The sequence below is a fragment of the Oncorhynchus mykiss genome, chromosome 31 (genome assembly GCF_013265735.2).
Source record: "Oncorhynchus mykiss isolate Arlee chromosome 31, USDA_OmykA_1.1, whole genome shotgun sequence".
In the NCBI taxonomy this organism is placed as follows: Eukaryota; Metazoa; Chordata; class Actinopteri; order Salmoniformes; family Salmonidae; genus Oncorhynchus; species Oncorhynchus mykiss.
Window position 1 is genome coordinate 25,192,656 of NC_050571.1, and position 120,306 is coordinate 25,312,961.

A 120,306-nucleotide genomic window follows, 5' to 3' on the forward strand; every position below is an offset into this window, starting at 1 on the left:
TTTATCACCCAACATCAGTGCCCGACCTCACTAATGCTGTTGTGGCTGAATGGAAGTAAGTCCCTGCAGCAATGTTCCAACATCTAGTGGAAAGGCTGCCATATAACATCCTCTTCTTTCATGACATGTTCAACTTTTGGTCATGTAGTGTATCTCTAGCTTAGACAGATTTTGATGGGCATTTTATTATTAGGCCAATTAGATTGTCGGGGTGCAGAAATTGTAGGCTAAGAGTTAAACATATGAGAGATTGATTTAGTGAAGATATTGCCAACGTCTTATGACAATCAAACCGTCAAATGTCCTGCTTCCATAACTCTCCCCTTGTGGTCAGGCTGAGGGCCACCAGAGGGAGCTGCTGGTCCTGGGTAGAGAGACAGGTCCTGGTAATACAGGGGCCTGCCACTGTGGCCCTGTAGGCCGAGGGACCTGGAGACCCAGCAGCATGGGAGGAGAGTCTGCAGGTAGAGCTGGCTGGCGACCGTACAGGATGCAGTCTGCCTGTCCTCAGAACCAACAGCTACAGGTAGACAACAAACGGCACCACAAAGGTGACTTACTCACCTGTATGACATACGGTGCCTTCAGGAAGTATTCACATTCCACATTTTGTTGTGTTACAGCCTGAAATGAAAATGGATTAAATTTAGACTGTTTTGCCACTGGCCTACACAATGTCAACGTGGAATTATGTTTAGACATTTTTACTAATTGATAAAAAATGAAAAGCTGAAATGTCTTGAGTCAATAAGTATTCAACCCCTTTGTTATGGCAAGCCTAAAATAAGTTCAGGAGTAAACATTTGCTTACCAAGTCGCATGAGATGTTGCATGGACTCACTGAGTGCAATAATAGTCTTTAACATGATTTTTTTTATGACTACCTCATCTCTGTACCACACACACATTAAATTCATTATCTGTAAGGTCCTTCAGATGAGCAGTGAATTTCAAACAGAGTCAACCACAAATACCAGGGAGGTTTTCCAATGCCTCGCAAAGAACCGCACCTATTGGTAGATGGGTAAAAATTAAGAAAGCATACATTGAATATCCCTTTGAGCATGGTGAAGTTATTAATTAACCTTCGGATGATTTGTCAATCCACCCAGTCACTACAAAGATACAGGCGTCCTTGCTAACTCAGTTACCGGAGAGGAAGGAAACGCTCAGGGTGACTTTAAAACAGGTACAGAGGTGAATGGCTGTGATAGGAGAAAACTGAGGATGGATCAACAACATTGTACTTACTCCACAATATTAAGCTAAATGACTGAGTGAAAAGAAGGAAACCTGTACAGAATAAAAATATTCCAAAACATGCATCCTGTTTGCAAAAAGGCAAGTAAAACTGCTAAAAATGGTGCAAAGAACTGAACCTTTATGTCCTGAATACAAAGTTATGTTTGGGGCAAATACAACACATCACCAACACAACATATTTTTAAGATGTTTGTTACAACATGTTTGTCATCGGCAAGGACTAGGGAGTTTTTTTAGGATAGAAAGAAACCGAATGGAGTTAAGGACAGGAAAATCAGATGAAAAATTGGTTCAGTCTGCTTTCCAACAGACACTGGAGACAAATTCACCTTTCAACAGGACAATAACCTGATAAAATAATTCCACTCTGAAACATTAACTGTATGAAATTGATTAGAATCATAATCTGATGATGTGTGTAGTTTTAGTCGGAATTAGGTTAAACAATATCTGTATAGTGGAAAAACAGACTGACTGAGCAAGGCGTAGCTTAGGATTTGAACTTGTGTGTGTGTGCCTAGTAAAATATCAAACAACAATTCAAACTGTGTTTGGACCGACCTGGCTAGGCCTCAGAGACTTGGGAGAGGACAGGGAGTACTTCTCAAGGTTTCCTTAATCTCGGGGGAATGGAACTGTCGGCTAGGTAGTGATACACAGTGGTGAGAACTGTGGAGAAGGATATGTGTATGTATGTGCGTAGGATACCTACTGTTGTGTGTGTATGTACAGTGCATTGCGAAAGTATTCGGCCCCCTTGAACTTTGCGACCTTTTGCCACATTTCAGGATTCAAACATAAAGATATAAAACTGTATTTTTTTGTGAAGAATCAACAACAAGTGGGACACAATCATGAAGTGGAACGACATTTATTGGATATTTCAAACTTTTTTAACAAATCAAAAACTGAAAAATTGGGCGTGCAAAATTATTCAGCCCCTTTACTTTCAGTGCAGCAAACTCGCTCCAGAAGTTCAGTGAGGATCTATGAATGATCCAATGTTGACCTAAATGACTAATGATGATAAATACAATCCACCTGTGTGTAATCAAGTCTCCGTATAAATGCACCTGCACTGTGATAGTCTCAGAGGTCCGTCAAAAGCGCAGAGAGCATCATGAAGAACAAGGAACACACCAGGCAGGTCCGAGATACTGTTGTGAAGAAGTTTAAAGCCGGATTTGGATACAAAAAGATTTCCCAAGCTTTAAACATCCCAAGGAGCACTGTGCAAGCGATAATATTGAAATGGAAGGAGTATCAGACCACTGCAAATCTACCAAGACCTGGCCGTCCCTCTAAACTTTCAGCTCATACAAGGAGAAGACTGATCAGAGATGCAGCCAAGAGGCCCATGATCACTCTGGATGAACTGCAGAGATCTACAGCTGAGGTGGGAGACTCTGTCCATAGGACAACAATCAGTCGTATATTGCACAAATCTGGCCTTTATGGAAGAGTGGCAAGAAAGCCATTTCTTAAAGATATCCATAAAAAGTGTCATTTAAAGTTTGCCACAAGCCACCTGGGAGACACACCAAACATGTGAAAGAATGTGCTCTGGTCAGATGAAAACAAAATTGAACTTTTTGGCAACAATGTAAAACGTTATGTTTGGCGTAAAAGCAACACAGCTGAACACACCATCCCCACTGTCAAACATGGTGGTGGCAGCATCATGGTTTGGGCCTGCTTTTCTTCAGCAGGGACAGGGAAGATGGTTAGAATTGATGGGAAGATGGATGGAGCCAAATACAGGACCATTCTGGAAGAAAACCTGATGGAGTCTGCAAAAGACCTGAGACTGGGACAGAGATTTGTCTTCCAACAAGACAATGATCCAAAACATAAAGCAAAATCTACAATGGAATGGTTCAAAAATAAACATATCCAGGTGTTAGAATGGCCAAGTCAAAGTCCAGACCTGAATCCAATCGAGAATCTGTGGAAAGAACTGAAAACTGCTGTTCACAAATGCTCTCCATCCAACCTCACTGAGGTCGAGCTATTTTGCAAGGAGGAATGGGACAACATTTCAGTCTCTCGATGTGCAAAACTGATAGAGACATACCCCAAGCGACTTACAGCTGTAATCGCAGCAAAAGGTGGCGCTACAAAGTATTAACTTAAGGGGGCTGAATAATTTTGCACGCCCAATTTTTCAGTTTTTGATTTGTTAAAAAAGTTTGAAATATCCAATAAATGTCGTTCCACTTCATGATTGTGTCCCACTTGTTGTTGATTCTTCACAAAAAAAATAGTTTTATATCTTTATGTTTGAAGCCAGAAATGTGGCAAAAGGTCGCAAAGTTCAAGGGGGCCGAATACTTTCGCAAGGCACTGTATGTGCGTAGGATACCTACTGTTTGTGTGTATGTATGTGCGTAGGATACCTACTGTTTGTGTGGAAGTATGTGCGTAGGATATCTACTGTTTGTGTGGAAGTATGTGCGTAGGATACCTACTGTTAGTGTGGAAGTATGTGCGTAGGATACCTACTGTTTGTGTGTATGTATGTGCGTAGGATACCTACTGTTTGTGTGTATGTATGTGGGTAGCTATAAATTGGATGTCTTTGTATTCTTGACTTTAGAACGTTCTCTGAATAAACTGTACTATCTTTTTGCATAAGCTGAGTCTTTGACTAATTATTATTAAACTCGTGGTCTTACAGATCTCGGGGATTGGTAAGAGTTATCATTGGAATTAAATTCTCTTGACATATTTCTGTTTTAGGTTATGTTGCTTACCAAGACGACATTGAATGTTCCCTAGTGGCCTAGTTAGTTTTGACTTAAATCGACTTAAAAATCTATTGCAAACTTGATCATTGCTGGACAGCCATACTCAACCAACTTGACAGAGCTTGCAAAATAGACTGTTTGAGGATGGGCATGGGCTAATTGAGTGACTGTCAGTGACTGACATTACAAGAGAAAAACTGCTGATGCACACAGCGAAATGTCTTAACTGCACCTTGTGAAATCTACTATTCAAACTCAACAGTAAGTTTAGACACCAACTGGGGGAATTCATCCGAGGGCCCATCCCTGTCCTAGATCCTAATTTAAGAACATTTATTTTAAATCACTGAAATAATGATGCATTTCATTGCTATTGCATACATTAAGTTAACTAAACCTAGTGAATCCAAAAATCTGTATCTGCAAATGTTCTCTCCCTCTTTCCTCTGTAACATTGGCTGAGCTTGTGGCATGTGGCAGGGTCTACAGTCAATCACGGACTACAGGAAGAAATCCAGCCCAGTCACGGACCAGGATGTCTTGCTCCCAGGCAGACTAAATAACTTTTTTGCCCGCTTTGAGGACAATACAGTGCCACTGACACGGCCTGCAACGAAAACATGCGGTCTCTCCTTCACTGCAGCCGAGGTGAGTAAGACATTTAAACGTGTTAACCCTCGCAAGGCTGCAGGCCCAGACGGCATCCCCAGCCGCGCCCTCAGAGCATGCGCAGACCAGCTGGCCGGTGTGTTTACGGACATATTCAATCAATCCCTATACCAGTCTGCTGTTCCCACATGCTTCAAGAGGGCCACCATTGTTCCTGTTCCCAAGAAAGCTAAGGTAACTGAGCTAAACGACTACCGCCCCGTAGCACTCACATCCGTCATCATGAAGTGCTTTGAGAGACTAGTCAAGGACCATATCACCTCCACCCTACCTGACACCCTAGACCCACTCCAATTTGCTTACCGCCCAAATAGGTCCACAGACGATGCAATCTCAACCACACTGCCCTAACTCATCTGGACAAGAGGAATACCTATGTGAGAATGCTGTTCATCGACTACAGCTCGGCATTCAACACCATAGTACCCTCCAAGCTCGTCATCAAGCTCGAGACCCTGGGACCCCGCCCTGTGCAACTGGGTACTGGACTTCCTGACGGGCCGCCCCCAGGTGGTGAGGGTAGGCAACAACATCTCCTCCCCGCTGATCCTCAACACTGGGGCCCCACAAGGGTGCGTTCTGAGCCCTCTCCTGTACTCCCTGTTCACCCACGACTGCGTGGCCACGCACGCCTCCAACTCAATCATCAAGTTTGCGGACGACACAACAGTGGTAGGCTTGATTACCAACAACGACGAGACGGCCTACAGGGAGGAGGTGAGGGCCCTCGGAGTGTGGTGTCAGGAAAATAACCTCACACTCAACGTCAACAAAACTAAGGAGATGATTGTGGACTTCAGGAAACAGCAGAGGGAACACCCCCCTATCCACATCGATGGAACAGTAGTGGAGAGGGTAGCAAGTTAAGTTCCTCGGCATATACATCACAGACAAACTGAATTGGTCCACTCACACAGACAGCATCGTGAAGAAGGCGCAGCAGCGCCTCTTCAACCTCAGGAGGCTGAAGAAATTTGGCTTGTCACCAAAAGCACTCACAAACTTCTACAGATGCACAATCGAGAGCATCCTGGCGGGCTGTATCACCGCCTGGTATGGCAACTGCACCGCCCTCAACCGTAAGGCTCTCCAGAGGGTAGTGAGGTCTGCACAACGCATCACCGGGGGCAAACTACCTGCCCTCCAGGACACCTACACCACCCGATGTCACAGGAAGGCCATAAAGATCATCAAGGACATCAACCACCCGAGCCACTGCCTGTTCACCCCGCTATCATCCAGAAGGCGAGGTCAGCACAGGTGCATCAAAGCTGGGACCAAGAGACTGAAAAACAGCTTCTATCTCAAGGCCATCAGACTGTTAAACAGCCACCACTAACACTGAGTGGCTGCTGCCAACACACTGACACTGACTCAACTCCAGCCACTTGAATAATGGGAATTGATGTAAATATATCACTAGCCACTTCAAACAATGCTACAATGCAATCTCATATGCATACGTATATACTGTACTCTATATCATCGACTGTATCCTTATGTAATACATGTATCACTAGCCACTTTAACTATGCCACTTTGTTTACATACTCATCTCATATGTATATACTGTACTCGATACCATCTACTGTATCTTGCCTATGCTGCTCTGTACCATCACTCATTCATATTATTTATCCCGTTACACTGTGTACAAGACAGTAGTTTTGGAATTGTTAGTTAGATTACTTGTTATTACTGCATTGTCGGAACTAGAAGCACAAGCATTTCGCTACACTCGCATTAACATCTGCTAACCATGTGTATGTGACAAATAAAATTTGATTTGATTAGCTAAAGGACATCCTGTGTGTGGGATGACCTCATGAGACAGGGTATCCAAGCAACAGTGACAAAAAAGGAAAATATTTGAATTTATGGCATTTTATTTTGAATAGAAAACACTAAAGAAATAAAATGAAATATTTCATAAACACTTTCTGCACTATATTGTATCTTTGACATTTTACTTGGCAGAGGAAATGATAAATACCCATACTGACAATCATAGCACCACTCAAAGTGTTGTGTAATGTAGACGTATTACCCAAACCCAACTATTTATGAGTCCACCAATGATATATTGAAGGAAAGACAAGTATGAATACGGCAGAATTCGATTAAACTGGAAAACAAAGGCTAGTTGAAAAATAGGCAGTGTGCATTATGAGTAGCAAATAAACCAGTGACAATGTGATGGAAGGGTCTGCAAGACTCACCTAACGTACAGCTTCTATTGCATAATTTTATCTTCAAATAACTAAAACTATTTGGGACATTAAATGAAAAATACTGAATCACTAAAGTAAAATTATATATATATATATATATATATATATATATATATATATGCATCGTAAAAAAAACATTCCAACCTGAATGTCAATGCATCATCTGGTAAATAATGCTGCCAGAGATTGTGGTGGAGCAGTGGAATGAGAGTTCAGCAGAGGTCCACTGTCCATAACACAGGTATGTTCAGGCAGAGTCCTGCTACCTGTAGTACAGCTAGGCTTCCAGGCTGATCATAGACGTAAAAAAGAAAAAAGGGGGTGAACCGTAGGCCCAGTAGAACCCAGGATAGGAGGGTGTTGACCAGCATAGACCAGAAGATGACAAATAGCCTGACAAATAGTACTGACATCAGCAACCCGTTAGCTGCCTGCCCTGCCACAATGGCCCACACCACCCCTGAGTAATCCTCCAGGAAACCCTGTTCTCCCCCCCATGCTGGAGAGGTGGGAAACCCAGTTGATGGCCACTCCAAACACATGCAGGTACAGGGGTAGTCGCTGGCTCTTCAGCAACCGCTCTGTGTAGACAGCTACTAGCCCTGAGATGAAATAGTAGACCAGCACAAGGCCTCAGGCTATGATGTGAAGGCTGGGACTCACCTGGTCCTCAGCCTAGGGACAGGGAGATGTGCAGGGCAGACAGGTACCCAGTCAGGAGCAGAGTGGCCAGGAAGACTCCCCTTCATCCACCACCTGCTGCAACAGGAACCCAGACCCCATGTTCTGGATCACACTCATTCTCAGTACGGTAAGTCACTAACACTCCTGAATAACTAGTATATGTCTGAATATACAAATATCCTGACCTTAAGTCTTAACATCTAAATTAGCAACAAATCCCATAATTTTGGCCAAATCTATTCAAGGTATGTTTGTATTTTAAGATGGTAAAAAAGGTATTTCTGCTCAGAAAACAAAAAAAAGGCCTAGATGGCTGCACCAGGCAACGTTACTAAGGCAAGCAGTCAAACACCCCTGCAATGTAACCTTACACTCAAGGCACATAACCTTATCCACTTTATAATCTGATCAGCAGAGAATAAAATATATTTTCCCAGGGCACTGACAGATTTACCCTTTAACATTTGCACAAAACCCAAAGCAAACTCACTCTTTCACACCAAAATCCAGTTAAAACCAAATATAATTTTTTACAGTATACAAAGGAGAGGTTTGAGCCTCTGACAAAGAGACATGGTGATTGTGCCACACACCTCAGGCAGTTAGAAGATGAAGCCTAGGCCTGGTTCTTCCCATTACTTGGGTCCTTTTCTAAACAAACTCATATAGTCTTTCAGGGTGCTTTCGATGTTGGGAACCTGATAGTTCTGTGCAGCGTAGATGCCTGTGAATGTTCCCAGTAGCACTCCTATGAGAGCTGAGGAGCGGAGCTTGGCCACCATATAGCCAGCCAGGAAGCCCTTCAGGAAGGGAGATGCCAGCACAGAGCCCCCCTGAGGAAGAACAGGAAACAGTCAGGACAGGATGCACACAAAATACAAAAATATGCCTTGATATTACAACTCTTTAATGATAAATAATTAATAGTTGATCCTTTATGATTTTTCAGGACTGAGTATGTCTGCTGTTCTGTTTCATAAGGTGAAATTTCATCTACTTTTTAACTTTGGATAATAACATACCTGCGGGATTCCTTCTGCAAATTCACTCTGCACACGTTTCTGGATGTCTTCCAGCTGATTCTTGAGCTGGTTGAGATCCTTCATCTGTTTGAAAGGATCCTAGAACACATACAAATAAGTTATACTTTCAATTAATACAATGAGCATAGGTAACACTGACTGGCACCACACTGCCTTTTACACCAGCATCAACAAAACACCAAATTATGGAATTTATCGTGGAAGAATTGTGTCGCATTGCTCCAGTTAAAGACACATGTAGAATCTATGCCAAGGCGCAGTCAAGCTGTTCTGGCGACTCATGGTGGCTCAACGCCCTATTAAAGACACTTTGTTTGTGTACCTGTATTGTATTTATTTTTCTACACACCCGAATACCAACAAACTAGCCTGTCCGGTTTTGAGTTAAAGCATGTTGCTGTAGGAAGAGCTCGATCATGCTGTTCTAATATATATATATAGAAAATAATACGATTGAGGCAAAAATCACTTCTCACCTTGTCATCCGCCATTTTTGCTCGATTGAATGTTCTGTGATCTACTCGTATGCCTGGAGTGGAAAGCAACATCAGAGCAATTTATCTTGCCTGGAACATTATTTGCTTTTGCCTAAAGTTGTACTGATTGCAAGTCAGTTGAGCTATTTTACCTCTTGCTCATCAAGTTGGATATGGACAGGGTACACTGATCCTAGATCTGTGCTTTATGGAAACGTCTACCTCTTCCAGCTTTCACGTGTCTAAAACGTATTTTCTGATTGGCCTTTTTTTGTTCATTCCTTCACTGGATTGGTTGACAACCATAACAACACAGCGCCATGTTTGCTGCAAGACTAGGACAAATCGAGTGCTTTGAGGCCCTTAGATTAAAAACGAAGTAGCCCAGTTTAAGGCAAAATATAGAGAAATATACTTATTCTAGGCAATGTGAGCGATGCAGTTCAGTTTCAGCGTCGCTTGAAGCCATCTCAGATCTAGTTTGAGAGTTCTTCAGGGCAACAGAGGTAAGGGTTCAACAAGGAGGCTTCTCATTGGATAATTCGCCAAATCAGTATTAGGATACACGAATTATCAGAGAATGTCATGGGAGGGAGAGTAATTAGAAAGTTGTATCCGCTGTGTTGTTGTTTTCCGTACTTTATTTGCAACTTTTGTATGTTTGCATTTAACTCTACTTCACGGTCGTTTCCCGGGAATGTCCATAGTCACATTTTTCCCCACGTGCACTGCAGTGGCGGTCGGTGCCTTAAATTGAGGGAGCACGATTCTTATTTTTTTATGAGCATGGCTTTATTTATATTACAGCATATTGGATGACTGTCAATCATATTCCATTCACCCAGTTCAATGTGACATCAGTTTAGGCTACTACATGATACAAACATTTTCCGTATATCCATCATGACGTTGCTACAACCAAGCCTATCAATGGAAGTTCACAACATAAGTACACACAGGTCGAGAGAAATGTACTAATTGAGGGTGTAATTCACAGGAGGCTGGTGGAACCTTAATTTGCGAGGGCAGGCACATAGTAATGGCTGGAATTGAATTAAATGGTTCCATGTGTTTGATACCATTCCATTTACTCCATTCAAGGCATTATGAGCTGACCTGCCCTCAGCAGCCTCCTGTGGTGTAATCATTAGTCCAACAGTTGTAAACGAGAGTTTCTAATGGACAAATTCAGGTATGTTTAGTTCCGTTTGCTTCCGTTTTCAACAGTATCGGCAGAATGAAGACCCCATGAGTACACGTAAACACTGTTCACTTTCATAGCAGCCACGTTGTATTCATTCTCGCATCTACGCACCGTCCTCATGTTTTCCCTTCGCTTGTGGACTTCTATGCACAACACATCATCTGTATGTGACCAGCCGAAAAAACCTTTCCTAACCAAACCATATCATAATGGCTACACAGTCTACATCGTTGTCACCATATTAAAGTAATATCATAATCAACATAGCTAATAGAACTAGTGTTAAGTGTTAAGTGTTAATAAACCCGCAACAATCATGCAGTAACGTCAGTAAGAAGTTTAGCAGTTACACCGGCCGGCCCCGATGGCAATAAATTAGTCAAACCAAAAGCTTACCTTGACTTGGAAGAGTTCCCGTTTTGTGTTGGATAGCCATAGCCAGCTAGCTAACATAGGATTGAGCTGGTGTTTGAGTAGGCTAAACTAGCTAGCTGCATTCGCTAGCTAAGAAAGTGAAAAGAATGATGAAATATCTCTCTCTTTCTCTTGCTTCTCCTTCATTTTTGAAGAAATTGGTTCAAAGCTGTTCAACTATTGTCTTTCTCTCTCTCTGAGTGAACTACTCACCACGTTTTATGCACTAGGTGGACAATGTGTCAGTTCATGCTGCAAGAGCTCTGATAGGTTGGAAGATGTCCTACAGAAGTTGTTATAATTACTGTATAACTTTTATAGAAGGTGGTGAGAACCATGACCCTCCTAGGTTTTGTATTGTCAATGTACTCAGAGGAGGATGGAAGCTATCTGTCCTCCAGTTACACCATGGTGTTACCCTACAGAGTACTGTTGAGGCTACTGTAGACCTTCATTGCGAAACAGTGTGTTTTAATCAATTATTTGGTGACGTGAATATATTTAGTATAGTTTTATTTAAAAAGGATAACTTTGTTTAATGTTTTACTATTTTAATGAAATTCACTGAGGAGGATGTTCCTCCCCTTCCTCGTCTGAGGAGCCTCCACTGGTGCACTGTCAGGCAGGTAGTCTGCTGTTGTCTTCTGTCAGCTCTTCCTTGTTTCAATGTTGCCAATAGTTGCGATTGAGTTTGCACAGCTGCTAGGGCCTTTTATTTCTTGTTTTGAAGGCCATACATTTATCTACATTGCCATAACATAATTGTGATATATTTTTTTATTTAACCTTTATTTAACTAGGCAAGTCAGTTAAGAACAAATTCCTATTTACATTGATGGCCTAGGAACAGTGGGTTAACTGCCTTGTTCAGGGGCAGAACAACAGATTTTTTTGTCAGCTCGGGGATTCGATCTAGCAACCTAGGGTTACTGGCCCAACGCTCCAACCACTAGGCCACCTGCCTAATGGTAGCCTACATGTTATACTTTCCTTATCATGATGGTGCTCGATGTATTAATAAACAATGTACATAGCTCCTGTAGCCCTAATACCTATCCCCTTGTCATTATTTGTTCTGTTTCACATGGACACAAAATAAATGAATCAGTGTTACTGAACCTCCCCAGGCTCTCCTCGGTTCCCTTTAGCCATGGAGACCATAGAGGTGTATGAGGAGACTGATCGGAGGATGACGGAGGAGGTGGAGAGCTGCTACACCCTGATGGAGGTCACCTCTCCCAAGAAGAGGAAGAAGAACAAGGCTCAGCAGGGGGAGATCATGGAGAAACCCAAGAAACCCAGGTAGTCTACCTACTGCTCCCAGACAATCAAACACCAACGCCTCCTATCAATGCAGATGGGTCGTATTTAATATCCACCCCGAAAACACTTTTCCACTGGCGACAATGCTCAAGGTCCTTGAATATCTTTGGAATCAGTGATGACATAAAACTGAGGGACACACATTGTACAAGTAAAAAATAGCCTTCTTTGTTTTTATTGATCTATACAATATATTAAATATGTTTTTTTCACTGTCTAGCATTCAAAATAATAGAAGCACTACATGGCCAAAAGTATCTAAGTGGAAGCCTGCACGTCAAACATCTAATTCCAAAATCATGGGCATTAATATGGAGTTGGTCCCTCCCTTTGCTGCTATAACAGCCTCCACTCTTCTGGGAAAACGTTGCACTAGATGTTGGAACATTGCTGCAGGGATTTGCTTTCATTCAACAGAATCATCTAGAATGTCATTGTATGCTGTAGCGTTAAGATTTCCCTTCACTGGAGCTAAGGGGCCTAGCCCGAACAATGAAAAACAGCCCCAGACCATTCTTTTTCCTCTACCAAACTTTACAGTTGGCACTATGCATTGGGGCAGGTAGCGTTCTCCTGACATCCGCCAAAACTATGCACTCAGCAGTCCCATTCTGTGAGCTTGTGAGGCCTCACACTTTGCGGCTGAGCCGTTGTTGCTCCTAGGTGTTTCCACTTCACAATACCAGCACTTACAGTTGACCGGAGCAGCTCTAGCAGGGCCCGAAATTTGACATTCTGACTAGTTGGAAGGCTGGCATCCTATGACGGTGCCACGTTGAAAGCCACTGAGCTCTTCAGTACGGGGCATTCTACTTCCAATGTATGTCTATGGAGATTGCATGGATGTGTGCTCAATTTATACACATGTCAGCAATGGGTGTGGCTGAAATAGCAGAATCCACTCATTTGAAGGGATTCCACATACCTTTGGCCATGTAGTGTATCTCTAAATCCCCAAGACATGTTACTACACCTCTACACCAATGGGACAAGCCAATTTGCCCCCAGTATTTTCTACAATGCATACAAAGAGATGTGTTTCAGTATAAAGGACTTACATATGTTTTCTTATTAAATAACAGTTCAATTAAACAGGACATGTATTATTTGTCATGTGTTTGTCATTGTAAAGGTTTTTAAACGTGGTGCCAAAGTTGAGTGAAGGCATTTACCACCGCAATTCAAGAATTACCCAGATGACATACTATTTTCACACTGACTTGAGTGCACTTCATTTGGATTGCCTGGATAGGCGGAGAAAGCTAAACCAAGTGACCCAATCTTTGTGTTGAGTTGACTGCTGTATGAGTCAAGATGACATATATTCATCACGTTTTGATCTCTCAACTCCAGATCAGCCTACCTGCTGTACTACTTTGATGTGCATCAGACCATGCAGCAGGAGTTCCCCAGCCTGCCCCAGTCTGAGATCAACAAGAGGATCAGTGTGAGCTGGAAGAGGCTCAATGTGGCAGACAAGGGCTACTACCTGGAGAAGGCCAAGCTGGAGAAGGAAGGGACGGACACGGTACGGTTACCTCATATTTCCACCAGTGTGTCTGTTATCTAAGATCATGTGGTCAGGAGAAACTCCTAGCCCTAGTCATAATGATTACACTATTCCATCTCTCTGTATCCTCCATAGTCATCTATGGGCCCTTCCCAGGAGCTCCCAGGCTTCCGTAGGATCCTCCCCAGGGCAAACTACGTCCTCCTGCCCAAGGGGGCCATGTCAGACGACAGGACAGGCTCCCAGCTGGAGGTGTGTATGGAGGGGCTGGACTCTCCCGTGGGGGAAGGGGTGATGCCCTCCCTGTCCCTTGGTTCCCCCCAGTACCCTCCCTTGGTGCTGGGCTGCGAGGTGGAGCTGTCGCAGCAGTGCATCGCCATCGAGGGCCTGACAGACGAAAAGGCTGTGACCCTGACACACTCCGGGGCCCTGCAGGGGGTCCTCTCCTCATCGTATCACTCCTCTTCCTCAGTCTCTGCCGCCCACGAATCCCACAATGCACCTCACCTGGCGTCAGCCGGTCTGCTGCTCAAGGAGGAGGAGCCCAGGGTGGTGGGCGGGGGCTATAGTGTCATTGGAATGGCGACTGACGGGAGGCGTGTGGGCGGGACGTCGGTGCAGCACGTGAAAACAGAGCTGGTCACCATCATACCCAATCAGGTTAGTTAGCAACGACACAGGGAGTTGGCTTACCTTACTGCTGATCATTCAACAGTCTAGGGTTACTATTCATTTGCCTTCTCTGTTTGTTGAATGCAGTAATGGTAGATAAAACGCTTGTTTCCCCAGGATCTGATGGAGCACAGGACGTTGCCAGGAGCCAGCTCTGTAGCCTCTGTTGTCATGGTACCTGTAGGAGCTAGGGTGATACAGGACACTAATCCCTCATACAAACTGGTAAAACTACTCAGACTGATTTTCTTCCACTGCATCAATTTACCGTTATCCAATTTTCTTTGATTAGATCATCAAGCAATATATTACAGTAGTGTATTATATACTCACATGTCATTTGACCAGACAGACATTCTCTGTAACTAGCAGATTCTTACTAAAGCATCTTTGTCGCTAGTCGAATAAATACACCAGAAGAGGCCGGGGCAGCTGTCAGACAGCGGGCTGCTCCTTTGTCTACGTGACCCGTCACAAACCACCCTTCTGTCCTGATTGTGGCAACCACCTGGGGGGCAAGTGGGTGCCCGCTGTAAGTCTACACATTCCCTGGCTTAAACATCTCTTCCATCATAATATGAATGTTGAAGTAAAGATGACATTTTATTGGTTGGAAAATACACTTAACAGTTTATTGGTTGAGTCGTACACTTCACAGTTCCGAGGTATGACAAACTTTCCACGTTTTACGTCTCAGGCGGTAAAGACTCCAGGTGCTGCTGCTTCATTCAAGACTTATGCCCAGAAACCACCCAAAAACCCTGGGTACCCCCCTAAGACTGGTGTGCCTCCCTCTGATGATCAGAACAGTAAGGTGTCTGGATGGAGGAAGGGAGGGAGAGGACCGCGGGAGCCCAGAGGACAAGGGCAGCAGCGTGCAGTTACACCAGGACCACCACTAGAGGGAGGTAGAGACAACAGCCAGGGAGTCATACAGCCTGCTCCAGCGATGTCAGGGACACAGACAACTACTATGATGTGAGCATCTAGTTTTTTTATTTTTATTTTACCATTATTTAACTAGGCAAGTCAGTTAAGAACAAGTTCTTATTTTCAATGACGGCCTAGGAACAGTGGGTTAACTGCCTGTTCAGGGGCAGAACGACAGATTTGATTTAATTTAGCCCTTCTTTTATGGTTTATAATTTAATGGTCACATTAAGAAACCATTTTTCAATCAAGCCCTGTCTTTGAGCAGAGCTTTGGTTGGAACACCTGTGACTGGTGCCAGGGTCAAAGTACAGGAAAGGAGCAGTGTGGTTGGTCAAAAGCGACCTGTGAGAGCCATCCTCCCAGCCCCATTCAACACAGGTGGGCACTGCTGTGGACAGATACAAAAACCTTATTTCAGGTCAGTCTGTTAAGATGAATGCTGTCTGGGGTGTAAACACACATTTGTCTGTCTGAAACTAGGCCGGGCCTTAGTCCAGTGGATTACTGTCCCTCCTCATAAAGGCAAAGTTGAGGAGACCAACTGCAGCAAATCAACCACAGGTATGATATACACATGTACCTATATAATATGTTTTAATGATAAAATGGTTACCCAAGCCAAGCTAAAGGTACTCGTTTTCAAAGTGGTTACTTTGATCTAAGGGAAGTGACACTAGTTGTTTCTGAGGTAACCAAACGTGTTTGATGTGGTGATTGTGTTTGGACCACAGAGCTCAGTGAGATGATCGCAGGTTTGAAGCCTAACACTCTGAAACAGCTCGGCCAGATCGTGACAACAACACCTCTGGAACAGGTACGCACAAACTCACAGTGACACACACACACTGCTGAACCATGCTGATTATGTGTTTGTCTCCAGGTTTCTCAGTGTTGTTTTGTCCTATAGACTCTCCCTACTCCTGTGGACAGAAGCCAGTATATTGTAACTGATAAAGTAGGGAAGATCCTATCAGTGGTTCCTCTCAAACAGAACTCTACCTCCACACTGGTTAGTGGCACCTTTTTAACTACATTTTGGGGAGCATACGCCATCCACACACATCCTCTAGCAGGCTCAGTGTAGTCTGTATAACTGTATGTCGTGTGTGTGTGTGTGTGTGTGTGTGTGTGTGTGTGTGTGTGTGTGTGTGTGTGTGTGTGTGTGTGTGTGTGTGTGTGTGTGTGTGTGTGTGTGTGTGTGTGTGTGTCAGGACCTGGGTCTGTCTACGGCGCGGGGCAGGGGTCGCTGTAAGAACCCGTCATGTGGCTATGTTTATAAGAACAGACACAAGCCTGCGGAGTGCCCCTGCTGTGGCTTGGAGCTGTCCAGGAAGAACGCCAAGGGCTCCAAGGCACAGGTCAGTCTGGAGAGAATCCCACTATGAGTGTGTCTGAAATGGCACCCTATCGGGCTCTGGTCAAGAATAGTGCACTTTATAGGGAATTGGGTGCCATTTAGGATGTGGTCTATGTTTTGGTGTTGTTGTATTTCTCTCTGTGTCTGTCTGAATTCTTTCTCATCTCTCTGTTCTCATCCTCCAACCCTCTCTCTGTTATTTTTCCTCATCCTATCACCCTCCTCTCTCTCACTCACTCAGGGTGGTTCAGTAGCTCTGTTAGACCCGTACCGGACCCTGTCCCCAGCCCAGAGGGAGCTTCAGCGCCAGTCCACCCTGCAGCTGCTGCGCCAGGCCCTGCAGATCTCTGAGAGTGAGGCTGAGCTCCATGACACCCTGGCCCTCATCCAGGAACTCAACTCTACCCAGGTGGTCCTCACCACGACCACCACCCAGGCCGGGGACCAGGTGTTAGGGGAAGGCGGGGGCCTGGGGGAGGTGCAGGTCCAGTCAGGCTGGCCGCGGTTCTATGAGTCTGCAGCCACACACTGTGCTCTGTGTCACTACCCGCTATTCAAGGGAGGACAGAGGTGAGAAAAGATTTGTTTGTGTAGTTTTGGGTTTATTATGGCTCAGTTGTTGGATGTTTCTGGTGCTCAGTGGTTGGATGTTTCTGGTGCTCAGTGGTTGGATGTTTCTGGTGCTCAGTGGTTGGATGTTTCTGGTGCTCAGTGGTTGGATGTTTCTGGTGCTCAGTGGTTGGATGTTTCTGGTGCTCAGTGGTTGGATGTTTCTGGTGCTCAGTGGTTGGATGTTTCTGGTGCTCAGTGGTTGGATGTTTCTGGTGCACAGTGGTTGGATGTTTCTGGTGCTCAGTGGTTGGATGTTTCTGGTGCTCAGTGGTTGGATGTTTCTGGTGCTCAGTGGTTGGATGTTTCTGGTGCTCAGTGGTTGGATGTTTCTGGTGCTCAGTGGTTGGATGTTTCTGGTGCTCAGTGGTTGGATGTTTCTGGTGCTCAGTGATTGGATGTTTCTGGTGCTCAGTGGTTGGATGTTTCTGGTGCTCAGTGGTTGGATGTTTCTGGTGCTCAGTGGTTGGATGTTTCTGGTGCACAGTGGTTGGATGTTTCTGGTGCTCAGTGGTTGGATGTTTCTGGTACTCAGTGGTTGGATGTTTCTGGTACTCAGTGGTTGGATGTTTCTGGTGCTCAGTGGTTGGATGTTTCTGGTGCTCAGTGGTTGGATGTTTCTGGTACTCAGTGGTTGGATGTTTCTGGTGCTCAGTGGTTGGATGTTTCTGGTGCTCAGTGGTTGGATGTTTCTGGTGCTCAGTGGTTGGATGTTTCTGGTGCTCAGGGGTTGGACATTTCTGGACATTTTTCATATTTCATAGTGTGGTTTCAGGAAAGGTCTCTCTATCATTTCTCTCTGGTGTTTTGTACCATAGTTCTTTAGCAGGGCAGGAGGACTGCTGGCTGTTGACTGACTCTCTGATCCAGACAGCCTCTCTCCAGCTGAAGGTGTGTCTCAACCCCCAGTGTCTGGCCCTGCACAGCTTCACCGACCTCCACCCAGGTCTGTTCAATGTTGGCAACAGGTTGCTGGTGAGTCTGGACCTGTTCTTTAAGATCCGGAGTCAGATCAGACTGGGCCGGCATCCTAACCAGATAGTCAGGACCATCCTGGACCACATCCACAACCACGCTGGTAAGACTTTCTTGGAGCAACATACGGTTCAGAGGGTTTTCAACAGAGTTCTGTTCATGTCTCTAATATCTTTCCCCCCCCCCCCCCCCCCCATATCAATCAGTCCACACTCTGAGTCCTGAGGAGTTGGCCCATGTCCAGGAGCTGCTGGTTAGTGGCTACTGGGCCTTTGAGTGTCTGACCGTAAGGGACTACAACGACATGATCTGTGGTGTGTGTGGCATCGCCCCCAAGATGGAGATCGCCCAGCGGTACACACACAACGTGCTGGAGCTTAGGAATGTGGAGGTGAGAGAGACTGAGGAGACGGGAGGTCAGGGGGAGACTGAGGAGACGGGAGGTCAGGGGGAGACTGAGGAGACGGGAGGTCAGGGGGAGACTGAGGAGACGGGAGGTCAGGGGGAGACTGAGGAGACGGGAGGTCAGGGGGAGACTGAGGAGACGGGTGGTCAGGGGGAGACTGAGGAGACGGGAGGTCAGGGAGAGACTGGGGAGACGGGAGGTCAGGGAGAGACTGGGGAGACGGGAGGTCAGGGAGAGACTGGGGAGACGGGAGGTCAGGGAGAGACTGGGGAGACGGGAGGTCAGGGAGAGACTGGGGAGACGGGAGGTCAGGGAGAGACTGGGGAGATGGGAGGTCAGGGAGAGACTGGGGAGACGGGAGGTCAGGGAGAGACTGGGGAGACGGGAGGTCAGGGAGAGACTGGGGAGATGGGAGGTCAGGGAGAGACTGGGGAGACGGAAGGTCAGGGAGAGACTGGGGAGATGGGAGGTCAGGGAGAGACTGGGGAGACGGGAGGTCAGGGAGAGACTGGGGAGACGGGAGGTCAGGGAGAGACTGGGGAGATGGGAGGTCAGGGAGAGACTGGGGAGATGGGAGGTCAGGGAGAGACTGGGGAGACGGGAGGTCAGGGAGAGACTGGGGAGACGGGAGGTCAGGGAGAGACTGGGGAGACGGGAGGTCAGGGAGAGACTGGGGAGACGGGAGGTCAGGGAGAGACTGGGGAGACGGGAGGTCAGGGAGAGACTGGGGAGACGGGAGGTCAGGGAGAGACTGGGGAGACGGGAGGTCAGGGAGAGACTGGGGAGACGGGAGGTCAGGGGGAGACTGAGGAGACGGGAGGTCAGGGAGAGACTGGGGAGATGGGAGGTCAGGGAGAGACTGGGGAGACGGGAGGTCAGGGAGAGACTGGGGAGACGGGAGGTCAGGGAGAGACTGAGGAGACGGGAGGTCAGGGAGAGACTGGGGAGACGGGAGGTCAGGGAGAGACTGGGGAGATGGGAGGTCAGGGAGAGACTGTAAAGAGCCACAGATCCAAACAGTCAAAATAGAGAATTAAAGATGATTTTCTTTACTTAATTTGTTTTAGCCTGCCTGATTCCAGGACAGTCAAGCTGTCTGGTGTGCATAGTGTTGTAGTCATGTTGATACCTGTGTCTCGCTCTCCCTCCTGTAGTTTACGTGGCCAGACTTCGGGGCTCCAGACAAGGTGCATGTGGATGACTTCTGGCTGACCATGGAGAGTGAGGCCATCGAGCAGGCAGCGTTCCCCTGCAGCGTCCCCATCACCCGGGTCGACGCCTCCATCATCGCCCCCTTCATCCCACCACTAATGAGGAGCTCCACTGTCATCAACACAGAGAAGGACAAGGCCCTGCTCCTCACACAGCACACAGGTAGGAAGTCACTCTCAGGGATGGGGAATAAGCCAATCACTGGAAGGATAAACATCATTCTCAAGTCTTTCAGAGATTTCATTGATCATTACTTGTTCATGCCCTGTTTATCAATAATAAATCAAAATGTTAGTGTGTACAATTCTAGTGCGTGTGTGTGTGTGTGTGTTTTCCAGGTGACCCATCTGTTCTGGTGCGTCTGATCCACGAGGGCCAACTCAGACCGGACCGAATGGATGAGCACAGTGCAGAGGAGCTCAAAGCCATACTGGAATGCTGTGGCGAGATCACTGCACCAGAGAGCAACAAGGTGTAGATCAACGCTGTGTGTCTGTGATATCTCTATGTATGTATATTTCTGGTTTGATTGTGTGTGTTTAGGAGATTGACACATGTCTTTTCTCTCTCTCTGTCAGGATGAGTTGCTGGTCTCTCTGATCTCCCTGTGTACGTGTGTTCAGAACGGCCTCTCCACGGCCCCCCAGCCCCCTCCACACCTCACAGCAGGCAAGCTGTCCAAGATCTGCCCCCATCAGGTAACCGCACACATCTCACCCATCAATGTCAATCAATCAGTCGTCCACCAGAATCCATTCAACTATTACTCTGTCAATCAAGCATTTAGTCTGTCAGTCTATGAAAAATGATAGGTTAGCCAATCAGGCCTCACACAATAACAACATCTATTGACCAATAAAAACATAATGAGAACCAGACAGATGATAGAAGACTACTTTTCCCATACTCCTCCAGGTGGTGTGTGGTTCCAAGTACCTGGTGAAGGGTGAGACGGCACGCGACCACGTGGACCTGCTGGTGTCCTCCCGGTATTGGCCTCCCGTCTACGTTACCGACTCTGCCCGCCAGGTGGCGCTGTGTACAGACGTGCAGTACCCTGAGCTGGCCTCCACCATGTGGGGCAGGAACCAGGGCTGCTTCTCTGATCCCATGGACAAACCAGAGGTAGGCCCTCACACTGGGCATGGAAAGGACTTAGTTATTAACGTCTGATTATTGTACTAGGAGGGAAACCGAGGTCAAATCAGGATGGTGTCGGAAGGTTTTTTAACCTGTAATATGCTGATATGACAATACAATTTGAAGAATGAATTGGTCTCTATTTACATAATAGATAAACTAGGTACTGTGGATGTTATTATTGTTTATCTCACCTCTCTCTCTCCATCAGTTTGTGTCGTGTGCTGAGCTACAGGACCAGCCTTACTGTGCTGACCTGTCCTCCGTGGTGGAGAACCCCCAGGTCCACCCTGTCACCAAGTCCTCTTCCCGCTGGATAGTGCATCCTGCTGGGCCTACAGATGGCCAGGAGCCCCCCTGTCTGGACCACCACTCAATGGGGCTCTGCAATGAGCTGGAACCTTACTGCAGTCTGGTACAAGACCTGGAGAGAGACAACGAGAAAGAAGAGGACGAAGGGAAGGAGGAGAAGAAGGATGGGTTCAAGGTTGAAGCCGAGGTGACAGAAGGGTCAGAGGTCACTGAGGAGGAATGTTCTGAGGGTTTGGTGACATCATTGCGGCGGAGACCTTTGGCCTTTGACAACACGGCCTACTACTACCTGTACAACCGTCTGCAGGACTTCCTGTCCAGCCGGGAGGTGGTGGACCAGCAGATCAGCACAGTGCTGAAGGCCTGCCAGCCTGGGGAGGTGGTGATCAGGGATGCCCTCTACAGGCTGGGGGTGGCACAGATCAACACAGAGGAAGGGGAGGAGGGGGAAGGAGACGGGGGGGTGGAGGGAGACACTGGGTATGAGGAGGTAGTGGTTCTCTGAGAGTGACAGACTGTGGCTTTTTGGAGACTTATTTTGTGCTGTGACCCAACAAGTAAACAAACCAATATAACTTTCTGACGTTGGGGGATAATGTTTAATATTATGGACATGTGGCCCATATTATTATGAGGTAGTCCTTTTTTTAGAAAGAAGGCTATTTATATACATATATAATATATATGGAGATATCTGGTTCAGAAAAGCTAGCGTGTAGTGGGGAGGCTGGTAGTCCTTGAATGTACTGTGCAAAAATATGCTTTGAGTGTTTCCAAAGAAACAGAGGTGTTGCTGCTAACCAGACAGATAGTCTGTAACTTATCAGTCCAGCAGAGACTTTGTTGCTGGTTTGAAATGAAAGAATGGCACTTTGTTTTCTTTGTGAGAGGAGCAGAACCAGTGAAGAGTGTAAAAACGTGACTGTTACTAACTGCTCTCTGCTTTACTTTGACTGAAGGAAAGTTCACACAGTTTTAGAATAGATAACAACGTTTAAAAACATTGTTTATGTTGACTAACTTCATTGTTGGAGTGCATCATGTTCTTTCTAGAAGTATAATAATAATTATGATTATTTAATAACTGTATTTAATGAGTCCTCGTGCTTTCTCATCCTCAGTAAGACCTTTCACACTGTTCTATGCTATCTTCTGGTACCTCACTCGTTGCCCTTTGGGCTGAAATGTATTCAAGGTAAACAACCTTTCACATCTGCCTCATGGGCTGATGGAATCTGTAGTTCTTGTGGCCTTTGATTGGGTTTTTGACCACGGGAGACTCTTGCCTGAGCTCCTATTGGAGGGGTGGCTCTGAATGTCAGGACTGTTCTATCATCTACTCTCAGCTGCTTGAATGGAATCTAAAGAAGACAATGATTGACTTGATGATGTAACTGTGATGGACATAGTTATTACAGTTTGCGGATGGAACTTGATACCCACTCAAGGGGTATGAAAATATATGGTGACGGTAGACATTTCTGAATAATTTTGCTTAAGGAATTATAAATAAAGCAAATAAAGTATTTCCTAATGTTGAATCAAGTTTCTGTGGGATTGTTACTTCCTATTTAGGTGGTCTGGTATTGCTCAACCTCCCATGAGAACAGGGAATGAAACTTCAGAAGATTGCAGAGAAGGCATTTTCATCTGAAACGGGAACTGAGGTAAAGAAATCACTGAAATGTAGATTTTTGTTCACTGTCGTATGACGTACTATGGAGTAGGCTGAAATGTTGTTGAAACAAGTCCACAGGGAAATATAATGTATATCCAAGGGAAGCGAGACATCTTTATTTAAGTTTATTTTTTTTGTGCATATTGTCTGAATATAATTACACTCCTTCCAAGACAGTACAGTGATTTGGTTAGCAAACAACAAAGGATTTAATGACAAAGAATCTGTTTTTGGCTTTCAAGCAGTATAGTGAAAATAAACATTTATTAATTTACATTACACCATACATACACTACCTAGAAATCTCTTACTTTTCTCTCATTTCCACTGCAACAGTATTCAGAATAGCTGCTAACAATCCAAGTAACTGTTATCGGACTTATAGTTGACATATAGACTTTAACTGACTTATAGCTTTTATCTGACATCGTGGTAATTACAGTAGGCAGTATTAGCTGAATGCTACATTCAAAACAATGAAGCCATTTTTTTGTGCCATAATTCACACGTTTTATCATACTGATGATGAACATCAAAATATTGAGCGGTATAGATATCACAGGGGGTCTGTGGCACCTTAATTGGTAAGGACAGGCTTGTGGTAATGGCTGGAGCAGAATAAGTGGAATGGTATCAAATAAATCAATCACATTTATTTATGAAGCCCTTCTTACATCAGCCGATGTCACAAAGTGCTATACAGAAACCCAGACTAAAACCCCAAACAGCAAGCAATGCAGATGTAGAAGTACGGTGGCTAGGAAAAACTCCCTAGAAAGGCAGGAACCTGGGAAGAAACCTAGAGAGGAACCAGGCTCTGAGCCAGTCCTCTTCTGGCTGTGCCGGGTGGCGATTATAACAGTACATGGCCATCAAACACATGTTTGTATTGTCCATACTTGGATCCACATTTTTACCTTCCTTTCATCCTGATCGTTCCCTACCATAGCATATAATGTTACATCATGTCTCTCTCTCTATCCCAACTCTCCCCGAGACACCCACAGAGAGTGGGGTCACAGCCTTGATCAGCCATTATTAATGACGTCCCTGAAGCAATTGGGGTACAGCAACCGATTTTTCACCTTGAGGGATTTGAACCAGTGACCTTTCAATTACTGGCCCAACATATATAGGCAAACATTCGAAAATCTGCACTGTTTGCTACTGTTTTGTTGCTGCCTCTGAAAACTGCATATAGCATGTTAAAAAAAGCTTGTTCAACAATGTGGAAGTGAACCCGCTGACAAACGTGAATTAAAACACCACAGCAGCATTCTTGTCTACAACTAAGAAATCAACAATCTCACCATAGTGGCAACAAAACAATATGTACGAACAGAGGACATAGCTAGAAGGCTGTGGACAGAACAGTCTGTTCAATCTCACCATAGTGCCAACAGCACAGTATGTACGAACAGAGGAAATAACTAGAAGCCTGTGGACAGAACAGTATGTTCAGGGTAGGTCCATCATTGGTGCATAGACTTAAAAGAGAACATCTCAAACCATAGAAGAAGAAAAAGTAATTAATGAACATACAATAAGGCATTACATATATTAAGTACATAACTAAGGCACTATCTGTGATTAGATCAATTATCTCCTGCGTAAGACATGGTATCTCAAGTCACAGTATATAGCAAGTCACATTACTTTTTCAGCTGCCTGTATATCTACAAGCCAAAAGAGAACTTAAAAATTGCTTTTCAGGCATTCATTGCTTTATGAAAATATCCCAATTCCATTTCTATGGATATACGCTCCTAGAATGATTCTACAGTGAGCAGAAGATAGAATGAATGAAGAATTTCAGATCAGAATGTGGATAGTTTGATGATGCCAGGGAGTTTTTAGCAGAACTGATAGTTATTGGTCTTCATCAGAGGTTGCTCCTCCTCTTCATGTTCACAGGACTGGTCACAGGAGCCATCACAAAACTTTGTCTTGTCGTCATCATCATCACACGGCTCCAACTCCTCAATCACCATGTCCTGTTGCTGGATGTTCTGGTACTGCTGGGAGAGGAGAACACCTAGAAGTTAGGGTACTGCTATCTTCAGATAATGCTTTAGTATTGTCAATCCAGTTTGACAATGGAAGATGTTTTATGTTCTCCTTAGCGTCGATGCTGTTTTATTCTGATAAGAGAGATATCTACCATGTTAAACATCCATCTCCCTCTCTGTGTTACCTGGTCTAGATGTTCGGGCTGCTCCCCAAGGACTCTCTCAATCAGCTGGCTGATTTTACTGAAGGTGGGTCGCTCTGTTGGCTCCAGATTCCAGCACATTTTCATGATCGTATACCTGGTGGGGCATCAAGATCATATTGTTATTGGTCACAATACAGTATTAAAAATACTACATTTCACTACAACATGCAAGGCCCTCAAGAATCAGGGAGAAGATTGTCTCAATATGGAGCTCTATGGTCTTTCAAACCACTCCATGTCCATATCAAAATGTAAAGTGTTGGTTTCATGAGCTGAAATAAAAGATCCCAGAAATGTTCCATACCCACAAAAAGCTTATTTGTCAGAAATGTTGTGCACACATTTGTTAACAACCCTGTTAGTGAGCATGTCTCCTTTGCCAAGAGGATCCATCCACCTGACAGGTTTGGTATATCAAGAAGCTGATTAAACAGCATGATCATTACACAGGTGCACCTTGTCCTGGGGACAGTAAAAGGCCACTAAAATGTGCTGTTTTGTCACACAACACAATGCCACAGAGCGTGCAATTGGCATGCTGACTGCAGGAATGCCCACCAGAGCTGTTGCCAGAGAATTTTATGATAATTTCTCAACCATAAGCGGCCTTCAACGTCGTTTTAGAGAATTTTGCATTATGTCCAACCGGCCTCACAACTACACGACCACGAGTAACCACGCCAGCTCAGGACCTCCACATCCGGCTTGTTTACCTGCAGGATTGTCTGAAACCAGCCACCCGGACAGCTGATTCAACTGAGGAGTATTTCAATCTGTAATAAAGCCTTTATGTGGGGAAAAACGAATTCTGATTGGCTGGGCCTGGCTCCACAGTGGGTGGGCCTGGCTCTTAAGTGGGTGGGCCTATGCCCTCCAAGACCCACCCATGGCTGCGCCCCTGCCCAGTCATGTGAAATCCATAGACTAGGGTCTAATGAATTTATTTAAATTCACTGATTTCCTTATATGAACTGTAACTCAGTAAAATCGTTGAAATTGTTGCATGTCAAGTTTATATTTTTGTTCAGTATAACAGGTTGAGAAAATACCAAGAGTGTGCATAGCTACAAGGCAAAGGGTGGCTACAAATCAATATATTTTGATTTGTTTAACACTTTTTTGGTAACTACATGATTCCATATGTGTTATTTCATAGTTATGATGTCTTCACTATTATTCTACAATGTAGAAAATAGTATAAATAAAGAAAAACCCTTGAATGAGTAGGTGTGTCCAAACTTTTGACTGGTACTGTATATATATATTTGACTGACATTTATCATTTGGGGCCCAGGGAGGAAGGCTGTCATTTTAATTGGCTCTTAACCAACTGTGCTATTTATTATTATTTTTTGCATTGTTTGTAACTTATTTTGTACATATTATGTTGCTGCTACCTTCTCTTATGACCGAAAAGAGCTTCTGGACATCAGAACAGCGATTTCTCACCTCAAATTGGATGAACAATTTTTCTTTAATGAGTCGGACGGGAACAATATATTCCAACCACCTGAACAGGCCGTTATCCCCGTCATTCGTTGGAGAAATAAACAGAGATTTCACGGAAAGAGATCGGGGTGCATTGTGAGGATCACGCGACGAGTGGCTACTCTGCCTTTGTCATCCGTACTGTTAGCCAACGTTCAATTGCTGGAAAATAAATGGGACGAACTGAAAGCATGTTTAACCTACCGACGGGACATTAAAAACTGTAATATCTTATGTTTCACCGAGTCGTGGCATTAATAACATACCGATGGCAGGTTATACACTTTATTGGCAGGATAGAACAGCAGCCTCTGGTAAGACACGGGGCAGGGACCTATGTATATTTGTAAACAACAACTGGTGCATGGTATCTAAGGTTTTGCTCGCCTGAGGTAGAGTATCTCATGATAAGCTGTAGACCACATTATCTACCTAGAGAGTTTAACTGTATTTGTCGTAGCTGTCTACATACCACCACAGACCGATACTAGCACTAAAACCCCACTCAATGAGCTGAATATCACTAAAAGCAAACAGGAAAACACTCATCCAGAGGCGGTATTCCTAGTGGCCGAGGACTTTAATGCAGAGAAACTTAAATCAGTTTTACCTAATTTTTATCAGCAAGTTACATGTGCAACCAGAGGGAAAGAAAACTCTAGACCACCTTAACTCCACACACAGAGATGAATGCAAAGCTCTTCCTCACCCTCCATTTGGCAAATCTGACCATAATTCTATCCTCCTGATTCCTGCTTACAAGCAAAAATGTAAGCAGGAATCACCAATGACTCAGTCTATAAAAAAGTGGTCAGATAACGCAGATGCTAAGCTACAGGACTGTTTTGCTAGCTCAGACTAGAATATGTTCCGGGATTCTTCCGATGACATTGAGAAGTACACCAGATCAGTCACTGGCTTCATCGATAAGTGCATTGATGACGTCGTCCCCACAGTGACAGTGCGTACATACACTGCCTTGCGAAAGTATTCGGCCCCCTTGAACTTTGTGACCTTTTGCCACATTTCAGGCTTCAAACATAAAGATATAAAACTGTATTTTTTTGTGAAGAATCAACAACAAGTGGGACACGAAGTGGAACTCGAAGCCATAGATTACAGGAAACATTCATACTGAGCTATCAATCAAATCAAATGTATTTATAAAGCCCTTTTTACATCAGCCGATGTCACAAAGTGCTGTACAGAAACCCAGCCTAAAACCCCAAACAGCAAGCAATGCAGATGTAGAAGCTAAAGGTTAGAGCTGCTGTTTTCAAGGAGCGGGACTCTAACCCGGAAGCTTACAAGAAATCCTGCTATGCCCTCCAATGAAGTATCAAACAGGCAAAGCGTCAATACAGGACTAAGATCAAATCGTACTACACTGGCTCCGACACTCGTCGGATGTGGCAGGATATTACAGACTACAAAGGGAAGCACAGCCACAAGCTGACCAGTTAATGTTAGATCTACCCCCCCCTTTTTTGAAAATTCTGTTAAAAATCGCGCAACTTTTCAGCGTCCTGCTACTCATGCCAGGAATATAGTATATGCATATGATTAGTATGTGTGGATAGAAAACACTCTGAAGTTTATAAAACTGGTTAAATCACGGCTGTGACTATAACAGAGCGTGTGTTTCATTGAAAAACGCAAGAAAAACTGCTCTCTGAAAGCAAAAAATAATTTCCATAAGTCACTTCCACCAGTTGTTAAAGGAGAACAGAATTTAATGGAAATTTGCCTGCACTTCATACAAATTCCGCACGATGGCGCCATTGTACTAATTTTCAATCGAATTAATTGTTGGAAAATCCATCTGTCTGACCCCAAGTTTTCCAGTCTTCACCCGGATGCAGTTCAAGGAGAGATCAGATTGCATTGTTTTTGAAGTGAGGACCTATTGAAGAGACATCGCCCTGTAATCGTTTTGATAGATTATAAACGTTTACTAATACCTAAAGTTGGATTACAAAAGGATTTCGAAGTGTTTTGTGAAAGTTTATCGTCGACTTTTTTAATTTTAAAAAATTACGCAGCGTTTAAAAACGATGAATTTTTCTGAATGACACTACTTCTATACAAAGCTATTTTGGGTATATATGGACCGATTTAAACGAAAAAAAGACCCAATAGTGATGTTTATGGGGCATATAGGAGTGCCAAGAAAGAAGCTCGTCTAAGGTAATGAATGTTTTATATTTTATTTCTGCGTTTTGGGTAGCGCCGTCTATCGCAAAATCTGTTGTTTACGTGTCGAGCTGGCATTTTGGGGGGTGCATGCTATCAGATAATAGCTTCTGATGCTTTCGCCGAAAAGCATTTTAAAAATCTGACTTGCTGGCTAGGTTCACAACGAGTGTAGCTTTAATTTAATACCCTGCTTGTGAATTTTGATCAAGGTTTGAGTTTTAACGAGTACATTTAGCATTTAGCGTAGCGCATTTGCATTTCCAGGTGCCTACTTGGGACATGTGCGTCTCAAGTAGATTCAAGAAGTTAAATGAGCCCAACAGACGAGCTAAATTACTTCTATGCTCGATTTGAAGCAAGTAACACTGAAACATGCATGAGAGCATCAGCTGTTCCGGATGACTGTGTGATCATGCTCTCTGCAGCCGATGTGAGTAAGACCTTTAAAAAGGTCAATATTCACAGACTGATTACCAGGACGTGTACTCCGAGCATGCGCTGACCAACTGTCTTCACTGACATTTTTAACCTCGCCCTGTCTGAGTCTGTAATACCTACATGTTTCAAGCAGACCACCATAGTCCCTGTGCCCATGAACACTAAGGTAACCTGCCAAAATGACTGTCAAATCTGTAGCTATGAAATTCTTTGAAAGTCTGGCCATGGCTCACATCAACACCATTATCCAAGAAACCCTCGACCCACTCCAATTTGCATACCGCCCCAACAGATCCACAGATTATGTAATCTCTATTGTACTCCACACTGCCCTTTCACACCTGGACAAAAAGAAACACCTACGTGAGAATGCTGATCATTGACTACAGCTCAGCGTTCAACACCATAGTGTCCTCAAAGCTCATCACTAAGCTAAGGACCCTGGGACTAAGCACATCCATCTTCAACTGGACCCTGGACTTCCTGACGGGCCACCCACAGGTGGTAAGGGTAGGTAACAGCACATCCGCCACGCTGATCCTCAACACGGGGGCCCCACAGGGGTGCGTGCTCAGTTCCCTCCTGTACTCCCCATTCACTCATGACTGCACGGCCAGGCATGACTCCAACACCATCATTAAGTTTGCTGATGACACAACAGTGGTAGGCCTGATCACTGACAATAATGAGACAGCCTATAGGGAGGAGGTCATAGACCTGACCGTGTGGTGCAAGGACAACAACTCTCCCTCAACTTGATCAAGACAAAGGAGATGATTGTGGACTTCAGGAAAAGGAGGACCGAGCACGCCCCCATTATCATCGACAGGGCTGTAGTGGAGCAGGTGAAGAGTTTCAAGTTTCTTGTTGTCCACATCACCAACAAATTAAGATGGTCCAAGCACACCATGACAGTTGTGAAGAGGGCACGACAAACCTATTGCCCCCCAGGAGACTGAAAAGTTTTGACATGGGTCCTCATATCCTCAAAAGGTTTAACAGCTGCACCATCGAGAGCATCCTGACAGGTTGCATCACTGCCTGGTATGGCAACTGCTCGGCCTCTGACCGCAAGGCATTATACAGAGGGTAGTGCGTACTGCCCAGTACATCACCGGGGCCAAGCTTCCTGCCATCCAGGATCTCTATACCAGGTGGTGTCAGAGGAAGGCCCTAAGAATTGTCAAAGACTCCAGCCACCCTAGTCATAGACTGTTCCCTCTGCTACCACACGGCAAGCGGTACCAGAGCTCCAAGTCTAGGTCCAAGAGGCTTCTAAACAGCTTCTACCCCCAAGCCATAAGACTCCTGAACATCTAATCAAATGGCTACCCAGACTATTTGCATTGCCCCACACCCCCCTTCTCCGCTGCTGCTACTCTCTGTTATTATCTATGCATAGTCACTTTAATAACTCTACCTACATATACACATTACCTCATTACCTCGGCACCGTTGCCCCCGCGCATTTTTTAGTTTCTTTCTTAAAACTGCATTGTTGGTTAAGGGCTTGTAAGTAAGCATTTCACTGTAGGGTCTACTACACCTGTTGTATTTGTCGCATGTTACAAATACAATTTGATTTGATTTGAATGCTGGTCCGCTATAGACGGCTGGAGAGGCTCTGTCCAGCCAGCTGATGGTGCTGAAATGGCGGCACACACTCTTGTTTTCTTGGCGACGGCTGTGGTAACTGTCCTCCTGAATCAATAGTGTGACCATCCAACTGTTTGTTTTATACTGTAAATCTATGTTTTGGGGACTTTACCAGATAGATATTGCTCTCCTGTTTTAACTGTGATGATTATGAAACACAAACATGTAAAGGTTCTGCTTTAATGTGCTGCATTGCAGCCCTATTTCAATTGTTTATTTAGAGAAGACACACACGCCTATTATCCCGTGCCTTTAAATTATCCCGTGCCTTTAAATTATCCCGTGCCTTTAAATTATCCCGTGCCTTTAAATTATCCCGTGCCTTTAAACATTCTAAAGGTTTGAAGTATCTTCATCCATTGTCCAACTGTTTCATTTCCTATAATTGTTTTTAAAACCTTTTAACAATTTTGATGACTGTTGCTACTGTAAGGTGTACTTTTCACCTGCCATACTTCTGCTTTGTACTACTTACAATCCCAAAGTTTGGTCAAAAAGTGTTCTATGTATCTAGACACTACAATGATAAGCATGGTTGATTGTGACGCACAGAGATGCACCCCTCATAAACGCCACCACAGTCCCACCAGTCTTCTCCCTGCCTGGGCTGTGAAATGACACTGTTCCGGACTCCAGCCTGCTGATCATGTGGCTAACACGCAGAACCATGCCTGACAGAGGACTAACTCACCCCCACACAGAACCATGGTTGATCAAGGACTACCTCACCACCACACAGTACCATGCCTGATCGAGGACTAACTTACCCCCACACAAAGGGTCCCTGATGACTAGGTTGTAACTCAGTCTCTGTAGCCTCTGTCTATCTGTCTCTGGCCTCACAACACAAATATTCTGGGTAGTGTGACAACCACGGAAAATTGACACTCACAGATGTGCAGAGCCTCGGGGGAAAAATACACTATTTATTTCTTGTTTCTGTGGTGTGTTTGATGTTTGAGGGGAGCTTTGTAACTTGGGGCTCAGAGGAAGTAATCTGGAATCGGCCATGCTTAATGCATTAATAAAAGGCACAATAAATATATTTATTTTTATCATAAATGCTGAAAAGGGAGTATGATTGGAATATAGGGAGTCTTTGTTAAGTATTCCAGAAAAATATAAAAGGATATTGTAATATGCATGAATCTGTATCCCAATGAAGCTGGGCTTACTCAGTGGGGAAAAATATGGTGCTTTAAATCTTAAAAACTTCTGCCTCATTTTAGCATGGGGACAAGGTTATTGAAACCTAAAAGCCCTTAATGTGTAACTTACATCTCTGGAGGGGCAAAGTCTGGCCGGGACATTTGATAACCAGACTCTATCATCTTGTAGAATTTGGTGTCCACCAGGATACTGGGGTAGGGGCTCTTTCCTACCGAAATGAAACAAAACACAATCAATTTAAGAAGAACGACTGAATGACTTCACCAATGAGATTCCACTGTGTTTAGATATGCATGTTTATGCCAGCTCACCTAGAGAGAAGATCTCCCATAGCAGGATCCCATAGGACCAGACGTCACTCTGGACAGTGTAGAGACAATCAAAAATACTCTCTGGAGCCATCCACTTCACTGGCAGACGCGCCTACAGACACATAGTGTGAGGAAATACATATTAAAATGTGTATATTTAACAGTTTATATTTAATACGCAACACAACCTCAAAAGCAAACTACAATTGCCATGACTGCAGGCAACAGAGAAATGGAGTGTCTTGACCTTTTCCCCCTAGAGTCGAAGTCAGCGCGACGTGTACTTCAATTAGCTTAATACAAAAGTCCCCATTAAAATATGTCTGTTTAAGCTTGATATATCTGTATATCTGTTTTGCATAGACTCAGTCCACCACATCCGCCCATGTCGGCCTTCCGCATCTGCGGTGGAAGGTGGCAGAGCTACAGTGGTGTTTGTCAGACCAGGAGAACGGTTCAGTTTGGTTTCGAAAGTTGAGACTCTCACAAACACGATGGTGTTCTCCGTTTTGCTCTAAGACCCCCACAAGCGCCATGGGACTCGTCTGAAGTCGGTACCGCTGTTCTACCAACTTCTGTCTGTAGTGTCTGAACAGTTTGGGCTCAACACTCACCATCGAAAAGCGAGACTCTCACAAACGCTCTAGGACACCCACAAGCATCACAAGACTCGTCTGAAGGTCCCCCGGAAGTTTATAAAATGAATGGAAGTATTTTTATTTATTTAACCTTTATTTAACCAGGAAACAAAGGTATACAGTATACTGTATATGAAAGTAGTTTAGTGCCTAATAAAGGGGCTAAATATGGATAAACAAAACTATAATAGTTTCCTGATCTTTCTTATATTTCTCAGATATGGGACACTTCCAAACAAACTTCCTTTGATTTATTTCTTACTATCTGTTTTTCCATGTATGAATACATTATTCAATGTGTTTCTATGGGATAATAGCAGTAAGGCCAAATTCAATGTTTCATCATTTTGGTAAATATTTTTTATATACTGACAAGGGGCCTAAAACTAAATTCAAATATTTAAATGATTCTTGGTATGACCATCTTAAAACAATTCCATATAGTGTAGTAGAAACCCAGGCCCGGGCCCTTACTAAACACGTGAAATAGTTGTTACTGACACAGAAAATGTTGTTATTGAGGTGGTTGTTCATTTGAGGTTGTTGTTGTTCGCTCACATTGCCCTTCACCACATAGTTGGAGTCATTCATGATGTCACGTGCCAGGCCGAAGTCACAGATCTTAGCCACACGGCGGTCTGTCAGGAGGACGTTCCTGGCTGCAACATCCCGGTGAATGCACTGAGAGAAAGAGACAGACAGAGAGAGGATCACTTATAGTGGCTTACCACAACCTCACAAAGAGCTCTCATCTGCATCCACTGGGCACACCACATCATTACAACATGGGGAATTGGGTAATACTTGCTAGATATGTTGATCAATGAGATTCCAACATATTTTCACCCACTCAAACAGACAGCCAACAGTTAGATTAATTCCCAATGTGTTATCACTACACGTTCCACAATTTAAAACAGGGGTATTGGACCAGGGGTCCATGGCCAAAGCAAAGGTACTGCGAAAATATTTGTAAAAATTAAAAAGTTGAACAAATATTTTTTCTTTTCAATGTTTTGATAAATAGTGATAAACAGTAGAAAAGAGGAGAATATATTATCTAGAATGTTGTCGACTTTGTTTCTCAACTCCTAATATTGAGCAATTTACACTCACTGGAGCTGATCACACTCAATGGAGTATCTCACATATGCCTTGAAAATGCACCTGCTAATAAGCTACCAGTCAATCGGCTACCAGTCAATAGGTTACCAGTCAATAGGCTACCAGTCAATAGGCTGACTTGGACATTCATTTTTGCCAACACTATGGCTAACCTTTGTTTAACCAGCTAAATAACTGTTCTTAGTGAAAATGTGTTTGCCTGGTAACGTATAACGTATAATGGGAGTCCCTGGGTCGCTGGGTTGCCTGGGAGGGGGTCCCTGGGCAAGAAAGGGTTGAAGACCCCTGATCTAAAAGGACAACCCAATTCCAATGGAAAATCTATTTCAGATTTTTGGTTTAGTTTTGACCTAAATGTATTATCACTGCGCTTTCAACCATTTAAACCACACTAACGTTCAATTGGGAATACAGTCAGATACACACAGAGATGCATACAAAGCTCTCCCCTGCCCTCCACTTGGCAAATCTGACCACAATTCTATCCTCCTGATTCCTGCTTACAAGCAAAAACTAAAGCAGGAAGTACCAGTGACTCACTCAATACGGAAGTGGTCAGATGATGCGGACCCTACACAACAGGACTGTTTTGCTAGCACAGACTGGAATATGTTCCGGGATTCATCCAATGGCATTGAGGAATACACCACATCAGCCATCGGCTTCATCAATAAGTGCATAGATGATGTCATCCCCACAGTGACTGTTCGAACATATCCCAACCAGAAGCCATGGATTACAGGCAACATCCGCATCGAGCTAAAGGCTAGAGCTGCCGCTTTCAAGGAGCGGGAGACTAATCCGGATGCTTAGAATAAATCCCGCTATGCCCTCAGACGAACCATCAAACAAGAAAAGTGTCAATACAGGATTAAGATTGAATCCTACTACACCGGCTGTGACGCTCTTCGGATGTGGCAAGGCTTGAAAACTATTACGGACTACAAAGAGAAACCCAGACGCGAGTTGCCTAGTGACGCGAGTCTACCAGACGAGCTAAATGCCTTTTATGCTCGCATCGAGGCAAGCAACATTGAAGCATGCACGAGAGCACCAGCTGTTCTGGATGACTGTGTGATAACGCTCTCGGAAACCGATGTGAACAAAACCTGGAAACAGGTCAACATTCACAAAGCCAGTGGGTCAGACGGATTACCAGGACGTGTACTTAAGGTTCTACAGCTACACCATTGAGAGCATCCTGACCCGTTGCATCACTGCCTGGTATGGCAACTGCTCGGCATCTGACCGTAAGGCGCTACAGAGGGTAGTGTGAACGGCCCTGTACATCACTGGGGCCAAGCTTCCTGCCATCTAGGTCGTAAATAATAGGTGATGTCAGAGGAAAGCCCATAAAATTGTCAGAGACTCATGTCACCCAAGTTATAGACTCTCTGCTTCCGCACGGCAAGCTGACCAAAAAGCTCCTCAACAGCTTCAACTCCCAAGCCATTAGACTGCTGAACGATTCATAAAAATCATACCTCAACTACTCTGTACCCCTGCACACTCTCTCAGTACCGGTGCCCCCTGTATATAGCCTCGTTATTGTTATTCTTATTGTGTTACTTTTTATAATTACTTTTTACTTTAGCCTACTTGGTAAATATTTTCTTCGTCTTGAACTGCACTGTTGGTTAAGGGCTTGTAAGTATTTCACGGTAAAGTCTACATTTGGTGTATTCGGCACATGTGGCAAATCAAGTTTGATTTGATATTTTGTGTATTTATACAACAACTTAATGGGTTATTTATTTTAATTTTATTTTACCTTTATTTAACCAGGCAAGTCAGTTAAGAACAAATTCTTATTTTCAATGACGGCCTAGGAACAGTGGGTTAACTGCCTGTTCAGGGGCAGAACGACAGATTTGTACCTTGTCAGCTCAGGGGTTTGAACTTGCAACCTTCTGGTTACTAGTCCAACGGTTATCACTGTGCTTCATCTAATAGCACAACAAAATAACCTGGATTGCAGTTGAGATTACATTAAAGTACATGGTACAAGTGAGTAATGCCAAGATTTCCACTGATCTGAGACCATGAACATGTACAGTTTCAATGATTACATAAGTAGACATTTATTGTTGCAGTAAACCAGGGGCGTCATGCACCCCAAAAATCTGAGGGGGCACAAAGTACATCAGGATGGACTATTTGAATTGGCCCTTTTTGAACTAACTCTTTTAACTCATCACATACTCTGCTGCTACTGTTTATTTTCTATCCTGTTGCCTAATCCCTTTACCCCTACCTGTATGTACAGTGGGGCAAAAAAGTATTTAGTCAGTCACCAATTGTGCAACTTCTCCCACTTAAAAAGATGAGAGAGGCCTGTCATTTTCATCATAGGTACACTTCAACTATGACAGACAAAACGAGGGGAAAAAAATCCAGAAAATCACATTGTAGGATTTTTAATGAATTTATTTGCAAATTATGGTGGAAAATAAGTATTTGGTCACCTACAAACAAGCAAGATTTCTGGCTCTCACAGACCTGTAACTTCTTCTTTAAGAGGCTCCTCTGTCCTCCACTCGTTACCTGTATTAATGGCACCTGTTTGAACTTGTTATCAGTATAAAAGACACCTGTCCACAACCTCAAACAGTCACACTCCAAACTTCACTATGGCCAAAACCAAAGAGCTGTCAAAGGACACCAGAAACAAAATTGTAGACCTGCACCAGGCTGGGAAGACTGAATCTGCAATAGGTAAGCAGCTTGGTTTGAAGAAATCAACTGTGGGAGCAATTATTAGGAAATGGAAGACATACAAGACTACTGATAATCTCTCTCGATCTGGGGCTCCACGCAAGATCTCACCCCGTGGGGTCAAATTGATCACAAGAACGGTGAGCAAAAATCCCAGAACCACACGGGGGGACCTAGTAAATGACCTGCAGAGAGCTGGGACCAAAGTAACAAAGCCTACCATCAGTAACACACTACGCCGCCAGGGACTCAAATCCTGCAGTGCCAGACGTGTCCCCCTGCTTAAGCCAGTACATGTCCAGGCCCATCTGAAGTTTGCTAAAGAGCATTTGGATGATCCAAAAGAAGATTGGGAGAATGTCATATTGTCAGATGAAACCAAAATATAACTTTTTGGTAAAAACTCAACTCGTCGTGTTTGGAGGACAAAGAATGCTGTCCATGTATCGTGATATTTTGAGTGAAAACCTCCTTCCATCAGCAAGGGTATTGAAGATGAAACGTGGCTAGGTCTTTCAGCATGACATTGATCCCAAACACACCACCCGGGCAACGAAGGAGTGTCTTCGTAAGAAGCATTTCAAGGTCTTGGAGTGGCCTAGCTAGTCTCCAGATCTCAACCCCATAGAAAATCTTTGGAGGGAGTTGAAAGTCCGTGTTGCCCTGCAACAGCCCCAAAACATCACTGCTCTAGAGGAGATCTGCATGGAGGAATGGGCCAAAATACCAGCAACAGTGTGTGAAAACCTTGTGAAGACTTACAGAACACGTTTGACCTCTGTCATTGCCAACAAAGGGTATATAACAAAGTATTGAGATACTTATTTTCCTCCATAATTTGCAAATAAATTCATTAAAAATCATACAATGTGATTTTCTGGATTTTTGTTTTAGATTCCGTCTCTCACAGTTGAAGTGTACCTACGATAAGAACTACAGACCTCTACATGCTTTGAAAGTAGGAAAACCTGCAAAATCCGCAGTGTATCAAATAATTGTTCTCCCCACTGTATCTACCTCAATTACCTTGTATCCCTGCACATCGACTCGGTACTGGTACCCCTTGTGTATTGCCAATAGTTACTTATTGTGGATTTATTCCTCATGTTATTATTTTTTCTATTATTTAAATTTTTTCTCTCTGCATTGCTGGGAAGGATCTGTAAGTAAACATTTCACTGTTAGTCTACACCTGTTGTTTACGAAGCATGTGACAAATGAAATTAGATTTTGATTTGATGGCTAGGGCGGTTGTCTGGAGGGGGGCTAGGCCCCCTGTCCATAAGTTGGAGAATGTCACATTTTTCAATCACCTGAAACAGCTTTTTCATGTAATCTAGAGCCATAATCATTATGCTTAACTCTATGTAAAAAAAATATATGTATATATTATTTATAAAAAAAATATAAATGGGACAAATCTGAAGGGGCACATGCCCGTGTGACCCCTATGGGAAAGAACATGTGACCATGAATGTGTAACCCATTTTAAGGTTGAATAAATACTGTTACATCAGTTTGTAAGATAGTAAATAGCCTAATGTTTTGGCTGTCTTGCAAAAGTAATATTGACTTGATTTTGGTTGACAACGCAACCAAATTTCAACATTTAAAGGAGATGTACTATATCTACTGCCTGGATGGTTCCATCTGAGCCACTGACTTAGTCTTAATCGTTTGTCTACACATTAATAATTAATATGTTGGATTCGGTCTCCATCTCAAACATCCAAGTGAAAGAATAGGACTAAATCAAATCAAAATGTAAATATACTTTAAATACAGTTTGATTTGATTGAATCCTATTCTTTAACTTGTATTTTTGGTTTAGATGGAGACATAAATCTAACATATTTATTATTAACTTGTAGATTCCATTTGAAGACAACCAAAGCTTCAAACCCTTGGTCTATTTTTAGTTGAATCCTGAGTTGAATTGAACCAATAGCCGTTGATGACTTTCCAAATGTTACATAGGCCTAAATAGCCTCATTGATGATATATTATTGATAAAATATGATTACATTTCATTTGCTCTGTTAAACCTACCCTTTGGAATTACTTCGATAGCAACAGTACATTTATTAAATGGAGATCTCTCAACAATCGTTTTCACAACAGCACATTGATAATAGTCAGTAACAATTATCAATGCTAAGCAGGGCTGAGCTTTGTTAAAGATCGAATGTATAGCTGTAGATAGACCAATTTCCCCCAGCAGGAGGTACAAATAAATAAAAAATGTATACATGGTTTGTCTATGTTGAAAATGGGTTGACATAATCCTGTGGTTAACATGTTACACTCAAAACAACAAATCCAAAGCATTTTCCACGTAGATTCCACATCACAAACTGTTGACAAATCATGTTGAAACAATGTTGATTTAACCAGTTTGTGCCCCGTGGGTAATCTCTACCTGTCAGATGATATTTAAAAAAATATAGTGTGACCAATTATCACCAAACATAATCTCAAACTGTGAAATATGCCTAGTTACACAAGCTTTGTTTTGAAACTGTGTGTTGATGTGACTCACGTTCTTGGCTGCCAGGAAGTCCAGACCTTGAGCCACCTGATAGGAGAACCTCAGCAGGTCATCCATGTCCAACGGCCACGAGTCTGGCCCTCCCTCCTCACACAGAGAGTCTGATAGAATAGAATAGAATAGAATAAAATAAAATAGAACAGAATATATCAATGTCCACCCAAATGTCTAACTTAGTCAAAGAACAATACAATGGAAAACTTGTGCAGTGACTGGTGCTTGATAAAAGAGAAGGTAGAACGACAGATTGTTTACCCAGAGAGGAGTTGACGGGCTGGGGACCAGGCCTCATCTCCAGGTAGCTGTCAGAAGACACACTGGAGATCCCACTGTCACTGGGAGAGGGGAGGGGAGGAAGGGATCAGAGGGGGAGGGGGAGGTTTGGGAGGAGGCTAATCAGACAAAGTGGTTACGTCACCAGGCTGCTGCTGTATGTTGAATAAAGGTTACTGAGAGTCCACCTGCTTTTTCATGAGCTTGGTGAATGCCAACATGATCCATACCTTCTGATGAACTGTTTCTCCTCACAGACGTTCTTGTAGTCGCTGGTCTCTTCTGGTACCTCTGGCATGTTCATGACAGTGTTCAGGAAGGTCTCCTGCTTGTGTCGCAGGAAGTTCAGAAGGTCTCCATGACTACAGTACTCGGTGATCACCAGTACGGGTCCTTAGAGAAGATTAATGGATATTATTTGATAGAAATTGAGAGATTTTAAGCTTCCAAATATACTAGATTTTTTAAGCTAAAAATGTTGGTCGAATTTGATTGAAATACGTATGTATTTTCCATGCATTTTAAGGAGAGTGCTCCGTTCTCACCTGCCTGAGTGCAGGCTCCCAGCAGGTTGACGATGTTCTTGTGCTGTCCCAGGTGACTCAGGATCTTCAGTTCTGACATCAGAGCCTCTCTCTCATCTGAGTGGGCCCTGGCTGCAGAGAGACAGAAATTACCCTGTACCACTCAGATCACAGACATTTTAGCAGCTTTAATCAATTCTACTCCTGGATTAAAAAGTGTTCTCTTTTCAATGGATTCTGACCTTTGAGCATCTTGACAGCCACTCGAATCGCATTGTCGTCCTCCCCCAGACCATAAGCCGTGGCCTCCACCACCTTCCCAAAGGCCCCAGCTCCTAGGATCTTCCCTGCAGGTCACACAGCCAACACATCACTTACAAATGTAACTGTAAGTCAATATACTTTATTTTCGTAAGTAAATACAATTTATAGTTGTACATTTAGTTGAGATTCCATGCATTCGCCAACCAGCAAAAACTGCCTTTTCAAATCAAGATACAATGTATTACACAAGAGTGGAATATCTAACTCCAAAGTACCAAACCACTGCAGTATCCTGTTTAAGAAAAGGTCACAAACCTAGCTTGAGCTTGTCCCTGGGAAACTCCCACTTTTCATTGTACGGCAGCTGACTTGGGTCGATAAACGTGTAGTTGTTTCCATCACTGGCCTGGATGATCTTCCACCGGATCTCATATCTCGGTTTCTGCAAAGGGAAGGAAATGTTCATTAGTCAATCATTTGAAAAGCTAAAAGGAAACAATGATTTGAAACTAGAGATATTTGTGAATACTCTATTCATAGATATATCCATTTGTTACCAAGGTTTATTTTAGACGAGATTGCATACTGGTCTCTCAGTGTATTTTGTATATGGCAGAGGCTGTTGTGTGTCCTACCTGCTTGTACTTGTAGAGCAGGATGATGAGTAGCAGGATGAGGAAGGCAAGAACACCAGCTGCTCCCGATAGGGTGGAGGTGAACACTTTATCTATCCAATTAGAGAGCAGACGGAGAGTCAGGAGGGAGAGTGTAGATGACACTCATAATGTTCTATGTATAATGGTTTTGGAATGGGTTTATGTGGAACTGAGGATGAATAGCTGTAGCTAAAGTAACAGATTATGTGAATCTGAATCAACAAATGAACAGACAGTTCATGTACAGTTCATGTACTTGACTATGATGACACAGAAACAAGGAGTGTGAACTAAGGATTAGACAGTAACCATGAGGATAGCCATGGATGACTGTGCTTTGACTCTTACCGGAAACTTCCATGGCAAAGGTGTCTTTGCCAACTCCGGCCAGGTTGAAGGCGACACACTCCACGGTCATCCTACGGTTGGACGGTCCCACGGTTAGGACGCTCTCGACTTCGACCGGCCCGTACTCCTCCCTCTGGACCTCCACCGTCTGTGCCAGGAGAGGAGCAGGCATCTGGAGACCTGTGTTGTTCTCATTGCACCTGTTCTCATAGAAAGGGATAGAGATAGGTTGACTCCCTCATTTAGTTATGACATCCAATACGTTATTATATAAAAAAAAACACCATAGTAGTGATATTCTGCGACGAGTGCCTTTCGATATTTTAAGTAGAAATTGGGCACCAATATTGAATTTTAAAGCCTGTTATGTTAAATGTAGTGCCCTTTAACATAGACAACATGGAGAATTTATGCATCTTATTTTTAATATATATATAAAGACTTGCTGAAGTGAAAAAATTCTGCATTTTGTGGCTCTGTGCCTCTGTGACTTCTTGGTCGATTTTAACCCACTTAACCCGTTTGACAGAGTCATTTCTGAAGATGATTATTTATTTTGTGTCATTCATTTACATATGTCCCTTATTTTAATGTCAACCCTGTCACGTGAATTGAACTCTCATTTTAACATGGTGAAATGGTTCCTTTTTTTTAATTCAAAAGGAACAAACATCTAATAATCAAACATAATGTAAAAGCAGGTGAGCTGGTTCTACTCCTTCAGGCGAAGGAAAACTGAGCGTGTCGAACATAACACGTCAACCGTGTTACCAATAGATAGGTAGGCTAGAGAAGTATTAACAGTTCTTTTGTGGTGGAAAACTGAGCGTGTCGAACATAACACGTCAACCGTGTTACCAATAGATAGATAGGCTAGAGAAGTATTAACAGTTCTTTTGTGGTGGAAAACTGAGCGTGTCAAACATAACACGTCAACCGTGTTACCAATAGATAGGTAGGCTAGAGAAGTATTAACAGTTCTTTTGTGGTGGAAAACTGAGCGTGTCGAACATAACACGTCAACCGTGTTACCAATAGATAGATAGGCTAGAGAAGTATTAACAGTTCTTTTGTGGTGGAAAACTGAGCGTGTCGAACATAACACGTCAACCGTGTTACCAATAGATAGATAGGCTAGAGAAGTATTAACAGTTCTTTTGTGGTGGAAAACTGAGCGTGTCGAACATAACACGTCAACCGTGTTACCAATAGATAGATAGGCTAGAGAAGTATTAACAGTTCTTTTGTGGTGGAAAACTGAGCGTGTCAAACATAACACGTCAACCGTGTTACCAATAGATAGGTAGGCTAGAGAAGTATTAACAGTTCTTTTGTGGTGGAAAACTGAGCGTGTCAAACATAACACGTCAACCGTGTTACCAATAGATAGGTAGGCTAGAGAAGTATTAACAGTTCTTTTGTGGTGGAAAACTGAGCGTGTCGAACATAACACGTCAACCGTGTTACCAATAGATAGATAGGCTAGAGAAGTATTAACAGTTCTTTTGTGGTGGAAAACTGAGCGTGTCGAACATAACACGTCAACCGTGTTACCAATAGATAGATAGGCTAGAGAAGTATTAACAGTTCTTTTGTGGTGGAAAACTGAGCGTGTCAAACATAACACGTCAACCGTGTTACCAATAGATAGGTAGGCTAGAGAAGTATTAACAGTTATTTTGTGGGGGTGAAGTTTGCATTCAATTGCCACTCGCTGTTGCAAACAACAAGCTGCCATTCCCACTGTCATCTTGCGATGTGAAAAAAATGTTTTTTATGAAGTTGAACATGTCCTCTTTATGATTATTATTATTATATTTTTTACCAAGTTACACTTCTCAAAAGGCACTGAATTGGTGGAATGATCCATTATACCTATTTAGTCTCTCTTATCATCAATGATGGGTATTTCTGTGCTTATTAAGTCTCTATTTTACCACAGCAATATCATACCACTGCCCTCTAGTAACCCTCATGCAAACACTTACGTGGCTCGGATTCCAGAGCACTGGTACCAGAGGATGATGGGAGCAGGATAACCGAACGACGTACACATGAGGCTGGTGATGTTCTCCCATCTCACCACGGCAACCGGCTTCTCTGCCAATCACGAGAGAGCATGGTTAAATAAACCATGTTTTAAATACAGATACAGATAGTCAATAGATGCCTTGATAAAAACTTGTATTCCTCAGAGAGTTGTTGTATGAACTGATGCAGTGCATCTGTATCATTATGTCTGTGTGTATAGATATTCAAACTACTGATACTTTACTCACGATACATTTGGACTTGGAATGTGATGGATGCGTTGGCCATGGCACTCCTGGCATAGAAGGTGTACTGGCCTTGCTCTTGTGCAATCATTCTCTTTAGCAGCAGGGTAGCGGAATACCTGAGGGGAAACCAGGCAGGATCTGTTGTAGCACCACTAGAGATCTAACCACTTGACAGTGGTGTAAAGTACTTGAGAAAAAATACTTTAAAGTACTACTTAAGTCGTTTTTTGGGGTATCTTTACTTTACGATTTATATTTTTGACAACTTTTACTTTTACTTCACTACATTCCTAAAGAAAACAATGTACTTTTTACTCCATACATTTTTCCTGACACCCAAAAGTACTCATTACATGTTGAGTGCTTAGCAGGACAGGAAAATGGTCCAATTCACACACTTATCAAGAGAACACATGGTGATCCCTACTGCCTCTGATCTGGCTGACTTACTAACCACAAATGCATCATTTGTAAATGATGTCTGAGTGTTAGTGTGTACCCCTGGCTATCCTTCCATTTTAAAAACAAGAAAATGGTGCTGTCTGGTTTGCTTTATAGAAGCAATTTGAAATGATTTACACTTTTACTTTTGATACTTAAGTATATTTAGAATCAAATACTTTTAGACTTTTACTCAAGTAGTATTTCACTGGGTGACCATAACTTTTACTTGAGTAACTTTCTATTAAGGTATCTCCTCAAGTATGTACTTAAGTATGTCAATTTGAAACTTTTTCCACCACTGCCACTGGAGATATAACCACTGGAGATCTAACCACTTGAGATATAACCACTGGAGTCTAACCACTGGAGATCTAACCACTGGAGTCTAACCACTGGAGATCTAACCACTGGAGATCTAACCACTGGAGTCTAACCACTGGAGATCTAACCACTGGAGTCTAACCACTGGAGATCTAACCACTGGAGTCTAACCACTGGAGTGTAACCACTGGAGTCTAACCACTGGAGTGTAACCACTGGAGTCTAACCACTGGAGTGTAACCACTGGAGTCGAACCACTGAATAGCTAACCACTGGAGATCTAACCACTGGAGTCTAACCACTGGAGATCTAACCACTGGAGTCTAACCACTGGAGATCTAACCACTGGAGTCTAACCACTGGAGTGTAACCACTGGAGTCTAACCACTGAATAGCTAACCACTGGATATCTAACCACTGGATATCTAACCACTTGAGATATAACCACTGGAGTCTAACAACTGGAGATCTAACCACTGGAGATCTAACCACTGGAGCCTAACCACTGAATAGCTAACCACTGGATATCTAACCACTGGAGATCTAACCACTAGAGTCTAACCACTGGAGATCTAACCACGGAAGATCTAACCACTGGAGTCTAAGCACTGGAGATCTAACCACTGGAGTTCTATCCACTGGAGATCTAACCACTGGAGTCTAACCACTGAATAGCTAACCACTGGATATCTAACTACTAGAGTCTAACCACTGGAGATCTAACCACTGGATATCTAACCACTGGAGTCTAACCACTTGAATTCTAACCACTGGAGTCTAACCACTGGAGATCTAACCACTGGAGATCTAACCACTGGAGATCTAACCACTGGAGATCTAACCACTGGAGTCTAACCACTGGAGTCTAACCACTGGAGATCTAACCACTAGAGATCTAACCACTGAATAGCTAACCACTGGATATCTAACCACTGGAGTCTAACCACTGGAGAGCTAACCACTTGAGATATAACCACTGAAGATCTAACCACTGGAGATCTAACCACTGGAGTCTAACCACTGGAGATCTAACCACTGGAGATCTAACCACTGAAGAAATAACCACTGGAGTCTAACCACCATGCTCAATTGTTACCGCATATAGAAAGAGGGGGAGCCGGCTGGTGAACTAGATTACTGGAGCTCTTTAACAAAAGAGCAATGAGTGCAGATGGTGTGATGTGCTGAATACTACATCATGGTTCTCCTCAGACTGTTGCTACTATGCCTCATCATGGAGGTAAAACATTACAGAAGCTCCTTCCTTCTGGTTTCATAGTACAGAACTCTCTGGACCGCTGAGTTTGTGTCAGATCAACTAATAAACTGCTGCTGCTACTTACCCATTCTACATTTTTACTGTGAACAAGTCAGCTTCTGATCTGTGAACATTTCACAATGACACTGTCTCACACCCGTTTTCTGTTGCTGCGCATTTGTCCAACAGGCCCAAACGTCTTCCCAATACAGTAGCTTCATTCAGTCAGTTCCCTTCACCTTGTTGTGCTCACCTGTTGTTGTAGCGTGTGAAGATGTGTTCCTGTGTGGGCGAGGACGTTGGGGTGTCCCAGCTCTGGGCTATGATCTGGGGGTACGCCTCGATCAGGACACAGAGCTTCAGGTCCTCCCCCTCGTTCACTTCAATGGACAGGCCTTGGTGGGCTAGCTTGGAGGACAGCTGGGGGGACAGACGGATGTAGGGCTCCTCTGGACAGGGACACAGAGAAACATGGAAGGGTTATATTTAAGGTTAGCTAGGGTTGTATTCCTTAGGCACCAAACCAAAGAAAATGAAAAATATTGATTTTCCTTTCCCTTGTAAAAAGTTTTGCTGCAGTTTGCCCTAATGAATACAATCCAGTTCTGTGACTGGAATGTGTTCTATTATACAATGGGTTTGTCTGATCCTGGATGCTGGTTGGTTATAACCATTGGTTGTCTTTTCACGGCTGTTGTCTATTTGGACAATGAGATTGATCAATGAGATAACAACCTATATTCACGCACTCAAAAAGACCGCCAAAATGTTGTTGAGTTTCTAATGTGTTATCAACCACAAACCACAACCAAATTCCAATGGAAAAACAATGTCCGATTTTTTATTTAGTTGTCACCCAAATGTCTATCACTACGATTTCAACCATTTAAAATCACATCAACGTTAAAATGTGAATATAATGTCAGATATTTTGTTTATTTATACAACAGCTGAATGTGTTATCACTATGCATCATCAAATAACAGAACCAACTGACCTGGATTGCAATTGAGATTACATTAAAAGTACATGGCGCAAATGATCAACACTGTTCAAACATGCAGCAGGTTGGGAGATTGGGAACTTATCTGGGCTAGCTAAAGCCAACTTCATAAAATTGGTGGAACGACACAGTTGTGCATTAACTAACCTACGACCAGCAGGTAGGTGGCAGAGCTATTGACTCCAGCCTCATTGGTTCCAGTGCAGGTAATGTTCCCTGTGTCTGACTGGTCTACTGCAGGGATGGTCAGGATACTCTCAATGTCCAGACGGCTGTCTTTAGACTGGACATTCTCCTCTATGGTGGATCTCTGTAAGAAGTAAGAAGAGACAGGAAACATTTTTTATCCTGAAGACCTATTATCATGCACTTTGTTTTGGCCAACTCTGGGATAGAGCTACAGCTTGTGACACAGTGGAACAAATAGGTTGTTTCAGAAACTCTGTCAGTGGAACAAATAGGTTGTTTCAGAAACTCTGTCAGTGGAACAAATAGGTTGTTTCAGAAACTCTGACAGTGGAAGAAATAGGTTGTTTCAGAAACTCTGACAGTGGAAGAAATAGGTTGTTTCAGAAACTCTGACAGTGGAAGAAATAGGTTGTTTCAGAAACTCTGACAGTGGAACAAATAGGTTGTTTCAGAAACTCTGACAGTGGAAGAAATAGGTTGTTTCAGAAACTCTGACAGTGGAAGAAATAGGTTGTTTCAGAAACTCTGACAGTGGAAGAAATAGGTTGTTTCAGAAACTCTGACAGTGGAAGAAATAGGTTGTTTCAGAAACTCTGACAGTGGAAGAAATAGGTTGTTTCAGAAACTCTGACAGTGGAACAAATAGGTTGTTTCAGAAACTCTGACTGTGCTTGCCTTCTTGGAGCTGTAATTCCAGGTGACGTTGTAGTTGAAGTTAGGGTTGTGTGTGGTGCAGTGGATTCTCAGCTTCTCTCCCACGATACGAACATACTCATCCTTCTCCAGGAATACGTAAGGTGGGAAACGCAGCCCTGGACACAGAGGGAACCAGATACACAACATGTGTAATAAAGCAACATAGTCCTTTTTCAATTAAACTACATTTTGAAAATATCTCATTTGTACACATTGTACAGTGTGGTACAGTACGGACCATGGGCCTGATCAAGTTTGTACAGTACGGACCATGGGCCTGATCAAGTTTGTACAGTATGCTTTGACTTAGGTCTGGTCACTTTATCTAAAGTATCCCTCCACAACACTCAACCTACTCACTTTGAATGATGTTGATGGAGAAAGCCTTGGACGTCCTCTCCACCCCGTGGAGCTTGGCGCTACAGACATAGTCTGCATTGTAGCTGGGTTGGAGGTTGCGGATAAGGATGCCTCTGCGGGGGTCTGCTGTGTAGTTCATGCCTGGGGGTACGGAGGTGCAGTTGTCCATGCGGAGCCCCAGGTCTGTAGCCTCTGGGTCAGTTAGCAGGCAGGGGAGCAGATAGTTCTCCCCCTCCTTCCTCACCACACTCAGGGACGTGCTGCTGGTCCAAAATAGGCTGTCTGGGTCTGATGGAGAAGGTGGGATGTGTTAGAATGAGAGATACTGGGGAGATAAGCAAACAAAAACCATGCCCCCAAGACTTTTAAAATCAAAATCATCCCTCTCTCTACAGGTATGGTAAATTAACAGCAACTCAGTACTCTTCTGAGCTTACCTTTCACATACACGTGCACTGTAGAAAACAAGTTCTGGCCCTTGACGTTCACACTGGTATATTCACACTTATAGGTCCCAGTGTGTTCTGCAGAGGGACGTTCCACCCTGAAGGTTCTGACTCTCCCCTTGACCTTGGAGATGAAGCGCTTGTGTTTGGCCAACCGGGTCAGCCAGTTGACTGGCCCATCACCCTCACACCTCAGGACTAATGGGGTGCCTGGGTTCAGTACTACCTCAGACCCAACCACGAGTTGGGAGTTGAGCTTGATTACAGGATGCCGCCATTGTGCTGAGGGAAACAGAGACCAGAGATGTTAAAACTCCATCACTATATTGGGCTGTTTGTATTGTTATTATAGCAGTACATGGACATACACTTGGTTACATACATAATGGTTAGGACGGACTACTTCTTGACCATGTGACCAGACCAGGAAACTCAAAACATGATTAAATCAATTGGTGTTCATCAACAACTCAGATCACTATTTCTTTCTGTTTTGACCTTTCCATGAAGACCGAGGAGAACTGAAAGTCGTCCTGGTCACTCTGCGTTAAACAGTTAACTTGGACACTGCAAATTCAGGAAACACATTGCAGAGCTGGCCCTAAAGGAGAGGTCTCACTCCCTCTCTCACTTCTGCTTTCCAACTCTGTATCTATGTCATGATGAAAGGAGACTTACTAACTAGCAATGACCCCAGCATGCAAAGTATCCTATAGGCTACCCATACCCTCTTATTGCCTTGCCCCTTTACACCCTCAAACACAAGAAAAAACAAACAAAGAGTTGACTCAGTGTTTTCTCGTCCAAAAACAGAAAGAACAGATGCAGACAGAGGGAGACAGAGGGAGCTGTATGGGGTGTAAAGACCATGGAGATGTTCTCCCTTGGGGTGTGACAAAGCTAACTGCTGCCTGGTGACACACAGAGAAACAATGCCTTCTTTGAGACACTCCAACAACTTATTGGGGTCAAGGGGGTTTTAAGAACATCAAGACAAATCTCCAGTAGAAGACGGCTTTAAAGGACATTTCTAGTTGTTTTCTTCTTTTAAATCTATAAAACCTCATTTGGGCTTTCTCATGGTGCAGTTTTATTCAGCATTCACTCTACTGTATTTGGCAACCATGAAGCAGATGAAGCATCATCATGAAACATCTCAACACTACAGCAGCCTAAGTGTTCCCTCCATTTGTTCTTACATGTAAAGTTTGTTTCTTGTTTTATCTCAAAGCAGAACTGAGATTTGTTGTTCAGCAGATGTTCTTATTTATCACAGTCCACAGCTCAACTTTAGAGGGTCAGAGGGAGGGGGCTGTTCTTGGTTTTGTGCCATTCAGCATTCTGGGTCTAGATTTCCTGATAACATTACACACCACCTTCCTATGGACTCCAAGTATACTAGCTGCCTATCAAATACATATGGCTGTGATACAATGGAGCAAGACCTCAGCCATATGTACAGGACAGTACTGTCCTACATATGATTGTTCATATTCAAGACCTCAGACACATGCTTCTTTGATATGTTGTCTGATAAATGTGATGTGACATTTAAAGGGGCAATCTGCAGTTGCTACACCCATTTTTGGAGTAACAAATCAATGGTATGTACTCATTGATTCTTGAAGAATATAACTTAGAAATGCCCCATGAGCTAAGTTCAACTGTCATACTCCATCAGCACACATGAAAACAATTCTACAGTTTACTATATAATAAATACTACAGAACTTACTATAGAATTCTGTAGTAAACTGTATTATACTGTAGAATACTATAATACACACTATAGTAAACCTCGATCATGTGTGTACTTAGTATAGAATGCTGTATACTGTAGAATTTACACTATAGTAAATTCTATAGTATTATCCCCCCCAAAAACACTGTAGAAAATGCTACAATAATGTCCGCAATAACACTACAGTAAATAATACAGTATACTACATTCCGCAAAAACTCTACAGTGAATACTACAGTATACCATAGTATACTATAGTATTTTTTTCATGTGGGAGAACCCAAAATATGAGCTTGGTTTACTCCAATGTTTGTAAACAATGCAAATGTAAACAAGCACTAAATAGCCTCAAAACATGGTTAAACATATAAATTTGATATCATGGATGGTCAGTCTTTGCATCCATAGCCATGTCTATTGCTTTGAGAGTGGCTACATTTCTCCAAACAATAACAGAAGCGGGGAAAATGTGTTGTTATTGTTTTTAACTGCTGAATTGGAGCTTTAAATTGCATTTTTAGTCAGGCATCATCCACGTAAAAGTATGGAGGACACAAGAGCTGCATTAAATACAATATCAACAATACTACCAAGTGGCCCGTGTGGTCCAACTGTTACACACGTATGCCAGAGGGTTCAAATCAGGCCCACCTCCCCTTTGACTCACCCTCCCACTATCTCCCCTGTCTTTCCAAACTTTACTATCTATTCAAAAAAGCAAAATAATTACAAAAGGAGTGGGACTGCTCCACTCCTTCAAATAAAAAAGACCTTTAAACGACAGAACCAAACCAAGTCATGAACCTGAATGCCAATATAATCCAGTACTAAACAGGTGTTGAGACTTACCTTGAGCTGCAGTGGGCAGGATCCCCAGCAGAAAGGCCAGGTACAGCACCATCCTGGATCTTTTCCAGCTCTGTGTCTGGCTGTATGTCTGTATGTCTCGGAGTGTTGTTATTTCGTCTGTGGTCAAGGAGAGAAATGAGGAGTCATCAGGTTGGAACTCTGCTGTCATACACTTCTTCTTTTCTAAGGACGAGTGGGAAAACAAAACGTACAGGATTTGTCACTTTGAAATCTGGAAATATAGGCCATACCTTACTGAAAGCCTATTCAAATGTGATTTGAACATGGCTAAGATTGTAAACATCAGATGAACTCTACTGTACCTGTAGATGTCTTCAGCACCGTGGTAAGATCTGACCTCACCAAGCTGTATGGGTCCAGCATCCAGGAGCGAGTAAAGTCCCGCCAACCCTGTTTCTCTTCAGTCTCCGTCTCTCTTAGTCTGACACGCAGACAGTAAAAGAGATATAAACAGACAGACGGACAGACAGAGGTGTCACGCTCCCCGCTAATGACCATGCGTCTCGGTTTGGTTAGCAAACAGGCCGGCCCTCCCAATCCTAATGCCATGGTGCTGAGAGCTGAGACTAATCTCCTGTGATGGTGGTCACACTGCTGCACTGCTGCCTAGCCTGCCGGCCTAGCCCCAGCCTGTTCCAGCCAGCCCCAACCCAGGCCTCCATGGTCCTCAGCCACAAGTGGAGCAGAGGGCTGGGGCTTCTGGGAGGACAGTAAAAAGACCTCTTTGATGGCCCACAGAATGGAACCAGGGAATAGAGAGAGAGAGAGTGTGTGTGTGTGTGTGTGTGTGTGTGGGGGGGGGGGGGTTCTGCTGAAGGCTCAAAAAAGAGAGGCTTTGATAGGACTGGTTTATAAGGGATGATATAAGTCTATCTGGGCTTGGGAAAGTTTGTTTGGATTTGCTGATTCTCAACAGCTAGCTCTTCGAGTTAAGCTCAATTCATGTGGGGACGTTTTATCTCTTCTACATTGATTGAATAAAGCCAATGCATTAGAAGACAAGTCTGTGTAGCAAGCATGTGTTGTTGTTGAAGTTATGACAGCTGAACAACACAATTCATATTTTCTGTTAAATAGCAGTACTCTGCATGTCATTGAACTACTAAAAAATAGACAACAGGAACTGTCCCTCATTAGCTAGTTTAAAAGAAGACAGTAAGGACAAAATGTAATGATCTATCATATTTTCATTATAAACTTTTATTTTCACATAATCGTTTATAAACTACATAGAAAAATACATTCGTAAACATACAGAGAAGTTTTGGTTCAATAGCGTGTGTGTGGTGAATATTCTACAATATGTAGTGTTCTGCATTCTGTGTTCCTATACCATGTGACAAATATGTACAAGGAAGCATGTCATTTATATTTCACTGGTAGTGTATGTAACGATAGGAGAACCTCTGCGAGCAAGTGACAAATTATCTCAGGTATCATATAATTGCTTCAAGAATATAGATTCAAATCTTTATAGCCATATTTCTGTAGAAGATCTCCTTCCATAGAAATGTTTATTGTATATCCTTTCATATGGATACTATAGGCCATATATTTGTTTCTTTCATAGAACTTTATACAATACAAATGCACTTTAAAGATCTCAATTATTAGTCACAGTACAAAACAACGTACTAATCTTGTACCAGGTGTGCTAAGGCAGTGATATGCTCAGATTATTTCTCATTCAGTCAGTACCGCTGTGTAAAAACATACATTTCTTTCATATCTCTCATAATCATTCAATCTCTTATCTACTGTACCTTAAATCCTTTTCTTGGAAATGTTTTCCTAAACATTGTAAAGTGCAACATTTATACAGAATTGTTTAAAACAAACACTACATAAAATGTAAAAATAAATCTATATAAAACTAAAGACAACATAAAATGATAATTTGAGACATACCATTTACTGAGTGTATAATGTTCTGCTCAATTAAGGCTGATGTATGCTTAGCTCTTCTCAAAATGTATTACATTCTCGCAAAATAACCTGGAGTAGAAAATAGAAAGTACGCATTTGTAACTTAAAGACACAAACAAAACCAAAAAATCCTCAGTGCAACTAGAATATCATATTCAATTAATGTTAAGAAGTATAGATGCCATAAGATTGTGTTAATGTTTTTTTTTTTTTACCAACTAAAGTACCTGTCAGTACCTTTTCACACAAGCAAAATGTAACAGTACATACTCCACTTTTAGTGATTTTCAAAACTTGACAGGTTTTGGAGGCTTAATGTTTTTATCTTCAACATATATATAGCTCTGCATGTAGTTCTGTCCTTGAGCTGTTCTTGTCTAGTAATGTTCTGTATTATGCTATGTTTCATGTTTTGTGTGGACCCCATGAAGAGTAGCTGGTGCTAATGGGGATCCAAATAAAACACAAAATAACATAAAAATACAACACATGTGAAAGGAAAAATGTGAATACAAATCACCATAGAAACACTGCAATAGTGACCACAATGCTACATACAGTATTTTACAAAATGAACACCTAACTTAAAAGTAACTTCTTATGTGATACTAATACTTATTTTCTTATGCGAGGGCTTTGCAAATGATCCCTTTATTCAAGATGGAGTAGTTTGCATCATCAATCAACCACAATGATGAAATGTGTCACTCTCATAGTAAATATAGATTTTGAATAGATTTTCAACACAGCATTCTTTTGAAAGCACCAATTGTTGAATATTTGCTAAAGCAGTGGGAGTTGTTTGTGTTGTAAAAGTCACCTTCTAATTGAATTTGCTACATTTTTCTCTTAATCCACTAAAGCTATTCAGGAATGTCATACTTTCACCAAGTTCCTTGAAAGGCTTACAGGAAGCTGTCTTCCGCTTCCGGTGTTCCAGAGGACTCCAGTGGAATCAGGGCCTGGTTGGCATGGAGATATTTATCCTCTGGAATGGTGTCTGCCTCCACTGTCTCCTGGGAGATGGAATCAGCCTCCTCGTCCTCCAGAGCCCGAGAACTACAAGGAATAACATCACACATGTTCTTTCACGAACCTATCTGTGATTCTATGGTTTATTTCAGGTGAAAATTATGCATTAATCACAGTAAGGCGCCAAATTCCATGTAAACTATCACTTTTAAGCCATCTAGGTTCGTCTTAGATTTCTGCTTAAATATCCTGTGCACTGTATGCACAATCCTTATTGCTCACAATGTATACATCGTAACATAAAACAGCTTTTGTCTCAATCCCACATCTGGCTGTGTGGGTTGGTGTTGTAACAATACAAGGTCCTCTAGAGTAAATCTGCCTCATCTGTCCTGCATACCAAGCACTTGGCACACATCTGCAGTCAGTCAGTCAGTCAGGCAGTCGTATGTCAGATGGCTATACCTTGCGAGGCTTTTCGTTGGCATGTCGTTAGCCTCGGAGCAGACTTCCTCCTCAGGCTTGGGATCTGGGATGGGGATGATGTAGTCGTTGTAGGAAGCTTCCTCACCATCTGCCTCGGGTCTGAAGTCCCCAGTTAGGGGGTAGGGGTTTGTGTCCTGGGGGGTGGCAGGGGCGGTGGACGGGGTTAGGGCCGGAGTGGGGAAGTGAGAGGAGAGCCTGGGTTTGGTGCGGACCACGGCTGGGTGGTCACGCTTGAAGAACTCATCGTTGACCTGGCAGTATCTCTACACCAATAAACAATCAATAACATATATCTACAATCAATAAATATCAAACTGATGCATGAATCATACATCCATAAACGATGCATACATATTTCACATACACTACCATTTAAAAGTTTGGTTGTCACTTAGAGATGTCCTTGTTTTTGAAAGAAAAGCTAATTATTAGGTCCATTAAAATAATTGATCAGAAATACAGTGTAGACATTGTTAATGTTGTAAATGTCTATTGTAGCTGGAAACGGCTGATTTGTAATGGAATATCTACATAGGTGTACAGAGGCCCATTATTAGCAACCATCACTCCTGTGTTCCAATGGCACGTTGTGTTAGCTAATCCAAGTTTATAATTGTAAAAGGCTAATTGATCATTAGAAAACGCTTTTGCAATTATGTTAGCACAGCTGGAAACAATTGTTCTGATTAAAGAAGCAATAAAACTGGCCAGCATCTCGGAGTCACCTCTTCACTGTTGATGTTGAGACTGCTGTTTTGCGGGTACTATTTAATGATGCTGCCAGTTGAGGACTTGAGGCGTCTGTTTCTCAAACTAGACACTCTAATGTACTTGTCCTCTTGCTCAGTTCCTCTATCCAGTGTCTGTGTTCTTTTGCCCATCTTAATCTTTTCTTTTTATTGGCTAGTCTGAGATATAGCTTTTTCTTTGCAACTCTGCATAGAAGGCCAGCATCCCGGAGTTGCCTCTTCACTTCATTTTTCAGTAATAAGAATAGACTGATCAGTATCAGAAGCAAGTTCTTTGTTTCTGGACATTTTGAGCCTGTAATCGAACCCACAAATTCTGATTCTCCAGATACTCAACTAGTCTAAAGAAGGCCAGTTTTATTGCTTCTTTAATCAGAACAATTGTTTTCAGCTGTGCTAACATAATTGCAAAAGGGTTTTCTAATGATCAATTAGCCTTTTAAAATTATAAACTTGGATTAGCTAACACAACGTGGCATTGGAACACAGGAGTGATGGTTGCTGATAATGGGCCTCTGTACGCCTATGTAGATATTCCATTAACAATCACCTGTTTCCAGCTACAACAGTCTTTTACAACATTAACAATATCTACACTGTATTTCTGATCAATTTCATCGTATTTTTATGGACAAAATCTTTTGCTTTTCTTTCAAAAACAAGGACATTTCTAAGTGAAACTTTTGAACGGTAGTGTATGTCAATGTGGAAACACTTTGGTCCTCAGATGCACAGATACATGTAAAGCAGAAGAACCCTGTATATTAATAAGGTACCTTTTTATAGCTGTCTGTGAGCATGTTCCCCATTGTGTGCACCAGAAAAGAGAACTCTGGCCTTCTCTCGTACTTCTCATCCCAGCACTTCTGCATGACTTCATAACTGAAGGACAAGGTACAGAAAATATAAATGTACTTTCTTAAATTCTCTCTGACACACAATACTAGAATCCTGAGAGGTCTTTGGGAGGGATGGTCTTGGTGCCATTCTAGAGACTTACACTTCATCGGTGGCGTGGTTAGGTTTGGCCATGCGATATCCTCTCTTTAAGGCACCGTAGAACAGCTCATTCATGGGCAGATCAGGGTAGGGGGCTCCTCCTGTCAGAACATAAAACAATATTTAAAAGCTGATCAGTCTGAATGTACTTTGAAAATCTTAAGGTCATGCTGAATCAAGAGTTTCCAAAAGTTTTGTTTTCCAAGAAAAAGGTTGTTTACAAATCACGCGGCTTCACCCTAAATGAACAACTTCTCAATAGGTGCTCTTGTTGTCACGGCAGTTTCAAAAAGATTTTTAAAATCCCCAAATGAATTGATTATGAACCCTGACTGTAGATAACAACAAGAGCTCATCTGACCCTGAAGACAGACTCAGGATTAGATAATCTGATAGACAACTTCATGGCCTGTCTGTTAAGACAGAGTGAAACCTTTATACGTTCATATTAAATAAACAGGGTCATGTAATCAAAAGTTGCACCCACACTACTACTAATATTTCTGAACGTAAATGAACTCCAGTTAATAGTTTGTTTTGGTTTAATCAAACAGTAATCTCTTGTCTTCCATCTATCTATTAATAATGAATGGGGTTCTGTTTCATGTATGTCCTCCTACCCAGGGTGAAGATCTCCCAGAGCAGGATGCCATAGGACCACACGTCACTCAGGGTGGTGTACAGGTTATGGAAAATACTCTCTGGGGCCATCCACTTAAGAGGAAGGAACGTCTGAGAGGGGGAAGAGGTCAGAGGTAAGATTAGCATCAGCCAGGTACTGAGCAGTAGGTTACAGTAGCAGTTATGGCTAATTACAATTTAAGTAGGTTGAAGGTCATAATCTATGGTGTTATCTTACTGTTATCTTTCAAAATGTACGTAGTGGTTACCATAATGGTCATGTAATGTTTCATGTGTTTGAGTGACCCTGGGTGACCCTGAGTGACCCTGAGTGAGCCTGCCACTCACGCTGCCTTTGGAGACGTAGTTGGAGTCGTGCATGATGTCTCTGGCCAGACCAAAGTCACAGATCTTCACCAGCTTCCCCTCACAGATCAACACGTTCCTGGCGGCCAGATCACGATGGACACACTGGGGAGGACAGGGTTCAACAACAGGGTTACATGGAGACATGGTCTGGGACATTTAGTACAGATGATGAAGTACATTCTATATCCAGGTCTGTACTTTACTAACCTGGCACAATAAAGAATAATACATAAATATAGAGCAATAAACTAAAATAATACAATATAACATAACATACGTTCTTGGAGGCAAGGAACTCCATGCCCTTGGCCACCTGGTAGCTGAAGCCAATGAGGTCAGAATAGCTGAGGGTAGGGCAGTCACTGATGACCAGGGCACTGTCCACTGTGGTCTGGTCTGGCAGGGAGGGCAGAGACATTGATGGAAGGGTTCAGAGGTCAAAAAGAGGAAGGAGACAATGTAAAGGTGAATCGGTGTTCAGGTGTTACACATGGACAGCATATACAGTATGTATATGTATAGTGACGTCGACTTGCTAAAATACACAGAGAGGCTTCTGGAGGTCAAATAAACAACATCGCTGTCCTTTCCTGTCTGCCAGTCAGTCCGCCCATCCTTTCACATGTGCTTCCCATATGTCTGGCATGCAATAGACAAGAGGAGGCTGGTGGGAGGAGCTATAGGAGGATGGGCTCATTGTAATAGGTGAAATGGAATTAATGGAACGAAGTGTGGTTTCCATATGTTTGATGTGTTTGATATTCCATTTCAGCCATTACAATGAGACAGTTCTCCTATACCAGGCTCCCTTGCAATAGACCTACATTGTAGAAAGTATACAGTACGCTTTGGCTTTGTTATTAGCATGTATTTCCTGGACTCCATACCTTGTTCCTGGTAAAGGTGGTGCTGGTATGGCGACTCATATGGAGAAGGTTGGATGTCAGTGTATTTGATGGTGTCTTTAAGTTCCTGCATGGGGACGTACACCGTGGGCTCGTCCTTACTCATGTCCATGTAGCCACCATCAAACTCACTGCCAAACGACACGTAGCTGCCAAGATATTTGGGACACATTATTTTACCTTTATTTAACTAGGCAAGTCAGTTAAGAACAAATTCTTATTTTCAATGACGGCCTAGGAACAGTGGGTTAACTGCCTGTTCAGGGGCAGAACGACAGATTTGTACTTTGTCAGCTCAGGGGTTTGAACTTGTCTAGTCTAGTCCAACGCGCTAACTACTAGGCTACTCTAGTTGCTGCCAATATATTCAAGAAACATTAGGATAGTGGAAAAAAACACAAACAAATGCTCAATGTGCGTATGGCCTCATTTTTGTAATTGACAGCTTGTCTTTTTTGCTCCCATTCATATGTGGTTATACATTTAACCTCTACTTCATCTTCCAAACACAGACCCGAGCCACAGAGGAGGAGGTAGCACTCACCCTTTCCTCTGGCTGAGAGGGGTGCTCCCTCCAGAGACGCGGCAACCAGAGTCCTCCTGGTTCTTCTCAGCGTAGTACTGCAGAAACGTGTGCTTGTTCCTGTGTAAGTAGTCCACCAGGTCTCCATAGCGACAGTACTCCGTCACCAGGTAGAGAGGACCTGAGATGTGAAAGTCACAAATGAAGGACAATTATTTCTCTTCATCAGAGAATCATTTGTGTGTCACACATGCAATTATGTGGTTAATCAAATTGAACGTTTGTAGCTATGACGTTATAGTCTCCCTAGGCAGATGGGTTTCCTCCCACATTAACAATGTTCCAGTATACATGGTGTTGCCCTAGGCATGGGATTTCAGAGGCTAATGATTTTAGTTTGGGATTGTTGCTGTGGTGATGGGGGCGGAGCTCACCCTGTTTGGTGCAAGCTCCCAGCAGGTTGACGATGTTGAGGTGAGGCCCCAGGTGGCTCATGATCTTCAGCTCTGACATCAGAGCCTGGGTCTCACTCCTCCTGGCTGTGGCTGGTGGTCAGAGATCAGAGGACACAAAGGTTAGTGAACAAGAACTAAGACTGAAACTGGATTTTTATCTTACCAAACAAACCAAGGACAAGTTGGCTAAAGCAGAAACATACTGAATCAAAACTGCAGATGATTGTTATCACTTACATTTGAGCATTTTTACTGCCACCTTTGTGCTGGACTGGGAATGACTGAGACCATAGGCAGTCGCCTCGACCACCCTGCCAAACGCCCCGGACCCAAGAGTACGACCTGGAACACAACACAAACATGGCTAAAGTCAGAAACACAAACATTGCCCAAATCAGAACAGTCAATATGTCAACTTTTGAACTTGTATTGCCCCTATTAAATACACTAGCAAATAAATATTGGCGGTATCCGCATATACAGGGCATTCGGAAAGTATTCAGACCCCTTCCCTTTTTCCACATTTTGTTACGTCACAGCCTTATTCTAAAATAGATTTTTTTAAATCCCTCATCAATCTACACACAATAACCTATAATGACAAAGCGAAAACAGAAATACCTTATTTATATAAGTATTCAGACCCTTTGCTATAAGACTCGATATTGAGCTCAGGTGCATCCTGTTTCCATTGATCATCCTTGTTTACCACCTGTGGTAAATTCAATTGATTGGACATGATTTGGAAAGGCACACACCTGTCTATATAAGGTCCTATAGTTGACAGTGCATGTCAGAGCAAAAACCAAGCCATGATGTCGAAGGAATTGTCCGTAGAGCTCCGAGACCGGATTGTGTTGAGGTACAGATCTGGGGAAGGGTACCAAAAAATGTCTGCAGCATTGAAGGTCCCCAAGAACAGAGTGGCCTCCATCATTCATAAATGGAAGAAGTTTGGAAACACCAAGACTCTTCCTATAGCTGTCAGCCCAGCCAAACTGAGCAATCGGGGGAGAAGGGCCTTGGGAGAACCCAATGGTCACTTTGACAGAGCTCCAGAGTTCCTCTGTGGCGATGGGAGAACCTTCCAGAAGGACAACCATCTCTGTAGCACTCCACCAATCAGGCTTTTATGGTAGATGGAAGTCACTCCTCATTAAAAGGCACATGACAGCCTGCTTGGAGTTTGCCAGAATGCACCTAAATTACTCTCAAACATGGTGGTGGCAGCATCATGCTGTGGGGATGTTTTTCAGCATCAGGGACTAGGAGACCAGTCAGGATTGATTAAAACACACTATTTTGCAATGAAGGTCTGCAATAGCTTTAACAGCACACTGTAAGGTAGCATCATGGTGAAGCCGGAAGACAGCTAGTTTCCGTCTTCATCTGGGTACATTGACTTCATTACAAAACCTAGGAGGATCATGATTCTCACCCCCTTCCATAAACTTGCACAGTAATTATGATAACTTCCTGAGGACGTCCTACAACCTATCAAAGCACTTGCAGCATCAACTGACATGTTGTCCACCCAAAAGGATGAGAGCATGAATGTAGTACTGAAAGCAAAGGCTACAGCTATCTAGCACTGCAGTACATAAAATGTGGTGAGTAGTTGACTCAAAGAAAGAGATAGACAATAGTTGAACAGTTTTAAACAAATTGATTTCTTTAAAAATGAAGGAAAAGCAGCAAAGCGAAAGCAAGAGAGAGAGAGAGATTTAGTTATATATTTTTTCACTTAGCGAATGGAGCTACCTATTTTATTCTACTCAAACACCCGGCTCAAACAGAGAGGGATGCTATATTAGCTAGCTGGCTATGGCTACTCCAACTCTTCCAAGTTAAGGTAAGCTTTTGGTTTAAGTCATTCATTGCCACCGGGGCCCATCGGTGTAACTGCTAAACTGTTTACTGACTGTACACTGTACTGCATGATTGCAGCCGGTTTACTAACCATTAGTTCTAGTAGGTATGTGGACACCTGCTCATCGAACATCTCATTCCAAAATCATGGGCATTAATATGGAGTGTTCCCCCCTTTGCTACTATAACAGCCTCCTCTTCTGGGAAGGCTTTCCACTAGATGCTGGAACATTGCTGTGGGGACTTGCTTCCATTAAGCCACAAGAGCATTAGTGAGGTCGGGCACTGATGTTGAGTGATTAGGCTTGGCTAGCAGTCGGCGTTCCAATTCATCCTAAAGGTGTTTGATGGGTTGAGGTCAGGGCTCTGTGCAGGCTATTCAAGTTCTTCCACATCGACCTCGACCAACCATTTCTGTATGGATGTCGCTTTGTGCATGGGGGCATTGTCATGCTGAAACAGGAAAGGACCTTCCCCAAAGGTTGTTGCCACAAAGTTGGAAGCACAGAATCATCTAGAATGTCATTGTATGCTGTAGCATTAAGATTTCCCTGCACTAGAACTAAGGGGCCTAGCCTGAACCATGAAAAACAGCCGTTATTCCTCCCCCAACAAACTTTACAGTTGGCACTATGCATTGGGGCAGGTAGTGTTCACCTGGCATCCGTTAAACCCATATTCGTTAGTCGGAATGCCAGATGGTGAAAGGTGATTAATTACTCGAGATAATGCGTTTTCACTGCTCCAGAGCACAATGGCTGCAAGCTTTACACCACTCCAGCCGACTCCTGGCATTGCGCATGGTGATCTTAGGCCTGTGTGCGGCTGCTTGACTATGGAAACCCATTTCATGAAGCTCCCGACAAATAATTATTGTGCCGACATTGTTTCCAGCGGCAGTTTGGAACTCGTTAGACTGTGTTGCAACTGAGGACAGATGATGTTTACAAACTGACTTGTTGGAAAGGTGGCATCCTATGACAGTGCAATGTTGAAAGTCATTCAGTAAGGCCATTCTACTGCCAATGTTTGTCTATTTTTTATTTTTCTAGGCAAGTCAGTTAAGAACAAATTCTTATTTTCAATGACAGCCTAGGAGCAGTGGGTTAACTGCCTGTTCAGGGGCAGAACGACAGATTTGTACCTTGTCAACTCTGGGATTTGAACTTGCAACCTTCCGGTTACTAGTCCAATGCTCTAACCACTAGGCTACCGTGCCGTATATGGAGATTGCATGGAGGTGTGCTCGATTTTATACATCTATCAGCAATGGGTGTGGCTGAAATGGCTGAATCCACTAGTTTGAAGTGGTGTCCACATACTTTTGTATATATTGTGTATGTTTACTATAACATTAATATGGTGACTATGATGGAGGCTGTGTGTAGCGGTTAGCGGTGATGATATAAATGTTTGGCTTGGAAAGGTTTTTTTGCCTGGTCACAGACAGCTGATGTGTTTTGCACTGAAGTCCACAAGCAAAGCGAAAAGGTGAGGAGGAGAGTGCGTAGATGCGAGAAGGGATTATACAATGAGCAAAATGATCATGCTGTTTGTATGTGGCTACTATGAAACTGAACTGTGTTTGCGTATGATCAGGGGTGTATTCATTCCGTCAATTCTGTTGAAAAATGTTTCTTAAACGGAAGCAAACGGAATGAAACGGGGATAAACATACCTGAATGTGCAAGGCGGTATTGAATGTATCAATGTCTGTCACCTTGATTACCCAAATCTCTCTCAACCTGTGCAGCTATGTTGTAAACTTTCATTCACAGGCTAGGTTCTGCAACCTCATGATGGGCATATGGAAAATTCTAGTATCATGTAGTAGCCTAAATCTATTGCTGTTACATTGAACTGGGTGAATGAAATACGAATGACAGTCTTCCGTTATGCTGTAATAGAAATAAGGCCATGCTCATGAAAATAATAATTGTCCTCCCTCATCTTAAACGGCAAGACCGCCACTGCAGTGTATATTGTGCATTGGTACCCCCTTCTCCCGTGGTTCCTGGTACTTACCCAGCACCAGGCTGTCTCGAGCCATCTCCCAGGCCAGGTCGTAGGGCAGGTGGATGGGGTCGACGTAGATGTACTCATGGCCATCCAGACTCACTGACTCTATCACCTTCCATCTAATCTCATAGCGAGGCTTCTGAGGCAACACAGAATAGTTAGAGTTACCCAATCACTCAGGGACATTGAGATACTATGAGTGAGTTGATAGTAGTTGTTTAAACATTATTCACTGTGTCCTCTCTGTGTAGTCTCACCTTCCTCCACACAGCGATGAGGATGATGATGGAGGTGATGAGGATGACCACCAGGGGTAGAACCGCAGCCAACACTGCCACCTGGGAGAACAGAGCTGGAACACAACACAGAACATTAACATTCAACTATTACATAGTAGAAATACAGTAGTCTACAGATTTTTTCCTAGTAAAAGATTCACCCAGAACATAAACTATGAATTATCAGATTTGTTAGTACTGGACTGGAACCAAGAGCCTGCAACTCTTCAGGACTTGAGTTGCCTACTTTATCCTTCCTTGAATAGAGTATGTGTGCGTAGATACATAGAACCCCATAGATAAAATAATGTCTTCATATAATATCATCAATATGTTGTCTTCTATTTGAGATACGTACTGCTGGACACCAGTTTGACGTCTCTCCTGCGGACTCCTCCCTCGTTGCTGGCCTCACAGCGGACGGTCACCTGTTGGGGCTTGTGGAAGGTGACCTGGCTGCGGACCTGGCCCACCTTACGGCTCTCATTGAAACTAATGTTGGTCTGGATACTCAGGGTCTCAGGGTCTGACACCAGGGGCTGCCACACTGTGCTCCGGTTACTGCACCTGGGAGAGATGTTCTAATGATAATCAATAGTGCAGTAGTACAGGTGTACTACTACTGCTACCTCTACTCAGTTGTGTCAGAGGTAAATGCTGTCAGCTAATGCCCTCAGAGCAGACTTAGGTATAGAAGCAGTCTAATAACCCATAGCTGGCCTGACTTAAGTTTAAACTGCAATTACTAAAACACAAATGGTAAAAACGAGTGTAAGCAAAGTGTGCCCTCTAGTGTTCACAGTGTGACAGAGACTGTGATGATGATGATGATGATCATGATGACATGACTCACTTGAGCATGCTGTCACAGCTGAAAAACTGTATGGAGGGGGAGGGGACCCCCTCGGCCACACAGGTCACTGCATGCCTCTTCCCTGGGAGGTGGTGGTCCGACAGGTCTGTTATCTGAGGGGGAACTACACAGATAGGGATACAGGGTTAGGAACTACATATCCCCCGACTCTAGATGATAAGTATAGGTCAATGTTGAGCCATGTTGCCTCTCCATAGTCTTAAGTCTAAATATACTTTTTTTTATCCTCATCGCCTCTCCTTTATTTGCACTGATCTCAAAGCGTAGGGAGGGTGAAAGCAATGGACCATGGTGGATGTAGTTCTTTCAAATCAGTGCTGATGACGAAAAGGAGGAGTCACATAAGACTAATGAGATTACACCCCAATGGTTTATATTTCTTTAAAGGCTACTAACCTTTGACCTCCAGATCAAATGTCACTTCCTTGGTGTCGTCTCCGTTGGCGACGAGAACAGTGTAAAGTCCCTTCTGTTCCGTCCTGATCCTCACCAAGGTCAATATGCTGACGTACCTGAGTTAGAAGAGAAAAGGAGAGCCACACCGTTATAAATGTCATGAAATCAATCAAAACTGATCCTGGAAAAACCATATGTTAGCAGGACTAAAGCATCTTACTCAATCCATCAACATCTGTAAGACCCTAAGAACTTCTGAGACATCCAGTCCCTATCAGTCAACGCAAGATAATACCAACAGGTAACCCAATCCTCTCCGACAGCAAGGCTACATCATTTAACACCCAGCAGGAATCAGAGATGGTAAATTCCCCATTGAGTGGCTAACATGATGCATTGCATACCATGCAAGTGTACTTGTAAATCCTGTTGATCTGTTGTTCTGCTTTCATACAATGACAAATAGACCAAGTTATTGATAAATTCAATCTCCAAATTGATTAGAATTGATGATCGTCCAGGTGGTCTGACCTGGTCTCGTGCTCCTGCCTGGTGATGACGGTGTTGTCTCCGTTGACGGTGGCGTTGTCTTTGGTCCAGCGGACACGTGGAGCGGGGTAGGACTCGATCTCAACCCTCAGCTCTACGTTCTGGTGCAGCTGGGCCGAGACGTTACGCTCCTGGACAGACCTCAGCTCCACGAAGCCTCGCTCTGACGAAGGAGGAAGGTTGTCATTAGTGACCACATTATAAGTAGAGCACCTCTGTTTACTTCCTGAAAGAACATGTGGCCTGCAGGAGCGAAGAAATAGACGAATAGGATAAAACGTCCCTTGCCTCGGTGAAAGACTGGCACCCAGGCAAGGGAAGAAACCATTAGGCCTTAACATCATGATCCATAGCTCTATACCCAGTATTCTTATAATCTGGTGCCCAGTATGGGATAACCTATACACTATGATATCAAAAGTACCTTGTATTAAATGCACTGTATTCAGTTTATTGCTGATTAGGTACTGTATACAATGAGGTAGTTATTGTTTAAACTGCTGCTACTTGCTGTTTATTATCTATGCATAGTCACTTTACCCCTACCTACTGTACATGTACAAATGACCTGCACATCGACTCGGTACCTGTACCCCCTGTATATAGCCTCGTTATTTTATTTTGTTACTTTTTATTCAATTTTTTACTTTAGTTTGTTTAGTAAATATTTTCTTAACTCTATTTCTTGAACTGCGCTGTTGGCGAAGGGCTTGTAAGTAAGTATTTCACGGTAAGGTTGTATTCGGTGCATGTGACAACTACAATTTGATTTGATTGATGGCGTGCTCTATTGAACTGGTTGAAACGAGGATCTGTCATTTCCAGTGGGCTGTCCAGAGCATTCGTCCAGAGCACTGGAGAGAGACAGATTCTCAGTAAGCATACCCTGGCTATGAATTAGGCAGTTTATACATGTCTGGTTACTGTGGCCTAAATATAACACACCTCAGTGGGATCAGAGTAAGCAGAGGAACGACTGTAGCTTAGGCTACATCCAATACTCAAAGATGGAGAAAAATGTTGGTTTTACCCTTCAAAAAACATTGTTGTCTTTCAATTTGCAGCTAGTTAGCTGCAGTTAAGTTGAATGATTTTTAATCATTTTAAGTAACTTCAGAAGTTAAAAACACAGATAAAAAATATCTCCAGTTTGCACTGCTGTTTCTGATTCTATACAAACCCTCAGATTGGAGAATTTTGTAGATTCATGTTATTAAAAATAATAATTCAATATTAATTTGATTTTAATTGATGGTGATCTCACAAAACACAGATGCTTGTATTCTCAATGACGATAGCAAGCTACATGAAAAGTAAAATAAATCAAATGTGGTTTATTTGAACAGAACTCTCTCTCTCACCTAGTGCATGGAGGTTCATGTTATGAATGGAGCTCTTTCAGTCTAAAAAAGACCCATAATAATAAGCAATCCAGTCATAGTTTGTTTTGAGAGAGTCTCTCCCTGTCTCCTTCTCACCGAGGACGGTGATGTTGACGTTGGCGGTGGCCCTCTGGTCCTGGACACTCTCGTGAACGTGACACACGTACTGCCCTGTGTTGGCCAGCGTCGCCTTAGAGACGGCGAGGCAGGAGCGCATGCTCTGGGACGACAGGATGTCTGTCAATGGCTCGATGAAGTCCACCTGGCAGACACAGGAGAGGAAAGGGATGCATCGGTAACATTTTGAAGTCTGTGAGAAGACTTTTGAAGTACAAACTAAGTAATCATAGCCACTGGAAGTACGGGTGCTGGAGGTGCTGCAGTACCCCCTGATAAATTGAAATTCATTTCTTCAAATTACATTGAAAAAATACCAACTTTGTTCCATTGTGGCAATAGACATATCATCTATAGAAGTGTCTTGGAACCACTAAACCTGGTCATTTGAATGTTAAAGGAAAATTCCACACAACTATATTTTGGTATTTGTTTCATTAGTCCATTGTTGATATAGTCCCACAATGTTTTGCATGTCAGAAATCAAGTTTTCTAGGTATTTAATTTTCAAAATACACAAATACAGCCAGTATGATGCATGTTGCGTCATATGACGCAAACACAGCATCATATCATGCACAATGCATCATACCAGCTGTATTTGAGTATTTTGAAAGTTATATATCTTGAAAACATGATTGCTGACATGCAGAAAAATGTTGGGGTGGAGTTTTCCTTTAAACGCTAGCGATGGCTGCCAGTCCTGACTGGAATGGGAACTGCCATCTATGTATTATATTTCCATGGTTTGCCTTTCACAAATTTCTAAATGCAATCGGGAGAAAAATGTGCAGTTTGGAAAGCAAATGCCTACTGCTGAAAAGATACGATTAATCTGTCTGCTAATAATTTTTTTCTCAACAATGTTTGAGCGATTCTGAGCGAACAGCACCGGTGAGAAAGCAAGGCTTCATCGTCAACACTGGGTTAGCCAGTGCCACTGGAACGTTTATTTAGTAGCCTACTGAAGCCTATAATATAATAATAATATAATATAATAATATAATATAATATAATAATAATATAGATTCCTACTAATATGTGCAATCTGTGTCTCTTCATTTGGCCTGTTTGCATTCAAGACCAGGTTGTTTTTATTGGTCTCAGTTTGTCACTGTCAGAGTAGACACTTATTTCAGTCATTTGTGGTATTAAACAAATATTCTACTATTGTTTTCTGTCATAAATGACAAAGAATTGCATGAAATGCGTTCATAAAACTTTTTTTACCCGGCTAAAAACCTTTGTGTAGAAATGTTTTAAAACGCCTCTGCTCGACTGTATCCCACTATGCAAACGAGATTATAGATGCATGCAATGCTTTAATATAAAGGGAATAAAAAATATTTTTAGATTACTCAAAACATCTTCTGCAGTTAGTCCCCCGGCTATTTAAGTAATATAAGATTCGACAAGTTTAACAAGAAGGTTTGATTTTATACAGTTGTATAAGTATTATGTCAGTGAAATCCTATAGCAAGGGCCTTCAAACTTAAAACAATTTTAACACCATAAATGCACTGCATTATCAATAATGATATGAAAACCATGTGTCTGTTGTGAGTGAGATTGAAACGGGATTTAACACATCTAGGTGTGGCTGAGCAGACATCTTGATGCAATTTACTCTATGTCTCCCCGGGACGAGTGAAGGGAAAGTCAAACAAAAGGCCCTTGTTCTCTTCTCCTCTCTTCTCTCCCACTCACGTCTCTGTTGGGGTAGTCCCAGGAGAAGAAGACCAGCTCCACTCCGTGCACCGTGCAGTTCACTGTCAGAGGCTCGCCCTGCTTCAGCACCGTCTTAGACGCATTGATGTAGGCGTCGATTGTCTCCGGGACTAATTCGAGAAGTGTGTGGAGAGAGAGGGAGAAAGGAGAAGAGGGAGGGAGGGAGGCAGAGAGCAGGAAGGAGAAAAATAGTTCATTTGTTATTTTTCAGTCTGACATACAACAGCTTGATAGCCTTTTAAGTGAGACCAATAGATGAATACCCTTGTGCAATACTGCAATACTTTGTTAAATTCAGACATGCACATCAACAATGCTGTACAGTACAGTGCATGTAATTACAACCCAGGCAACATTTACATGGAGGTGGCATTATTGTAATATTGATGTTGATTAATGTGCTTTGTCCCCTATACATAAATAAATAAACAAGCTATAGGTTTGAGCAGACAATAGTGTTCTTCTCTATACCAGCCCCATCGCCGACCCCCTGCCCCTTCCAGGTACCCACCAACTATACTTAAGACGTAGAATTCCTGGGACTCTTTCTCCTCTCCGTTCAGCTCCCCACGACACACATAGGTCCTGTCCTCCAGGGATGCCCTGTAGCCCTCACTGGGGATGTAGACCCCCTTTAGGTGCATGTCACTGTCCGTCTCGTAGAGGGTGACGTTGATGTGGGGGTTGGTGACCACACAGGGGATGGTCCCCTCCTCGCTGGTCTTGGTCACCATGCCGTGGGAGCTCTCAATGAACCACACTTCAGGGTCTGTGTGGAGGAGAGGAAGACTTAGCTGGAGGGATAAGATGAATAATTTCACACCATGTGAGAGATAAGAAGATTTAATTCATATCATGATTGAACCAAGATATTGAGGCCTAAGAGCTGAGATTGATGTTACAATATACAATATTTACCTGGGAATTGGGAACAAAACATTTGATTAAGCTAACCTAGGTTATTATCTGTGACAGAGTGTATAGTTATGACGGTGTTCTCACCCGGCACAAAGACTGCCACCTCTCTAGCCTCGTCCGTCAAAGCCTCGGCACAGACGTACACTCCTGTGTGTCTCCACGTCACGTTGTCCAGAATGAGAACACTGGTTGTGTTCTGGTTCTCCACTCCAAAATAGGGAATGTCGTCATTCCGCTTGAACCTCCATCCGACTGTCCCCCAGCTAGAACAGGTGAAGATCATGGAGTCGCCCGGTGTCATGACGACCTCGCTGTTGCTAGGGGAGATCTCCACGCAACGGTACTCAGGGCAGAAGTGCAAAAGAGCTGCAGTCAACACAAACAAGGAAAGATCAGGTTTGGGGTCAAACAGCTAGATCCCCAGGTCAAGGGTCAAAGGTTAATATAGCAATAACAACTCAGAAATCCATCCAATTACACAGTGATGAGGGATGTGAAGAGTCTGGAGGTGAAAGGAGGAGGGATGATAATTATGTTTTTAAACTGATACAGGCTCTTTGCCTTCCATATTAAAGAACACCGGCAACAATCTCAATGGCTACTTAGCTGGACACTAGAGCTAGGCGTTTTTCCCCTACCATGTAACCTGACCAGGAAAGACTCCAGTCAATACAGTGTATTTTTATGGTATTTCATTAGGTTGTTCCTCTCACCTGTTAGTAGGGCTGTCAGATGGAGAGTGGACACTCTGACACTCCTCATGGTGACAGGCGGCAGGAGAGATGTATTCTGCAAACATATTCAAAATAAAAACACTGAATAATGTCATCTACATGATAGCCTTTGTTTTTATTCACCACATTCCTCCCAGTTTATTGAGCTTTACCCATGTGTTAAAGACAAAACCCCACACACACTCCCCACCCAGTCAAAGGTTGATTCACAGTCAAAGGCTGATTTACAGTCAAAGGCTGATTTGACAAACAAGTTGATTGAGAGAGAGATATAGATGACTCCAAGGCTAGTGTTCGGGTGTTGTTCCCTCCTACGCTGCTTAACCAGTGAGCTCAGTCATCTTGATGACAGCTCAGAGCTCTGGGCATGGGGAGAGCAGAACTCACAGTTGGTCCGAACATTAATATCTCTTTACATACACAACTGATACGCTCATATCATGATGGATGTCTTTTACCCCTGGAAGACCAACAGGGTTAGGGTTAACAAAGTTGGGAGCTTACAATATAAATCACATGTCATGACTGCACAATCTGTTCCTTATCCAAAAATACTATTTGCCACAGAAAGATCCCTGGCCTAATCATGGAAATAGAATAAACAGAATAGATGTGGCTCTTAGAATACAATGTAAGTTCACTCCCCTCTCAAAAAATAGATGTGGATTTCTGAACACAACATTCCGGTTCTATGTTCTGAATGGGTTCAGAGGAGAGGTATGTGATGGCTTGCTGAACACGGACAGAACAATGTTGGAGAGTGTTTGTTCTTGTTTTGCCAGTGTTCTGTCCAACTAACAAACAGGTCAGTGTGAGCCTCTCCTTAACACTCAGTCAGAAACAATGCTGCTGGGTCTTAAACTATTCAGCTGTTGTGTCCAACCACTAATTGGTTTCCAAGTAAACAAATGTAAGTAGGCAAAAGGGGCGACCACAAAACAGCAACAACAAACCAGATTTGAGGTTTTGTTTAGAAACTGATGGTGTGCTATGGTGATACAACGTGTAGCTTTGTGTTTTAAAACTCAACGCTGAGGCAAAATCTTAAATGATACCTATTCCCCCATATAGTTCACTACCAGGCCCCTTTAGTAACATTCCCCCATATAGTTCACTACCAGGCCCCTTTAGTAACATTCCCCCATATAGTTCACTCACTACCAGGCCCCTTTGCTAACATTCCCCCATTTAGTTCACTACCAGACCCCTTTAGTAACATTCGAGATGCAGACATATTTTGTTACTTTAAAGGCAGAGGTCAATATGTGTCAAAGGTGGCATGGCTCATCCCTCACAGACCACATACAGCCAATAACAGAGCAGGAGTGTATTCCTGAGTAAACACATCATAATCTTGGAAGACAGAGGGAGAGATCTAGAACATAGAGAATGTGAAAGAAGCAGGGAAGTAGGGGTGGAGGGGAGGAGGACAGGAGGGGTGGTTGTTGTTGTGGTTGAAGTGCGGGGGGGGGGGGGGATAAGGGGTGCAGCAGCAGACGTCTGGAAACAGTTAAGGATAGATCACAGGCCTGTATGCAGGACGCGGGTGGGAAAAAGAGAGAGGGTGGAAGAAAGGAACCTTGGGAAGACAGGGAGGAGAAGGATGAGGATGAGGAAAACCTTTGAGGGAGTCAGTGGATAAAAAAACATCTTCAAAATGATTTGGGGTATTAAAATGTGTTTATTTTGAACTGGATGACTGAGAGTGTACTATAAAAGCATGTGTAGTAAAACTTCTAATCTAATCATGATACATCTGTGGCACAAGGCAAACTTTTATTAATTGTCCCATACATTATATTCAGGTTGAAATACTGTACATGTATGAACTGTTCTGTTAGAAGTAAATAACAGAATCATAAAACGTGCTGAAAAAAAGTATTAGTGTTAGTTTGCTTTACTGTAAAGCTTACTGTAAACCACTTTGGGTATTGTAGCCTATGAAAGGTTCTAAATAAATAAGATTAATTTCTTATAATGTTAAATCCCCTGATGACCCAGCTAACAGTTCATCGAACATAGATACAGTGGATCTTTAGAGCTTGAAGCCTGTGTAAAGAAACTAGCACTTCCATTCCCCAAACTGAAACTCTTAAACTATTCCAACAACATGACTCGTACATTTCCTTCCCAATCTCCATCACCCTGATTCTAGGCTAGTTAGGGCCCCGTGTCATGTTTGATTGATTCCCATTTTAGGTTTTGTTGTTGTTCTCTCTCTCTCTCACACACACACACACACACACACACACACACACACACACACACACACACACACACACACACACACACACAGGCACACTTACTGGCAAGCATGCACACACACATTCACAAAGACACTCACAAGCACACATGCACACACCCCCATACACCACACACACTCCACAAACACACGCACACACACATGTGCACATACACACACACACGCACGCACGCACGCACACACACATGTGCACACACACACATGTGCACACACACACACACACACACACACACACACACACACACACACACACACACCACACACACACACACACACACACACACACACACACATACACACACACATTTCACCCCCTCTCTGTCACTGGTGTACAGTACAGTTCAAGTTCCCACAGTGTTCATGTGAAACGTTCCCAGGCCCGATGATCCACTGGGGACAGTGGCAGGACCACCAGGGCTCAGAGGTCACACTGTCCCAGAAGGCCATGCGTCAAAACACTCAGAGAGCGACTGGCTACCCGGGAAACCACACATGATTATTTATGAGCACAAGTCACCTCAGTGTCACAGAAGATTGAAGTTTGTACGATGATGAGTGTCAAATTTGGTGACAGCAGTGCACGTGTCACTTGGTTCACGGAGTGATCTCCGATTATAGCTATTCTGACAGTGAATAATAACGTCATTGAGCATGCAAGGGAAAACTGCTGTGGAACACTAGAAAACAAATGACTGTTTTACTGCAAATGAATTGCATGACATTCCTTTGCATCTTACTTCAAACCACATGTAACCTAACCCTTCAATGAGAAACTGTAATCTCTGCCAGTTTGATCTTGTTTTAGGTGTTGAAAGGACTTCAGAGGAGGTGTGTGTGTGTGTGTGTGTGTGTGTGTGTGTGTGTGTGTGTGTGGGGGGGGGGGGGGGTAGTGGACATGAGAAGGGTGGTGTGTTCCATGGTGGTCCAGTGAGGACGTTGGTTTGAATGAGGGTCTTTGAGGAAGAAATTGACCAGTTATCCCTAAGGAGCTGACCGGGACAAACCATCTGAGATCAGAAGGCCAAAACAGCCTAGTGGAATGGTCTTTAGAGTTGGCATCAGAGATGACCCTTAGGATAGATAATCACTCTCACTGCTTGTGCTTAGGGCATTAACATGCTTCTGGGAAAGACAGACTGCATCAGGGACTCTGTGGTTTTATAGAATGAGGCTGTGAGACTGTGTAAGAAGATACGCATGTGCAGTGTAGATCCTCTGACCCTCTCATCACGCTTCATAACGCTTCATAAAGCTCCATTCCTCACTCAGAGGCTTGACCTGGACATACAGTTGAATTTGGAAGTTTACATACACTTAGGTTGGAGTCATTAGAACTAGTTTTTCAACCACACCACCATTTCTTGATTAAACAGCTGCTTAACTAGCTCTTTCATCTCAGCACTGGACCACATGACTGGACAATAATCAAGATTAGACAAAACTTGACCTGCAGAACTTGTTTTTGGAGGGTGCTGTCAAAAAAGCAGAGCATTTTTTTAGTACGGATAGACCTGTCCTCATCTTTACAACCGTTGCATCTATATGATTTGACCATGACAGTTCACAAACTAAGGTAACGCCAAGTAATTCAGTCTCCTCAACTTGTTTAACAGCCACACCATTCATTACCAGATTCAGCTGAGGTCTAAAATTTAGGGAATGATTTGTACCAAATACAATGCGCTTAGTTTCAGAGATGTTCAGGACTAGTTTATTACTGGCCACCCATTCCAAAACAGCTCTCTTGGGTAGGGGGCAGTATTTTCACCTACGTATGAAAAGCATGCCCAAAGAAAGCTGCCTGTTACTCAGGCCCAGAAGCTAGGATATGCATATAATTGGTAGATTTGGATAGAAATCACTCTAAAGTTTCTAAAACTGTTAGAATATTGTCTGTCAGTATAACAGAACTGATATAGCAGGCCAAACCCTGTCACCTAACGCTGCCTCTATTAAAGAAAACCTTTTGAGTTCTATTAGATAGATAGCTCTGAATCTACGATATGGCAGAGGTTGTAAAGCCATAACACATACATTTTCTCAGCAACAGGTTATGGTCAAAAATATCAAAGGCTGCACTGAAATCTAACAGTACAGCTCCCACAATCTATTATCAATGTATTTTAACCAATCATCAGTCATTTGTGTCAGTGCAGTACATGTTGAGTGTCCTTCTCTATAAGCATGCTGAAAGTCTGTTGTTAATTTGTTTACAGAGAAATAGCATTGTATTTGTTCCAAAAAAAATTAAACAGTTTGTTTAGCAAGCTTATAGGTCTGATGTTAGAACCAGTAAAAGCTGCTTTACCACTCTTGAGTGATGTCACAATTATAATTTGTTTCCATGGTAAGCAATGTTCTTTATTCATTGTCATGCTACAATTGAAGGGTGTTATCAGGCTTAAGTGGTCAAATACAGTGATCTAGTACTTGATGTCCCATTCCCCCATTGGCCATGGGTGAAGAAAAGTGTTTGCGTTAGAGATGTCATTGTAATCCCCATGCAGAATAAACTGTGTTCCCAGAGCGTACATTTTCCCAGGGATGCTGGTATTCCCAGCATTCATTACTAACCCCACCACACTCAAAGTGTCACCCCCCCCCCATCCCCCTGACATGGAAGATGGTTCGACCCACCCCACCAGGGAGCATGCAGGCGGCCAGGCCCACGCACAGGCCAGGATACAGTTAGTGTGTAAACTGACGTCCCTCGGCAGCCTTTAAACTTTCTGTATCTCTGGGGATTTTCTATATATACTGTGCCGTGTTTGAGTTAGACATCTGGCAATGATGTTGAAGTCAGTATATGATGAGGTGGGAACCACTTTCCCAATCACATTTTCAACCGAGAGTTTTCCTTACTGAGTGAGTGTGTCCCGAGGGGAAGCGGGAGGCAGTGTTTGAAACAAAAAAAAAAGACGTTCAATAACAAAAGACAGAAATGTTTCCAAAAAGCTTCTCTGAGCACATCTGGAGAGCCTTGACTTCCTGTATGGGGAAACATGCAGCCCTGTGTGGGTGTGAGGGGGTGATGAATCAGTGATGCGGCAGACCACCGAGACCACTGGCCAGACACATAGCACAGGCCAGAGACTGAACACAGCACAGGCCAGAGACTGAACACAGCACAGGCCAGAGACTGAACACAGCACAGGCCAGAGACTGAACACAGCACAGGCCAGACACTGAACACAGCACAGGCCAGAGACTGAACACAGCACAGGCCAGAGACTGAACACAGCACAGGCCAGAGACTGAACACAGCACAGACCAGAGACTGAACACGGCACAAGAAAACTAGAGACAGAGAGAAGCACAACACAAAGGACAAGACAGGTTGAAACAGACAAATGAACACATACCAACGTGAAAACTCGACACAGGACAACACAAGGGACAGAATATGAATCAGATCAAACACATTGTGGAACAGAAGAACAAGAGATACCTCAACAATGGATAGAACACAACCTCAGACCTTACAAACAAAACAGAGAAGTGACACGCTTACAGGCTGAACACAGTTAATGATACAATACCACAAAGACAGGAGAACAGTACAGAACAGAGAACAAACACAAAGCTTACTGTCTATCCTCAACATGTGTACAGGACAGGAACAAAGCAAACCTCTAGAACTTTGTGGTCACCTTTTTTTCATTACAGAACTGTGCAGTGATATAACTAGTGTAGTGGTCAATAGTATGACTAACAGCAAAAATTATACAGTACATGGAGGGGACAACTTCCAAATCACAGAACTAATAGTAGCAAACGTGTACACATCATTGTCATCCCCCAGCTCTTTCTGGAGCCCTCTTGAGATAACAGGGTCAGACTCTGACATTGACCCTAAAGCAGGCCCTTGGCATGGTCTGTGGGAAAACATTTTTTATCCAGAGAGTCCTTGTTAAAATAAGCCTCTTTTTTTTTTATCATTCCTCACAGAGAAACTCAATCCCCCTGAGACAAGACTCCTGGTCTCTGAGCATCTGAACCACAATGAACTGCTTCCAGCCCCCCTCTCTCACCTAACGCTGCCTCAACCTAAGTCTTATCCTCTTTGACTTACCCACTGGGCACAGATGTCATTGAGTTTTCAACTAACTTGAATTAGTTGGGGGGGGGGGGGGGGTAAGAGTCAATTCCCTGATGTTGATGACTTTTTGCAAATCCAATCAGTTTTACACGTTGATTCAATGTCATCACATGAACTTTTTGTTGTTAAATGACATGCTAACCAAGTTGATTCAGCCAGTTTTTGCCCAGTGGGTAAGGAGAGACAGTAAAACTAAGGTCTGACATGCCCAAACCCACACCCAAAATAGGGCGATTTTTGTGTGAGATTTCAGTCCAGATATATAGTATCTTCAGCATGCTATACATACTGTACACGGCAGTACATTTCATCTACTGTGGCACTGGGTGCGTGGTCTATACAGTACAGTACCTCACTATTCTCACAGAGATTTTCCAGTAGGACATCCAAACTTGTAGTATATTCAAGGTTAAAAAAAGTATTTTTATTTCCGCTTAAAAAGGTCAGACTTGATTTGCCCTGATGAAAAAATGTACCAACCCCTACAACAATGTCAGTTAATTATAATCCACATAATGATTCACATTTCCTGTTGATGCAGGATTGTTTTCAAGCTGTGAGAAACGAGTCAAATGAACATATGACACCTGTACCATAACCACTCTGTCAGTCTGTGAGAGGGGATATAAGTAACACTACTAGTGTAGGACCATTTTCCATCCATAACGGTAGTGTGTAAACAATATGTCACTGGAACACAGATGTATTCTATTGCAGATAGATACATGACAGTTGTTTAACATTCTTGAATTGACCTATTTCTACAAGTGACGCATTTGTTATTAGGTTTGCACTTTGGGTTTGATCATGGCTGTAAAAACGACTTCAAAAGTGCCAGACAACACAGACTAAACCAGAAAGACTTCACCATCGCGGAAATTCCATACATTTTTCGCACTACTGAAAGTTGCCTCACACTGTGTCGCAGTGTCTTTGGCAAATTAACTGTAACTTGTGTTTATAGGACAAACAACACCTTGTTAACTCAGCTCTACAAGCCTAACGGATCTTAGCTTTCCAGCAATTATACTACTGACCTTTTGGTAAGGGTCACACAGATAATCTTCTATAGACTAACTGTTACAGTGCAGTATTCAGATCCCTTGACTTTTTTCACAATTTGTTACGTTACAGCCTTATTCTAAAATTGGTTAAATTGTTTTTTTCCCTCATCAATTTACACACAATACCCCATAATGACAAAGCAAAAACTGTTTTTCCCCCAAATTTCAGCAAATATATAAAACAACAACAACTGAAATATCATATTTACATAATTATTCAGACACTTTACGCAGTACTTTGTTGAAGCACCTTTGGCAGCGATTACAGCCTAGAGTCTTTGCACACCTGTAGTTTCTCCCATTCCTCTCTGCAGATCCTCTCAAGCTCCATCAGGTTGGATGGGGAGCGTTGCAGCACAGCTATTTTCAGGTCTCTCCAGAGATTTTCAAATCGGGTTCAAGTCCAGGCTCTGGTTGGGCCACTCAAGGACATTCAGCGACTTGTCCCGAAGCCACTCCTGCGTTGTCTTGGCTGTGTGCTTACGGTCATTGTCCTGTTGAAAGGGGAACCTTTGCCCCATTCTGAGGTCCTGAGCGCTCTGGAGCAGGTTTTCATCAAGGATCTCTCTGTACTTTGCTTTGTTCATCTTTGCCTCGATCCTGACTAGTCTCCCTGCCACGGAAAAACATCCCCGCAGCATGATGCTGCCACCACCATGTTTCACCTTAGGGATGGTGCCAGGTTTCCTCCAGACGTGAAGTTTGGCATTCAGGCCAAAGAGTTCAATCTTGGTTTCATCAGACCAGAGAATCTTGTTTCTCATGGTCTGAGAGTCTTTAGGTGCCTTTTGGCAAACTCTAAGCGAGCTGTCATGTGCCTTTATTGAGGAGTGGCTTCCATCTGGCCACTCTACCATAAAGGCCTGATTAGTGGAATGCTGCAGAGATGGTTGTCCTTCTGGAAGGTTCTCCAATCTCCACAGAGGAACTCTGGAGCTCTGTCAGAGTGACCATGGGGTTGTTAGTCACCTCCCTCACCCAATTACTCAGTTTGGCCAGGTGACCTGCTCTAGGAAGAGTCTTGGTGGTTCCAAACTTCTTCCAATTCCGAATGATGTAGGCCACTGTGTTCTTGGGTTCTTTCAATGCTGTAGAAATATTTTGGTACCCTTCCGCAGATCTGTGCCTCGACAAAATCCTGTCTCTGAGCTCTACAGACAATTCCTTTGACCTCATTGCTTGGTTTTTGCTCTGACATGCACTGTCAACTGTGGGACCTGTCCATATATGGTCCCACAGTTGACAGTGCATGTCCAATCAATAAATTGAATTTACCACAGGTGAACTCCAATCAAGATGTATAAACATCTCAAGGATGATCAATGGAAACAGGATGCATCTGAGCTCCATTTCGAGTCTCAGAGCAAAGGGACTGAATACTTACTTCTGTTTTATAAAAACCTGTTTTTGCTGTGTCATTATAGGGTATTGTGTGTAGATTGCTGAGGATTTGTATTTATTTAATCAATTTTATAATAAGTCTGTAACGTAATAAAATGTGGAAAAAGTCAAGGGGTCTGAATACTTTCCGAACGCACTTTAACTTCCCTCTCTGTACAGTACGTGTACTACAGCTTCTGCCAAGATGTCTGCACCTTCATGGCACAGGTGGTAGTGTGGTAGTGTAAGCTAGGGACGTTGATTAATGCACCACTCCAGCTGTTCCCCCTAAATCACAACATTAGTATCAAAGTCCAAGATGCAAATTGAACGAGACATTAGAGGAATGCAAAGAAACTGATATTTTAACAAAAAGTCCCTTGCTCTAATTTTTCCCCTTCTCAAAATTCACCGTAGTGGTGTTGGATTATCATGGGTAAACATATCTGGTGTCTGAACTGAAGGGCCCTACCGCAACAGAAGTGTGTCAGACTTGTTGTTTGGGAAGTTGTGGGTTCAGGCTAGCTCCTATATAAATGAAGCTGTAAATGTTGTCGAGAAGGCTGGGGAGGGGAGGGGAGGGGAGGGGAGGGGAGTGGAGTGGAGTGGAGTGGAGTGGAGTAGAGTAGAGTAGAGTAGAGTAGAGTAGAGTAGAGTAGAGTAGAGTAGAGTAGAGGAGAGGAGAGGAGAGGAGAGGAGAGGAGAGGAGAGGAGAGGAGAGGAGAGGAGAGGAGAAGAGATGGTAGGAGAGGAGGGAAGAGGAGAGGGTAGGGTAGGAGAGGAGAGGAGAGGAGAGGATAGGGTAGGAGAGGAGAGGAGAGGATAAGGTAGGAGAGAAGAGAGAGGAGAGGAGTGGAGAGGAGGGGAACTGAGAGGAGAGGAGGGAAGAGGGGAGGATAGGAGAGGAGAGGATAAGGTAGGAGAGAAGAGAGAGGAGAGGAGTGGAGAGGAGGGGAACTGAGAGGAGAGGAGGGGAGAGGAGAGGGTAGAAGAGGAGGGGAGAGGAGGGGAGAGAAGGAGAGAAGGTAGATGAGGAGAGGGGATGGTAGGAGAGGAGGGGAAATGAGGTGGTTAAGGTAAAACCAGTGTTTTAAAGGGGTGCTAGTCTTCAGATGTGGCTGATGTTTGATATCTGATTAATGATCTTGTTTGCAGCTCATTCGAAAAACAAAATGAAGGAAAAGGCTTGAAAAGCATTAACAAGGAAAAACCTATCTATCTATCTATCTATCTATCTATCTATCTATCTATCTATCTATCTATCTATCTATCTATCTATCTATCTATCACTTCCAATGGGACATCATCATTTGTGTCTGTGAGGCCAGCCAACGATATAATGTTATAAAAAGACTAAGTGCAGAGTTCCAGTAAAATGACAACTGAAAAACCCTTAGTGAAGTCTTCCCACTCAGAGGGACACTAAGCCCTCCCCATCTGGCAAGTCAAACACCCCTCACCCCCAGCCCAAACACTTAAAGGAATAGCAGACCCCCCCCATCCTATAACCTTCCCCGGCCCCGTGAGAAATAGAGGACACCTACACACACACACACCCCTCAAATAAAGGAAAGAAAAAGAAACAGATGAATACAATTACAGCTCTGACTGGCTTTAAATTCATCTAGTTTTCCATGGCAGCTTCCAACAATAGAGAGAGAGAGGACAAACAGCTGGTACAGGTGACAGCATTCCCTCCCACATATGCCCCCCTAGGCACAACTATGACACCATAACAAACAAAAACGGGTCACAACTCCTGCAGCTCTGTCGCACGCTGGGTATGTACAGTGCCTTGCGAAAGTATTCGGCCCCCTTGAACTTTGCGACCTTTTGCCACATTTCAGGCTTCAAACATAAAGATATAAAACTGTATTTTTTTGTGAAGAATCAACAACAAGTGGGACACAATCATGAAGTGGAACGACATTTATTGGATATTTCAAACTTTTTTAACAAATCAAAAACTGAAAAATTGGGCGTGCAAAATTATTCAGCCCCCTTAAGTTAATACTTTGTAGCGCCACCTTTTGCTGCGATTACAGCTGTAAGTCGCTTGGGGTATGTCTCTATCAGTTTTGCAAATCGAGAGACTGAATTTTTTTCCCATTACTCCTTGCAAAACAGCTCGAGCTCAGTGAGGTTGGATGGAGAGCATTTGTGAACAGCAGTTTTCAGTTCTTTCCACAGATTCTCGATTGGATTCAGGTCTGGACTTTGACTTGGCCATTCTAACACCTGGATATGTTTATTTTTGAACCATTCCATTGTAGATTTTGCTTGATGTTTTGGATCATTGTCTTGTTGGAAGACAAATCTCCGTCCCAGTCACAGGTCTTTTGCAGACTCCATCAGGTTTTCTTCCAGAATGGTCCTGTATTTGGCTCCATCCATCTTCCCATCAATTTTAACCATCTTCCCTGTCCCTGCTGAAGAAAAGCAGGCCCAAACCATGATGCTGCCACCACCATGTTTGACAGTGGGGATGGTGTGTTCAGGGTGATGAGCTGTGTTGCTTTTACGCCAAACATAACGTTTTGCATTGTTGCCAAAAAGTTCATTTTTGGTTTCACCTGACCAGAGCACCTTCTTCCACATGTTTGGTGTGTCTCCCAGGTGGCTTGTGGCAAACTTTAAACAACACTTTTTATGGATATCTTTAAGAAATGGCTTTCTTCTTGCCACTCTTCCATAAAGGCCAGATTTGTGCAATATACGACTGATTGTTGTCCTATGGACAGAGTCTCCCACCTCAGCTGTAGATCTCTGCAGTTCATCCAGAGTGATCATGGGCCTCTTGGCTGCATCTCTGATCAGTCTTCTCCTTGTTTGAGCTGAAAGTTTAGAGGGACGGCCAGGTCTTGGTAGATTTGCAGTGGTCTGATACTCCTTCCATTTCAATATTATCGCTTGCACAGTGCTCCTTGGGATGTTTAAAGCTTGGGAAATCTTTTTGTATCCAAATCCGGCTTTAAACTTCTTCACAACAGTATCTCGGACCTGCCTGGTGTGTTCCTTGTTCTTCATGATGCTCTCTGCGCTTTTAACGGACCTCTGAGACTATCACAGTGCAGGTGCATTTATACGGAGACTTGATTACACACAGGTGGATTGTATTTATCATCATTAGTCATTTAGGTCAACATTGGATCATTCAGAGATCCTCACTGAACTTCTGGAGAGAGTTTGCTGCACTGAAAGTAAAGGGGCTGAATAATTTTGCACGCCCAATTTTTCAGTTTTTGATTTGTTAAAAAAAGTTTGAAATATCCAATAAATGTCGTTCCACTTCATGATTGTGTCCCACTTGTTGTTGATTCTTCACAAAAAAATACAGTTTTATATCTTTATGTTTGAAGCCTGAAATGTGGCAAAAGGTCGCAAAGTTCAAGGGGGCCGAATACTTTCGCAAGGCACTGTACATAGTAAATGGTAGGCTTCGAGGGGACTCCTATGGTAGGTACACCTATAGCTCATCTCTTGGCAGTAGTACTGTAGACTACTTTATCACTGACCTCAACCCAGAGTCTCTCAGAGCGTTCACAGTCAGCCCACTGACACCCCTATCAGACCACAGCAAAATCACAGTCTAAATTGAACAGTGCAATACCAAATCACGAGGCATCAAAGCCAAAGGAACTGAGTAACATTAATAAATGCTAGAGATGGAAGGAATGCAGTTTAGAAACCTACCAAAAAACAATTAGGCAACAAATTCAATCCCTTCTAGACAATTTCCCGGGTAAAATGTTTCACTACAATAGTTAAGGTGTAAACTTGGCAGTAGAACATCTTAACAGTATATTTGACCTCTCAGCTTCCCTATCAAATCTAAAAATCTCAAATAGAAAACCGAAGAAAATTAACAACAATGACAAATGGTTTGATGAAGAATGCAAAAATCTAAGAAAGAAATTGAGAAACCTGTCCAAGAAAAACATAGAGACCCGGAAAACCTGAGTCTACGCCTTCACTATGGTGAATCACTAAAACAATACAGAAATACACTACGGCACGTCAGAAATCAGCTCAATGTAATTGAAGAATCCATAGACTCTAACCACTTCTGGGAAAATTGGAAAACACTACACAAACAACACAAATAATTATCTATCCAAAATGAAGATATATGGGTAAACCACTTCTCCAATCTTTTTGGCTCTATAACAAAGAATAAAGAGCAAAAACATATACATGATCAAATACAAATCTTAGAATCAACTATTAAAGACTACCAGAACCCACTGGATTCTCCAATTACCTTGAACGAGTTACAGGATAAAATAAAAACCCTCCAACCCAAAAAGGCCTGTGGTGTTGATGAATGAATGAAATGATCAAATATACAGACAACAAATTCCAATTGGCTATACTAAAACTCTTTAACATCATCCTTAGCTCTGGCATCTTCCCCAATATTTGGAACCAAGGACTGATCACCCCAATCCACAAAAGTGGGGACAAATTTGACCCCAATAACTACCGTGGAATATGCGTCAACAGTAACCTTGGGAAAATCCTCCGCATTATCATTAACAGCAGACTCGTACATTTCCTCAATGAAAACAATGTACTGAGCAAATGTCAAATTGGCTATTTACCAAATTAAATTACAACAGACCATGTATTCACCCTGCACACCCTAACTGACAACCAAACAAACCAAAACAAAGGCAAAGTTTTGTTGATTTCAAAAAAGCCTTCGACTCAATTTGATATGAGGGTCTGCTATACAAATTGATGGAAAGTGGTGTTGGGGGTAAAACATACAACATTATAAAATCTATGTACACAAACAACAAGTGTGCGGTTAAAATTGGCAAAAAACACACACATTTCTTCACACAGGGACGTGGGGTGAGACAGGGATGCAGCTTAAGCCCCACCCTCTTAAACATATATATCAACGAATTGGCGCGGCCACTAGAAAAGTCTGCAGCACCCGGCCTCACCCTACTAGAATCCGAAGTCAAATGTCTACTGTTTGCTGATGATCTGGTGCTTCTGTCACCAACCAAGGAGGGCCTACAGCAGCACCTAGATCTTATGCACAGATTCTGTCAGACCTGGGCCCTGACAGTAAATCTCAGTAAGACCAAAATAAGGGTGTTCCAAAAAAGGTCCAGTCGCCAGGACCACAAATACAAATTCCATCTAGACACTGTTGCCCTAGAGCACACAAAAAACTATACATACCTTGGCCTAAACATCAGCGCCACAGGTAACTTCCTCAAAGCTGTGAACGATCTGAGAGACAAGGCAAGAAGGGCATTCTATGCCATCAAAGGGAACATAAATTTCAACATACCAATTAGGATCTGGCTAAAAAATACTTGAATCAGTCACAGAGCCCATTGCCCTTTACGGTTGTGAGGTCTGGGTTCACAAAATGGGACAAACATCAAATTGAGACTCTGCATACAGAATTCTGCAAAAATATCCTCCTTGTACAACGTAGAACAACAAATAATACATGCAGAGCAGAATTAGGCCGATACCCACTAATTATCAAAATCCAGAAAAGAGCTGTTAAATTCTACAACCACCTAAAAGGAAGCGATTCCCAAACCTTCCATAACAAAGCCATCACCTACAGAGAGATGAACCTGGAGTAGAGTCCCCTAAGCAAGCTGGTCCTGGGGCTCTGTTCACAAACACAAACACACCCCACAGAGCCCCAGGACAGCAGCACAATTAGACCCAACCAAATCATGAGAAAACAAAAAGATAATTACTTGACACATTGGAAAGAATGAACAAAAAAACAGAGCAAACTAGAATGCTATTTGGCCCTAAACAGGGAGTACAAAGTGGCAGAAGACCTGTCCACTGTGACTGACCCAAACTTAAGGAAAGCTTTGACTATGTACAGACTTAGTGAGCATAACCTTGCTATTGAGAAAGGCTGTCGTAGACAGACCTGGCTCTCAAGAGAAGACAGGCTATGTGCACACTGCCCACAAAATGAGGTGGAAACTGAGCTGCACTTCCTAACCTCCTGTCCAACGTATGACCATATTAGAGATACATATTTCCCTCAGATTACACAGATAGATCTACAAAGAAATTGAAAACAAATCCAATTTTGATAAACTCCCATATCTACTGGGTGAAATTCCACAGTGTGCCATCACAGCAGCAAGATTTGTGACCTGTTGCCACAAGAAAAGGGCAACCAGTGAAGAACAAACACCATTGTAAATACAACCCATATTTATGCTTATTTAGAGAGAGAGAGAGAGAGAGAGAGAGAGAGAGAGAGAGAGAGAGAGAGAGAGGGAAGGGAAGGAAGGAAGGAAGGAAGGAAGGAAGGAAGGAAGGAAGGAAGGAAGGAAGGAAGGAAGGAAGGAAGGAAGGAAGGAAGGAAGGAAGGAAGGAAGGAAGGAAGGAAGGAAGGAAGGAAGGAAGGAAGGACAGAAAGAGAGAAAGGGAGATGTTTGTTAGTTTGTGCATCACAGCAGCTTTAGTCTCTGGGGGTCAGCTGACCTTACAGATTAGACATATTCAAATGAAACAATAATTTTTCTGTTTTTATTAAGATACTCATACAGTGGTTATTTTGTCTTTCCATCCCTAAGACAAAGCCTTATTACTCTGTTACAAAACCGTATTACTCTGTAACAAAGCCTTATTTAAAAAAAATATGTTTTATTTAAATTTAAGCCTAAATTGTTATTTACAATGACGGCCTACCCCGGCCAAACCCGGACGACGCTGGACCAATTGTAAGCCGCCCTATGGGTGTAGTGAGGTGCGTACTGACGGCAGAGAAGTCAGGCGCAGGAGAGCGAAAATTGATTTACAACGGTGTCGTTTAATATCCGTAAACCACCGTCAACAGAACAATACAATACATGGGTCAAACAAAACCTGGAAAATACCTGCTTACCAAGCATAAGCACTACAATAAACAATTACCGACAAGGACATGGGGGGGAACAGAGGGTTAAATACACAACATGTAATTGATGGAATTGGAACCAGGTGAGATGGAAGACAAGACAAAACCAATGGAAAATGAAAAGTGGATCAGCGATGGCTAGAAGGTCGGCGACTTCGTCCGCCGAACGCCGCCCAAACAAGGAGAGGGACCAACTTCAGCGGAAGTCGTGACAATGGGACTTGGCCGGATGTGATACAGCCTGGATCCAAACCGGGGACTGTAGTGACGCCTCTTGCACTGAGAGGCAGTGCCTTAGACCGCTGCGCCACTTGGGAGTACTCTGTGTTATTACTCTGTTACAAAGCCTTATTACTCTGTTACAGAGCCTTATTACTCTGTAACGAAGCTTTTATCAACCCTTCTATTTCTAATGTCCTCCTCACAGCTGGATAGCTGGCACACCCTCTCTCAGATATGATGCAGCTGCTTCTCTTAGTGTTGTTGTGTGGGAGGTGGGACAGAAAGGAGTGGTCATTAGTGGCCTATGTTCTAATGACTCTGTCAGTGGAATGGTTAGTACTGAGAAGGAGGGAGGAGGAGGAGGGAGGTGGTGGAGGAGGAGGAGGTCGGATGTAGAGGAGTGGTCATTAGTGGTCTATGTTCTAATGGCTGTCAGTGGAATGGTTAGTACTGAGGAGGAGGAGGAGGGGAGGAGGAGGAGGAGAATGAGGGGAGGAGGAGGGAGGATGAGCAGGGAGGTGGAGAATGAGGAGGAGGAGGGAAGATGAGGAGTAGGAGGAGGAGGAGGAGGAGGAGAATGAGGGGAGGAGGAGGGAGGACGAGCAGGGAGGTGGAGGAGGAGGATGAGGAGGAGGGGTGAGGAGGAGAATAAGGAGGAGGAGAATGAGGAGGAGGAAGGCATATGCTTGGAGTAGCGGGCTCTGGCCTTACTGGAGTCAGAGTGGTATCTCTTAGTCCAGAAGTATGAAGGTCATACATAATGAATCAATGGATGATTGACCGCTGGGAGATGATTGATAAATTCTTTGTTCTGAGGATAACAGGAAGATGAGGCTTGCAGTGTTGATCTCTACTGTAAGGCTTGTGTTGGAGTAAAAGTTTAAATGGCCACACTTAGAGAGAGAGAGCTAAATGCCAGGTGGTAAAGCCTTTATTAGTACCAATATCTAAACAGCATTAGTGTCTGTTCTTGATTCTAAACAAGTATGGCTTTGACTGAAAAATATCAATCACTGTATAGACAGCATGGGGCTTATTCAATTTGCTGCAAAACTTGTAGCTATAAGTTACCACACTGGTACTTCATATGGGGTAGTGTCTGTGAGTGTCTGTGTCTGTGAGCCGCCTGTTGAATTAGATACACTGCATGTCTTCTGCATGGCCATAATGTAAAGCACATTTCTCAGTTTAGCTGGCACGCAGGAAGCACTGATCTGAGAGCCGGGACAGCTGACGACCAATGGGGGAGGGGAGCGGAGGAGGGGAGGGGAGAGGAGAGGAGAGGAGAGGAGGGGAGGGGAGGGGAGGGGAGGGGAGGGGAGGGGAGGGGAGGGGAAAGGAAAGGAGTGGAGAAGAAGGGATGGGAGGAGAGGGAAGGAGTTTAGAGGAGGGGAGAGGAAGGGATGGGAGGAGAGGGAAGGGGTTTAGAGGAGGGGAGAGGAAGGGATGGGAGGAGAGGGAAGGGGTGTAGAGGAGGGGAGAGGAAGGGATGGGAGGAGAGGGAAGGGGTTTAGAGGAGGGGAGAGGAAGGGATGGGAGGAGAGGGAAGGGGTTTAGAGGAGGGGAGAGGAAGGGATGGGAGGAGAGGGAAGGAGTTTAGAGGAGGGGAGAGGAAGGGATGGGAGGAGAGGGAAGGGGTTTAGAGGAGGGGCGAGGAAAGGATGGGAGGAGAGGGAAGGGGTTTAGAGGAGGGGAGAGGAAGGGATGGGAGGAGAGGGAAGGGGTTTAGAGGAGGGGAGAGGAAGGGATGGGAGGAGAGGGAAGGGGTTTAGAGGAGGGGAGAGGAAGGGATGGCAGGAGAGGGAAGGGGTTTAGAGGAGGGGCAAGGAAGGGATGGGAGGAGAGGGAAGGGGTTTAGAGGAGGGGAGAAGAAGGGATGGGAGGAGAGGGAAGGGGTTTAGAGGAGTGGAGAGGAAAGGATGTTAGGAGAGGGAAGGGGTTTAGAGGAGGGGAGAGGAAGGGATGGGAGGAGAGGGAAGGGGTTTAGAGGAGGGGAAAGGAAGGGATGGGAGGAGAGGGAAGGGGTTTAGAGGAGGGGCGAGGAAAGGATGGGAGGAGAGGGAAGGGGTTTAGAGGAGGGGAGAGGATGGGATGGGAGGAGAGGGAAGGGGTTTAGAGTAGGGGCGAGGAAAGGATGGGAGGAGAGGGAAGGGGTTTAGAGGAGGGGAGAGGAAAGGGAGAGAGGAAAGGGGAGAGGGGAGGTCTGTACACTCTTAGAAAAAAGGGTAGCAAAAGTGTTCTTCGGCTGTCCCCATAGAATAACAATTTTTGGTTCCAGGTAGAACCCCTTTTAGTTCCAGGTAGAATCTTTTAGTTCCATGTAGAACCCTCTGTGTTGTAACCAAAAAGGGTTCTTCAAAGGGTTATCCTATGGGGACAGCAGAAGAACTCTTTTAGGTTTCTAGATAGCACCCTTTTTTTTCAGAGTGTAGTACTACATCAGAGCAGGAATACTCTCTCTCTCCCCAACATGCCAACCCCCTGACACACTGTAAGAAAAAATCCCCACAACGCTCAAAACTTGTCTTAATTTAAACTTTTGGATGTTTTAGAACGTGAGAGAGAATAGATTTAGCGTAGGTTTAACATAGCATGTTAGTGATAAACTGCTCTAAGATAGAGGAGAATTATAAAACAATACATTAAAACATTCATTCTAAAATAATATGAACACAATTCTTTAAGATGCATGCAATAAATATCCAAACGTCTCGTGACAAGATGGTTTCCCAAGAAAAAGAACTGTCCTTCAAAGAGGAAGGGAGACAACATAAAACATACCAACATCGGTTCTATCAAAAGGAATCATTTGCATTACAGTGCTTGAGTGTTGTCTGTTTGTGGCACTACTAGGTAACGTGGCCCATGCCAGAGCACCGGCATACCAAACGCTTAGAGCACGTAGTCATGGAACAGCAGTCTCAGGAGGACAACGTCTGTTGGATGACAGAGTAACATTCCACACATGTTTGTGTCATGAGAAGAGATGACTACTATAACCCTGCAGTATGTCATATGTATGCCAGCTCAACAACTGAGACCTCCACAGTGATGGGGTCTGTGGGGATGAGTCAGAGAGCAGTATGTTTCTATGCATGTCTCTTCTATGGCGGGATGACACAGATACAACTCACTGGTTTGCAAGAGCCACACGCTCACCACGAACAGAGTTTAAACTACGTAGTACACTTATTAACATGAACACTTTATTGGTCAAATGCACACAAGCTCCAGACAAAATGTGACTTCCGCTTTTAACCCAACCCCTCCGAAAGATACACACACATACACACACCAGAGGAGGCTGGTGGGATGAACTATAGGAGGACGTGCTCATTGGAACGGCTGGAATAGAACAAATGGAACCGTATTAAACACATCAAACATATGGAAACCACACGTTTGAGTCCATTCCATTCCAGGCACTACAATGAGCACATCCTCCTATAGCTCCCCCCACCAGCCTCCTCTGCCACACTGGGCTCCCGGGGAACACTATGTGGTTTAACAACACAGAGTTGTCTCCTCAACTGAAGACTGAGGACTCCAATGACGTGAATGACGCTATGATAATGCTCCATGACTGTGAGTCGCTCCCCTGTGTAGCTATGCGTACAAGATTGATTCTGTTAAGGTCATTCACACAGGGATGCAGGGCACCAATGGTTCGCTGGTGGGGACCGGCGCTTCACCGAGGGTGAGTTGAGAGAGCTGTACAAACAGCCCCTTTAGCACTAACGCACAAAGTGGCCAAGGTACACAGTGTGTGTGTTCGTGTGTGTGTGTGTCGGACACCCCGGGACTCCTTGTCAAGCGTATCGTCTATAGTGAGAATGTAAACATTGTTAAAGTTCCGTGGCGGCGACAGACAAACAGACATGTGTACAGAGATGCTCCACCATGTTGTAAAATACCTCTACAACCAAGGTGTTGTTGACTCAGGTTCGTCACTCCATAGACATTCAAATGTGTAGAATGTGCATACAAGTGCAAGCATCACAAACATACCCCCCAACACACACACACACACACACACATTCACAAGGGTGTAAGTCTGGCAAGATATTTTATATTATTAAACAGACATTTCGGTGTGCACAATTCAGCAAAAATAAATAAATATCCTTTGACAATCATTGTAGAATAAATATGTTTTAAGATGAGATGTCATTATCCAGTTGTGGACAGCTACAGTACAGTAGTGCATGACTGAGGTGACTGAGGTGACACACATTAGTTGGATTAGTTCTAATGGGATCTCTGTCTCGACTGATTTAATTTACACTTCCTTCATGTCCAGTAAATCAGTCTCTATTATAGCTGTCAAACATGTGTTAGTCAAGGTGAGAAAACTGTAAAGAGCCAACAAGACGGGACATCCTCTTACCTTCAGTGTATCAGTTCTCTGCTGTGTCTTGGCTCCTAAAACATAATCGAGTCTCTGTTAGTGTCTCTTTTTCTCTCTCCCTCTTTTTCTCTTTCTCTCCAACGCTCTCTCTATCAGAGAAGTGCTCTAGCCGGCGGTCAGTCGCCTTCTGAGGACGGAGTCTCCAGCCAGTTGTGTTTTTAGGGGTTGGACTAGATCCCTCTGAAGTGCAGGGCTGTAGTGTTGTGGGTTAGAGTTACTCTCCAGTGTCCTGGGAGTTCCACCGGAGGAGGGACCACTCTGAGCTCTCTGGTTACATAGTCACATCACAGGGGATCTCCTCTCCTCTCCTCTCCTCTCCTCTCCTCTCCTCTCCTCTCCTCTCCTCTCCTCTCACACACTGATAAAGCCAGCCTACTGCTCTGCCGAACAGTGAACAGAGACATAAACTCTGTCTCTCTCTCAGAGAATAGTGTCAGTGGTCCACAACTGCTGAGCCTCTAACACACGGAGAGTGAGAGAGAGATGGAGGGAGAGAGAGAGAGAGAAAGGGGATGGAGGGAGAGAGAGTGAGAGGGGAAGGGAGGGCCAAGGAGGAAGACAGAGGGGGGAGATGTAGAGAGAAGGGGATAACTGAGAAAAAGAGTAAGAGAAAAACACACCGAAGGGATTTGTTTGAGGTGTAACTGTAGCAGTTCCGACAGTCTCCACTAGCAACAGGACTGGACTACACCTAGGAGTCAAAAGAAGCACAAGAGTTAGAGAGAGAGAGAGAAAGAGAGAGAGATGGAGAAAGAGAGATAGAGAAAGAGAAGGAGAAAGAGAGAGAGAGGTAGAAAGAGAGAGAGGGAGAAAGAGAGAGAACGAGAGAGAGAGAGAGAGAGAGAGAGAGAGAGAGAGAGAGTGAGGTAGAAAGAGAGAGAGAGAGAAAGAGAGCGAACGAGAGAGAGAGAGAGAGGTCCACAAGAAAACACCTCAGTCCCAGGCTATAGAAATAAAATAAAAAACAAGTCTCTCTTTCTCTTAGTGGAATAACTCAGCTTCACTTTCTGTAATAATCACTCCATCTGCATAAAGTATGAAAGAGAGAGTGCATAGGTGCATATGGTGCATAGGAGCTCTGTTTTCAACTTGAAAGAATGTCTCTCTCTTACAGTCACACCTTCCCTCTCTTCATCTCACCCCCCTCCCTCTGTTTCTTTCTGTATCTCGCTCTCTCTCGCATCGTCATAAAAATAACCGTTTTAAAATGGAAAGAAGACGGGGTGGCCGGGCATGCGTGCGGTTGAGTCTGTTTCTGCAGTAGCATGGACTCAACAACATTATGAAACGTTGTTGCTCTTGCAGCAGCAGCACACATCAAAATAGAATGAATAGAATTGGAAGCGCTAACCCTGACAATTTGACTGGTAAACGCATGGGTACACTCGCAATAGATCCCCACACTGGAGGTGTCATAATACCCATAAAACCTAGTGGTCCAAAAGGGAAATGTTTCCAATAATTTTTCCACCATACTGGCTTGACGGTTTGATAACCATGAATGTTTTAACTATCTAGCTAACTAGAACATACAGCTAGCTAACTAGCTAGCTAGATATGATATGCTAGGACTGTCACAGAGAGAGGTACAGGGGAGCGTTGGAGAGAGAGTTCGTAATGTGTGTATGTGTGCATTTTAATTCTAGCTAATCACTGCCACTAATACGCCTGACAAGCTTAGAATGAACTAATTATCAAGCCCTTGATTGGCGTATCAATGTGTTACTACTGGGCTGGAACAACATGTTCAAACATCTCCAAAACCAGGTATAATAAGAAACCCTGATTTACTGGTGACCAAGGACGTGTTTTAACTGCAGAGAACATACGGATCAGGAGATGAATCAGCTGACAGAGGATGCAGAGAGGAGTGCATGTATGTAGATGTCTCTACCCAATACATTATCTAAAGACAGCCCTATCTCCTGTTTCTGTGGTGTGAGGCAGCTTGACGTACAAATACACCCCCTGGACAGGAGGTTAGTCTGTTGCAGGGCTTTGAATACCTAAAACATACGGCGTGTCGTCCCTACTATGTTGTCCATTATTTCCAGATGATGTACAGAGGGTCTGCGTTTATCCCTTACGAATAGTAGAGATTAATACTGTACGCTACGGGTTGCCAGAAAAGCAGCACAGCTACTGTGGATTTAAATGATTTGACTTATCTTTTGAAGGCATTCACGTGATAAGGGTTCTGAGGATTATGGGTAAAAAAAGGACATCAGTTGGAGGAGATTAAGAAGCGTACTGATGGGCCAGAGAAGATGTCAGACACAGCCCTCTGCAACTACCTGAGAGTATGGTAGTAGTAGTCCTTCGGTCACCACATGGTGCTCAGATTAATGGCTATTTTCACTGACAGTTTTGCAAATTTTCTAATGGATATTTATTTATTTATCTTACTTTTTGCTGTGACACCATTTTTTTCAATTGGTGTTTCAAAAGATCTTGGTCATAGAAAAAAAAGACCCCAGAGGAGAAAGGTATAACTGAATATGTCTCTCTGTGTGGATTGATAGCAGCGGCATCAGAGTTATTCTGGATGTAACATGGTTCTTGGTCTGTTATGCCTCTCTGTCGTCTTTTCAGTTTTATCTTGCTGCCTTCCCACTTCCCACAGATGTCAGTTCAACGTCGAGTTTTGATTTACATTTGGTTGAGTTGTCAATGTGAACTCAACGTGAAACCAACAGAAGGCTTCAACAGAAGGCCGTGTCGTTGGTGAAAATACATAATGACCTGACGTTGGTTGCTTTTTGCAAATCCAATTGGTTTTCCACGTTGATTCAACATCACATAGATTTTTTTGGTTTAAATTAGGTGGAAACAACATTGATTCAACAACTTTTTGCCCAGCGGGTACTTTGTCCCTTGTGCCTGCTTTTATAATGTGTTTCATAGTTTTTTTCAATATGTGGTGTTGTGATATCCCTCTTGTCGTGATGTGCTTTGGCAAACAAGTTTCACACTATGTGGCGTTGTGATATCCCTCTTGTCGTGATGTGCTTTGGCCAACAGGTTTCACATTTTGTGGCGTTGTGATATCCCTCTTGTCATGATGTGCTTTGGCCAACAGCTGACTCTGCGTCTCACAAAGAAACAGCGGTTGGAACCAAAAATCTAAAATTTGGACTCATCAGACCAAAGGACAGATTTCCACCAGTCTCATGTCCATTGCTGTGTTTCTTGGGCCAAGAAAGTCTCTTATTATTATTGGTGTCCTTTAGTAGTGGTTTCTTTGCAGCAATTCTACCATGAAGGCCTGATTCATGCAGTCTTCTCTGAACAATTGATGTTGAGATGTGTCTGTTACTTGAACTCTGTGAAGCATTTATTTGGGCTGCAATTTCTGAGGCTGGTAACTCTCATGAACTTCTCCTCTGCAGCAGAGGTATCTCTGTTGTTACACCATAGTGCTTGATAGTTTTTGCGACTGCACTTGAAGAAAGTTTTGTCATTTTCCCTATTGACTGACCTTCATGTCTTAAAGTAATGATGGACTTGGTCACAGCACAACTGATTGGCTCAAACGCATTAAGAATGAAATACATTCTACAAATTAACTTTTAACAAGGCACACCTGTTAATTGAAATGCATTCCAGGTGACTAACTCATGAAGCTGTTTGAGAGAATGCCAAGAGTGTGCAAAGCTGTCATCAAGGCAAAAGGTGGCTGTTGTGAAGACTCTCAAAATAAAAATAAATGTTGACTTGTTAACACTTTTTTGGTTACTACGTGATTCCATATGTGTTATTTCATAGTGTTGATGTCTTTTCTATTATTCTACAACGTAGCAAAAAGTAAAAATAAAGACAAACCCTTGAATGAGTGAGTATGTGCGTCCAAACTTTTGACTGGTACTTTGACTGGTATTTTTCCACTTGTTAATTCTCTGGGAAAAGTGATTTTCGGAGAGGGTGCTCGTATAGAACTGAATTATTTCTAATATTATACATAAAACATAGCTGACTCCATTTAAATGACACCTAAACAAAGCAACAGTAAACATGTCGTCCCACACGAATGATCGAGTGTGACTTATGTATGAACGGACAGAGACAGATCCACAGTCCTCTCCCAGATTTCATTGTGGTGTGACAACAATGTGCAATTATAAGTACATGAGCCTGTGTGCCTTGGCAAATGCTGTGAAAGTACCCGAATCACTGACGGTGTTACCCTAATACGCAGCCAGCTCTGAATTTCCTTCCTCAAGATAGGGTGGATCTGCCACAGTGTTGATCTTGGGAATCTGAGGGATCATGGCCGTTGTGGATGTCATACAGCCTCTCTATAACAACCATGAAGTCTGGCCTGGACTGCAGAGTAAAGGAGATAGGCATTGCATCCCACTCTTCTGAAACTTTTGTCAGTTTCAGTAGGCCCTCTTCTACACTTGAAAAGGAAAGAAGAAATGGCAACCAAAATAGCTCAATAGTACGCTTTACAGGAAACAACACAACAAAACAACAGCCTGCTGTCAGTTATGCCTTTTGTATCATAATGAATACATGGACAGGGAGCCATGATCCTGGATCATCACACCTACTATGCAATGCTTTATGAATACATGACCAGATTATCACCTAATTGCATTTACTTTCACATAACGGATACCAACCAGTGGAGGTTGAAGTTGGTATGGCTCCCTGGGCGAACTCCCCCTCTTCAGCCCAAAACTGTCACTGACATTTGGATCAGCACAAATAAATAATCATAACATTTAAAACAATGTAAATATAAAAATATATACAAAAATAAGACTCATAAATATCAAAAAGAAGAAACAAAGACAAATATAAACTAATTGTAGTATATAAATACAAATAAATACAAAAACCCCACAAATAAAACAAAATTGCACAAATCCTATATCACACAAATACACAAATAGAATAACACACTTATAAAGAAGAGAACCAGATTATTACACTATTGCACTTCAAACAAGTAACACACAAACTAAATTGCACAACTAATTGCATTACTAATTGCATTAGTTGCACAAAGTTAGAGGTGCGCTATTTGATAGATTCTCCCGCTCCCCCTACCTCGGGCATCCAGTGGGGAGATCTGAGGTCAACCTAAACCCGGCCCCCTCCCCATCACGTACTTCTGAGTTGGAGACCTTCCCAGGCAATAGCCCTCCTAGCTCACAACACTCCGACAAGGTTAATGGACCCATGGTCCCACATGGTGACATGATATCATTGACGTGATGTGCAAATGAGCGATAGAAAACTGATTGCACAAATGTAACCATATACGAATATATATATATTTTTTTTTTGTGAGGGTGAACCATGCTGTCCCCGACGAGAGGTCGCCCTGGGTGTCTGCGCATGTCGCCTATGCCTAAATCTGCCACTGATACCAACGATTACAAAGCCCTACATGTCCTGTCTAATTATTTTGCCTGAATATAAAGTGACCAGGGGTTAGGGGTTGTTTCTGGAGAGGGATATGATGTGCAGAATTACAGTTTTACACAATTAGTTTGGCATAATGTGAGGAACATGCGGTGGGGGAGATCAAATCAAATTTCAAATCAATCAAATTTATTTTATATAGCCCTTCGTACATCAGCTGATATCTCAAAGTGCTGTACAGAAACCCAGCCTAAAACCCCAAACAGCAAGCAATGCAGGTGAAGAAGCACGGTGGCTAGGAAAAACTCCCTAGAAAGGCCAAAACCTAGGAAGAAACCTAGAGAGGAACCAGGCTATGTGGGGTGGCCAGTCCTCTTCTGGCTGTGCCGGGTGGAGATTATAACAAAACATGGTCAAGATGTTCAAATGTTCATAAATGACCAGCATTGTCGAATAATAATAAGGCAGAATAGTTGAAACTGGAGCAGCAGCACAGTCAGGTGGACTGGGGACAGCAAGGAGTCATCATGTCAGGTATTCCTGGGGCATGGTCCTAGGGCTCAGGTCCTCCGAGAGAGAGAAAGAAAGAGAGAATTAGAGAGAGCATATGTGGGATGGCCAGTCCTCTTCTGGCTGTGCCGGGTGGAGATTATAACAGAACATGGCCAAGATGTTCAAATGTTCATAAATGATCAGCATGGTCGAATAATAATAAGGCAGAACAGTTGAAACTGGAGCAGCAGCACAGCCAGGTGGACTGGGGACAGCAAGGAGTCATCATGTCAGGTAGTCCTGGGGCATGGTCCTAGGGCTCAGGTCCTCCGAGAGAGAGAAAGAGAGAAGGAGAGAATTAGAGAACGCACACTTAGATTCACACAGGACACCGAATAGGACAGGAGAAGTACTCCAGATATAACAAACTGACCCTAGCCCCCCGACACATAAACTACTGCAGCATAAATACTGGAGGCTGAGACAGGATCAACTCAGGTCGCACCCCTGATGTCTCATGCTACACTGGGGGTGTAGTGACATCCCCTAAGCGATGAGCTTATATGTTGTTGGGGGTGGTCAGCTAGTTTTATCTTGTGTACTGTGTGGTCATAGGTACGCTCCCACTAACCACCTCCTTTCTCTGGCTGAGGGCTGTTACTGCCTCCTTTTGGAAATGCCTTCCTCTTTCCCCAACACCATCAAGATGGTAAACTACAATGCCACCACACATGGGCTGCCCTTATTCTGTCAGCAAACCCTATTCTAGCCTACTTTGGTTTCTTTACTATACAAAAAGCCATTTGACCATAACTGTTTTGGTGGTTTTGTTAACTGTTTGGAGTGCATGGGATTTCCCCACGATTTGCCAAACCATTGAGGGGGGGGGGGGGGGGACCACAACCTTTGTATCCCCTTGAGGTTTTGTCCAACACCATCTGCTTGATGAATTCTGCAATACTGGTATTGGCGTCTGCCTGCAAAACAAAATAACATTACAATGCGATGTTCCACTGCAGCAATCCCATACAGAAACCAGCTACCTGCATTCCCCTGGACCGAAACTATCCCTTACAACCTGCACCTCCCTACTCCCTGTTAAGGGAGGCCTTCACAAGGTGTGTGCCTTGTCTGAGAGAGCGAATTGGAACAGAAAGGGGTGGAACTGGCACAGAGGGTAAATTCATGTATATTTGTGTCATTGATATTAACAATCTAGGGAATACAGAACCTATTTAACAACTCGTCTATAGAAATGTACCTGAACTTCACAAGCATAGACAACTGAAAAACTTGACTTGAGCTCTATGTTGTCATTAATGTGGATACTAACCCATGCACCCTTTTATCTTTCCATTACTTCAGAATATATATTTGTTTTGTTATAACAGCGTAATGGTATAAGGAGATAACAACTTCCCTCATAGGAATGTTTTGTCTCTTCCTGAGGTACTCTCTGTAGGCGTTTCTCTTTGACCCCTTGCCACTGAGACTTGATCACTGAGTCACCTAGGTGATCACTAAGAGGTGGAGCTTTCGCCAACTTTCCCACGGGGCCTGTAAACAAAGACTCCACCCCTCAGATCAGAAGATGTGTTCTGTGCCACAGGGGCCCATGAAGAGGGACCCCAGGCTGCAAAAAGATGTGAATGATATGAAGTTCTACTTATTTCTATCAAGTTGAACTATGAAACGAGTAACCAAACACTGACGAACATTTGTATTGGTTTTCTTTTATGAAAACAGTGGATAAGACAATCATCTATAGGCTATGGGCTATTCATGTTAAATTGGCAACAGGATGGATCGGAGGCTTGAGTAAAAAGCGGATTATGCACAAAACACATTCAGTTTCAGAAGCAAGTTGACAGAAGCTACACAGGTAGCGAAATCATTTGTTTTCTGTCATTACGAATCGGTGAACGAGAAGAAAATCTGCCCGTCAGCAATGTGCTGTCAGCCTGGCATGCTGCTAACTTATGTGCTAGCCGCTCGAGGGGCTGGGAAAACATTCTGCGCTCTGATTGGTTTGACGCTGAAAATAATCCTGTGCAGTTATAGGCTTGCATGTACAACAACTCAGGGTAGCTTAAAGCAACAGCTACCCTGGTTACACACTGACTTGACCATCTACCGTGGAACCATATTGATGGGTAAACTTCCTGCTTTTACTTCCTGCTTTGCTCATCTCAATGGCCGCCAGTCCCCCCATTATGACATCATTGACTTGATTGGACGCCCATTCTATTCATTCTATTTCTATGGCTGCGCATGGAGTCAGGAGCGGAAGAGAGGAGAAAATGTGCGTCTTAATTTATTTTTAAATAACAATTTTGTTGTTGCAATTTGAACGGTTATGACAGTGACCACTGTCATTTAGCTGACCAATTACCATCATCCAAAATGTTATGACCGTCACAGCCCTGCTCTTCTCTCTCTCTCTCTCTAACCCCTCCACACCAGAGTGCCCATGTCTGTTTTCAATCTTGGCCGTCTTCCTAATTTCTCCTTTCCCAGCATATGAGCGGATGGCCTGAAGATTCATACCGCCAGCCAGCAGCTGACTAAGGACTTTCTTTTTGTTAGCAAGAGAGGGCCCCATGAGAGAGAACGGGGGGGGGGGGGGGACAGAGAGGGAGAGATGAGGGGGCAGGGGGTAAATTGGACCGTGCACACACTCTCGTGTAATTGTGTGAGTCAATGTGAAGGCCCAGCAGCACTAATTAGAGGGATGTAGAGGGCCCAGTAGTTATTAGATAGGAGGGCAGTTACAACACAACCCAGGGAGTTAAGAGGGAACAACAGCACAGTCTTCAGAACAGGACCGGCTCAGAGCAGAGTGGGACCCTCCTCACAGTCTAATACCACTGCAACAGTAAACTAGTGTAATACTTTAGACGAGATATTGTCTCGTTCTCTACAGCCAGAAGTGAATACATTGTGCAGTATAAACTTAGCACAGATCACTGCACAACTGACACTACCAAATCATCAATGGTGATATTGCCCATTGCTACTGCAACTCCTACATCTACTGTGACACTAAAGACAACATCCACTACAACACTAAAGACACATCTACTCTAACACTAAAGACACATCTACTACAACACTAAATACACATCTACTGTAACACTAAAAACACATCTACAGTAACACTAAAGACACATCTACAGTAACACTAAATACACATCTACTGTAACACAAATACACATCTACTGTAACACTAAAGACACATCTACTGTAACACTAAAGACACATCTACTGTAACACGAAAGACAACATCTACTACAAAACTAAAGACACATCTACTGTAACACGAAAGACAACATCTACTACATCTACTGCATTTCCCCGCCCCCACTTCGGCCAATCAGATCATGTCTCTCTGTTCCTACTCTCCACCTACAAGCAGCAACTCAAGAGGGAGCCACCGACACAGAGAATAGTGAGAGGCTGGACAGAGGAGGCAGACTCACTGCTGCAGGATTGTTTTGAGAATACTGATTGAATTATTTGTTCAAAGAATTATTCAACCATCAACATTGAGGAATATACATCGTCAGTCACAGGCTTCTTTAGGAAATGTGTTGATTAATTTGAACCCACAATAACAATCCAGACATATCCAAAACAAAAACCCTGGATGAACATAGATATCTGTTCAATGCTGAGAGCCTGAACTGTAGCGTCGATGTCAGCAGAACAAACCCTGATGACTCGGTGGCGTGCGAGGCGTACAAGGCAAGCAGGTACGAGTTCCACAAACACAATAGAGACTCAAACTTTAATTGATGTTCGACAATTCAGACTCGCATCGCATGTGGCAAGGACTACAGACTATCACAGACTACAAAGAAATTCCAGCTGTGCGGTGCCCACCGAAGCTACTCTCCTAGACAAGCTTAATACATTCTGTGCTCTCTTCAAGGCAGACAATGCCAAACTATTCAGGAAGACTCTTGCTGCTCCAGACGACTAGGTGCTTTTGCTCTCCGAGGCTGACGTGAAGAGAACTCTCACGAGTGAATACTCAGGAAGCCACCTGCCCAGATGACATCCCTGGCCTCGTCCTCAGAGTGTGTGCTGATCAGGTCATGGGTGTCTTCTCTGACATCTTCAACCTGTCGCGGTCCCAGGCTGTAGTCCCCACCTACTCTAAAACCTATCTGGGATATGTGGGACGCAAGCGTCCCACCTCGCCAACAGCCTGTCACGTTCTGACCATAGTTCTTGTGTGTTTTCCTTGTTTTAGTGTTGGTCAGGACGTGAGCTGGGTGGGCATTCTATGTTGTGTGTCTAGTTTGTCTATTTCTATGTTTGGCCTGATATGGTTCTCAATCAGAGGCAGGTGTCAGTCATTGTCTCTGATTGGAAACCATATTTAGGTAGCCTGTTTTGTGTTGGGATTTGTGGGTGGTTGTTTCCTATCTTTGTGTTCTCTGCGCCAGATAGGACTGTTTCGGTTTTGCCACATTTGTTATTTTGTATTTGTGTTCATGTTTAGTTTTCTTATTAAAAACCATGGACACCTACCACGCTGCGTATTGGTCCGATCCTTGTTTCACCTCTTCAGAGGAAGAGGAGAAAATCTGCCGTTACACATCCAGTGAAATTGCAGGGCACCAAATTCAGAACAACAGAAATCCCAGAATTAAAATTCCTCAAACATACAAGTATTTAACACCATTTTAAAGATAAACTTATTGTAAATCCAACCACAGTGTCCGATTTCAAATAGGCTTTATGACGAAAGCACACCAAACGATTATGTTAGAAAAGCACCTAGTCACAGAAAACCATACAGTCATTTTCCAGTCAAGGAGGGGTGTCACAAAAGACAGATATAGCGATTAAATTAATTATTAACCTTTGATGATCTTCATCAGATGGCACTCACAGGACTTCATGTTACACAATAAATGTGTGTTTTGTTCGATAAAGTTCATCTTCATGTCCAAAAACCTCATTTGAAATTGGTGTGTTATGTTCAGAAATGCATTGTCTCAAACAAACATTCGGTGAAAGTGCAGAGAGGCACATCAAATTACAGAAATACTCATAATAAACATTGATAAAAGATAGAAGTGTTATGCATGAAAATATAGATGAACTTCTCCTTACTGCAATCGCTGTATCAGATTTCAAAAAGGCTTTACGGCGAAAGCAAACCTTGCGATTATGTTATGTCAGCGCTAGTCACAGAAACCAATACAGCCATTTTCCAAAGAAGGAGAGGTGTCAGAAAAGTCAGAAATAGCGTTATAAATATTCACTTACTTTTGATGATCTTGATCGGAATGCACTCCCAGGAACCCCAGTTCCACAATAAATGTTTGTTTTGTTCGATAAAGTCCATAATTTATGTCCAAATTCCTCCTGTTTGTTCGCGTGTTTAGTTCACAAATCCAAACTCAGGAGGCGCGGGCAAGTCCAGACGACAGTTCAGACAAAAAATCCAAAAAGTTATATTACAGTTCGTAGAAACATGTCAAACGATGTATAGAATCAATCTTTAGGATGTTTTTATCATAAATCTTCAATAATGTTTCAACCGGACAATTCCGTTGTCTCTAGAAATGCAATGGAATTGTATTTGATATAGTACAGTTGAAGTCGGAGGTTTACATACACCGTAGCAAAATACATTTAAACTCAGTTTTCACAATTCCTGAAATTTAATCATAGTAAAAATTCCCTGTTTTAGGTCAGTTCGGATCACCACTTTATTTTAAGAATGTGAAATGTTAGAATAATAATATCGAGAATGATTTATTTAAGCTTTTATTCCTTTCATCACATTCCCAGTGGGTCAGAAGTTTACATACACTCAATTAGTATTTGGTAGCATTGCATTTAAATTGTTTACCTTGGGTCAAACGTTTCGGGTAGCCTTCCATTTCTCCTGACAGGAGCTGGTGTAACTGAGTCAAGTTTGTAGGCCTCCTTGCTTGCACACACTTTTTCAGTTCTGTCCACAAATGTTCTATAGGATTGAGGTCCAGGCTTTGTGATGGCCACTCCAATACCTTGACTTTGTTGTCCTTAAGCCATTTTACCACAACTTTTGAAGTATGCTTGGGGTCATTGTCCATTTGGAAGACCAATTTGCGACCAAGCTTTAACTTCCTGACTAATGTCTTGAAATGTTACTTCAATATATCCACATAATTTTCCTTTCCTCATGATGCCATCTATTTTGTGAAGTGCACCAGTCCCTCCTGCAGCAAAGCACCCCCACAACATGATGCTGCCATACCAGTGCTTCACGGTTTGGGATGGCGTTCTTCGGCCTGCAAGCCTACCCCTTTTTCCTCCAAACAAAACAATAGTCATTATGGCCAAACAGTTCTATTTTTGTATCAGACCAGAGGACATTTCTCCAAAAAGTACGATCTTTGTCCGCATGTGCAGTTGCAAACCATAGTCTGGCTTTTTTTATGCCGGTTTTGGAGCAGTGGCTTCTTCATTGCTGAGGGGCCTTTCAGGTTATCTCAATATAGGTCTCGTTTTACTGTGGATATAGATACTTTTGTACCTGTTTCCTCCAGTGTCTTCACAAGGTCCTTTGCTGTTGTTCTGCGATTGATTTGCACTCTTCTCACCAAAGTCATCTCTAGGAGATAGAACGCGTCTCCTTCCTGAGTCGTATGACGGCTGTGTGGTCCTATGGTGTTTATACTTGCGTACTATTGTTTGTAAAGATGAACGTGGTACCTTCAGGCGTTTGGAAATTGCTCCCAAGGATGAACCAGACTTGGAGGTCTACCATTTTTTTAATGAGGTCTTGGCTGATTTCTTTTGATTTTCCCATGATGTCATCCAAAGAGGCACTGAGTTTGAAGTTAGGCCTTGAAATACATCCACAGGTACACCTCCAATTGACTCAAATTATGTCAATTAGCCTAACAGAAGCTTCTAAAGCAATGACAACATTTTCAGGAATTTTCCAAGGTGTATGTAAACTTCTGCACAAAATAGATGTCCTAACCGACTTGCCCCAACTATAATTTGTTCACTTTTTATGGCTGCAGGGGCAGTATTGAGTAGCTTGGATAAAAAGGTGCCCATTGTAAACGGCCAGCTCCTCAGTCTCAGTTGCTAATATATGCATATTATTAGTAGTATTGGATAGAAAACACTCTGAAGTTTCTAAAACTGTTTGCATTTTGTCTGTGAGTATAACTAAACTCATATAGCAGGCAAAAACCTGAGAAATTCCACTTCCTTTTTTTTCTGGGGGTGACAGATCTTCAACCAAGCTCTCATTGAAATTACAGCGAGATATGGATTAGTTTTCACTTCCTACGCCTACCACTAGATGTCAACAGTCAATAGAACTTTGTCTGATGACTCTAATGAGAAGGGGGGTCGAATGACACAGGAAATAGTCACCACTGCCTCGAGTTGACCATGCATTCACTATGCGCGTTCACAGGGGAAGCACCTGCGTTCCACCGGTCATCTGAAGTCATTCTAATTCTCCGGTTGGAACGTTATTCAAGATATATGTAAACAACGATCTAAAGATTGATTCAGTACATCGTTTGACATGTTTCTACTGACTGTTACGAAACTTTTTGACATTTTGTCACGTTATAGTGACTATAGTGACATTTTCGAACAGGATTCCTAGGACTGCATTCTGATGACGTTCATCAAAGGTAAGGAAACATTTATCATGTATTTTCTGGTTTCTGTTGACTCCAAGATGACGGCTAATTTGGCTTCTGTTCTGAGCGCCGTCTCAGATTATTGCATTTGTTGCTTTTTCCGTAAACTTTTTTTGAAATCTGACACAGCGGTTGCATTAAGGAGAGGTATATCTATAATTCCATGTGTATAACTTGTATTATCATCTACATTTATGATGAGTATTTCTGTTGAAACGATGTGGCTATGCAAAATCACTTGATGTTTTTGGAACTAGTGAATCTAACTCCGATTTTTTTATATAAATATGAACTTTATCAAACAAAACATGCATGTATTGTGTAACATGAAGTCCTATGAGTGTCATCTGATGAAGAAAATTCAAGGTTAGTGATAGAATTAATCTTTATTTCTGCTTTTTGTGAATGCTATATTTCGCTGGAAAATGGCTGTGCTTATTGTGGTTTGGTGGAGACGTAACATAATCGTTGGTAGTGCTTACGCTGAAAAGCCTATTTGAAATCGGACACCTTGGTGGGATTAACAACAAGATTACCTTTAAAGTGATATAAGACACATGTATGTTTTCGGAATTGTAATTTATTTTAGATGCCTGTTTTCTAGATTGACATACACTAAATACATTTTTAAACGGGTGGGTTTATTGGTGTTAAAACATTTCAGTCTCTCGATGTGCAAAACTGATAGAGACATACGCGACTTACAGCTGTAATCGCAGCAAAAGGTGGCGCTACAAAGTATTAACTTCAGGGGGCTGAATAATTTTGCACGCCCAATTTTTCAGTTTTTGATTTGTTAAAAAAGTTTGAAATATCCAATAAATGTCGTTCCACTTCACGATTGTGTCCCACTTGTTGTTGATTCTTCACAAAAAATACAGTTTTATATCTTTATGTTTGAAGCCTGAAATGTGACAAAAGGTCACAAAGTTCAAGGGGGCCGAATACTTTCGCAAGGCACTGATATATATATATGAATAACCACAGTTCGAATTATACAACCCATTTTCCAAAGCCTATAGAGTTATCAGATGTCTGGGAAGTAGGTCTCAGCGAGATTACATTCCCTCATAGTTGGTATAATATCAAGGATAAGTACTGTGATTTTTATTGTAAAAGGATATCGGAACCCCCAAAGCTTAAAAAGCTTTTTTTCCATCTACGTAACATTGCAAAATTCAGAAGATTTCTGTCCAAAAATGATGCAGAAAAATGAATCCATGCTTTTCTTACTTCTAGGTTAGACTACTGCAATGCTCTACTTTCCGGCTACCCGGATAAAGCACTAAATAATATTCAGTTACTGCTAAATACGGCTTCTAGAATCCTGACTACAACCAAAAAATGTGATCATATTACTCCAGTGCTAGCCTCCCTACACTGGCTTCCTGTTAAGGCAAGGGCTGATTTCAAGGTTTTACTGCTAACCTACAAACATTACATGGGCTTGCTCCACAAGACGCAGGCCTCCTAATTATCCCTAGAATTTCTAAGCAAACAGCTGGAGGCAGGGCTTTCTCCAATAGAGCTCCATTTTTATGGAATGGTCTGCCGACCCATGTGAGAGAGTTAGACTCGGTCTCAACTTTTAAGTTTACTGAAGACTCATCTCTTCAGTGGGTCATATGATTGAGTGTAGTCTGGTCCAGGAGTGTGAAGGTGAACGGAAAGGCTCTGGAGCAACGAACTGCCCTTGCTGTCTCTGCCTGGCCGGTTCCCCTCTCTCCACTGAGATTTTCTGCCTCTAACCCTATTACAGGGGCTGAGTTACTGGGTTACTGGTGCTCTTCCATGCCGTCCCTAGGAGGGGTGCGTCACTTGAGTGGGTTGAGTCACTGACGTGATCTTCCTGTCTGGGTTGGCGTCCCCCCCTTGGGTTGTCACGTGGCGGAGATCTTTGTGGGCTATACTGGGCCTTGTCTCAGGATGGTAAGTTGGTGGCTGAAGATATCCATCTAGTGGTGTGGGGGCTGTGCTTTGGCAAAGTGGGTGAGGTTATATCCTGCCTGTTTGGCCCTGTCCGGGGGTGTAGTCGGATAGGGCCACAGTGTCTCTTGTCTCAGCCTCCAGTATTTATGCTGCAGTAGTTTATGTGTCATGGGGCTAGGGTCAGTCTGTTATATCTGGAGTATTTCTCTTGTCTTATCCGGTGTCCTGTGTGAATTGAAGTATGCTCTCTCTAATTCTCTCTCTAATTCTCTCTCACTTTCTTTCTTTCTTTCTTTCTTTCTTTCTTTCTTTCTTTCTTTCTTTCTTTCTTTCTTTCTTTCTTTCTTCTTTCTTTCTTTCGGAGGAGGAGGACCATGCCCCAGGACTACCTGGCCTGATGACTCCTTGCTGTCCCCAGTCCACCTGGCCGTGCTGCTGCTCCAGTTTCAACTGTTCTGCCTGCGGCTATGGAACCCTGACCTGTTCACCGGACGTGGTACCTGTCCTAGACCTGCTGTTTTCAACTCTCTAGAGACAGCAGGAGCGGTAGAGATACTCTGAATGATCTGTGGCTATGAAAAGCCAACTGACATGTACTCCTAAGGTGCTGACCTGTTGCACCCTCGACAACCACTGTGATTATTATTATTTGACCCTGCTGGTCATCTATGAACATTTGAACATCTTGGCCATGTTCTGTTATAATCTCCACCTGGCACAGCCAGAAGAGGACTGGCCACCCCCATAGCCTGGTTCCTCTCTAGGTTTCTTCCTAGGTTCTGGCCTTTCTAGAGAGTTTTTCCTAGCCACTGTGCTTCTACACCTGCATTGCTTGCTGTTTGGGGTTTTAGGCTGGGCTTCTGTACAGCACTTTGAGATATCAGCTGATGTAAGAAGGGCTTTATAATACATTTGATTTGATGAAACTGGCTGTCATGAGGACCCTCAGAGGAAAAGAAGACCCAAAGTTACCTCTGCTGCAGATGATAACTTCATTAGAGTGGTGGAAATCTGTCTTTTGGTCTGATGAGTCCAAATTAGACAGCGTGTCTTTGTGAGATGCAGAGTAGGTGAACAGACTATCTCCGCTTGTGTGGTTTCCACCGTGAAGCATGGAGGAGGAGGTGTAATGGTATGGGGGTGCTTTGTTGGTGACACTTTCTGTGATTTATTTAGAATTTAAGGCACACTTAACCAGCCTGGCTTCTACAGCATTCTACAGGGATACGCCATCTCATCTGGTTTGAGCTTAGTGGGACTATCATTTGTTTTTCAACAGGACAATGACCCAACACACCTCCAGACTCTGTAAGGGCTATTTGACCAAGAAGGAGAGTGATGGAGTGCTGCATTAGATGACCTGGCCTCCACAATCACCCTACCTCAACCCAATTGAGATGGTTTGGGATGAGTTGGACCACAGAGTGAAGAGAATGCAGTCAGCAAGTGCTCAGCATATGTGGGAACTCCTTCAAGACTGGAAAAGCCTTCCAGGTAAAGCTGGTTGAGGGAATGCCAAGAGAGTGCAAATCTGTCACCAAGGCAAAGGGTGGCTACTTTGCAAAGGGTGGCTACTTTGAATCAAAATGTTTTAATATATTTTGTTGTTTAAAGTTATGTTGGTTAATACATCATTCCATGTGTGTTATTACATAGTTTAGATGTATTCACTATTATTCTACAATGTAAAAAATAGTAAAAATGAAGAAAAGCCCTTGAATGAGTTTGTCCAAACTTTTGACTGGGACAGTATATAACAAGGTCCTATAGGTCTAGTAACACAACATACTATCGGCCCTGTAGGCCACAGGTTGTCTGCAGCTGTGACTTGAGTCCACACTTTATCCTTCATTCCAGACAGAGGCTCGGGAACATCAAAGCTTTGGATCTGCCTGGGGACCCATTACAGCTCATTACCGCCCAGAGGCAGTGCTTCTGACACGTGTAACGCTCTCACAAGTGGCCCACAGAGGCTAGAAGTCTTCAGTTACTTACCCAGCCATACTTTGTAAAATAACATTTAAAAAAGCTACACTTTTGTACTAGGCTACAAAACAAACTTCCTGTTGCTACACTTTGTACATTGCATCTTTGTTACAGTTTACACACACTGCATATTTATATACTGTTAGGCGCTAGTAACACAAGCATTTTACTGCACTGTTAGGCGCTAGTAACACAAGCATTTTACTGCACTGTTAGGCGCTAGTAACACAAGCATTTTACTGCACTGTTAGGAGCTAGTAACACAAGCATTTTACTGCACTGTTAGGAGCTAGTAACACAAGCATTTTACTGCACTGTTAGGAGCTAGTAACACAAGCATTTTACTGCACTGTTAGGCGCTAGTAACACAAGCATTTTACTGCACTGTTAGGAGCTAGTAACACAAGCATTTTAATGCACTGTTAGGCGCTAATAACACAAGCATTTTACTGCACTGTTAGGTGCTAGTAACACAAGCATTTTACTGCACTGTTAGGCGCTAGTAACACAAGCATTTTACTGCACTGTTAGGCGCTAGTAACACAAGCATTTTACTGCACTGTTAGGCGCTAGTAACACAAGCATTTTACTGCACTGTTAGGCGCTAGTAACACAAGTATTTTACTGCACTGTTAGGCGCTAGTAACACAAGCATTTTACTGCACTCTTAGGCGCTAGTAACACAAGCATTTGACTGCACTGTTAGGAGCTAGTAACACAAGCATTTTAATGCACTGTTAGGCGCTAGTAACACAAGCATTTTAATGCACTGTTAGGAGCTAGTAACATTTGCTGCACCCACTATAAAATCTACTAAACTGTATACGCAACAAATAAACTTGGATTTGATTAGGATTAGATTTTGTGTCTACAAGATGTACAGTACTGAGATTATATACACTGTTAATGTGGGACTACTACAGTTAACCACAGGGATAATTACATTTACTCTTTAATTTGAGAAATATAGGCAGATTAATGGGTTAGTAAAAAGGGTCTCATTCTTATTTCTGGCACAGAGGGAGAGTCACTCTAAATCAGTTGTCTATGTGTGTTCTATTTAAAGAGTTTTGTGGTTTGTAACTTCTCTGCAGATGACGGAGAGAGACATTTTTAAAGGAGCTATGACAGAGTTTTAGACTTACATAGAACTCAGACAGTGGGTTTTGCTCAAAGTTTATGTCTGGAATCTGCGTCGTGGGTTGTGTAATTGACAGATGTGTCTGTTGTGTGCGTGTGAGTGTGCTTAGCATTCGTCTTTCCATTTGTCTGTCTGTCTGGTTTGCAGCAACGAAACAAGATATGTGTGGTCCTACACAGTCCCACAAGGCACCTGCACTGAAAACACACTCTTCAAAAAAGCTCTACATTTATGCTCTAATTACTGATGGTAGAGAAATGGCATTAATGTGAGCTATGAGCAGAATTCTATCTGCATGGGTGCCAGCTACTGCATGTCTCATCACATTCTGATGAACATCAGGGCTATAGGGCGCTGAGAGGTAGGTTTGGCTGGAGGATTTATTAGTATTGTAACAGTATCTCAACCTTTAGCGTTCACTTGGCTGGTGCTAAACGTAGATTGGCTCTAATGGACGTCGATTTAGATATAGACTTCAATATTTATTAAATGCTTAAACTTCCTGAATTCAAATGGAGGGTGTCTTTTTACCAGCGGAGTAGTGTATTGCTGGATGACAACTGATTTAGAGTGACTCTCCCTCTGTGCCAGAAATAAGAATCAGACCCTTTTTTACAAACTTTTCTACGTTGTCTGCGTAGAGGTGGATTATAAAAAAGGTGACATATGTATTTTTTATTTCACCTTTATTTAACCAGGTAGGCTAGTTGAGAACAAGTTCTCATTTACAACTGTGACCTGGCCAAGATAAAGCATAGCAGTGTGAACAGACAACAACACAGAGTAACACATGGAGTAAACAAAACATACAGTCAATAATACAGTAGAACAAAAGGAAACACAAAGTCTATATACAGTGAGTGCAAATGGTTGTGAAGTAATTACAATATAGCAATTAAACACTGGAATGGTAGATGTGCAGAAGATGGAAGTGCAAGTAGAGATACTGGGGTGCAAAGGAGCAAGATAAATAAATAAATACAGTATGGGGATGAGGTAGGTAGATAGATGGGCTGTTTACAGATGGGCTATGTGCAGTGATCTGTGAGCTGCTCTGACAGCAGGTGCTTAAAGCTAGTGAGGGAGATATGAGTCTCCAGCTTTAGAGATTTTTGCTGTTAGCTCCAGTCATTGGCAGCAGAGAACTGGAAGGAAACGACCAAAGGACGAATTGGCTTTGGGGGTGACCAGTGAGAAATACCTGCTGGAGCGCGTGCTACGAGTGGGTACTGCTATGGTGACCAGTGAGCTGAGATAAGGTGGGGCTTTACCTAGCAGACTTGTAGATAACCTGTAGTCAGTGGGTTTGGTGACGAGTATGAAGCGAGGGCCAACAAATGAGAGCGTACAGGTCGCAATGATGGGAAGTGTATGGGGCTTTGGTAACAAAACGGATGGCACTGTGATAGACTGCATCCAGTTTGTTGAGTAGAGTGTTGGAGGCTATTTTATAGATGACATCACTGAAGTCGAGGGTCGGTAGGATGGTCAGTTTTACGAGGGTATGTTTGGCAGCATGAGTGAAGGATGCTTTGTTGCGATATAGGAAGCCTATTCTAGATTTGATATTGGATTGGAGATGCTTAACGTGAGTCTGGAAGGAGAGTTTACAGTCAAACCAGACACCCAGGTATTTGTAGATGTCTACATATTCTAAGTCAAAGCCGTCCAGAGTTGTGATGCTGGACGGGCGAGCAGGTGCGGGCAGTGATCGGTTGAATAGCCTTGGCCAGGTCGATGAATACGGCTGCACAGTAATGTCTCTTATCGATGGAGGTTATGATGTCGTTTAGGACCTTGAGTGTGGCTGAGCTCTGAAACCCATGACCAGCTCTGAAACCGTATATTCAGCCATGAAATAATGCTGCTTCAGTAGAAGGGTCAGATGAAAGGAAGAGATGGCAGGCTAATTTAAACCCCAAAAGCATTGTTACTTTTCAAGAACTGAAGAAAGGACACCAGATCACATCTTTATGTACTTTACCCCAGCAGCATGTTGGTGTCCCTCACCACAGTTTGTATGCTTGCATGCCATGTCTGGTAGCAGTGCGTGGGTCAGCCAATTGTTTACCCACACCCGCCCTCAACTGCTAATTTCAAAACATTTAACATGAATTGTAATTTGTAAAATATCATATGATATTGGTGATGGACATCCACAAATGAATACATACCATACAAAACATATCATATTAAATGGAGTGTCTCGGATTTACATACAGAATAATATGAATACGAAATGCTCTGAGACGAGGTTGCAGCAATCTGATGCCCCCATATGGTCACTGTAAAAGTAACGTGCAGTGTGTCAGATTTGTTAGAGGAAATATAGTATCCCCTCCACCTCATAGATAAACAAATGCACAGTTATTGGCTTTGATTTGAGGAATCGATTTGTACATTAAATAACCATGGTGATGTCCTCGCCTCAAAGGCTTCTTCTGCTCCTGAAATAAATGATTCACTACACACACCGCTTTTGAAAAAGGACTCAACATGTCTCCACAGTAATAATCTTGATGTAAGGGGCTACGCTAACACAAGGTAGTACCGCCTGGTTGTACATTTGACGTCATGGAGATACCTTCGAACGGTCACCCTGTCCAACAAGCAACACTATAAAGGTGTAGCTAGACACTACTCGACAGGTGTGTACATCGTAGTTTACAAGGTGGCGAGCCAAGAATTTCACCAGAATTTGTGGTTATAATTTTTGGATTACCATGCGTGCAGATGAGTTAATTAATTAATTAATTGATTGCATGAGTTACCTGCTGGATAAAGAAACCGGAATGTACTCAAATTCCATGAGACGCCAGACTCAGAACTTCACCAGTTATCATCACGTCACGGGCATCAGTGACCCGCATGCCCAGACAACAAGTCTATGGAACCCCGTTTACGAAGCCCCGCTGGAGCAGTGGTCACATTATGGCCACAGCGCGGGTTTCCCCGGTTCGAACCCTGTTATGGAACAGATACGTGTCAGTTCCACTGAACTGACTTCCATCTCGCCTGCCGGTCCCGGAATTCTCCTGTCACTCGATTCACATACCAGGCAGTACTCTCCAGACTCACAGAGAAGAAACTCGTACATTGGGATCAGACGAAATGTACATTCATCCAGCACTGGTAACATTCCCAAATCCCATTTGCTTTGAGCATATCACATACGGCTTGATTTGAATTTCCCTTTTAGTAATAATATAGGGTAGCTGTAGTTTTAAAATAAATTCAGCATTTTTATTTACCATTTGACTGAGCATTTTTCTCTGATAATTTACATTTCATAATCTTAATATGAAAGTCTTGGGGCTAACAGTTGCTTCTGGTACCAGCCCTAGGTAAAATGTGTTTTCTATAGGATATTCGGTTTTCTCTCGTAAATAGCTAATGAACCAAGAATGCCATGACTATGAAGATTATATATATTTTTAAACGTAACCTTTATTTAACTAAGCAAGTCAGTTAAGAACAAGGTCTTATTCACATTGACAGCCTACCCCAGCCAAACTCAGACAACGCTGGGCCAATTGTGCACCACACTACAGGACCCCTAATCACAGCCAGATGTGATGCAGCTTGGATTTGAACCACAGACTGCAGTGACGCCTCTTGCACTGAGACACAATGCCTTAGACCGATGCACCACTTAGGAACCAGGGGAGGATGGAGAAAAATCTACCTTTTTTCAAATATATATATATTTTTTATGAATTTCAATCTGATTTCAATCTTCAATAGCTCTTAGACAAAGTGGTCCATGAGTATGAAAATGATATTTTCTGAATAAGGGGAGGATCTAAAAATGTAATTCGTTTTTGTTTTTTGATAAATCCTTTTCATAGTCATGGCATGCTTTGTGTAAGAGCTATTGGAGATTGAACGCAACAACAAACAAACAAAAATATGAAGACATTTTTATTAAATAAAATCTTTGTATTTTTGTCCATCCTCCCCCCCATTCCGAATATATCGTTTTCATAATCATGGCACGGTTTGTCTAAGAGCTATTGAAGATTGAAATACTAAATATTATTATTTATATCAAATCAAAAATGTATAAGTGTGGATTTTTCTCCATCCACCCCTGGATCAGAATATACCATCTTCATAGTCATGGCATGCTTGGTTCAATAACTATTGATGAGACAAAACCAAATATCCACTGAATATCCAATATTAAACCAACTTTACCTGGGTATTGCCTGCAGAGACTAGTGCCTGTTGAATACCAGAATATGTACTGTTGCCTATTCCTTCATTATTGACCCACACAAACTTGCATGGATTTATCTCATGCAATAGCCTGGCCTCAGAGCAATACATAATATATTGTACGTTTTTCTGACGGTATTCCATTCATAACGTAACCTAATGTAATGTAAAACCGTACTAAATGGAGTGCTACAGATTTGAGTACAGAATAATACGAAATACTGCATGCAAAGGTTTACGCAGTTGATAAGAAATTGTTCCACTGAACTCATAGAGCAATGTAAACACATATAGAATATGTTAATTTTGTAACAGCATTTAATTTACAAAGTTAATCCTCTGATACAGTAGTCTATCTATCGTTGAACATAACTATAACAGTTTGTTGATTTACCAACATCTCGTAGAGTAGAACACCTATTAGACAAATAGCCATTGTGTTGAGCCGATGACAGTACTCAATGGCAGACGTCAGGGTTTGAGTTTTGACTAGGTGTACAGGACACAGGACAAGCATTGTTGACACACGACGGAATACATATTCACACACGTCCCAGAACCGATACAAAACGTCACACATATCCATTTAACAGAACCGTTTCACCTATTCCCTTGGTTGGTGAAAGATTTGAGTGAAAAGCTAACAGCCGAGGACAGGGAGTCTGTGACCTGTGGTCCCCACCCTCTCTGTCCCCTATGGGGATGACAGGCTGGGCAGATAAGGCTGACAGCCAGGGGTTTGTCTGGTTATCTCAGGACCAACCCTCCTCTCCAGGAAACTTTCCTGGTCTTATCTCAACCCTCCTCGCCCTGCTGCAATCAATGTACTTCACACCGTGCCGTCAAGAGTTCCCCTGTGGATCAATACCATCTCCCTGACTCATCCATCCCTGGCGCTGTGTGTGTTTGGGAGGGATGTGTGTGTGTGTACGCAGGCAAGTGTGAATGAATGGCTAGCTATGTTAACAGCTCTCACAGTGATAAGAACCACCACAGTGATGTTTTGTGGTCTCTTACACGGAGGTTATGATTAACATGATTAATAGGGTAGTTGAAGCTTTCACGGGCGCCAGGGAGTTTTCAACCGTCGCGGTGTGCGTCACCATCAGCAATTTCAGCAGTCTATGGTGACACTGTTCACACATTGTACAGCCTTAGTCATGGAAACATATTCACACTGTCATTGGAGGCTTTATGCTTCGCTAGAAATGTTATGGATGTTTTAGCCAATTCCTTCCAGAGTTGTCATACAGTTTTTGTATTTCTGATCACCTCATACTATATCAATTTAATCCAACCTCTGAAACGTTAAGTTATTTAGGTGACTTTTGTTATAATTTAATTGTTTTATCAAGGCATATTAAGGTCATTTGTTTATAAATCAACTTCTGGCTGACAACCCTGCTTCAATTCAGTTGGCCTTGGATGACTCTTGGGTATGGGCTTATCAAAAGCCACAGGAGGGTCGGGAGTCCCGCCTTAACGCTCATTCGCTGATTGGCCTGACCGTCAGTTTGTGACAATACCGTATATCACAGGCATAGCGACCTGAGTGTACTGCAGCGATACGACATAGTCCCGTCGCTGTACAACAAACAGAAATGGATTTATATTCAAATAAAAACAACTTGATGTGAAACAAAACCACTTTGTGTTCATCACAAACTTTATATTAGATGTAAGCTGAGAGCTTGACAAAACAATGAATTAGTGTACCAGGAAATGAGTTGGATTTTCCCTGACCACTACACTAGTTATAAAAAAGATGATTACAGTAATAAGGCAGCTGAAATCTTATATAATCTCAATGGTAAAGTTGATGGTGAGTATATGTAGATTATGAGAAGAAAATCAAGCCCTATTCCCCTATTTCTCAGGAATACATTGTTCATAGCATATGAAATAAAACATCTACGGTGTACTATGTTTCTTACTACTATGGCAGTAAAAAGTGCATACAAATCATAGATAAATACTAAATACTAAACAAAAAGCAAGATATCAGGGCTTTCTAACAGTATAGGACATGAGCTGGTACTGTTCGTGGTCCTCTCATGAAGATATGTTTTATACGGCCATCCATTGAACATTAAAGTTCAACAGGTTTTAAATGTCAACATATTGACTGTGATTTAAAAAAAAAAGCATGTTATCAGTTATTCTAATGTATTGTTGTGTGGTTGTAACATTGTCATTATTGTGTCCAGGAGGGAAGACACGCACCAAGGACAAGTACAGGGTGGTGTACACAGACCAGCAGCGCCTGGAGCTAGAGAAGGAGTTTCAGTCCAGTAGATACATCACCATCAGGAGGAAGACAGAACTTTCCCTGGGCCTCAGCCTCTCAGAGAGACAGGTGGGTCAGAGAGACAGAACTGGCCCTGGGCCTCAGCCTCTCAGAGAGAGGTGTGTGTTAGAGAGACAATTGGAGAGCTGTAGAATAAGTTCCAGTACAGAGCTGGACATGGGACAGCCTCTCAGAGAGACAGGTAGTTGGCAGAGAGACAGACAGGCGTGTGAGAGAGACACGTATGTCAGAGCGACAGATGAGAAAAACAGGCATGTCTCTGAGAGCCATGTGGGTCACTGAGGATCAATTATTTAGAATCCAATCAGTTTCAGAATTTCTTGTTTGGATCGCAGGTGAGTTTCAGAACTACAGGTGGATTATCTGTGCATGGGAACCTCACCTCACACTGTAGGTACATTCTTATCATTCACTGACATCATCACAACAGGTGAAGATCTGGTTCCAGAACAGGAGAGCCAAGGAGAGGAAGATAACCAAGAAGAAGATCCAGCTGTCCCAGCAGGCTTCTAGGACCACTCCCACCATGACCCCTTCCAGCCTGGCTGATCCCAGTAACGGTTCCATGGCAACCAGCTCCAGCAGCTTGTTGTCAGAGACGATATCAACGACAATCAAAGAGGAGTACTGAGGAGTTCCTTTACCGTAGACAAACTGTACAACACTGGAATAAACATATCAAACTGGTATTCCCATGACAAACACTACATAAGATGTAATTGACCTCAATTATGTGATGAAAATACTATTACATGCATCTGTTACTACACACCTCTAATATAATACAACTTTTTGTGTTTTGATATAGGCCTAAGTTGTCTGGGCTCCCAAGTGGCGCTGTGGTCTAAGGCACTGTATTTCAGTGCAATACCTGGTTCAAATCCAATCTACATAACATCTGGCTGTGATTGGGAGTCCCATAGGGTGGTTTGCATATGTGTTGTCTAGGTTATGCTGTTGTTGTAAAGAAAAATTTGGTCTCAACTGACTTGCCTGCTTAAATGTAAAAAATCTGAGAGAGAAGCACATGTTACACTATGCAAATGTATAAAGACACTGTAACTGCTTATGTGTTGATACTGTATTTTCTTAATCCAATTAATTTGTAACTGCAAAATAACATTAATGTTTTGAATCACATGTTTTCTATATTTTGTAAGAAAAGTATGATTGGTTTTGAGGAACTGTGAAGATGTTAAATTGAAGAGATGTTGAGAGAATGTATATTTACTGAAATATTAGGAATAGGAAATCAATGAGGATAGTGGAGCCTGATTCCACTAGTCCTTTTGTTTGGGCAGTGAAAGTCTGTCAGGCCTTTTATTGCTTGTATGTGCCTGTTTGTCAATTTAGCTCGCCAGCTTGTAGTCCTAAAAAACAGACATGAGTTACCTCTGGTTCTTTCAGACATTCCTATGGGGGAAAGGAATGGGGAAAGAATGGGATTTGGGGGATAAACGCTGAAAATAAGGTCTGAGACCTTAAGTGTTGAGTTCTCTGAGATATCAGCCAGGTAACATGATCTTTATGATTTATGAAGCCTATGTGCTTTATGTGCTGATGTTAGCTGATGAAGATGATCTCCTAGAACAAAACATAGAAGATTTCTTAAGCCTGTGTTTACCACAGACCTTATTTTCAGTGTTTATACTAAAACCATCCAAAAACCCCATTCATAAACTTTGTCCAACGAGCCATGGCGGAGTTAGTGTCTACATAAAGACGCCTTTACTATTGCTCTCTAGTGTTAACAGGCAGATGGTAACGAGCTTCCCATCTCACAGTCCCAGACATTAATCTTTGAAATGTTGGTATATAACTGATTTCAACATGACTTAATAAAACAGAGGATTATGGTTGGCCTTCTGTCGATACGATGCAAAGCTGTAGATTGTTATTTTTCCACTTGTGCTATAAGTATGGCCACTTTTTAACCAATAAACAAGGTGAAGTAGCACTTCAAAACTGCACTAAACTCACACAAAACTCACGGTCAATGGTGTGCGTACTGGTAGCGGAGTCAGGTGAGCAGAGAGTTGTGAACAGGCGCACACTTTGAGGCAGGAGAAACCAACAGACGGACGCCACTGCGTCAAAACCTCCAGCCATTTGGCAAGAGTGCAAAACGAGCAAACAGTCACAATAATTATGTTCAAACAAATAAACATACCTCGTGACAAAACATGGAATATACGAACACCAGTCTGGTGCGTCAAACAAGACATGAGGGGGAACAGAGGAATAAATACATGCAGTGTGATTGGGAAATACAAACCTGTTGTGCAAAACAAGACAAAACAAATGGAAAAATGGAGCAGCGATGGCTAGAAAGCTGGTGACGTCGACCGCCGAACGCCGCCCGAACAAGGAGAGGAGCCAACTTCGGGGGGAAGTCGTGACACTCACACCAAAAAAACTGCAGTGTGAGCAAAATAAATGACCACCCAGATCAAACTGAAATTAATACAGTTTTACTTTGCTGATCGGCTGAAAACTGTGTTGCAAACGACCTTACAAGCAAATAAGCTACAGATAGATGTTGTTTGCGTCAGATTTTGCCTAATTTTGCCAAATGGAAACCTGAAAACAAATTTGAAATCCACTGCTGTATACTCTTTTGGTGCCATCGAAGACATCCGTGATCACCAAGGAGAGAAACCACTTGTTTTAGCCGAAAAAGACAAGCGGAAAAGTTTCATGATTGCTCAAACTTATACATGTTGCAGGGTTTAAACAGGATCAAAGACTTATCCAAGTCTTATCTAAGCTGTTTGCATCACATGTTGATGGGGACTGTGCTCATTGCATTGCTGTAAAAAGTATGTGGTTTTATAGGCACTTACTTCCTGATTATTGTCCAATAGGAGACACCAGAAGACATGAAGAGATCAGAGGAAGATGTAAGTTGGATAGATGGTTAGAGCAACATATCTGGGCCACCTGCCCTATAGATCGGTAACCACAGGGGTACATTCGTGAGCCTGGGGTTATGGAGAGTTCACCTATGATGAGTCATAATGACTATGTTTATTACTGCTCAGATGGGATGACCTCTGACCTCTATACTTCAGAATCAAATAATACAGGTACCAACAGTTGTTTGCTTTTAAAAAACAAGCTTTTATTATCAAATCGCAATTTTTTCATCACACGACGGCATCAACAATGAAGCATGAGAAATGATTATCAATGTTGTCATCACTGTTAGAAACATCAGTATCCTAATTTCTCAACATCCTCTTCGCAATGTGTTCTATTCTTATTTTGATATGCAGCATAATTATTTAGTTAGAGTACATATGGGGAGATCACCATACTTGGTTACGTCTCCAAAAAAGCCACAGTATAATATTTTCAGCCACTCAGTCTGTTGATTACCTCTGGCTGAGGGGATTCTCGACTGGAAATCATGTGATTCAAACAGGAAATGCATTAGCAACTTTATAAACTGCGAAACCAAAGATGTGGAAACAAATATGTTGATGGTGTGAAAAGATATTGCCATGTACTGTATTTTTGAAGAAGAAAAAATTCAACATTAACATGTGATTGCAAAAGCTCAAAAATAAATAATATTTGTTAAAAAATAAAATATACTCTTATTTGTTGTTTGTCTATGAGGACTAGCACCATGGCATCCACATATTTACTGTATGTACATACATTTGTGATCATATCTAAGATAGTACATTATACCTTTATACAACACACAGTACCTACAAATCATATATATAGATGGATCCATTTAGGGAGATGGACTACATGCTTTAAAGAACTGACTTAAGGCATTGGAAATGAGTAAGTAGCCTATCATAGCTGATGAATTCCTGTTATGCAATTATTACAAGCCCCTCAGTAATTCTTTAAACAGTTTTGAATGTTAGAGAATAATTCAAGAATGATGTATTCACACAGCAAAAACAGTACATCCAGTGCCTTGCGAAAGTATTCGGCCCCCTTGAACTTTGCGACCTTTTGCCACATTTCAGGCTTCAAACATAAAGATATAAAACTGTATTTTTTTGTGAAGAATCTACAACAAGTGGGACACAATCATGAAGTGGAACGACATTTATTGGATATTTCAAACTTTTTTAACAAATCAAAAACTGAAAAATTGGGCGTGCAAAATTATTCAGCCCCCTTAAGTTAATACTTTGTAGCGTCACCTTTTGCTGCGATTACAGCTGTAAGTCGCTTGGGGTATGTCTCTATCAGTTTTGCACATCGAGAGACTGACATTTTTTCCCATTCGTCCTTGCAAAACAGCTCGAGCTCAGTGAGGTTGGATGGAGAGCAATTGTGAACAGCAGTTTTCAGTTCTTTCCACAGATTCTCGATTGGATTCAGGTCTGGACTTTGACTTGGCCATTCTAACACCTGGATATGTTTATTTTTTAACCATTCCATTGTAGATTTTGCTTTATGTTTTGGATCATTGTCTTGTTGGAAGACAAATCTCCGTCCCAGTCTCAGGTCTTTTGTTCAATTTTGGTTTCATCTGACCAGAGCACCTTCTTCCACATGTTTGGTGTGTCTCCCAGGTGGCTTGTGGCAAACTTTAAACGACACTTTTTATGGATATCTTTAAGAAATGGCTTTCTTCTTGCCACTCTTCCATAAAGGCCAGATTTGTGCAATATACGACTGATTGTTGTCCTATGGACAGAGTCTCCCACCTCAGCTGTAGATCTCTGCAGTTCATCCAGAGTGATCATGGGCCTTTTGGCTGCATCTCTGATCAGTCTTCTCCTTGTATGAGCTGAAAGTTTAGAGGGACGGCCAGGTCTTGGTAGATTTGCAGTGGTCTGATACTCCTTCCATTTCAATATTATCGCTTGCACAGTGCTCCTTGGGAGGTTTAAAGCTTGGGAAATCTTTTTGTATCCAAATCCGGCTTTAAACTTCTTCACAACAGTATCTCGGACCTGCCTGGTGTGTTCCTTGTTC

General features: G+C 42.9%; 5 protein-coding genes across 10 annotated transcripts; 2 read left to right on the plus strand and 3 right to left on the minus strand.

The window, feature by feature from the left end:
• Window positions 1-6,547: 6,547 nt before the first annotated feature.
• Window positions 6,548-9,323, minus strand: LOC110504829 (SLC35A4 upstream open reading frame protein). 2 transcript variants are annotated; one of them, XM_021583665.2, is made up of 4 exons: window positions 9,114-9,323; window positions 8,617-8,715; window positions 8,188-8,427; window positions 6,548-7,669 (listed from the first exon to the last, which is right to left on the minus strand). In XM_021583665.2, exons 1-3 carry the CDS (start codon window positions 9,183-9,185, stop codon window positions 8,230-8,232), a joined length of 369 nt encoding a protein of 122 aa, XP_021439340.1. In that variant the 5' UTR covers window positions 9,186-9,323; the 3' UTR covers window positions 6,548-7,669; window positions 8,188-8,229. The 2 variants fall into 2 exon arrangements, with proteins under 2 accessions (XP_021439340.1, XP_021439341.1); XM_021583666.2 differs by having other exon boundaries at window positions 6,548-8,427; window positions 9,114-9,166; window positions 9,266-9,282.
• Window positions 9,324-9,423: 100 nt separating this feature from the next.
• On the plus strand, window positions 9,424-22,725 carry hmgxb3 (HMG box domain containing 3). Its single transcript, XM_036970479.1, has 20 exons — window positions 9,424-9,619; window positions 11,859-12,033; window positions 13,408-13,582; window positions 13,700-14,224; window positions 14,354-14,461; window positions 14,637-14,768; window positions 14,934-15,214; window positions 15,435-15,547; window positions 15,650-15,730; window positions 15,901-15,983; window positions 16,077-16,178; window positions 16,381-16,527; window positions 16,768-17,096; window positions 17,954-18,213; window positions 18,317-18,501; window positions 19,671-19,890; window positions 20,067-20,200; window positions 20,307-20,426; window positions 20,644-20,853; window positions 21,080-22,725. Exons 2-20 carry the CDS (start codon window positions 11,882-11,884, stop codon window positions 21,683-21,685), a joined length of 3,963 nt encoding a protein of 1,320 aa, XP_036826374.1. The 5' UTR covers window positions 9,424-9,619; window positions 11,859-11,881; the 3' UTR covers window positions 21,686-22,725.
• Window positions 22,726-22,968: 243 nt separating this feature from the next.
• Window positions 22,969-51,461, minus strand: LOC110504828 (macrophage colony-stimulating factor 1 receptor 1). Of its 3 annotated transcripts, none has more exons than XM_021583663.2 (22): window positions 51,333-51,461; window positions 51,010-51,126; window positions 48,411-48,701; window positions 47,974-48,261; window positions 47,593-47,729; window positions 46,876-47,038; window positions 45,979-46,174; window positions 43,703-43,818; window positions 43,412-43,523; window positions 41,424-41,623; window positions 41,055-41,146; window positions 40,735-40,861; window positions 40,398-40,502; window positions 40,177-40,287; window positions 39,862-40,024; window positions 39,614-39,693; window positions 39,350-39,459; window positions 33,529-33,651; window positions 32,333-32,444; window positions 32,130-32,229; window positions 25,053-25,167; window positions 22,969-24,876 (listed from the first exon to the last, which is right to left on the minus strand). In XM_021583663.2, exons 1-22 carry the CDS (start codon window positions 51,391-51,393, stop codon window positions 24,712-24,714), a joined length of 3,084 nt encoding a protein of 1,027 aa, XP_021439338.2. In that variant the 5' UTR covers window positions 51,394-51,461; the 3' UTR covers window positions 22,969-24,711. The 3 variants fall into 3 exon arrangements, with proteins under 3 accessions (XP_021439338.2, XP_021439337.2, XP_021439336.2); XM_021583662.2 differs by having other exon boundaries at window positions 22,969-24,873; window positions 51,010-51,192; window positions 51,333-51,457; XM_021583661.2 differs by having other exon boundaries at window positions 51,010-51,192; window positions 51,333-51,456.
• A 743-nt stretch (window positions 51,462-52,204) lies between these two features.
• LOC110504831 (platelet-derived growth factor receptor beta) lies at window positions 52,205-90,551 on the minus strand. Of its 3 annotated transcripts, none has more exons than XM_036970012.1 (23): window positions 90,216-90,551; window positions 69,879-69,954; window positions 69,250-69,531; window positions 68,759-69,016; window positions 68,227-68,357; window positions 66,499-66,664; window positions 65,003-65,183; window positions 64,472-64,587; window positions 64,055-64,178; window positions 63,560-63,768; window positions 63,181-63,275; window positions 62,930-63,059; window positions 59,273-59,377; window positions 59,015-59,125; window positions 58,602-58,761; window positions 58,040-58,206; window positions 57,430-57,548; window positions 57,132-57,254; window positions 56,783-56,894; window positions 56,164-56,263; window positions 55,940-56,045; window positions 54,394-54,677; window positions 52,205-54,015 (listed from the first exon to the last, which is right to left on the minus strand). In XM_036970012.1, the coding sequence occupies exons 2-23, from the start codon at window positions 69,925-69,927 to the stop codon at window positions 53,862-53,864; spliced, it is 3,282 nt and encodes a 1,093-aa protein (XP_036825907.1). In that variant the 5' UTR covers window positions 69,928-69,954; window positions 90,216-90,551; the 3' UTR covers window positions 52,205-53,861. The 3 variants fall into 3 exon arrangements, with proteins under 3 accessions (XP_036825907.1, XP_036825908.1, XP_021439342.2); XM_036970013.1 differs by having other exon boundaries at window positions 54,394-54,548; window positions 62,930-63,062; XM_021583667.2 differs by having other exon boundaries at window positions 62,930-63,062; window positions 90,216-90,550.
• A 21,071-nt stretch (window positions 90,552-111,622) lies between these two features.
• LOC110504297 (homeobox protein CDX-1-like) lies at window positions 111,623-115,987 on the plus strand. The gene is made up of 3 exons (XM_036970071.1): window positions 111,623-111,962; window positions 115,256-115,404; window positions 115,787-115,987. Exons 1-3 carry the CDS (start codon window positions 111,623-111,625, stop codon window positions 115,985-115,987), a joined length of 690 nt encoding a protein of 229 aa, XP_036825966.1.
• Window positions 115,988-120,306: the final 4,319 nt, after the last annotated feature.

Coding starts and splice junctions, on each gene's coding strand:
- LOC110504831 (XM_021583667.2), bottom strand. CDS start 69,927: ATGAGGAGTGTCAGAGTGTCCACTCTCCATCTGACAGCCCTACTAACA. Junction 59,378..62,929: donor TCGAGACAGCCTGGTGCTGG/GTAAGTACCAGG, acceptor GTTGTGTTCCAG/GTCGTACTCTTGGGTCCGGG. Junction 58,762..59,014: donor GGGAGCTTGCACCAAACAGG/GTGAGCTCCGCC, acceptor TTCACATCTCAG/GTCCTCTCTACCTGGTGACG.
- LOC110504828 (XM_021583661.2), bottom strand. CDS start 51,393: ATGCTGGACCCATACAGCTTGGTGAGGTCAGATCTTACCACGGTGCTG. Junction 43,524..43,702: donor ATTCCAAGTCCAAATGTATC/GTGAGTAAAGTA, acceptor CGTGATTGGCAG/AGAAGCCGGTTGCCGTGGTG. Junction 40,862..41,054: donor TGCTCTACAAGTACAAGCAG/GTAGGACACACA, acceptor TTCCCTTTGCAG/AAACCGAGATATGAGATCCG.
- hmgxb3 (XM_036970479.1), top strand. CDS start 11,882: ATGGAGACCATAGAGGTGTATGAGGAGACTGATCGGAGGATGACGGAG. Junction 16,528..16,767: donor CCAAGGGCTCCAAGGCACAG/GTCAGTCTGGAG, acceptor TCACTCACTCAG/GGTGGTTCAGTAGCTCTGTT. Junction 18,502..19,670: donor TGGAGCTTAGGAATGTGGAG/GTGAGAGAGACT, acceptor TCCCTCCTGTAG/TTTACGTGGCCAGACTTCGG.
- LOC110504297 (XM_036970071.1), top strand. CDS start 111,623: ATGTACTCAAATTCCATGAGACGCCAGACTCAGAACTTCACCAGTTAT. Junction 111,963..115,255: donor TGTACATTCATCCAGCACTG/GTAACATTCCCA, acceptor TATTGTGTCCAG/GAGGGAAGACACGCACCAAG. Junction 115,405..115,786: donor TCAGCCTCTCAGAGAGACAG/GTGGGTCAGAGA, acceptor TCATCACAACAG/GTGAAGATCTGGTTCCAGAA.
- LOC110504829 (XM_021583665.2), bottom strand. CDS start 9,185: ATGTTGCTTTCCACTCCAGGCATACGAGTAGATCACAGAACATTCAAT. Junction 8,716..9,113: donor CAAAAATGGCGGATGACAAG/GTGAGAAGTGAT, acceptor TATGTGTTCTAG/GATCCTTTCAAACAGATGAA. Junction 8,428..8,616: donor TTGCAGAAGGAATCCCGCAG/GTATGTTATTAT, acceptor GTTCTTCCTCAG/GGGGGCTCTGTGCTGGCATC.